The sequence below is a fragment of the Aedes albopictus genome, chromosome 3 (assembly GCF_035046485.1).
Source record: "Aedes albopictus strain Foshan chromosome 3, AalbF5, whole genome shotgun sequence".
Lineage (NCBI taxonomy): Eukaryota > Metazoa > Arthropoda > Insecta > Diptera > Culicidae > Aedes > Aedes albopictus.
In genome coordinates this window covers 8432108-8576286 of record NC_085138.1, presented here as the reverse complement: position 1 = coordinate 8576286, position 144179 = coordinate 8432108, and the positions used below count along the sequence as shown (strand labels likewise).

Genomic DNA, 144179 nt, shown 5'->3' with positions numbered 1-144179 from the left:
TAATCATCATCATTCAATCTCGTGTTATATCTCACCAAAGTCGTATCTGAAGTAACTATGTACTTTAGCGTAACATGGTGGTGGTGAAATTCAGAACTATGCTCTTCATGATCTGGAAGTATTCGTAGCCCTGAACAACTTTGCCGAAGATTGTACCTTCCTATCTGACTTAAATATTGTGCTATATCTCACCAAAGTCGCACCGGAAGTAACTATGTACATTAGCGCCACGTGGTGAAATTTGGAACTGGGCTCTTCGCTTCGTGACTCGGTAGTACTCGTAGCTCTGAACAATTTGCCGAACATTGTACCATCCTACCTGGCTTCAATCTCCTGCTATATCTCACCAAAGGCGTACCGGAAGTCAATTTGTACACTAGCACCACGTGGTGGAGAAATTTGAAACCATGAAATCCATTACCAGGTAGTGGTTGTTGTTCTGAACAACTTTGCCGAAGACAGAATGTTGCTATCTTGTCGAGGTTCCGAGGGAACTCGCTACAAAGACATGATACACATAACTAATCTGGCAACAAAACGGCACCGGAAGAAGTTAAAAATGTGGAACTAATGTATTCGCCTGGTTCTTACCGGAAGCTGTATGAAATTCCAATCGACTTTCACTACACGTTTCTAGGATAGTGTACGATTAAGATGACGCAAAAAGATTGAAATTTGGTTCACCAACTACTGAGATATGGCAATACAAAGTCAATAGTTCCAGGTTTTTTTGCCAGTCGGTAGGGTAATTGTTCCCTTCGTTGTGGTAGTACCTAATGTTGCGGTAGTGGCGTTTGAGCACTTTTTCGACTGAAATGTTACCAAAAGGCATTTTTAATAGATGTATTATGCTTAAATTATGAGATTGTACTTTTTGTGTGCTTAAGATTTGCCCAAAAATCTATTTAAAAAAATATTTTCCTTAATATTTCTGCTGCAGTGTTCCTGTTGTTGCGGTAGTGTTCCTAATGTTGCGGTATCCCATATGATTTCAATGGGATACCGCAACATTAGGAACCGAAATTAAATTTTACCGCCATAATAGGAACAGTGTGCCTATTGTTGTGGTATGCGATTTTTGATCGTAAACAGAGAGAAACGATAGTTTTCATATTTTTCCGGGCAAATTTGGATAGAAAACTACCTACTAACGTTTTGAAACCCTCCATTAGATAAAAAGATCATATTTTTTTAAATTAATTTACCTTATTACCACAACGATCGGCACACTTACCCTACTTAACGTTACAACAAATCTGTTGGTATAAGCAGTGTTAATTGGCCTCTCCATATCATAATTATATCAGGTCTTGATACAATTTCAACAAGTACCAACCTGGGAGTGGAACTCCGTGTTTCTATTAATGAGGTCATCATTCGTTCGTAGCACTAGAAGTGACGACTTGTTAGAGTTTTTGACCCAATACAGCAAAGAAAAAGAATTACGTCACATTAATCAGGTCTTGATAAAATTGAAATTATTTCATCTTAGAATATAATAGCCACCTTGAATCTTTGAAGCAATTCCCGATTTTTTTTAAGAAATTTCCTGAAGGAATCTTTGGAGGAATTTCTTATTAAAACCTTCTCGGATTTCCTTAAAAAGTCCTTAAAAGTAATTCCGGAATGAATCTTTGGAGGAAGTTTCGAAGGATGTCTTGAAGGTTGTTCTGCAGGAAATTTTAAAGAATGGAACACTTTCAGAGGAAATTCAGGAAGCATCCTTGGATCAGTTCTTGCAGAGGAAATCTTTGGAGAAGTTTCTGAAGGAATATTTGTAGGAATTACTAAAGGAGGAATTTCTCAATATTTTTTTTAAGGGAACTGAATAAGAAATACTTTGGATGAATCCTTGATGGAATATCTTAATTTTTATTGTTATTTTTTATCTGTATTAACGAGATTTTTAGCCCTAGGCTAGTTCATCTCGGGACCCACGCTTTACTTGCCTTCCGAAGGAAGAATCCACATTTTGTAAGTTTGTCGGGAGTGGGATTCGATCCCAGGTCCTCGGCGTGATAGTTAAGTGTTCCAACCATTACACCAGTTCCGCTCCAGGAATATCTTTAGGATTTTTAAAGAAATTATCGAAGGAATCTTTAAAATATTTACTGGGCGATTTTTTGTAGGAGTGCTTTAAGGAATTTCGAAGTAAATTGTTGAACCAATTACTGAAGGAATGTTTGGAATGAATACTGCTTGAAACAAATTGTTGAAGCAAATACTAAAGGAATACTAGGAATGAAGGAATGCTTGGAATCAGTATAACAAATGATAATTTTTGAAGGAATAGAAGAAGCAATTCTGGAATGAGTGTTGGTGTGATTCTCTGCTAGTTAGTTAGATGTTATTCTGAAGGAAATGTTGGAGAAATTCCTGAAGGAATCATTGGAGAAATTTTTAAGGGCGAACGGGACGGTCGGGAAAATATCCGCCATTGCTCTGTTGCTACTAAGATGGTAATCTCCGATTCTACTTCATATTTTGCAATAAAAATCTATCATTGTGTATGCTTACTTGCAGTACATATGCTGTTTGTTTTTCAGCATCTTCAGTGCGATAGAACTCGAGATTACCATCTTCAAAATCTCGAGGCAAATTGTTAGAAAGAGAGGCAAGATAGGAAAAATAACACGGCGTCCCGTTTCACCTTAAAGGAATCGTTGGAGGAACTACTGAAGAAATCCGTGGAAGTGTTTCCGAATGAATCTTTGAAGGAATCACTGAACGTTTCCTAGCAGAAATTTCTGAATGAGAAATTTCTGCAGAAATTCCGGGAGAAACCTTGGAGGAGTTTCTGTAGTAAAACTTGAAAGAATGTCTGCTGTATTTCTGATGAAAGAAGACATACTTGGAGGAATTACTTAAGAAATCTTTGGATAAATAAAAAAGCCATGTGAATATTCCCAAATAAATCCTTTGAGGGGTTCCTGTAGGAATACATGAAAGCACTCATGGATGAGTTCCTAAAGAAATCCTTGGATGAGTTCCTGAAGGATGAAGGAATGCCAAAAAAGTATTTCGAAGAGTTTCTGAAATAATCCTGGAAAAGTTGTTGAAGCAATCACTGAAGGATTTCCATAGTAATCTTTGAGGAAATTTCTAGTAGAATATATGAGAAAATTTCAGAACGAGTTCTTGAAGAAATTCTTAAAAGTCCCCTTAGGAGAGTTCCTGAAGAAATCATTGGAAACAAATCTTAAAGAAATCTTTGGATTTTTTTAGAATCCTGATATTCCTGTAGAAGAATTTCTGAATAAGTCAATGAAAGAACTTCTGAAGGTATTGCTGAAGCAATTTTGAATAAATTTTCCTGGAAGAATCCTCTGAAAAATTACCGTAAGATTACTTAGAGTATTTACCTAACGATAAATGAATCTTCAGAACCCTATAAATGTACATTAAATCAAAGGAGCATTTACAAGTTAAAATAAAACATGTAACACATAGAACGCACGAATATTAAACTTAAAACACATTAAACAATGATTCTGTCTTATTAATGTAACAAATATTTGTACCCGTAACAATTCATTAGGAAATTTCTGAGAGAAACCTTGAACGAATTTCTTTTAAAAATATAATGTTTGTTCATACTGTTTCATAGTTTTCGTCAAGCTTTGCGACTATGCCAAGCCTATTTCTGTCACAAGAACAGGCATCTTTAAATATGTTCGAAATTTGTCGAACAGAGAAATTACCGGAAACTCATTACGTCCTGTGACACTTTCTCCTATCTATAAAATAAATCACCACTAATGAGCTGGCGTCTGCCGTTCTGTGAAGCAACTTTTCCACAGCTACTGTTAAGGACTAGCGACCACCAACAGCGCCGAGTGCTTCATGTTAACGATGTGCAAATAATGATGGCACTTTCCAAGCTTGGGGTTGATGAACATCCAAAATGCGTTTAATACGAACCAGCCATCAATTTTTATGGAAATTGCTGGTAACCCTACATAATATTTTTCATATTTTTAGCATGTAGCTCATCTTCAATATTTCCGATCCTACTTGACTTCCTATGTTTCATTCAAGAGTTCTTCATTTCCACAATTGAAAGTCATCCCATCGTCACCGCTGACTCGACACTTACAATTCCTTTTTGCTTTTATTCCATTCCGAGAAAAGACAAAATGCACTTGCGTGTCCAACCGAAACCGATAGGTTTCGCACACAATGCTTATTATGGTCCAACGAAGGTGATTGGAAAACCATTCACCATTTATTCGTTCCGTTCGCTGTTCCATCCATTCGATGATCGGATTCGTATCTGCATGTAAACGTACCTAAACATACATAGTAGCCTCCGGGTCCATCACTTCTCGCTTCTTTCGCCTTTGAAATGCACGGAAAACGAATCGATACACCATTCCCATCATCGCCATCATCATCATCAGCATCGATTATTGTGGGTAGAGAGTGCACTAAACTTGCGATTTACAGTGACGGACACATTCTTGAAGCTTTTTGTAGGACTGAAATGGCTGCGAATCAATTTGCAAGAATTGCGCAACGACAATGTCAACACTGGGTTGTCGCAACTTGAACACGATCTATAAATGCAAAAATGACCAATTGGACTTTTGAATTTCCAAAATAGGTGATAACGTAAGGAACTCTGAGTTCAATGGTATTTTTGGATTTTTTTTTAATCTATATGGAAATTGAAAATCTTTAAAAAACTAAATTCACCTTCAGTGATTTCAGTGAAGAAACCTGGAAGGATTCTTTGAGGGATTATTGGCGGAAGTCTTGGAGGAATTCCTGGAAGGATTGTTTGGAGGAACTGCACCAATAAAGTAAAGAGATACAAAAGTAAAGCTTGTGGAGCTTGAAGGTCCTAATTCCAGAATAGTTTGGATGACCTAGATAACCAAGTTGTTGCTAAGTTATCAGAATTGAACTATTAGGCTCTAAAAGTAGCGTAGATAATATTCCGTGAGCATTCGCTACAATAAAAATATCCAAAGATTTACAGATATTGCTACCCATATTTCTAAATACATTGGGTCCATTTGTATGCCAGTGGACACCCAAATAGCTACACATAGAGATACTCGTAATATTATGAGGTGCAACAGACACAATCGTGAAAGAATTATGCCGATAGAGTGAAGAGAAGCAAGAGTAGAGCCTGTAGATATTGTAACCCAAACTTCAAAGTGTATTGGAGGCCATTTTTGTATTTCACCGAATGTCTAACTATCACAATATCGAGTTGCTCGTAGCATTGCGTGGTTTTATAAACATCAATGTGCCTAAATTTCTTGAACAGAGTGAACATAAATGATGGTAGATGTTGTAGATCTTAAGAAAATTAATTACAGAGTAGTTTAGATTAGATAACCTAGATCACCCAATTCGTGTACCATGAATTTTCTCGGGGTGGTTTGAGACTTTCTGAGTACCGTAGGTTAATATTCTGTGATCATTAATCGTGTATAAAATTTGGTTTAGAATGTTGGATTTGTGACACAAACTTTGGAGTACTTTGGAGGCCTTAGAATAGCTCTGGGACCAAAACTTCAACTGACTATGATGGGTAGTAATACATTGTATGCCAAGGATGAGTGAAAACTACTGATATTTAGCAAAACGATGAAATTTAGGCAAAAACATATAGAATTTACAAACGCAATGCAATGAAACCAAAAATTACCCGAGGTTTACTGCCTATGATCGCATAATTGTCCCATATGAATAGGAAACCCAGCAATGATGGGACTGATATGCGATCATGGGCAGTTTAGACCGCCCAGGAGAGCCATTATGAAGGATTTTTCGAAAAATAGTTTAGTACAGCAAAACCAAAGTATGGAAAAATTGGGATGTTCAATTTAGTAAGAGAATCATAGGTTGAATAGTGAACAATGTTGTGTTCAAAGCACCTTTACTAACTCAATTTGGGGTCCTTGATTTCAAATAGCTTGCCCTAATTCTTGCAAGTTATGTACTTTTTAAGTTATTTTAGAACTGAAATCCTCTGGAGTAACGCCTAAAGATAGACAATTCCTTGAGGAATCGTGAATAGGCTGCTAAAGTCCCATCTAGATTCTTGTTTTAAACCACGAAATATGGTCCAAGCGTATTTACTCATTTTTTGATGTTTTTATAGGCCGTGGTTGAAAATAATATATTTTTTCAATCTTTTGTCCTGCCCCTAGCTTATAATACATGTGTATGTCAGATAGAACATTTTTGAATCCCCAGTACGAAAATGTAGAGTTTCATCACGTCAAGGTCGACCTCAAATGTCATACTAGAACTATTTTCTTATTTCGATTTTTTTTATTATTTCTTCGTTTTTGGAGTTCGAGTAAAGTAAATTTCCGATTAGAATACCATGCTTGATCGTATTATTCAATGGGGCCGTACACAAATTACGTCACGCTTGTGGGGGGGTGTTGTATAACGTGACAACCCATATAAATAATTTTGAGGCCCCATACAAAAAGTGTGACATAGGAGGAGACAGGGGGGGGGGGGCTGAAAATGGTCGATTTTTGCGTGACATAATTTGTGTATCATCCCTAAATGCGAGATATTGTTTTTAATTTTAGGACCCTAATGTAAAGAAAATCCTTGGAATCTCCGGTAGTTTTGGGTTCAATTTCATAGCGCGAACCAGTGTGTAGCAGTGTTATTTGCCCGTAGAAACACAGGATTTGTGTTTATTTCTGGGATAACTTTTCGTTTTTGGTATTGATTTTAAACGAAACATTCGTTTAGCCGAGGCCCAAAAATTTTCAAAAAAGTGTCAGGAAACTCATATAAAAGATTTTATGATACAACTTTTTTATGGCAGTCAGTGATAGTATATCTAGTACTGTTTTATAAAAAGGTCATCACACTTAAATATACACTTAAACAAACACTATGATGAAAACCCTTCGAATATCATTGTTTGCCTAGACATTCGTTTAGCTGAGGTGAATGAAAAATTGGTTTTCAATAGAATTTTTGTAATTTCGTTTGTGTATTTTGAGAGTATACTCCTGGGCATTTAGTTTATGACGTGTTTGCAAAAAAATTCACCTATAAAGTTCATTATTTTTGTGAAATTCAAAGAAATATTACAAAAAATTGTTGCTAAAAGGATTTATTTAAGGAAAATGCTTTCTGTAAACACTCTAATGTAAGCTAGATTAGTTGTTTTTAAAATATGGCACAGAGTTATTGTTGCAAATGATTAAATTACACTAGTTTACAAAATAAAACGAATGTCGTGAACTTCTGTCAACGACCAAAATTTTTGAAGCATAATTTAGCGCTGATTTCGAAACCGTGCTTCAAAAAAATTAAAGTAGAACAGTTTTTGAGTTTTAGCTCAATATCGAGTTTTATAACTTTTTAAAATATGGAATATAATAAAATTCAAATATCTTGCGTTTTGCTCAACCAATTTTAAATCTTTTTCCATAAATTAAAAGCTGAATACAATACCATTCGATCATCTGAATACAGGTTTTACGTCAGATTGATAAAATTCAAAATATTGGCGAGTTTTGGGAACGATCTCCTTAAATTTTAGCAAAATGTCCAAAAATATATGAAGAAATGTATTTTTTCAATAAGAAAAAAACAATTTTAAAATTCTTTCTCAACGTTTTTTTGACATATCATATATATCGGAGCAATGATTACGGAGAATGAGGTGTGTGAAGTGAGCGACTTTGCTTAAAAATAGAACAAAAATCGATTTCAAACCATCAACCTTGTATGGAAAGTCAAAAAAATTTCCGCTCTACTGTAATTTTTTTCCTTCGCGTTTTCGAACTCAGGGCATGATTCTACACCAAAAACGATCATCAGCTTACCGAGTTCAAAAATGCTGTAAACTAGTGTTATTGCATAAAATGTCGTGAGAAAATTAAGTATATAGGTTTTCGGCTGGTTAAACATCAAAATGGTATTGATAAAAGCTAAAATAAATAGTTCTGTGTAGTAATAAAGACGTATCCTAATGCCTCTGAAATATGCCAGCTAGTGGGTGATGGATTGTATATACATACATCCTAATGCCTCTGAAGTATAACTGTGTAATACTAGCATTACTAAATGAAAAAAAAAGACTGCCAAGCGAAAGAACTGCAAGAAGAGTCGGAATTTTTTAACGCTGTTTATTTTGAAGCAGATGCTCATACAAAAATTCATGACATGGTCAAAACATTGGCTTATTTCATTCAATCTGAAGAAATATATCATAAATGAGTCTAGGATTTAAACCACATTCATTTCTAACATGATATATTTGAAAAGAACGTCTATATTATGATACAAGTAGTTCATGCTAAAATTTTGAATACTTTGGGTGCCGTTTCTCAAAATGTGAGGTGTCCAATGTATGTTATTTCAGCCAGAATACAGTCTAGAAGATACTGGGAGCTATTAGAAAACGTAATAGTGGTAAACGCTGTGATTTGTGCATGTTAAACTACCATATTTCATCAAAACAATACTTAAATACTTTTTGATGGTTTGCGGCACTTCCGATGAAAATAACTACAACAAATCTTAATTTGGAAACATTTTCAATATTATGCAGTCGACTCTCCACATGTCGATATTCCACATCTCGATATTTCTCCCTATCTCGATGGTTTGGTCGGTCCCTTCAATCTGCATACATTTTACCTTTCTACGTGTCGATATCTCCTTATCTCGATATCTCTCTATCTCGATGCGATCTCGTTCATTTTTGCTCCAGATTTTCTCTCCATATGTCGATATGCCCGTTTTTACAGGTCGCTAGATCTCATTTCTTAGGTGCAAAACAGTCTGGGAAGGCAAAGTGACATCTGCTTGTTGACGGTTTTTCCTAGTTACGGATGATTTTTTTAGTATGCATTACAAATTGGTTCTTCAATTCAATCTCTCCCTATCTCGATGGTCCCTTCAATATCGAGATGTAGAGAGACAACTGTAACCTAATACTTATATGAAATGCATGTAAAATTAATATGGCAATACTTCTGAAAACGATCAAATTCATGATTTACAAGTCATATTTATAATGTAGGTCATCATACAAAATGATTGTGTTGGATATTATTCGAAATTTGATAGTTTTTTATGGAATTCTAAAAAATGTCCAATTCGGCTAAACGAATGTCTAGCCAAATTTTCTATTTTTCTTGTATTTTACGGCAATAAAATAAATAATATATTGTTTCATTCCATTGACTAATGCAAATTATATAGAAAATCCTCCAAAAATTAAAAAAAACATAAAATTATTACAGTTGCGAAAAAAATAGAAAAAATATGCCTCAGCTAAACGAATGTCTACCACCGTATGTACCCTAAAGAAGACACAACATTAGTGTCGAAACATCGGGCAAATCATAAATCTCCTTTGTGGAACGGACCTGGTTGGATGGTTAGAATACGTGACTATCACGCCGAGGACCTGGGATCGAATCTCACTCCCGACAAACTCCCAAAAATGTGAGTTCTTCCTTCGGAAGAGAAGAAAAGCGTGGGTCCCGAGATGAAGTAGCCCAGGGCTAAAAATCTTGTTAATACAGATAAAAAAAACAAAAAAAAACTCCTTTTCGTACCGTCAAGGCACCATTCACCGTGGATCTAAGAAAATTTGAGGCGAATAAAGGCTGCCGTTTTACACCAATCTTATAAACATTGTTGGTACCGCTGTTAATTGCCTTCATTATAGGTTAGAATTAAAGTAATAACCACAAAAGTAGAAAAATTTTCACAAAAATGGATGATATAGTACATTTAGAAGAGGATGGGAAGGTCGCCTGATTCCGTGGTAGGTCACCATTCACCGTGGTAGTAGGTACCCATTCACCGAGTATCAGCAAAGTCAATTCTCTTCGTTTATATTCATTTTAAGTAATAACTTGCAAGATTTATTTAGAAAAACGAATTTTCAAATTTTCATTTTTTTTCTACTTATATGGGGCAACATGGGTTACGGTTAATGGAGACCACTGATTTTTAGGGTACCCATTTACCGTGCCCTTTTGTTTCAATAAAAAAAAATGAGTGGAATCGTACTTTCTTGGTAAACTTGCTTCGATAATGCAAAATAGATACCTGATAGGTGAATTTAATTGCTTCTTGGTGAAATAATATCGTTACTACATTTAGTTAAGCGCTTAAATCACGTAAGTGCAGTTTTTGTTTTTTTTTTACTACGAATGCAGTGACTGAGCTAAATATTGCTTCATATAAACACATTTTAGTGCCAAAATGGTACTGTAAAAAGTTTCTAACCCGCGTTTTGACATGGTAACAATCCATTAGTGTTGTATTGGTGAAATTTAAGTGAAATTGTCATACCATTCCATTGTAATATGGAAATAATGAAAAAAAAAATATTCGAAGGGTCACGGTGAATGGCGACTTGACGGTACCTGAAATGGAAACTAATACAAAAACGATTTCAGATAAAATAATGTCAACTTAAACGGTTCCAAAATTATGTCCGTCACTGCTCTGGGTGGCGTGGCTAAGACATTACCCGGTGAATGGGGTTTTCTCGATTTTCTTGGTCTACATGTGGTCAAACGAAACAGCAGAAAACCAGTGCTGCTTTTCATGTGGTTTGATTCCCGGCACAACATTTCGAACGCCACTGGTGGATACCACCTACCACTTCAAAACATGTCGTATTTTCCGTTCGTGTCCATGTGCACATGTCCCTTTCTCTTTCTCTCTTTTCCTCTATTGGTTCATTCGCTTGGTTTGACTAGTTCAGTGGTGATGGTGGTCACGCACAATCCAACTTCAAAGTAGATGGCGTGACGATCGAAATTCAATTTTCCGTTCCGCTTGTTGGGCGGTAATTTAGGAGCATTGGATTTGCGTACTTTCGTGGTTTTATGCTCTGATTAGGCTGCACAAGCTAATGAAAGGATACCGCTAAATTCTACATACTGGTTCCTTGTGTAAATTTAGTGCTTGTGGCGATACTGAAATGGCACTTACGGTTGGTCAGTTATGCAAGGTCGACAGCTTTAGAAAAATTCACTATGTGTTACTTGTTATTTTCATATTCATTATTATTCACTGAGGAATGTCTTAACTGATAGTAGCCACGACTTTGAACTTGCAGACTACAAAACGTGTCTTGAGAACAAATGATTAATTTCAGAAATACAAATAACTAAATTAATTAAAAAATTCAAAAAAAATCGTATAAAAGTTCTTGCATTTTGACATTACTATCTGAAATTGTAAACTTCCGAAAGGCAGTGATTAAATGATTAAACTGTAAGTGTGTAATGTTGCCTTTCGGTCGGCTATTTGCTCATCAATGCTACGTGACCAATCGATTCAGTGTAAGTACAAATATTGATTACTCTAAAAATGTCTCACGGTTCTCCTCAAGCACATGGTTTCCTTTGAACGCAGCTCACAACACCGTGAAGGATCATTTAAGAAGGGAATCATCGAGATGGCTACGGCTACGAAATGGGAAAGGGCGGTTACCGGCGTCGTTGTCATGCACAACAACGAACACCAACATGGTAATCAACACATAATGAGGATACGACTACGGAGCGGCCCAACTTCGAGAACATCGACAACGATGTGATGAAGATGGGTGGGTGGGTTATACGACATGGAACAGGGAAAATCTTGCAATAACTAAGTAGAAGCTCCACCTCCTCCACCTTTACGTCGCTTTATTGGGAGGTTTAGTGGGCGATAGGTATGATGAGCAGATATTGGTAGCAAGAGGTAAATCTTCCTAGGTTTCTGGCATCATAGTTGATTATTAAAATTGATAGACTCTCTTGCAAGCTCTGTAAGAACTAGATGGTAAACTACGTCGATGGAAAAGGTACCGTACCGCTGAGTGTGGCGCCGATAACCCCGTTTAAAAATTCAAAGGAGATTACAAAGAGTTCAATTCAAGATCACATCTACAAGTTTGAATTACGTAATTTTGATAGTTTTATAATAAATAATGCGGTATGTCCTTGAGTAATGGGATTGACGTCGTCCTAGATTAGCACCTTATTCTGGAAGTAGCTTTCCAGTATACTCGGCATAGGCTAGCCGGGTTTCCTTGGTGAAGTATGGCGCACTTGATGGAGACCCATCTGACGCTGTTGAACGCATTCTTTACGTCTAGCGTGACAACCTCGCAATAGCGGATTCCTGTTCGCTTCTTTAGGAGCGCTATCTCAGCCGTTTTGGTTACAGTCCTAATAGCGTCCATCGTCGATCGACCTACCCGGAAGCCGAACTGGTTATCCGAGAGGCCAGAGTCATCGGTTTTAAATACAAGCAATTAATTAGATTTACACAATAACTGATTGGAAGCCGTTAGGGGTTCTTAAAGGTTTTCTGGAGTAGAAATAAATAATGCTTCTTGTTTGGTCAACAGCTTAACATGAAAAGAGGGCGAGCTCTCGCTCGCATCGTTTATTGTTCCATCGGAATATTGCTACACAATAGACATTGTGTAAGCTCTAGGGTAGTATACACTACAGTTCTTCCCTCTTTGGAAGTAAATACAAACACTTATAGACTATCTAACATAATTATTTAGACTTAATTCCGAACAATCTATTCTGAATATGACACTCATCAAAATACACTTCAAATACAAATTTCTTATATTGCAATTTAGCACACCAAATCCTTTTAAATCAGACACTTGTTTACGCAAAAGTGTTATTATTTCGACCATGCGTAGATTCTTCAAATACTTTTCGTTTCGAATCGACAATTTCGTCGCACAATGATAACAATTCCCATTGGATGCCTCGTCATCGGTACTCGCATAACACATGCACTGAACTCCATCATTTCGAGATCCGGTCGCTCCTGATTCAACTCCATATGATATCTCAGTATAATGCCCAATTCGCGCCATATCGTTGAGTCTCACGTCTAGCGGGCCAATCAGCCGTTGAAGGAGCCTTTAAGTCAGCTGACCTATACAAAAAGAAAAACAAAAACACAAGGCATATATTATTAAAACCAGCCCGCAAATACACTCCTTAACTTCGTCCAGCGAAAATAATTGAACTACACGGCGGACAGTGATTCCATTGGCTTTGTTCCTCTATGACACGACAAAGCCCGTGTTGCCTTCTTGGCTAAGTAGGTACACTAATGCCGTAGTAGCCATGACAAATTTTCTTTGTACTATATCCTTCTATCAATAGTTTTTTTTTTTTGCCCAGTGCTGTTTTGGCGGATTTTCACCTTTATCACGTTACACATTTATAGGTACCATTTGGTACTAATAGTCGAGACCAAGTCAAGATATTTAGTTTGTATCACTCGTTTCAAGGCCAATTAGCCCATCGTCATAAAATAGGTCTCATCACTAACGACAAACAATGGTACGATGTAACTTTAATTGTATCCGATTGATAAATACACTGCGACCTTTTCCTATATATTATCACTAGTTTTTTTTTTCACCTCGTCGCCACTTTTAAATACAAGCAATTAATTAGATTTACACAATAACTGATTGGAAGCCGTTAGGGGTTCTTAAAGGTTTTCTGGAGTAGAAATAAATAATGCTTCTTGTTTGGTCAACAGCTTAACATGAAAAGAGGGCGAGCTCTCGCTCGCATCGTTTATTGTTCCATCGGAATATTGCTACACAATAGACATTGTGTAAGCTCTAGGGTAGTATACACTACAATCGGGTTACTCGGTATAGACTATAGTCAACCTCAACAGAGTGATCTGTTCTAACGGCTTCCCAGCGGTGTTCAGAAGACAGATAGGTCTTTATGCCGATGGGTCGCTAGGTGGCAACCCGGGTTTGGGCAGTAGAACCAATCTTTGCCTTTTCCATCTCTTCGGAAATTCGCTTCCGTCTAGGCACATCTGCATAGCCATTCTGAATATGTCAGAGCTAGTGTCGATTGCCGTCTTGATGTTACTGTTGGGATACCATCCGGAACCGGAGCCTTGTTCAACTTCAGCAACTTTGCTATTGCTATGAGCTTGTCATACGTCACCGGGGCGACTTCGCTTTGGCCTGTTAGGCAATAGGTCACGGAGACCCATGCTCTTGTATCGTGGCGCGGAAACAACGTTTCCACAATCTTCTACAGCATCTCGGGGAAGCGTTCTGGGGGGTGCTGACGCGCCCTTCGTTTTGGACATGACTACTCTTCTGTGGGCATCATCCCAAGGGGTCGTGTTGGCTGCCTGGCACGCCTGCTACCGGATTGCATCCATTTCTGGGTAGGAATCGCCCATGGGATCGCCTTGGCATTGCGGCGTCACATGCACGGCTTAGGGTTCCGACTAGATCATCGGTGTTACCCTCCATAAGCAATCGCTCCACAAATGCCGGCTTATCGAAGCGATGTCAACCATCCCCGATGACTATCGATGACCCTGTATTGAATCGCCAGATGGTCACTGTGCGTGTATTCATCGTCGACCATCCAGTCCGAGCTATGGTTTAGACCTGGGCTCCAAAAGGTCACATCAATAATGAACTCTGCATCGTTCCTACTGTAGGTTTTTGTTGCCATCCACCCGACGCAATTCGCGACATCCACGTTCATTCTAGCCATAGCTTCGAATAGAGCTCAGCCTCTCGCGTTAGTCGAGTGGCTACCCCATTCAATCGCCTAGGCGTTGACATCTCCATTATGACCACGGGACTCAATCCCACTAGTGCGCTTGATAGCGAATCCAGCATAGACCAAAACTGCTCTATCGGCCATTTTTTCTCGTTTTTTTTAAAGATATTTCGGCAAAACTAGTGTTGCCAGAGCTTCACCGGTGTTTCGGATTAGGTGTGTAACCTTCATTATCGTCGGTTGGTTCGACCTCCTCGCGTGCCTGGACATTTAGACTCGCCCGTCGTGTGACCCTTGTTCGCTGTGCAGTTGCCTTGTTCACCTCCCCTACAGGGAGCTTGATCATGGTGATCTGCGAGCCTGCCGGACCCTTTCGCAGGCGGATCGATACATTTGGTGCATCTACCTCGTACTGCTATCCGCCTCGCGATGCCCTCAGCACCTCGGCGTATGTATCCGCTTCAGTTTTAAGGACCAGCGCGTCACTTCGTTTGCGCTTGCTGTTTGGTTTCATTTTTCTCAACTCCTTCTTTCCAACCGTAATCCAAGGCAGGGATGCCATATATACAGATTTATCTGTATTAAACAGTTTTTTGAGCATCTGTACAGATTGCGTTTATATGAAATACAGATTTTTCATTTGTATGGAATACAGATTTTTCACCCAAATTTTGTATGGGATACAGATTTTCGAACGAGTGATACAGAAAACCATCTGGCATCGCTGATCCAAGGGTTCTCCTCCCATTGGTCCGGCTGGCCCCCCATTTCTCATAGGGTTGGCTTCATGGTGCTTAGTTTCCCTGCCCCTTGCGCGTTTCGCACCCGACTTGGGAGTCTGATTGCTCGCTGTGGTTGTTTCTTTATTCCTTTTCGGTTTTCCTTGCCTTTTTTTTTCTTGCCCCTCGCGGGCCGCATCTCGGCAAATTTCGGCCATGCAGCTCGAGCCGTAGGGCGGTTTGACCTCTCCGCTACGGCTCCGGTAAGCTGCATGGTCTCATGCGCCATCTCGCGTTGCCAGCAAAGAAAAAGCGTCAGTCGTACTCCGTACTCTCCGACCAGGAGATCGTACTCCTTCTTACCCAGACCTAGCGATTTGCGGAGCTTGAGCAGGCCCTGTTTCAAGTCCTTGCAGATGTTAGAACGCACGCTCGTGATGCCGATACGCTCGTCCAGCTGTTCGGCAACTACCAACATCTGTGGTAACCCGCTCCTGTTGCTGTTCAGCGACCACGTGAAGTCCGCGCCGGTCATTTGCGCCGTCTCGTGCATCTCCTGTTGAACCTCCTGCAGCTTGCTCGCTGTTGGTACACCAGCCCCTCGTAATGGCGATCTTGTCAATCTCGTTATTCCTCACTGCCAATGAAGTACATAGTCGCCAATGATCCTGGTGGTTATCTATGCAAGTAATGAGGCCACCCAAGGGACTGGGCTCAGAGTCGGATCAGCGCTAATCAGGAGTGTTTATCTGAACATACCTAATTCCATCCAGTTAGTTAGTTTTCAGTTCCTGTTTTCACGGTAAAATTGTGTTTGCACCAACATTATTTCCCATTAGAGTCATGATTGTGTAATCATCCGTTATTTGAAAAATTTAAAAAATTTGATGGCATTCCATCAGATCAAAGCTTTTAAGGTCCCATTTCAGCACCCAAATAACTGCAAAATTTGGGCACGATCTGCGTTTTGCGCATCGCGGGATTTTACATGAGAAAACACACTCTTTTCCATTTCTCTCAAGATAAGCTCGAATTTTTCTAAAACCTTGGGAGGACATAGCCTAGGGTGTCCTGAACAACTCGTGGTCGAAGACCACGACATAATCTGATGCTTATGAAAAAAGTTTTAGCGTTGACATTGCTTGCCGAAACAGCATGATTTTGTTGCTATGTTATTTCTTTACATGTTAAAACTTAAACATATGCATGTGGTTTGTTGAAATATAGCTTTTCTTTACAAGCATCGGATCGCTTTGCGGTGTTCAACAAAGTTTTCCAGAATATCCTAGGCTATACTTTTACATTATCGGTGAAAAAGTTTCAGACAAACTTTTTCAACTTATGACAAAAATGCAAAAAAACAAGTATGTTTTCCCATACAATTGCAATGTGCAAAGTGTAGACGCAACCGATCGTGCTCAAATTTTGCACAGACCCGAAATGGAACCAAAAAAGCTTTGAGGAGAAAACGTTTCCGATGACCCACTCTAATAAATAACATTGTGATAGAATAGTATGATGAGTAAAATTGACATTACCTTCTGTCAGATTTTGACTCATATATTATCACTTCAACAAATCGTGATTTGTGTTATTCGCATGACCTAGTTTGCTTATTTTCAAAACACCAAATTCGTAAGCAGAGCTGAACTGTTTTTTCGCGCTGTGTTCCAATATAAACCAGTTTCGGTGGACATATTTCCCGTGGGTGTCTTATTCTGGAAAGTTCCGGATTTGACAACGTCTAATACAACCCTTGCCACCACAGCACACATGTATGCGCTTGAAATCATCTGTTCGCGGCAGTTGCCCGCGGAGAAAACCAGTTCGTCCAGTGCCGCGAAACTGACTGACACTCAGCGAACGGAATCCCTCCTCTGCGGAATGCGTGGAATGTTCTTTTACCGCATTATCTGCAGCTAGGTTGCTCTCGCACAGCTCTTTATACATCTGACTGACAGAGGTGGAGCAAACGATCTTAATCGGTCATTCGGAACGATTTCCCTATGTGTTGATCACATCTCTGATAGGAAGTAATTGCATATTGGTTGAAAGTTTGTCGCTACGCGATACCATTATCTAGTATTATACTAATCATATAGGAAATGATCTGAAAACCCACTTCACAAATGAGGACAACCTTTCTACGTTTTATCAAACAACACTCTATTTTACGAATAACTAACATTATTTGCAAGATTCCATTTTGGCATACCCCATGGTGAAAATTTACTCGTCCAGAGGAAAGCACAATGAATCGAACTGTTACAAAAGATTCACTGGAGCACAACGGCTTCGTGCTTTCCTATTGAGTAATCACGTGTTTCTGCTCGAGAGGAAAGTCCGAGTCGACTGGTTCTCTTATGGTTTCTTTCGGTGTAAAACAAATCTAGCTAGGCTAGGCACCCTAGGTAGACAGACGTAACATTGAGTAGATTAAAAAGTTATACGTATTTGGTAATAATCAGCAACCTGAGTTCGACTGAATTTCCAAGAAACATTTCTTTCTTGAAACATATCAGAGGAATCTTTTATCTAAGAACACTTTAATAGCTAGCATCCTGAACCAACATTGAAACGTGAAGCACCGTCTTTGAAACGGGCAATAATTTTCCTGTCATTTTCCACTAGAGTTCCAGATCACTCGGTTTGGTGGACTGGACTGGGTGCAGCACGCTGTTTGTCCCTTTTGGCAGCACACCACAAAGTGGACTTCTCAGCCCACCACACCGGATATGCAGACTTGAGCACGTGCCAAGAAAAATAGGAAAATGGTTTTGAATCTTCATTTCATTCCGTTACCAATCCAGAGATATAGCACCACTCGATGGAGGTATAGTCAACAGGTCCCGAAGGTGTGTCTGCTGCTGTGAATGCCGGAAGGTAAAAACTTGAACTTCTAGCAAGGTGAAGCCATTTGGCACCTTGTTAGGTGAAAGTTACCGTCACATCCTGTTGGTCGATTCCGATGCAACGATAGCAGCGCAGTGCGGTCATCTAAGATTGCTTATTTTGATAAGAGAACTGAAAAGTTAACGACTTGAGCTTGTCGGCCGGATTCAGGATGAAACCAGAATCCCATGTTCACTGTTCAAACGCTATACCGTCTACCCCCGTTGGTTTGACCGCATCTAATCTGAACACCTTTTTATTTGACCCCCGCTAATCTGCACATTGTTCAAACTAAAAATGGTTCATAACTTTTTTCAACGTTTAAAAAGTACCTATGTTTTGAAGAATTTTCAAGCATTATTATATTGTTGGTAATCGCTCAAAGTTTCATCCAATTGGCTTCTTTAGCGGTGTTGAGATAATTCCATATTCTGAATCTGCATGCGAAACTGAGCCGAAATCCAAATTTTCATGAATTTTGGTGCCCGGGAACCTATTTAAAAATCAATTTGAAGTTTGTATGGGAGCGATTTGTCGAATTACCCCTCGTCGCATTTTGTACTGGATGGAGCTGTCAAACAGTTACCTAGATGTCAAAAAGTGATTTCAAAAAATCTCTTTGAAATTGATTTTTGGTACCAAAATAAAGTTCTAAAAATCTGAAAAAATCATAGTGGCTCAGAAAAAGGTGCTCTTTCGTATAAAATCAAAAAAATCGATACATTTTTCTTAATTTAAAACCCCAATTGGGTTCACTGCGAGATACAACAGCTGAAAAATTAGTTGTCTAAAAAATAGTGCTTTACGAGAACGTTTCTAGTTTCCCGAAAGATTAACCAATCGAGCTTAAATTTGTACCAATGATGCACATATGATAAGTTGATAAACAGTCGAAATTTGAAAATTTTTGATACACTCTATGAAAAGTTACAGCATGTTGAACTTTTTTGTGAGAGAAAAAAATTGCCTATCCCAAACATTTTAGCCACTCCCTGTAACTCGATTTAGTAAACATTACAATTTTTGAAAAGTCTATAAAATTTGTAATTTGTAATTTTATTAAAAACGGTAACCTGCCAGTAGGGTAAGAAATCAAGCTTTGAACTAGTCAAATTGTAATCTTAATTTGAACCATTTCAAAATTCATTAAAATGACGTACTTTTCAGGCAAATGTTGTCCCGAAAAATATGTTAAACAGCTTTTCGTAATATAACCTGATAACATGGACTTTAAAAGCATTGAAAAAAGGGTTTTTGTCATGGAAAACAGGCAATTGAAAAATCACTGTGATTTCATCCATTTCCCCCAAGAAAAAGCACATTTTCGGTGCACTCGTACAGCTCATGCATTGTATCACACGCAATATGTAAACACGTCAAATGAAAGCTTATTTATCGTAGAATCGACCAACTGAATAATATTCCGCATTATTTGTCATAAAATTAGCAAATTTAAGTGATTCTTACTTGGAGAATCTTATCTTAAGTTGAACCATTTGTAATCTAAATTTGAACTAGTAAACGGGGGTGAGCTTCTAGTGTTGGCCTGTAGATTGCGCTAGTGGTTGCTTTGTTTACTCTTGGGGGATGAAAAAATCCAAATTTAGTTTCCAAATTCCTAAAGAATTTCGAACATTCTGAGTTGAGATTCCACTGCCTAATGAAAAATAGGTATGAGAATTAGCAGATTCATGTGATTTTTCATTGTTTAGCATGGAATTGGCTGTTTTGTGAGTTGCTCGAGCTGCTGCCGCCAGTAGTTCAAATTAAGATTAAAATTGGTTCAAATTATGATTACGATGGTTCAAATTAAGATTAAAATCACTGTTGATGAAAAATCAAATATTTCAATGAAATTCGGTGCAAATACAAACTTTTTATCATTTAACAGAAAGCTTATGCCCGTGGCTTTCATGTACATACGATTTTGCCGTAGTAAATTATTTCCATGTGGGAGAAAAAATCACTTAAAATTTGTACTGCTTCAGAAAGCCGCAATTTGGTTCAAATTTTGATTACCTACCCTATACATTTTAAATGAGAACAAAACTTTCCAGTCAATATTTTTTTTATGGAAAAATTTGCTTTCATTTTCTAAAAAAAACATTGTTTCTACGATGCTTCGTTCTTGAGCAGAGATGGCATGCTCCTCAGAGTGCTAAGTGAGAAGATAAAAAAATACACAATACACACAGCCTGTCAGATGAGGAAGAGTGCGTGTAAAGAATAATCTTCTGTGTGGTCCGACTGCACGCGCTCGGCATCGTTGTCGCGTCGCGCACGAGGGTGAGCGCAGGAAAGCAAGAGAAAGTACAGTCCAACACACAGCTCACATCGCAGCGCTGCGCTACTCTGTATTGCCGAGAGCCTACAACTTGCAGCTCAGATAGCGCAGATGTGTAGCTCATTCCTAGAAATGAGGGAAGCTCACGCAGAAGAAGTTTGAGCTCTGCGACGTCTCACGCAGCTGGTGTGGCAACTTACACATTCGCACTCTCACGCAAAGTTTTACGGCTGCGCGATGTGTGTTTGTTGCCGCTTCACATTCGTAGCAAAATAAAGCGGCGCACATTTTATTGAAGATGTGTACGCAGAGCTGTTTATCAGTGTATCTATGCCATCTCTGAGTTTTCCGGGAAAATAGGCGACCCTGAATTTTTCTCATTTTTTTTTTTTGATCATATATTCATGGCAGGGCTCATGTGGAAAAAGTTTCATGAAAATCTGAGACCCTTCGGCCCAATTCGTACGATAATAAAAAATCCCCAACAATTACATTTACTGTCATTTAGTGGACCTACTGCTGGTGGTCCACATGCAGGTCTCTGAACACATAGTATATAGAGTCACTTCCATTAGATTCATATCCTTTTCACTAACTGCCAACAGCAGAGAATGTTCCGTGCTGTGTATAGTTCTCTTGGTACGAACACGTCGAATACGAATATATATATATATATATACGAATGTTTCTATCAGACGTGTATGCATAAACGTGGCCATGACATGCGGCCTTTTTGTATAACCATAATCGATTTGGTAACCATAGTTTCTCATTGTTTGGGTTGAACACAGAAACAGAAGTGACTGTCGTGTCGTGCCATCATAACCACACTAACGGGTGCAACACAGTAGGCTGCTGCAATTGAATGTGGATTTCTTTCTCGACTGGAGATATGCTATTCTACAAACTGTAAACAATGTATTTGTTCTATTGAGCGATCTTGAGCAATCTACAGCTTGAGATCCAATATCAAATTCGTATAACCTTTCAACAGTACATATATCGACACTGATTCTTCATTAGGGCCTAACTGACATTTTCGATTTCTCTTCATCGATCCTCTCTTTGTGTTATTACGGAAAGTGTATTAAGTTTTCCAAAGATTTTTTGGTTGAAATGCGAAGACGACGACTACATCTTGCTCTAGAAACAAAAAGAATAATGATTTTGTTTGTTTTGATCAAGTTATTAGCGAAAGAGAGAGTCGATGAAGAGAAATCGATCAAGTCAGTTAGTCCCTTAAGAAAAATCATTGTCGATATGTATACAAACTGATTCTTTGTCTCTCCGTCTAGTCTAGTCAATCTAAACGTCTTGTTTTGGATTACCCGAAGAAACCACTTAATTTTTTAACTTAACCCTCCTAATTTTTGAACTTTATTTTTAAAAATGTTGTGTTTTTATGGTTTTTGATACATACGGACTGGATGGACATTAGCGTTTGATATACATAGGTATATCTAGATTGAGTTTAAATAAGGGCGAAAGTAACATGAGAGAGTTCTCTTCGTCGACTCTCTCTTCTGCAAATTAAAGTGACAAGATGCAAATTCAATTGAACTTTTTTACACTTAAACGCTAGATTGCATCGCAAACTAGCGATTTATGACCATAAAGTGCAACCACACTTGCATTTTGTCACTTTAATTTGAAGAAGAGAGAGTCGATGAAGAGAACTCTCTCATGTTACTTTCGCCCTTATTTAAACTCAATCTAGATATTAGCATGGCCGACCGGTGAGGCACTGAATCGAAACAGTTGAGTTCATTATACAGATGGTCTCCAGTTGGTAATTAAACCGTCTGCTCTACCCATTCTACTCAAGTGGAGTGTGATACACTTGTGACACACTTGAACAAAACCACCTGTCTCATACCAATATGCAACGAGCCCATTCTGCCCGCCACTTTGCAGTTTTTTTTTTTCGTTTTACTCGTTCTAGAAAATATGTGTTTGGCATCATTTATAAGCTATTTCAGGCGCGGCTCATATAGAGTGCTGCATTAATTAATTGAATTCATCGCGCAGGATGTGCTGGACGAACGACTCGGTCGACGAGGTCCATCGGACAACGAACGCACGCCTCCATGCAGCCAGTCAGTCAGTACACATCTGGTCTTTGTTGTTTATGATTATATAGAAATGCATCCAACGGAGGAGGCGTTTAATAAAACAAACTCCAACCATCGTGCACACATTTCCCCATTCCATCGACCAACTGCGACCGCGGGACCAGCTCAATTAGTGAGAGGAATACCGATGAACGACCGATACCTGCTTTCAGAATGGAAAGAATTCAATAGAATAGAGCGATTTCTGACGAAAAATAAACCTCCTGTTATTTGGTTTATATTGAAGGAGAATGTATCAACAATAAACTGCGTGGTTATTTAGAAATTCGGGATAATCGAAGACCAGAATCTGGTCTCTCAATAACATCTTATGTTATTTAAAGTTGATTGCTCATTGTTAATTCCTTCCCGCCTTCACGACTTATTTCAAAATTTTGAATGCTTTCAGTATAAAGCGTTCGTACGAAAGTTGTTATAAATCATTTTAATTTATCAAAATCGTGAATAAAAGTTTTTATTCAATAGTTACTTATTGTTTATCAATAGTTTCACTATTGAACTAATATTTAGAGTGTAAAATACTCGAATAAGGTTACAATAGCTCTTCTACAATATTGAGGTTAACTAGTTTAGGGGAGATTCGCGAAAAAGTGATGGTGCTCTACGGACACCATGAGCGTTAAAGGGTTAACATGTATTTTTTTTGTTTTACGAACTTCCAAGGACATAGAATGTTTTTGAAATCTCTGCAGTTTTGTACAAATCATAAAATTCATTGATCGGCTTTGTTAATTAGAATGCTGCATATTTTTAAAACTACTGATACTTCCGTTGCATGTCCGTTGTGTATAACAACATTCAACAATAAAACCATCTACTGCGGCTATACAACATTTATAAGATATAAGGAGTTCAAAAAGACCTTCATCATTTTTTTTTTGTTTTTTTTGTCGAAAGTTACGTTCAAATTGAGAAAATCCTAAAGTTTCAAGCCTCTAACAGTTTGCGTTTCTACGACCACATTTTCATCACACATAGTATTATGGAGAATTACTGTAATGCTGGAGAGCAATACATATATTGTCTCTTTAGACAATACTAGATTTAAAAGTTCCAACACACATAATTAACAGGGTTTTATTGTATTCGAATGAAGATAGAAGAAGGGTTAAATGGCAAAATCAGTTGTCAAAAGAAATTGATAGAGATATGGAATTAAGTAAGGGTGCACTTTGTCACCTCTTTATTTAATTAAATCATGCGGAAAGTGCATATATCTCGGGAATGGAATGTTGTATGAAGCTGGCATTTTAACATTTTATCAAGCTAACTTTCATTAACAACCAGTAAAAATTTCAGCGTTGTACATCTTTCCATTTGCCAGATATATGTTTGGGAAGCTTTAGAATCTGACTTTGGATAATCGAGTCCAAGGTAAATTTAATGGAAGGTACTGGCATATACGCAGTCAGTAGATGCGGGGAGAGGCTTATGACGGGGGTGGTGGGGGCGACTGCTGGCGAGTTTGTTTACGCTGCACTCTATCGGTTTCTGCGGGGTTGCTAGGGTTGCTAGGAGTTTTTTTTTTATCTGTATTAACGAGATTTTTAGCCCTTGGCTAGTTCATCTCGGGACCCACGCTTTACTTCCCTTCCGAAGGAAGAACCCACATTTGTGAGTTTGTCGGGAGTGGGATTCGATCCCAGGTCCTCGGCGTGATAGTCAAGTGTTCTAACCATCACACCAGGTCCGCTCCATGCTAGGAGTTGTTTACCCTAACACAAGTGAAAATTTTTGTCGTAGTGGCAGAGCTAGAGCAGTTTCTAAGTTTTTAGCATGGGTATTTCACCGGAGTTGTAACTTTTTGGGCGACAAATAGTGATAGGGAAGATGGGTGGCAAGGACTAGCTGTGCCCATCAAGCCGTTGATACCCAGGTATGACAGATACTAGCAGGAGGATCCTTAAGTCGGCGGGAAGCGGTTGTCATCAACCAAAGAGCGTCAGATGCAGTCGGGAAATAATTGGAATATTTAGCCGTGATTTGTCTGACTGGTGAACCAATTTCCGATCCTTTGTCCGGCAAACACTGCTCGATACAACCACGAATTTCTTTGGGGAGGTACGTCGGAACGTATCCCCAAAGTCTTTGGGATGGAACGTGGAGAAAAAGTGCACAAAAGTGATCTCGCTTCGAGGCTCTGCCACAAATCAAAACAAACTGGCCAGCTGTCATTCCGAATTCCAATATGGTGGATTGTATGATATATCATATTGGATTACCTTCCTTTTACATACCTTGATCGAGTCTGACCTGTAATGGAACGTCCATTAGGGTGGGGTGGGGCAAGATGGGTCACCTAAGGATGGATCACCATAACTTTGTAAATACAAATCGTAGTGGTTTGTATTCGTCCGCTACTCTTTAATACACTAGTTTTTTTTTTCCTCCCCTGTTGGGGAAATTAAGCCACTACGTCCAATAGGCTGAACTTTTGTGGCATGTCCCGTTTTGAAATTCGCATCTAGCCAGCTAATTACCATGTGTCAAGTAATCAGCTACTGCCACGACGCGTCGTCTCCCAGTCAGGTGCAATGGAATTGATAAACTCCAAGACCTTCCCAGGTTTTGCAGACCAGATCTCACTGGGTTGCAAGCAACCACTGTTTAGAAATCTTTGCCTGCGCGTGTATAAAGCACCACAACTGCAAAGCAGATGTTCCGAGGTTTCACGTTCCATATTACAGAAACGACAGATATCACTCTGAATATGGCCAATATTTTTCAAGTGATACCTGCTCGGGCAGTGTCCAGTTACTAGGCCAGTGTATGTACATAGAGCTCTCTTGTTGAGCTCTAAGAGCTTTTTGGTTTTATAAGCATGTGGTGTTATAAATCGTTTTGACTGATTGCAATTTTTAACGTCCATCCAATTGGATATCACCCTCTGGTCAGCCCAGCGTTTCAGGTCCATTTTAATTGTACAGTTTGATATACCACAGAATGGTTCTGGGCCAGCAAAATGTAAATTGGAACCACTTTTAGCAAGCTCGTCTGCCATTTCATTTCCTTCAATGCCACAGTGACCTGGAACCCAGTATAGACACTAGTTAGCTATGCTAAAAGTCGATAAAAAGTTCATTAAATACAAAATATGATGTTAAACAAGTAGTTTTAAAAAGTGATCGATTTTGCGCCGTGAAAAAAGTACGGGGTAAGATGGGTCACCTTTTATGTAATTCACATTTTCTCAACTCATACTCCATATCCATACTGAGTAAACAAGAGCTACTAGTAAACGTTTTATAAATTCATTTGGAATATAAAAAAACTTTTCGATTTGAGTGGTCCTAAGGCGACTTGAAAATCGATGTTTTCACTTTAAAAATATCATAATTTTATATTATAATTTTGAGCGTTCATTCCGCTTGATTGAAGTCATTTATGAGATAGTCTTGTAATAAAAAATAAATAACATTTGAATGCTCCAAAAATACGTTCAAAATTGAAGGTGACCCATCTTGCCCCGCGGCCGTTTTGGAGATTATATGAAATGTATCGCATAAGAAAAATGGCTAAAAACCATTTCATTTTTCATTTCCAATGAGAGTGAATAATTTTTCAATCAGCAATGCCTCTAACTTTTGTATATTCATGCTGGTCATCTAACAAAATTATTAACATAATCAAAACATGAGTAATGCGCCGGAAAATGGGACTGACCCATCTTGCCCCGCCCCACCTTACTATTAGTTGTTGCAGATGATGTTCTAATTATAACAAGAAGTTGTGAGGAATTAGAGAAAAAAAAGTGGAAGCGTTGGTTAGAGGAACGTTTATCGACAGTAGGCTTAGAAATCAATCAAGAGTAAATTCATGTTAAGTCGCCAAATAAAATAGCAGACATTCCAACTTCAATTGAGTTAAATAATAAGAACTACAAAACGTGTGAATTGCCAGGGAGCCCTGAACAGCCGTGTACAGCATAGTTGTTTCATGTTCTATGGAAATCCCTATTAACCGTTATGTATCCGACACTATGCTTTTAAAATGGGAGCTGGGTACCCGGGTTCCCTGTCGGCCACATAATTATGGGTTAACATGGGACAACTATGCTGCACACGGCAGTGAATGACTGTGCAAAATTTACACAGTAAAACCGCTCAGCACTAAAATGTGTAAGCCCTACTCATAAGTGCATAATTTCCAGACCACACAAAAATGTGTTACAGTTACACATTTTCAAAAACAGCTCGTACACTCGTCTAGATGCGAAATGTCGGTATTTTTTTTGTTTTCCAAGGTCACTAGTAAACCTAGCTAGATTGCTGTACAAAAATTTTTGCGTATTCAACGATTTTGCGGACACAGGAGCTGATTTTGTGAATGTGCAAGGGTTACACATTTTTGGTGTAGTCTGGAAATTATGCACTTTTGTGCTGAGCGGCGTTAGCGTGTAAGCGCAATTAGCTGTGTCTACATTTTGCGCATCGCGATTGAAGTTTTTATGGGATTTTATATAGAAATCCCATCCCCATGGAAATTCGCATTTTCCTTATAACAATTTAAAATGTTTTGGAAGTATGTAACCGGTGTTAAAATATCCTTCGATATTCTTGGTAAATAACTTGTTTTTTTGCGTCAAAATTGATGAAAAACTATAGAAGAATGCGCGCCCCAGCGATGCGGTTGTGTGATTTTGTAAGCCTAAGAACGGTGCTTTTGATTGGATTTTGATTTACTGTGCGAAAGTTTGGGATAGATTACGTGCTTTCCATGTTTTTGATGAATTTGAGTAAGAAGTTTTGGCTGGCTTTTGTTCAGCAACGCACTACTGTGTGGTGGTGGCTTCATAACATGTACACTTAGCTAAAAAATCCAGAAAAAAAGTTATTGAGTAAATTTATTACACAGATAAAAATCATGAGATTTACACGTCATGTAAACTTAATGTTATGATGGTTTACATGATATATCATGTAAATTTGTGTTATATGTCATGTAAACTCTCAGAGTCATGCTGAATTACATGACATAGAATGGAAGTTTACATGATATTTCATGAACTTTACATGATATGTCATGTAAATTTCTATGATATCCCACGCTCCAAGTATGTGCATCATATGCCACAGAATTTTACATTCTTTTTTCGATCTGTGTAAGCCAAAAGTTTGGGGTAACTTAAGAAGTTTGGGGTAACGTAGTATGAAAAAGTGATTTGTTGGTATATTTGTCACCTTGATTTCAATTTTAATTATTTTTGACAACTTTTAGTTAAATTTACATTCTAATAAATGTTTGAAGAAGTTTCTCCTAAATCATGTTAAAATCTTTTGAATGAGATATGGTTCTTCAAATTGGACGTAAATTAACAGAGCTATGGCCCTAAAAATGACATATTTTGAGGAGGTGACTCCAAAATTTGAAGTGTAAGTGGAACGATGTCGATGGAGTAATTTAAGACCAACAATTGAAAAGGCCTTATCAACCTTGAGTAAACAAACACATTTCTGTTGACTAAGGGCCTTCTGAGATCCATCCACGCATCTTATAACCACTATGAGATAGCTCGATGTTTGTGCTTTCAGTTAGTGGTGATGAGGTATGCGTGTGGGTGGGTGGGCACAGAAGGCCCTAAATCGACCAAAACATGTTTGTTTACAAAATGTTGGTGCGGTTTTTTTCAATTGTTAGTCTTGAATTTATTCGATGAGGAGATTTAAAAGGAAGAAAACGTAGCGCAGACGGCATGGGCACAGAACTGATGTTTATCTTTGAACAAATTTGAAGTTTCGTGGTAGAAACTTTCACTTTTCGTGGTAAAAATTTCACTTGGAAAACTAGATTGGAATGAATTTCCTTGGAGTTATAAAAAATCATCAAAGCGCGCCTCGCTCCCGCCCTATGCTCGCTGTACAGTCGATGTTCTACATCTCGATATCTCTCCCTATATCGATGGTTTGATCGGTCCCTTCAATCTGCATACATTTTACCTTTCTACATATCGATATCTCCTTATCTCGACATCTCTCTATCTCGATGCGATCTCGTTCGTTTTTGTTCTAGATTTTCTCTCCATATGTCGATATGCCCGTTTTTACAGGTTGCTAGATCTCGTTTATTAGGTGCAAAACATTCTGGGCAGGCAAAATGACATCTGTTTGTTGACGGTTTTTCCTAGTTACGGACAATCTAGTGTGCATTACAAATTGGTTCTTGAGTTCGATCTCTCCCTATCTCGATGGTCCCTTCAATATCGAGATGTAGAGAGTCAACTGCATCAGATTCGCTAGTGTCCAGCAATCAAACGAGCGGCTGTTTTCGTGTTGAAGATTCACCCTCGCGGTATGGGGCTTGGCATAATGAGATACGATACAAACAGAAGTGGGGACAGAGCACAAAGAAAAAGAAGAAGAACAAATATAAGTACGAAAAGTAAACGTAACACGATAGGGCTTCGTCTCGCGAGTCTGAATGTACAGAGAGAAGCACGGATTGACGGACAGACGGGAGATGATTGAAAGGTGAAAGCAATACATTGACGAGAATGTCAACAGTGTGGATAACATAAGTAGCTGCGGAAACGATTTCGGTATGAAGCATTAATAGAGCTATTCGTTAGTTCAGAACGACAAAGAAGATGATTAGGACGGCGTGGTAGTTTAGTTTTCATCAAGTAGGAACTAACAAGAAGTGAATACGCAACCCTGACGGACGGTCATGATGTGATCAAAAGGTGGAAGCAGCACTACGTCCGTTCAGCAAGGAGAAACAACTAGCGAACTCTTACGTTTGGGGAAGTTAAGGATGCTATCCAGCAGCTTAAGAACAATAAGTCAAATGATAAGGCCTATCGGAGCTAAACTCATCAAGATTGGCCCAAAAAAGCTGACCACCTGCCTGCACCTGCTAATAGTCCGGATCTGGGAGAACGAACAGCTACCAGAAGAGTGGAAGGAACGCATCATATGCCCCATCTGAAAAAAAGCTGACAAGCTGGAGTGTAAGAACTTCCGAGGGATCACAATTCTGAAGTCTCTCTAATAAAGACAAATCAATCAATCAATCAATCAATTCTGAATGCCGCCTACAAATTGCTATCTTAGATCATCTTCCGTTGTATTATACTGAAAGTGAATGAGTTTATGGGAAGCTATCAAGCCGGCTTCGTCGATGGCCGCTCGACAACGGAACAGATCTTCACCCCTAGGCAAATGTTCCAGAAATGCCGCGAATACCAGATCCCATCCTAGAACTACTACTGTAAATAGTTTTCGGACCACTGACCAGTACAATCATCAGAGTACAGGAATTTAAACGTAATTTTAACATTTCAAACTCATCATTGATGAGTCATCAACTTCAAGGGGGCGACAAGTATGAGAAATGCTTATCTAGGAAAAATGTAATAATATAGGTACCTTCAAGGTAATGAAAGTACTGCAGTGGAAATCGCAAACAGAGCACAATATTGTGGACTATGTAAATTTAAATTATTATGAAACATTTCGACCATTCTCCACTAAATTTCGTTGGATACCTACCCATAATTCATATTGTCCATTTTTTTTTTGCTCTTAAATTTGTAAAGTTTTTTTTTCATGATGCTTTGCTGCTCTACATTGGGACAGGCAATGGATAAGTTTACCTCAATATGTGCTAATCGATCACAAGATGTTTATCCGTTCTGCGTGAACGAAAATGAGAATTGGTGACGGCACCGGGTTTTCCGTGAATTATATTCAAATCTCCAAAAGGGGTAAAGGCGTCTTTATTAACCCTCAAGCGGTCGGGTCGATGGTCAAGGAATGTTGTTATTGTTCAATATTGTGCATTGTATAATCAGTATATATTATGATTATTAGTATGAGTCGAATATAGACCGTATAATTATTCTATCAGTTATAAGTACATATAGCCTTGCATGATAATTCTCGGGCGTCAAGTTCAACTTACCTCCACCTCCACCAATAACTAATGTAAAACTATTAATAGCACTTTCGTGACTACTTTCCATGCTTCTCAGCAGCCACTTCATTAATATATACGTACATTTAAAAGTAAGTACAACACGCACATGAAACGCAGTACTTATGTAGGCTCTTTCTTCATAGCTCTCCGAAACGGTTTTTGCCGTTTGAAAGAAACTATTCCCCGCTTAATGTATGGGTACTTCTTCCAGACGGAAACATTATTCGATCAAGTCGAAGGAAATATTTATAAGACCCTAAAAAAACATAAAACGTCCTGACTAAGGACACGCAGCAACAGCTGCAATTCTGTCGGCAGTTCGCCTGTACAAGGTGTGTGTAGTGTGTTCGTTCATATACATAATTCCAAGGTAGGGTAGGTCGACAATGTGCTACCCGAATATGATGTTTCCGCTTGCTCACAGGTTCTTACGAACTTCCCCTTTGCTTCAGGTTCTAAATAACACGTGAGGCTCCGTCGCTAATGTTCCACATACATCTTCTTAGCTATTATATACGGGAAATTTAGAGAGGTAACAGTAGTACGGTGGATGAAACGTGCTTTCGTACAATCAACAACCGATGTGCCGCGTTCACCCTACACACCATCTGTGACATCTCTTTTCCCATCCCTCAACGACTCGCGAATATAGCGATGCTACTCGCGAGACAACATCTCGATGAAAGAGCGATCGATCTACGTTTCGAGAGAATGAGTTCTAAAGCAGTGTTTCCCAGTTCATAATCGAATCACTTATCTGGTGCGACTCGTGATATCCCAACAAACATGTTTGCTGTACAAGAGTGGAACAAAGCACTCTTAAACAAACTTTAGCTTAAGAAACTGTTATTAAGCTAGTTCTGTTACCTACTTGGGATCTGCTTCGAACAATGATATTTGATATTGTTTCGAACCATGGTTTCGACAAAAAACAAATTTGGTGAAGTGTTGAACATTGTTTGAGTGTTAGTGGATTGAGTTGCATTAGAATTGCATTTTCTACTGATAAGCATGAAGTATAAATATCTTTATTATGTAACAATTTTACTTTAATCAGACTGCTTGCAGTGTTTCTATAGATACGAGGTATAGGGCAGTGACCAGTCAGAAAAAAAAACAAACAAAATAAAAAAGGCACCCTATATTATTTTTCTTCGACTCGTCATTCACAATGTAGTTGAAAACTACTGACTATGAGAGAAACAAGAGAAAGAGGAATGTACTCACCAACCCTTCCTTTAGACGTTGTCCTTGCTTTCGATCTCCCTCTCTGTGCTCACTGTTCTCACACTTCCAGAAGGATTGTCTTGAACCCGTTCTTCTTAGGACTCCTCAAAGTACTTTCCAATGTGTATCTCAGCTGGTACTGTATTTTCTCCGATGGTATTGATAGGAATTAATCACTGTTTACACCTCAAGCTCAGGCACGAAACGTTGACCTTGTCTCCCGAAACTGTAAGGGCCTTGCCGCCTCCGGAGTCGAACCCTTGATTACTCATGTACGTACACACTTCAGTGGAATCTAAGAAAATATATGTACAACTCTTATTGATATTGAAACTTGTTATCAGCAACGATAACAACACGCTCAATGACGGATCTCTTTGTGTATGGTTTGCTCACTGTCTTCTTCATGCGACACTTATATCACTCGCGTTTCACCCCGCATGGGCTTTTTGCCTAGTACATACACGCCGCGCGCTTATTTACTAACTATTCTTCAATTGATGCCTTCTTTTGAAACGATGATGCTTTCGTATTATCACTGTTCTATCTATCTTTCACGACGTAGTTGGGTGTGCGTGTACCGGTGAATGAGTAATGCGTAATTTTCACACTTACGGCTACGTTTTATATCTTACGCAAAGAATAATATTTGAATTTCCATGTAATCCCAATATACTATACTATATGTTACTATACAATACATAATTTGTGAGGATCTTTAGGATTGCATGACACATTGGGGAATCAAAGAACACCCGAGAGTATAGGTCATTAGATCTACTATTTAGCATAACAAGATATCATTTGAAGCACTATGAACAAAGGTCATGCTCACACAGCCGCATACACTGCCAATCAGAGAGTTCAATGACAGTTTAGGATCTTCAAGAACTCCCTTGAGTATGTGTCATTAAATCTACAAATGTAACTCGCTGTATTACGAATAAGGTCTCTATACTCACATAGGCTCATACATTTTTTTTAATTCCTCCCTAAAACTCATCAGAAACCACCTGAAACGCTCTGAAACCACTTGATATCCTCCTTAAGATCCTCGGAAATTTCTGTTAACCCTCGAACGATCGCGCTGTTGTATTTTGTGCAACACGTTGAAAAATTCTGGGAATTTGTACTCAGCATTAGCATGGTGCTGGTGATGGTGGACAACCGCGCGTCCTTCGGGAGGTTAAACTCCTCTGCTGCACCTCCTCAAACCTATGTGAATCCCACGTAAAACATTCCAAAATCCTTATTGATATCCTCGGAATCTCCCCGAAATCCCACATTCCGAAATGTCTCCAAACTCATAAGAAACCCCATGATACCTCAGTAGACTTTCCTACTCATCTGAATCCCCAAGGTGGTTTAACCTGAAATGCACTGCAGCCCGCTGGATCACCTTGAAACCCCTCACGGTTACAGAAGTTACACAGATTTGTGTACTACTAGATCAGCCTCACCGCTGTGTCAAATGTACACAGATACTTTTCCGGCTCCAGCGCTGGCATGAAAACAAAATTAACAATTATTTTTGCACTGATCGATTCCTGATAATGCATGTCATCGTTCAGAGAAAATTAGTTATGAACTTTGCTCCCATACCAGCGCTAGAGCCAGAAAAGTGACTGTGTACATTTGACACAGGGGTGGAGGCTGATCTAGTAGTACACAAATCTGTGTACATTGTACACAAGCCTGTGTACATTGTACACAAGCCTGTGTTGTTTCATTTTAGGGTGCTCAGAAAACCCCCTGAGAACTCCGTAGACTGACAAACTGTACTGAATACCAGTCTTGCGAATAATCGCGACCATCACGAGACAATCACTTGAACCGCTTTCTGGAGTCACCCTTCCCAAGGTGATACGAACCAGCTAGCATGCCATGCCTGGAATGACAAACGTGTTGTGGGTTCCACCCTTCGCAGCTTTGCAGCGATAGCAGTTGCTGACTATGCTTCAGGCGGGTTGCTAGAGAATCAATCTCTCTGAGCAACGATGCATAACGGGCGAACTGAGAGCGTTTGCCGTAGCCAGGGCGAACTGCGTGGTGCGCTCAATGTGTGCGTTTAAACTGAGCTATGCAAAACGAATAGGATTTATGACGTAGTACCGTGCTTGTGATAATACACATGCATAGTTTTACATGCTGTTGCGCGTGCATCTGCTTGAGGCGACGGAGAGAGTCATGACACTCACATGAGCCGTATCCAAGTCAGGATGATTGTAGCAAAACAAGGGTGACCGGGATTATTTCTTCGAAAAAGAAGTAAAGTCGTGCGTCTCGAGATGAAATAGCGCCACTTAAACTCTTCTGAAACCCCCTGAATCCCCCGACAACCCCTCTGAAACGTTTTGAAACGTCTTGAAACTCTTCTGAAACCCCTCTGAAGCTCTCTTGAAAGTCCCTGAAATCTTCCGATACTTCTCTAGCTACTGAAACACATTGAGGTCATTCTGAAAACGTTTAAAACCTTGAGATCTCCTGGAAGCACCCTAATACCCTTAGTAATCCCTCTGAAACGCCTTGGAACCTAAGGATTGGTTGACTTTAGTGTAGTGAAAGCAAGTACACATTTCTGCGAAGGTTGATTTCGTACAGTACGTTACAGAAATGTTTGAGTTCAGAATAATATTTTTCCAGCAGTAACTAGTATATTGATCATTAAAACAATTTATCCCGAGCAAAGGCGGATATCAAAATGATAACAAGTTCTGTTACCTGGTTATTATTCGTTTGATAATTGAGTTTGTTATTATTTAGGTTGAATTAAGAGCCAACATAACAAAAATGATAACTCAAATTTACTCCACTAATACCAAAATGATAAGAAGTTGAGTTATCATTCAGTTCAAGTTGATAACTAATTGTGTTATACACTATTTTATTCAATATTACTTTTAGTTATCAACACGAAAAAATACAGCTGATTGATAACAGGGTTTGTTATCATTTAGTTATCATTCAGGGCTATTTTATCGACCAAAATAGTAAAAATCTGCTTTACCGACATAGTTAGCAGCTGAAAAAAAATTCTTATAATTATAACCCATGTTTTCAACTATTGCGCCCAGTGGGTCTCGAACCCTGATCGAGAGATTACCGGTCGCAGACGATAGCCCTTATACCAACGGGACTCAGTGAGAGGGAGAGTAGTTGAAGGCTACGGTTTCGTACTGCAGTCGCATTGAACATGGAAAGCGGAATCTATTTTTAGATTCGAGGTCCACCAGATACTCAGTTTTGGGAAAACTTTGAAATGTGCGTTTGGAAACTGATAACATATATTGTTATCATTAAGTATTTTTATGTTATCGCGACAGACCAAAATTATAGATAACTAAAATTGTTATCATCTGATTATCATCAATAGGAGGCAATCAGTGAAGTACTAGATTGAAAGTAGTGAGCTGGATTTTTGTATGGTGAGATGTTCAATTCTGCATTTCTGCAATGAAATGGTGCAAACAGCGTGGGTTATATGATTTCTTGGCTAATTTGATGCTGTTTGAGCAAAAGTTTGAATAACTTTGTTGTTGTATTATTTATTTCATGCAACTTCAACAACACAGTTACCCAAACTTTTGCTCAAACAGCTTCAAATTAGTCAAGAAATCATATAGCCCACGCTGTTTGCACCATTTCATTGCAGAAATTGAGAATTGAACATCTCACCATACAAAAATCCAGCTCATTACTTTCAATCTAGTACTTCACTGATTGCCTCCTATTGGAAAAGATGATAACAAAAATAACAAAATGATAATTCCGATAACATAGTTTATTATCAAAGTGATATCACTTAGTTATCCGCCTTTGCTCCTTATAAGGAACATGATAGTTAAGATGATCTAGAATACTTCCAATGGAAACCCGGAATGGTTCGTGAAATTCTAATTTGGGTATGTATTGTTAATAAGTTAGTTTTCACTTTGTAAGTAATGTACAAAAGTGTAGGACAAGTAATGATTCTTGTATGAAAATTATCTGAGTAGTTCTTAGATAGCTAGTATGGAAAATGCGTGACGCTTCCATTAATGCCCGCGCGAAAAGGTGGCATTTCGTCCGTTCTGTTCTGTACTGAATCCGTTTTTTTTTAATTACTTGAGGAAACATGAATGAGGTTCTTGTACCGACTTTTCGAACCCTCTAAGCAGAATACCCTCTTCGAATGAGTGTTATCAGTTTCGTACCTTTTAATTCCGCCCTATGTTGCTTATCCTTTGACAGATACGCGTATTTCGACTACCACTTGTAATCTTCCTCAGTGGATAACTGACACTGAGGAAGATTACAAGTGGTAGTCGAAATACGCGTATCTGTCAAAGGATAAGCAACATAGGGCGGAATTAAAAGGTACGAAACTGATTACACTCATTCGAAGATAAATGAGGTTACTTTGGATGTGGAAACTTAGCTTTATAACGAAAGCAGCTTCCGCAACGGCTGTAGATATCAAAAAATGAACTCCAGGACAATTTGTACGACCTAGAATGTCCAACAATATGTAACTGTAACATATGTAACATCACGGTGTACAGAAGGTGATATATTCCCAAAATCTGACAATTTTTTGATGACGTAGTCCAAATCGTTCATAGGCGATTTAGTACTCCACACCAATTAGATCTACGTGAAAAACGATAAGGACGACGTCACATGTTTACATCCAAAATAGATGTTTACATAGGTTACTAGCCTGCCTTCCCGAATAAAAAATACAGTAGAAAAACCGAACGTTGTATTGTAACAGTACTATTTAGAACCATATTTTTACAATAGACAACACTGTAAAAATAAAAAATACAAAAACAATTAGATGTAATGTAAAACACCATACCGTGAAGGTTGTTAAGTATCGTAACAATATAAAAAAATATTTTTCTCCATATATATTTTTTTGCAAAACCATACAATTTAATGTTAATGAATTGTTCAAAATACTGATACGTGGGTTTAAATATACCGTACATTGTATGGTACATGAATGGTTTCAAACAATAAAATGTACCGTAAATAAATTGTTTTTAATTGTAATTTCACTACTGGTTATACATTTAATTAAATGGTTTTGGAATGGTTTTCTTTTGTTATGTTGTATTGTTTTACATTACATAAACCATATATTGTTATATTATCTTGCCATTTTCCTCCTGTTAATGGCATCTTAGGCTTATTAGATTGATTAGAATGCGCTTTGGGAATTCTCAAAGCGTTTTGGATAACCCTTCATATATAGGATCGCCCACGTCTAAGTCTGAGTAGTCTCTGATTGCATTAACAGTTGAAGCTTAGACTCCCATGCCCCACCAGTCAGATAACCGGGTTTTGCAAACTTAACATTATTTGTGGCAACACTTTTAGCGGCATGATGGAACTATGCCGAGCGCGCTAAGTGTTATTAGACCACTAATGTAGTTGCATGAAGTGGGTGACGAGGTCCATAAGTACCATTACAGCGTGCTTAACTGTTATTGCAATATTGAGGCACCAGTTTGACTAAAATTTGAAATACATAACAACTCATGAGATAACTGTCAAGTTCGATTCAAATATAAGTTAGGTTGAAAAGCGAACCCGCAGACGAACCTATATTAAAAGTCATTTCAGTGTTCAGTCCAGTCCATATGTTAAAGATGGCTCTACGTCAAAGATAAAGTTTGTCAATCGCATTTGATTCGATTGTGGTCGAAGGCAAGTTCACATGAGAGAAGAGGAGAAAACTCCCCTAAATGCAAATACAGCATTTAGTGTTGAATTCATCCACTGATTTACGGTAATCTGACCTGCATCTTTCCGGGTCGACCTACATTCGTATTTCTCTCGTCGCACTCTACACACCTAGCCTGCCATATCTCTTGGACATCTGCTTGGACCTGCAGTTCTTAGGACATCTGGTTTACCACTGATTTAAACATGTTATTGACTTTGAATTGATGTTTCAACTTATTCACTTTTTTTCTCTTTGCTTTCCTTTGCATCAAAAAAGTCACAAACATCAACAAAACAAAGCACGGAAAAAATCTTAAACTGAATAAATCTGATGTTTGATTTGAATAGGTCGAATCTGCATATAGGAATCACAGCAAACATACGACCTATTCAAATCGAACACCAGAAATAATTAAAAATTCACGGAAAAATAATGTTTCGGAAAAGTGAATGGTTCAATCGTAAGAAAAACAGTATAATATATTGTTACATAAAAATCCAATGTAAATGTATAGTATAGCGAACCATATCATTACAATACACTTTATTGTAGCTGGTACACTGTATGGTGCAGGAATGGTTTTCACTATACATTCTATGGTTAGTTTTTATCCGGGTTGTGATATTTATGCCGTGGTGGAACATATTATATCGATTCAGTAGACACAACACAACATTTTAAGTAGCTTGCAAGTTATAACTCCAGTAAGCCGGCATTCAGTCATTGTAAAACTTTGCCTTGTGCTTGAGTTGATGTAAATTTAATTGTCAGAGTCCAGCAAGGTGTCCGGTTACACTATTTAACCAAATCAAAAATAATAAAATGTATATGTTTGGCATCCTCAGGAACTCAAAAACTCTAATATTTTCTACCCATTAAGTTTGGGGTCTGTGTCACACAGAAGCAAATATTTTCTATTGCCAATCACGCGACACGATTTAAACCTGATTTATATAGTGTTTTAGTGTATTTCTATTCACTCCACCCAAAACCGCCAAATCTGTGCAAATTTTGCATTTTTCAATCTATGCATTTTCATTTGCGTCGGAAGCAATAGTTTGTCTTTAATCAAGTCACGAAGATTCTTTCCAGTTCCTTTTAATATTGAACTCATTTCAACTGTTTTTTCTGTTCTCTCTTGGTTTCCATGCATTATCACCATAGTACAATGGTAACCAATGAAAACTTCAAAAAAAAAATTGTCTGCACTTGTATTGCAAAATAAAATACGGAATACATTTGGTCTTTGAGCTGTTCCTTCAATGCGGACTAGAATTCAACAATCTCTTCGCTAGTATACCAGATATACGAACTGGCATTTTTTCTGCGGGCTGAAACTCTACATTCCCTTCGCCGGATGACCAGGTATAAGCACTAGAATTCGTCATTCCCTACGTTGTCCTGGGTTTCGATTGCGGTCTGTAGCTCTACATTCCCTTTCGCCAGAGAACCATGTACACAGACTGGAATTCTCCATTCCCTATATTATCCTGGGTGTTATTGCGTACTGGAATTCGACATTCCCTACGCTAGAGTACCAGGTGTACAGGCTGAAATTCTTGGTTCCTGTTTTTTTCCAGGTTCACGGGCTAGAATCAACGTCTGCTTGTCTTCCTGTCTTGAGCCAAAACACTCATTTGGATTGTTAAGAAATTTCAAAACACTAGAAATATGTTTTACCGTAGTATTTTTCTGTTATATATCTTGTTAACCGGAATGATCTTGTAATATTCTTCCTCGGTTAGTAGCTGTAGAAAGAAACCAAACAACGGTGTTATCTGTTCCAAGGTTTATTTCAGAATGATCTTAACTTGTCATTTTGGTGAATCATAGCCTACATTGATTTAACTTATACAGTAAGGCCTGCCTACTACAGTGACTACAGTAGCTTCCAGGTTTCAAACAAGTAACAACTGTTTTCTCTTCGACAAAATCCAGAAATTTTCCTCGTCTGCCAATGTAGGAGTGCTAAGGAGTGTATCGGAAAGTAGTTGAAAATGTTCAGAATGCTCTATCTCGAAGCTGGGTTGGTCTTTTCATATCGGTTCTTCTATGAAATCTTCACAATATAGTTGAATTTAGAATACCTTGGAAAAATTTGGAAAATGTTTAGTATTATTGAAAATATGGTTAAATGAATACACCTCACAAAATAAAAATCTGCGCAAAATGCAATTTTGTTAAGATTTTTCAACATTTCAAAAATCTGTAGCGAGTAAAATTTGTACGATAAAAAATCTGGAAAATATTGATGCTTGTTAACAGTTATGTACACATAACATATCATTCAACACCGACTTTCAAAGTTCATATTTTCGATAGAAAAATCTCCTATATCTACAAAATGGTCCACTCCAAAAAACGTCTATTTTTTGGTCAAACTTTGAAGTTCTGCTTTTAATATCTTAAAAGGTTATGAAATTATTTTTTTTTGCCCTAACTTACTCGTCCATAAATTAAAAAACATACCCTATTTAAAAAAATGCGAATATTTCATTTTATGTATTTTTTATTTGCGTAAACATGATTTTGAGGAGCATAGAAAAAGGGGGTTCCTCAAAAATGGCCATTTTTCATTTTTAAGAATTGCGCTTAAATGCAGTGGAGATTTTTCTTGTAAAAAATAATTTGCCTATGTCAAGAGGATTCTTTAGCTTATTGTATTTGTACAAAAAAGTTAACAATTTTCGAACATTATCGAACTTTTTTCGCAATTTAAATTTTTTAGAAGGTGTGCAAAAATTTAAAAACATGCGTTCAGTAATCTAGGTTAGAAACCCAGTTAAAAGAACATTTTTAGAAAATCATAAAAATCATTTCTTTTTTCAAGGATTTATACAGTATCTCTAAAAATAAAATTACCTAAAAGTTGTATTAAACTATTTTTGAGGCTATTTTAAACATTTTCAACTACTTTACGATACACTCCTTAAATGATGCAGGTCTTCTTGCTTCGGTGGTAAGTTTCAAGTGACAGGATATAACTATCTATTACAGTCAGTCTACTCCTACTACAGATGTAGAAAACAAAAATAATTCACGAAATCCAGTGCACGAACGAAATCTCAGCCAAATTGAAAATTTTCAAGTAAAAAATGACATATTTTTAGTGTTCTGGGCTGTGTCTATAGTAAGCTCTTGAATAAATTGCGTCTCGCTCCAACAGTAGCAGTGGCACACATGAACGTATTTGCGCAATGGAACAATGCCATGCGGGAGAATATCCCTCAGAGTCAACCATCCCCTAGTCAACTGTAGTCCAACGTTTACACAACAATTCACAACTCCATAACAACCGACACTCCCGATCGCACACTTTGATCTTCGTCGTCATCGTCTTCAAAGCCGATATGCTTCTTCGTTTACTTTCCACAACACATCTCGGTATTACGACAATCAAAATCATAAATAAATCATTTTCCTCATTGTACGAGAATTGCAACCACCAGGTACCAATCTGCACACAAAAAGCTAAGACCCCCGAAACATAGAGCAGATCGCGCGCGATCTGAACATCATCGAGACGACATGGTGTCTAGCGGGGGATACCTGCAAAAAACATTTCTCTAAGCTATGCAGCAATACCTTCGACGCATACTAAAGTGACTGCATCGCTCTGAAGCTCTAACTCCAGTTGCAATCAGCATTATTCGCTTAAATTGAATTAGTTCACCGCCAGATAGATAGACAACGACAAGCACGACAACCATCGACTTCGGCATTTCATTTCACTTAAAACATGACGATGAGTAAGGGTAGAGTATTCGCTCTCATGTGACTCAACCTCGCATTTTTTTTAATGCTGCTGCTGCTGCTGATGCGAAAAAACCGAACCTAAGGTCACGTCAAAACTGCTGCAGCAACAACAACTTGTTGTTCCATTGCATTGACGACACACTCCAGCCCAGGTACCTTCTTCACCACGTTCCGAGTATCCGAAAAATGTGTTCAAAAACAGCTGAGGACCGGCGTGCTGCACCTGACGTTGTGGCTCACCCCCCTTTTCGCTCACGTTCAATAGACAGAGGCTTGTCTGACAATAGAGACAATATTTAAAAACTGCACTAAGAAAAACTCGCGAAACCAACGGCGTACCGTACGTCCACCTTTCCGAGTAGTGTCCAATTGACTGAATTTGGTATGCTCTTTGGAGCTTGTTCAACCCTCCAGTTGTGCAGCACAGTCAGAGCAGAGGATAGGTTGAGTTGAGGTACTTTTCTCTTTCTGTATAATCACTCACTCTCACCGGCGCACGTTTTGACTGGCGGAGAAATTGAGTGCCTGCTATTAGAACGTGGTTCTCCAGTTTTTCCCACGATGTCAGTTGGTAGACGGTACATAGAAAATTTCATAAATAAAAAAAAAACTATTTTAAAGACAAACTTAAAAAAAATCTGAATTACTAGGGTTGTCCTTAGAAATTACAAAAAAAAACTTATCTTGAACCATTTGGGGGTCTCCATCCTCTCCCCACGAATTCATTTTGTGTATTTTGATCATGAGAAGGTCGGTGGTGATCCAAGCCAGTGTTTTCAGCAACTCCAGTCTTAAATTTGTGTCCAGCCTGCAAAAGATTACTATTTGGGTATATTTGAATTGGTGAGCTCATTTATGCTATTATTTAACCTTTAACCCGTTGGCTACGGGGCTTACTAAAAATTTTCAAACCGCTGCCAAAGGTGCAAAATTTTATGTTTTTTAATGAAATTTTGAGGGTCACTTCATTATAAGTTGTATTTTCAATTATGGCAGGAACCCAACAAATTGAAGCCACGTGGACAGTTTTATTCTGGTGAACGTCTGGGTCACGAGGGGCTAGTACTTTAAATTTGCAAAGTTCGTCAAATCAGCCTTTGTTAATCAAGTAATTAGGATGTGATCCAGCATTTTCAAGTAGCAGATTCTTCGAAAATAGTTTCAAACGGGTTTGAACACCGGGTATCCAAAATATATACTTAAGAGGGACCAAAATGAATTGGGGTGTCCAAAACAGTGAAAACTTATGCTTCAAAAATAAGTTATTTTCAAAAAAAAATTCAGACGGGAATTACCTTGTGGGTACACAGCAAACATTTCTGAAAATTATACCCAACCAACTTGACATATAAGTTTCTATTCCATATCACTGAATTTTACATTAAACAATTTCTTGTATAGAAAGTTAAACACAAGCTTCATATTGAGAGCAACCTGTAAATTTTAAAACTGATGAAAAAATGTGTTATATGACGGGGTCCTTTTGTTACAGGTGATATGATGTAACATTTTTTGAACTGTGTATTTTTAACGGACAGTGGAAGCTTTCACGATCGTACTAACATCATCATAATGTGTACCTGCCTCTGAATCTTTTTGATTTTGACTTGTATTCATACTTATGCCCTTTAGGAGTCCAAAATTCGACCGTTACCCTAAACATTGCATTACCTTCCTTTTAGCAAGGCCCCATTTTGTTGAAATTGAAATGATTTTATTTGAAAAGTGGTTATTCCATGTATTATTGTATATTACGACAGATCAGGAGGCTAAGAAGCGTATATCTAGCGTAGAAGTTTTAAAAGGCCTTCAAAACATTTTCAAGTTTGAGTCCAATTTCTGTACGCTTTTAAGGGGCCGTTTATAAATGACGTAGCATTTTTTTTGCCAATTTTTAACACACCCTACCCCAAGTAGCCTTTTTCCCCATACCTAATACATGGCTCGTAGCTTTTTCAGGGACCCCCCCTCTCCCCTAAAATGCTAGGTCATTTATGGACGACCCCTAAAGGAATTAAGGCACGCTAGGTGAAGATTTTTTTATCCTAAGCTTAAGGTGAAACATCAAGAAATCCCGTTGCAATTCTCATACAAACTTTAGAGGCAGAAATCTGACGATCGAAACATCGAACCAAGCCGCACTTGTTTATCCTGGCTTAGCTCACTTGCAAAAATAAGAAGCTTTTCCAAATCGGGCGCTTTTGTATACGATTTTTTAAGATTGGTGCTCCTGAAAACATGAGTAGGAGTCCAAGTCGGCCATTTTGGAGGCCATATTTGAATTCTTCGAAGTTTCTCCTTAGGAGAAACATATCGTTTTTTGTTCAAAAAATATATTTTTCACGAAAGTCAGATAATTTTGAAACAAATTGCCTACCTTTGAGTGTTTAATGCGAGCAATTGGCTTTTTAAGCGATGTTGAGATGATTCCATATTCTGAATCTATACGCCAAACTGAGCTGAAATCCAAATTTTCATGATTTTTGGAACCCGGGAACCAATTTAAAAATTAATTTGAAGTTTGTATTTGTCGAATCACCCCTCGTCGGATTTTGTACTGGGCGGAGCTGTCAAGCAGTTGCCCAGCTGTCAAAAGGTAATTTGAATAAATCTTTTTGGAATTGATTTTAGGTATCAAAACAAAGTTCTAAAAATCTGAAAAAAAACATAGAGGCTTAAAAAAGGTGCTCTTTCGTTTAAAAATATAAAATCATTGATCTTTTCTAAATTTAAAAACCCAATTATGTAAATAACTGAACCTTATTTTATTGTGAAAGTTACTAAATACACCAGCTATAAAAATTTGGAAGTTTAATTCAGATTCACTATGATCATATTTTTTGAAAACAGTCATGTTTGTATTCAGAGAAAACAGTTTGGCAAACCTCAAATGTAAATTTTACACGACGCGACGTTTATAAACGTTGTCAACATCGACTTCAGGATGTTCTGAGGATTATACAAATCACAATAAGGGGTGGAAGCTCAGGTAAAATATTATCTCCTGGGCGCCCATTAAAAACACCACCCCCGGCGAAGACTGGCGCTCGAGCCTAGCTATTTAGCACTGTAGTTGGAGGAAATGCCAATGCAGAACCCGTAGCTTCCGGGAAGGTAAGCCCAGCTCCCTGGGTTAGTGGGTTGGTGTCAGGCCCTGCGAGCCAGCCGTAAAAAAGACTAGCACCGGAAAATCAACAAGAGAAGAATGCGAACCGATACCAATGGCGACGACCTCAGCGACGAAAAGGGACTTGCGATTGGAAGCTCGGTACGTGGAACTGCAGATCTCTCAACTTCATCGGGAGCACCCGCATACTCGCCGGTATACTGAAGGACCACAGGTGCGGAATCGTAGCGCTGCAGGAGGTGTGTTGGACAGGATCTATGGTGCGAACGTTTAGAGGTAATCATACCATCTACCAGAGTTGCGGCAACACACGTGAGCTGGGAACAGCTTTTATAGTGATGGGCGACATGCAGAGGCGCGTGATCGGTTGGTGGCCGATCGACGAAAGAATGTGCAGGTTGAGAATCAAGGGCCGATTCTTCAACATTAGTATAATAAACGTGCACGCACAGCCCTCACTCCGGAAGCACTGATGATGACAAGGACGCATTCTACGCGCAGCTCGAACGCGAGTACGATCGCTGCCCAAGCCACTACGTCAAGATCATCATAGGAGATTTGAACGCTCAGGTAGGCCAGGAGGAGGAATTCAGACCGACGATCAGGCCCGGATTTAAGGGGGGGCAAAGGGGGCAAGTGCCCCGGGCCCCCCGATTAAGGGGGCCCCCCAAGAATCCATAAACACTATATATTTTGTTCAACGAATCCATAAAAATGCACACCAAAGATGATTATATGTAATTGTATGTCCTAGGGTTGTTATAATTGGGTTCTTTAAGGATATCCAGATTGTTTATAATCTGAAATCGAAGACCAAAATTTCATAATTTTGAAGCTGGTCAATCCTAGACCATTGGGGGAACTGGCGGAACCTTCGGTTGAAGGTAGCCTCGATGGGTGATAGCTCAACCTCGGAAAATTAATCCAACTCTTGTTGGTCTTGAAAAAGACCGGTGGTTTCGGCTTCGGATGAAGAGAGGAAGAGGCGCGAGTAACTAATTAACTTCGATTTATTTCCGCGATCTTAACTTGACAAAATGTGGACTGTAACTGATTGAAGATTTTCAGGTGGTTCGTATTTATAACAGAAGCATGTTGTTCGAGAAACTTCTTCGAGCTCATGGTGGGGTTGCATTTCTCTTAGTGGCGGTGGCGCTGACCAATCAGCGCGCTGCTAGCGGCTGCGGAGTCGACGGTGATGCTCGCTTCGGTTCGATGATGGATGATGATGATCGGTATGCCGCGCTGCTGCAGGAAACATGTTGCAACATGTACAGCCTGTTGGCTGGCTGGCAAAGGCTGGATCGTCGAGCACCACACACACACACATGCACATTTACACAAGTCTCCCTGGCGAATACATGGCACACAAGACGGGTAGGAAAATGGGATTTGGAAACAGGGGTGTATTCAAGGGCCAGGTTCTATTTTCGCTACTGTGGTCGCGAACAGAAGCATTGGAACTATTTGCAGATTGGATTCAAAGTGTTTGTGGGATTTCTTTTTTTTCGGTATGAGCTGCAATTCTAAAGTCATAAAACTGTTTTGTCAATTTTTTTTTAAACAGTTAAATTTTGATCTTTTGATTAAACTGAAAAACAATATTTCAATTGCTTAACAAACCCATTGTTTTCAGGCTGTTTGATAGCAGAAAATTAAGCTCCAGAGATATATTACAGTATTCAACAATTTAGTAAAACAAAGTTTTTGTTTTATTTTGCTATATGCGAGTTTTTCCAAAACCCCTTAAAAGTTCTTGTTGAGATCAGTAGAAAAACTTATTTTTGTTCAAATTACTGACAAAAGCGTATCTAAACAGAGTGCATTAAAAGATCTTAAATAATACTTGTACATCAGTCTGTTGATTAAACGATCATATTCTGAAAACAACTACTTAAGGCGAAACTGGAAGCATTTTCTCATTTTTTCGTTTTTGATTTTGTATTAAATAACGAAGCAATATTTCCAAAATTGGTTTTCGTACACACGTAGAGTATGGATCAAGGTATCTTCTGAATTTTTTTGAGGTGGAAAATGCTTTCCATTTTTTCAGAAACCATTTTTTTGTGAAATTTTGTTCAAAAATGGTTTCTGTAAAAACGAAAAACATTTTCCACTACAAAAAAAATCAGAAGATACCTTTATCCATACTCTACATGTGCACGAAAACCGATTTTGAAAATATTGCATCGTTATTTAATAAAAAAACAAAAACCAAAAAGTGAGGAAATACTTCCAGTTTCGCCTTAATATCCATCTGCACAAGTTCATTGAGGACAGATTTTATCATGGGAAATAGAAGATAATGATTCCTGGAAATGTTCCTGGAAAATTCGGGTTAGTTTTGAAAATCTAGTTTCAAGAAACATCTCGGAACAGTTGTTTTAAACATCTGTTTCACTGAAATTTTTTTAGAACTTATTGTCAAAATTGTTCCCTGGCGTACTAACTTTGTTCAATCAGAATCTTAAAAATACTCGCAGAATATTGCAATCCTAATGAAAACTTCTCCACATTCCTAGGTATTAAAATGAACGCTAAGTTCTGGAATTTGAATTAATCTTATGAATTCGAATGAATATTTTAAAGATGTGTTATACCAATCTGAAAAAGATGACGTTTACGCTGTAAATTTGAATGCAGTATCTTGACGATTTAGTAAAAATATTAGAATAAATGTTCGTCATTTGAATAATATGTTGTTATTTTTTTAGAATTGCATTGTTAAAAGTAGGATAGGACATCGGTATATAAGTAACATTGAGCCTTAATACTTCCTACAACAATACTATATCCTTGAAAATAATGCAAAATAAATGATAAAATAATAATATGATTGAACAAAATAGTTGTGTGACTTAGTTTTTTTTTTCCTGAAAATGTTAAAATACATATAATACACAACACTGAAAACATAAAGTTTAAAAATCTTCAAAATATTGCTTTTGGGGGCCCACTTTATAGAGTTTGCCCCGGGCCCCCCGAAGCCCAAATCCGGCAATGCCGACGATTGGTAAGTTCAGCGCCCACCAGCTGACGAACGAAAATGGCCTACGCCCAGGCTTGACAGAAACTCCCTCGCGAGAAAATGAGGAAGCGATTTTGGCGATTTTCTGAGGAGTGAAAATAAAACTCAGAAATCAAAACGCAAATCCTCAACAGCACCGAGCGCGAGCTTGCCGCGCAGCGAGGAGTTCGTCCAACACTCATAATTGCTTGTTGTGTTTCTCACGTCCACTCACACTCAAAAAGCTCTCGCGAGTTCCATTCCCATACAAAGATAAACTCTCGAGGCGAAAATCGCAATCAAAAACCCGAAATAATCATCGGCTCTTTTTTCGTTCCCCTCTTCCTCGCTCAGTTTTTATTGCCTCTCTGTTTGGGGTTCGTTCGCTCCCTCGCGACGAGGCAAAAGCAAAACACCGCTCTAGAGCATGTTGCAAAACTCTTTTGATTTCGAGGAGGATTATCAAGCCTGCCTACGCCTCATCGATTTCGCCGCCTCCAAGAACATAACCATTCGTAGCACCTTTTTCCAGCACAGCCTCCCGTATCGTTACACCTGGAGATCACCACAACAAACGGAATCGCAAATCGACCACGTTCTGATTGATGGACGGCACTTCTCCAACATTATCGACGTCAGGACCTATCGTGGCGCTAATATCGACTCTGATCACTACCTGGTGATGGTTAAACTGCGCCCAAAACTCTCCGTTATTAACAACGTACATTACCGGCGGCCGCCCCGGTACGATCTAGAGCGACTGAAGCAACCGGATGTCGCCACCGCATACGCGCAGAATCTCGAGACAGCGTTGCCGGACGAGGGTGTGCTCGATGTGACCCCTCTAGAGGACTGCTAGAGTACAGTCAAAGCAGCCATCAACAACGCAGCCGAGAGCACTATCGGGTACGTAGCACGGAGTCGACGAAACGATTGGTTCGACGAGGAGTGCAGAGCGGTTCTGGAGGAGAAGGATGCAGCGCGGGCGGTAATGCTGCAGCATGGAACCCGACAGAATGTGGAGCGATACAAACAGAAGCGGAAGCAGCAGACCCGTCTCTTCCGGGAGAAAAGGCGCCGCCTGGAAGAAGCGGAGTGCGAGGAAATGGAACTGCTGTGCCGTTCACAGGAAACACGCAAGTTCTACCAGATGCTCAACGCATCCCGCAAAGGCTACGTGCCGCAAGCCGAAATCTGCAGGGATAAGGACGGGAGCCTCCTGACGGACAAACGTGAGGTGATCGAAAGGTGGAAGCAGCACTTCGACGAGCACCTGAATGGTGAAGAGAATGTAGGCACGGAGGACCAAGGCAGCGGAGGAAATGATTATGTTGGTGCAGCAGAGGACGGGAACGAACCAACTCCCACGCTGAGGGAAGTTAAGGATGCCATCCACCAGCTCAAAAACAACAAAGCGGCTGGTAAGGACGGTATTGCAGCAGAACTCATCAAGATGGGCCCGGAAAAGTTGGCCACCTGTCTGCACCAATTAGTAGTCAAGATCTGGGAAACCGAACAGCTACCGGAGGAGTGGAAGGAAGGGATAATCTGTCCCATCCACAAGAAGGGCGACAAGTTAATGTGTGAGAACTTTCGAGCGATCACCATTTTGAATGCCGCCTACAAAGTGCTATCCCAGATCATCTTCCGTCGTCTTTCACCTAAAGTAAATGAGTTCGTGGGAAGTTACCAAGCCGGTTTCATCGACGGCCGGTCGACAACGGACCAGATCTTCACCGTACGGCAAATCCTCCAGAAATGCCGTGAATACCAGGTCCCAACGCATCACCTGTTCATCGACTTCAAAGCGGCATACGACAGTATCGACCGCACAGAGCTATGGAAAATTATAAACGAGAACAGCTTTCCCGGGAAGCTGACTAGACTGATAAAAGCAACGATGGACGGTGTGCAGAACAGCGTAAGGATTTCGGGTGAACTATCCAGTTCATTCGAATCTCGACGGGGACTACGACAAGGTGATGGACTTTCCTGCCTACTATTCAACATCGCCCTGGAAGGTTTTATGCGACGAGCCGGGCTCAACAGCCGGGGTACGATCTTCACGAAATCCAGCCAATTTGTCTGCTTTGAGGATGACATGGATATTATTGCCAGAACATTTGGAACGGTGGCAGAACAGTACACCCGCCTGAAACGTGAAGCAGCAAAGGTCGGACTGGTGGTGAATGCGGCTAAGACAAAGTACATGTTGGTAGGTGGGACTGAGCGAGACAGGACAAGCCTTGGCAGCAATATTACGATAGACGGGGATACTTTCGAGGTGGTAGAAGAATTCGTCTACCTCGGTTCATTGCTAACAGCTGACAATAACGTGAGCCGTGAAATATGAAGGCGCATCATCAGTGGAAGTCGTGCCTGCTATGGGCTCCAGAAGAAATTGCGGTCAAAAAAGATTCACCCCCGCACCAAATGTACCATGTACAAGACGGTAATAAGACCGGTGGTTCTCTACGGACACGAGACATGGACGATGCTCGAGGAGGACCTGCAAGCACTTGGAGTTTTCGAGCGACGGGTGCTAAGGACGATCTTCGGCGGTGTACAGGAGAACGGTGTGTGGCGGAGAAGGATGAACCACGAACTCGCTGCACTTTACGGCGAACCCAGCATCCAGAAAGTGGCCAAAGTCGGAAGGATACGATGGGCAGGGCATGTTGCAAGAATGCCGGACAACAACCCCGCAAAGCTGGTGTTTGCTAACCATCCGGTTGGTACAAGAAGGCGTGGAGCGCAGAGAGCACGATGGGCGGACCAGGTGGAGCGTGATCTGGCGGGTGTTGGGCGTGACCGACGTTGGAGAGCTGCAGCTGCAAATCGAATATTATGGCGGCAAATTGTTGATTCAGTATTATCATGAATTTGATGTTAACTAAATAAATGAAATAAATAAATCACAATAGGTCTATATATAGGTCGTCGATCACTTTCCGTTGCATTGCAAAAGTCTGCGTGGGGGTGGCCATCGCAAAATTAGGATGTATTGTATACTGCCCAAGTGGCCAACAAGTCACAAAGTCATGTCGACAGCGCAGGTTGGACACGAGTCATTTTCAAGTTATTCTGCCTTTGAGTTAGAATTAAATGTATGTAGCTCCTGTACAACCAAAAAACCTGTGCTGTCGACAATCTTTTATTTTTTTTTCGGCTTTTCGAGCCCGTATGAAGTTGATTATCAATATTAACTTCTTTTCCCAATCAGCCTAGATAGCTGTGAAGTGTCGGTAGCGGTTGGCTCAACTGGCTAAGAATAGCACTATGGACCGCCTGTTCCAGTGGTAGGAGTCCTCTAATCAGGTGACGCCTAATTCAAGGTGTTATGCGTATTTACGCTTACCGTGCATAGGAATGAATGGTTAGAGGGGTCTTATAAAAACCTAATCGCAAACGGAGCCTGTGGAGTGCCAGGGCATCCTCCACAGTATTTGCCCTTATTGTGCTAACCGTGTATTCTGTGCACCCTCGCCTTTGGCGCAGTTAAATCGATACCGATTTGGCTTTACTGTTGCTGTTCTTTTTTGTGCTGTGATTGTTAAGAGTTTAATATTGCCTAGTTTGGGTAGTGGCTACGGTTAAGGACAGACTTGGTAGAATCCCAACATGGCCGCCACAATGGCCGACTTTGGCACCTACTTACGATTTCGAGGGCACAAATCTCTTCGTAAACAAAACCAGCGCACCTGAACTTCTCATTTTAAGCTAATTACAAGTGAGCAAGATCAGAATAATAAAATGCATTTTTGTTGAAAGCTTGCGTCTTGAGATGTGTGCGTCTGAAGTTCTGATGCACTATTGAAGCGGGATTTCAAGACGTTTGTCCTTAAGGTAGCTCAGTTCAATCTTCAGCGAAAAAGAACAGCAACGATCAATCTTTGCAGACTTATGCAAAATGGTATAGCCCAAGTGGCGTTAGTCCAAGAACCTAACTTTCGTAAGGGGAATTTCTATCTAGGAAACCTAGTGAACCCGGTGTTTGCTACTTTCAGTAAAATGAAATGGCAAACTCACGTGTTATTCCTCGAGCATGTGTGCTTGTCAACAACGCAATCGTTGCTACACTCATCTCTGAACTAACTACTAGAGATGTATGTGCTATCACAATCGATGTATCTGTTGGAAACCTCAACAGGAAATACGTTTATTGTTCGGTTTATTTACCGCATGATGAACCATCCCCTACGGATGCTTTCAAGCAAGTAATTGCATACTGCACTTCAAAAGGCCTTCCGCTAATTGTTGGTAGTGATGCTTATGCTCACCATATAATGTGGGGCAGCTCAGACATCAATTTGAGAGGCTCCAGTTTGATGAAATACTTTAGTACAGATCATGGATTACTTAACATAGGCAACCGCTCAACCTTCATGGTATCTGCTAGAGAGGAAGTGTTAGACATAACGCTTCGCTCTAGCAGAATTAGTCACGAGCTGACCAATTGGCATGTGTCAGATGAAAAATCTTTATCTGACCATCGCTACATCTTGTTTGGACATGTGAATGTTATTTCGCAAACTTTGCATTTCAGGAACCCCCGGTCAATCAACTGGGATTTCTTTACCGGTTTGACACTCCAAGTGATTTAGATGATGTCGTTGATACTACAACGGCCTTCATCATGGAAGCTTTTGAAGAAGCTTGCCTTCTGCGGTCCGTGAAGACCACAAGAGGAACCCCTTGGTGGAACTCTGATCTGGCGAAGCTCAGGAAGCAATGTAGAAAGAGTTGGAACAGACGACGTTCTGCTGGATCGGAGGCTTTCAGGTCGGTTCGCAAGTCCTATCAGAAAGCTCTTCGGTCTGCTGAACGATCCGGCTGGAAAAACTTTTGTATAAATGTTTCCAGTCTGAGCGAAGCCAGTCGGTTGAACAAAATCCTTGCAAAATCTAAGGATTTTCAAGTGACGAACTTCGTTTGCCAAATGGTGATTTCACTTCCTCTGATGAGGAAGTTTTGGAATGTTTATTCAGTACACTCTTCCCTGGATGTGTGGATACTACATCTTCGGATGAACCTAATACATATCTTTTCTTGTAGTTATGATTCTCTGGCTCCCATCGAAGCGTGTAACTATGGAATCGATTGAGTGGGCACTAAATAACTTTGCTCCGTTTAAATCTCCTAGAGTAGATGGGATATATCCTATTTTGCTTCAGAATGGATTTGATTATTTTATACATGTTTTCAAAAAAAAAAATACTTGTTTTCAGTTTTTTTACAGGGTCTATGTATTCCCAAATCTTGGCGGGATATTAATTATTCCGAAAGTGGGTCGTGCGTCGTATAAAGAAGCAAAGAGTTTCAGACTTATCAGTTTGATCTCTTTTCTTCTGAAATGCATTTTAGATTATCGCAACCGTAATGTTCATCTGGCCAACGTGCCTCTTCATGTGAACCAACATGCCTACCAATCTGGTAAGTTCACTGTGACTCTCTTACACAAAGTTGTTAACGATATCGAGAAGGCATTCGCTCAAAAGCAATCCTGCTTGAGTATTTCCTTGGGTATCTAGGGTGCCTTTGACAACGTGCCTTTCAATGCCTATATTGGAAGCCGCACGGGGTCATGGTATATCTCCAATGATTTCCAATGGGGCACGTTCGGTGTAGTACTAGATTTGTAGTAATGAGCTGAATTTTAGTATGGTGAGAAGGTCAATTCTCCGTTTCTGCAATGAAATGGTGCAAAAAGCGTGGGTATTATGATTCCTTGCCCAATTTGATGCTGTTTGAGCAAAACTTCGGGTAACTGTATTTTCTTCATTTCTTGTAACTTAAACAACACAGTTATCCAAAGTTTTTCTCGAATAGCATCAAATCAGACAAGAAATCACAATACCCACACGTTTTGCATCATTTCATTCCAGAAACGGAGAACTTGCCTTCTCACCATACAAAAATTCAGCTCATAACTACAAATCTATAGAACTGCACAGATTGTGTCTTATATCCCTTTCGTGACGAACCAGCACAATTGTGCTGTTGAGCGGTAACAGTTTCGCATATTTTTTTCATCTGTTTAGACTTCGTTTTATGTGATGTAAAACTGTTTCAATTATTCAGCCATTTATACTTGTTTGTGTATAAACAAACTTTTGTTTACGTTGCCTGTGAGATTTACAACAAAAAAGGTAAACAAAAAGTGGACAAAAACCGTAAAACATGAAAAAGTTTTATCTGTCGCATATATTTCCGATTTATCTAGGTATTCTCTAGGTATTCTAGGTATCTAGGTATTTATCTAGGTCTAGCAGCGATTTGGAAATTGAGTGTTTGTGGATGTCCCCAAAAGGGAGTCTCGTCACCACTTTTGTGGAATATCTTAGCAGATACGCTATTGAGGCAACTCAATAATAGCGGTTTTGCTATTTATGGTTTTGCCGACGACTACCTAATATTATTAGTCGGTATGTGCATCAGCACCCAATTCGACCTGATGTAAAGCACCTTCAGGTAGTTGAGGTTTGGTGCTTGGGGCAAGACACTGTGCTGGAGAGTACATTTTCCTTCACAGAGTTGCTCAGAATTCCTCCGGATTGCTCCCGTTTTTGCTTGGGTGTTGCCTGATTCATCGCAAAATCAAAATAATATTGCCCGATATCTCGCCTTTCTTGCAGTTTTAGGGGTGTTTTTCAACAAATTTCGTCGATCATTGGTGAAAAGAGTTACTCAGAATTTCTCAGAGTTACTCTTGTTTGCACAGTGTCTTGCCCCTAGGTTTGGTGTCGCCAATATGGCCTTTCGGATAATCCGGTTGATTGATTTAGCTTTATTATAGAGACTTTCAGCCCTTGGCCGATAATCCGAGTAAAACATTGTTCAACACGGGAAGGCGCAACCGTCATTGCGTTTATTTGATTCTGAGATCGATGTGACTGAACAGGTAAAGTACATTGGAGTTATTCTTGATTTCAAGCTTTCCTGGACACCTCACAATGAGCTCAAAATCAAGAAGTCTTGCATGGCGGGTGAACCTTTGGTACAACTTGGATACTTAATCCAAGGCTACTCACTTGGTAGACACTTCACCGTTTTTCAGACCGAAATCTTTGCTCTTATGTACACTTCAGCAACACGAATAGGAAAGTAATATATGGTATGTGGGGGCAAGATGGGTCAGGGGGCAAGATGGGTCAGTACCGTTTTCAATCGCACAATATAAGTTTTGAATCTTTCAATAATTTTCCCAGATGAACGACGGGGATACACAAAAAAGTGGTATATTGTTTTGAAAATTCTATACGTTCCTCGCACAGAAAAAAATAAAATATTTTTTCGTTATACTCCTTATGCTATACTTTCCATATAACTACGTGTATTGTGTAGACGGGGCAAGATAGGTCACCCTAATTTTTCGGTATGTTTGCATAGTTTTTGAAAATGTTTTATTTTTCATGGATAGGCTATTCTGTGACCTACATTATCGAAGCGATGAGAGCACTGAAAATTTGAGAACACATTTTTTAAATTTTCCTTCAAAAAATATAGGTTTTCAAAGTCCGTTTATGGCTACCCGAACAAAAATCTTCTAGTTCTGAGAATAATCTACCGATATGTCTCAACACTTTCTTCATGTAATCTGTACGTCTATGAAGCTTAGATGTATAGAGAAAAACTAGAAGATATAGTATTTTTTGTTGGAGGAAAATCGAGTTTTCTTATAGCTGACCCATCTTGCCCCCGGTAAAATGAGGTGGGGCAAGATGGGTCATGTTTTGAAAATTGTTTGTCAAGAAGCAGGTTTCAAACTTTATTACCTTTTTATACTCTTATATCATAGCTGACTAGTGTATCTGAAAGTCGTGGTAGAATACAGAGAAATGCGATTTATATTCAGAAAGTTATAGGGATCCATTTCTTAGGTGACCCATCCTGCCCCCACTTACCATACTTCTGCCAGGCTGCTATTAAAGCTCTTGCTTCGCCCAACTCTAGGTCGAGGTTAGTTATCACTTGTCGAACTCAAATCGAGGAGCTGCATTCAGTTAACGCTGGTTGTTCACCTTGTACCTGGCCATTCTTCCGTTGGCGGTAATGAATTGGATAATGAGTCAGCTTGCACTGGAGCGTCACATGACTTCACTGGTCCTGAGCCACCTATTTCGGTATCGAAGAGTTGGGTAAAGTTTCAAATTGACACCTGGGCGACCACTCAGAACAAACAATACTGGAATAGTTTGGAATCAAGGCTTCATAATTGTGCCGCAAGAAACCTTACCCAACTTCATCTTGCTGCAAAAGCTTTTGAAACGTGAAACGCAATAATGTTTACATTGAACAAGCTGTGTGGTTTCGCCAACAGGTTCTTCATCATAGCTTCTAGCTGAATAAGTGTTTTTTTTAAGCTACGAAGCGCTGCTGGTTTGTGGATTTGTTAGTATTACGAACTGTACTAATGTAGTAGCAGCTGTTTTGTTAGTGGGGACTCCTTTTCGATTTGTTCAAGTTTTCACATCTTCCAGAAATTATCCCGAAGTTGGAATACAGTGGACGTAAAGGCGCACTCTTTCATATCTTCAGGTCTAGTGTATAGGCACAGACAAACAGACGTAACACCTTGAACGATTTTCATGAAAATCCATCGCCCAGCTCACACTACCATCACCTGGTGGAAAAGTTGCACGAATCACTGTGTTGTGCCATATCATCAACAGAAGGCGCTAGTGTGAAACGTCAAACGCATAGAAAAACGATGCGCGCGCCTCTGGTTGTGAAAGCCACAACTACGAAAATTTAAAATGATCGTTAAAAGCGTGGTCGATGGAAATTTCGCAAGTGTTACGTCTGTTTGTCTGTGGTATAGGTTTCAACTCTATTCCGAGTGCAGCTAGAAACCTAGTGTTACGACCTGGAGTTCTGGGTGGGCGGGAGACATAACTTTATTTACACTAATAAAATGTACAATACAAAAACGACACGTTACTACACGAAGGCTAAACTAATCTCTGCGATTGTGCATCGACCGAGGCATAACGAAATGCTATCGGCGAGCACGCAGAACGACGAGAACATGAGAGACAATCCAGTTGTTCTGAACACGTAGCAAAAAAAAAGAATCATTGTATCTGATTTTACTGATAAAATAAATGAAAAGTGATAAAACTCCTCCCTGATTACAGTATGCAACGTCGCAGTGTGGATCTCCTTAAGCGCTATGTAGGTAGAATATCCATGTGTGAATAGAACTCTAGTGTTGAACCCACTATTCATTGGGAGAGCAAATCTAATAATGCGTCGAGCATCGACGGATAGGAAAGTTCGGATACCATAGAAACATACCAACTAAAAGGCGACGTTTATGTGTTCTTTCAAGAAGAAAATACTTCAAATTTGTTTTATTACATACTTGCTATCATGGATTCCTCAAACTGACTGACTTCACCTATTCAACAGGCTGACGTACGATCGTGTGTAATGAGCGTATGTTTGATGTTTTGTAAGAGCTAGATTTTATCCAGGTTAATCAGATCCGTAGTAAATTATCAAGTCCCTGTCGACCTAATGGATTCCCTTCCCTCAGTCTCGATGAACTTTCTCTGCAACAAGGGACTGCTTTGTCTGAGTTTGAGTGTAGTAGGTTAATTGTGTTGGTGTGTCTGTGTGTGTGTGTATGTAGTTTCATATGTATTTTGTTTCCACAATTGTTTTCTTTATCGGTGCCTTTCAATTCACGCAAAAAAGTATCCGGCGGATGTGCGCTACTTGGGTTGCTTTACGACGTCACTCCATTTGCCTACTTGAGTTATCCGTTTGTTTTCCACGCCGATCGGTGATGGGAACACTGGCGGCCTCTACCTACTGCTAATAGGATACTAGTTCGATTACAACTCGGCTGTTGTCACTCTTCTTGATGTCAAACGGAGAACCGGTTGATAAGATTTAAATATCATACTGTTGTAGTTGCTGAAAGAGGTCTTTTTGTCCAAAGGGTACACGAATTTTTTATGTTTATATTTTTTTTTTGTTATAATTTCTATCTGATTTCGTTTGAGGATTAAATACATTAATGTGTATATGTTTTTGTGTGTATTCCAAAACTTTTTTTTAATTAGTCATACCCTTTCTTTTCGATTTCCGCCTAAATTTGATAGCAAAAGTAATATATTTTAGGAATCAAGGATAGGAAACAAAATTTCAGTGAGGATTTTCGTATCATAAATTGACTTTAGTTCAACAAATAGATTGCCTATGATTTGGTAATTCTGACTGGTTCACCTGATGACGATTCCTGCCGAAGGGGGGCGAATTAAATAGGAAAGTGCTGTCTGACTGGTTTCCTCTTTTGTTTCACTTCAAATATTGCATTTAATCTTCACGGACAAACAAATCGGTATTCTGATAAGATCTTCCAGATGTTTTTTTCAATGCAATTTTATTTTATTTTGAGTTGATTCATTTCAACTGCTTTCCGGTTGAGTACAATGTATGCATTATCTGTTTATTTTCCACGGAAGGATAATATATTTCTTCATAGCAGAGTTAAATCCAATATTTGAAAAGTTTACTGTCTTAAAAGGTTGTTCTAGAAGTTTTTATCTTATTTCCATCATTTACTTGTCAGTTAAAATTCTAGCTTACATACCAACGAAGAAGAAAACGGAAACGGCGCTTACTTCGCACCCTCGGTGTCCATGTCCACCACTGCGTTGTTGGTACCACTTTCGCCTTTGTTTTCCTCTTTCTTTACCATTTTGCCGTCAGCTGGAATTAGAGACATAAGATGGGAGTTAGCTACGTTTACCATATAATCATGTGACCAAGCCTTACCTTCATTGTCAGCTCCCTCAGTGCCCGAGCGCCTGCGCTTACGGTTGAAGCGCCAGTTGCGGCTACCAACAAACTTCGGCGGTGGCAACGGTTCCATGCCCAGCACCTTGTGGATCTGCCGGAAGGCAATGAAGCGCAGGAACATTTGTGCCGACACGGTGATGTCTTCTCGCTGCTGCCGGCTGAGGTTGGTGAGGGCATCTTCCGGTTCCTTCTCACACGGATCCAACAGTCCGGGACCGTTGATCAGGATCGACGAGGCGATAGCTTCCATGACACGGCGCATGCACTCGCCTGGGGACAGTGGTCCTCCGGCCGACGAGATGACCTTCTCGATGAGCAGTTCCGTTGCCTGGCAAAAAGAGAACAATTTACTAAAAGTTGCAAACCGGGTTACCGGAATCGGAACTTACCCATTGTGAGATGTTTCCCCAAATTGGTATTCTGGTGCAAAGATCTCGCATTATTCTCATAATCATTACACAGGACTGCAGACCGGTTGCTCTAGCCTTAATGAGGTAAAGAAAGATCAATCAGTATCTTAATATTCAGAATACACGCAGTCTATCAACTTAATGTTACAACTACCATAACTACAGCTTAGGATTATTGTAATACGTCAAACCAAAGTGGCTGGATTTTTTTTATGCTTCACTCACATACACACGAGAATATGATTGTTTTCGTTAGGTGGTGTATCTTGTGCTTTAGGTCTTAGCTAGGAGATATAAATTTGAGCTTAGCTGGTCTTGTTCGCTCCTCGTTGTTTCTCCGATTTTCCCTGACACGCACGAGAGGACTAACTACCGACGTTTTATCGCGGATTATGTATCTAAATCTAGTAAGTGCCATTGTCAACTTAATGAAAAAGAAGATTCGAAAATATATCTTAAAAGTGTTCTACAGTAGAATGAATAGTGCGCATTCTACGAATGGAGTGATGTGACGCAGCTTGACTCGGCAAGTCATCACATTCGAGTCGAGATTTCTCACCTCAATACTCAATATTCGAGTCCAGCTGTGTCACGCCACAACATTTGTAAAAAAAAAACGCAAATTTTCTTCTGAAATCGCAGATTGCTTTTTCATGTTAAAAAAACAAATGTTGTTCCGCATCCTCATCAACATGGGGCAGAAAAAGACATTTCACTCCTGTACACTTTTTGAGTTCCATTTTAGCCCCATATGCAAAATTTCAGTTCGATCTAAGTGTTAATCGATCAGATAACGCCTACGAGTTATGCAATCAAGCGAACTGTATCGCATTAGCTTCAGAGTAATAAATACACTAATCTTTCACTTTACGCCTGGCATCCACGCACCAATGTGTGAACCCTCTGCCAACCATATCTCACCAACACTCCGACATCCGCATGTGAATTGTGTAGACACATACACTCCCGTTCAAAAGTTTGGGGTCACCCCCTCAAAAACATGTCATTTTTTTAGGCCCATATCTCCGCCAATTTGCGTCCGATTTAAAACCCCTAGGTTTCATTCAAAAGATAATAAGTCAAAGAAACTTTGAACATGATTCAAAAGAAACTTTTTCAAAAAAAAATTGTATGTAAACTTAACCCAAAGTTGCCAAATTTTCTAAAAAATGAATATAAACTTACGGCAGTGTCGCTGGAAGTTGGGTCGACCAAATTTTAAGATGAGAGCGGTAATATGACCCATTTTCTATTAGCTTTCAACTGCTTTTTACAGAACTTAGCTTAAAAATCTAGAAAAAAAGTTATTAAGTAAATTAATCCTTGATGTCATCGACCAAAAGTTTGGGGTCACCCCTCAAAATGCTGTATCGGCCAAAAGTTTGGGGTCACTATCGTAAAACATGGACAAGTCATTTGTTGATATCTTTGTCATCTTTCATTCAATTTTAGTTCTTCTTGGCTTATTTGAAACAAAATGAATGATACTTACTGTATAGACATTGAACCACACATATTTGTTGAAATTTACATACTAAAACTTAACGTAAAGTTGCCTCATTTTTTGAAGCGTGGTAAAATGTGCTAACTTTACATAACATTTTTATATACAAAAATCGTTAAATACGTTAAGTTGAAGACATCAAACGTAAATTTAGTTAATTATCTTTGAAATGAGCCAAAAATAATTAAAATAGAACTATAGATGACGAAGATTTCACCAAATCACTTTTCCATGTTTTACGAAAGTGACCCCAAACTTTTGGCCGATACATCATATTGAGGGGTGACCCCAAACTTTTGGTCGATGACATCAAGGATTAATTTACTTAATAACTTTTTTTCTAGATTTTTAAGCTAAGTTCTGTAAAAAGCAGTTGAAAGCTAATAGAAAATGGGTCATATTACCGCTCTCATCTTAAAATTTGGTCGACCCAACTTCCAGCGACACTGCCGTAAGTTTATATTCATTTTTTAGAAAATTTGGCAACTTTGGGTTAAGTTTACATACAATTTTTTTTGAAAAAGTTTCTTTTAAATCATGTTCAAAGTTTATTTGACTTGTTATCTTTTGAATGAAACCTAGGGTTTTGAAATCGGACGCAAAGATATGGGCCTAAAAAAATGACATGTTTTTGAGGGGGTGACCCCAAACTTTTGAACGGGAGTGTAGGTATATTCGGTCTGCTGTGGATTGCAATCATCACTTCCTTCCCCATTCCCCACATTGATCTGCAACCTGACGCCACGTCACCTAAAAATAGAAGATCACCAACGCTCACACATAGAAGATGTCTGCTAGTCCCCGGCAGAGATCTCATTGGTTCCTTGTGTCAGTGTAGTTGGTCTAGCGATACTGGAGTAGCATCCACGGGCGGACAATCAAGCCCAAGCTTTAGCTTCTGCCGTTTTAACCCTCTACTTCCCATGGTTGCTCTAGAGCACCATCAATTTTCGACGAACTCGAGACAAACGAAATTAGATGAATATGATGCAATAGTTTTTAAAATATGATTATAATCTCATTATAGGGTGTCCCAGAAAGTATGGGCACAACTTTGCAGCTCTGCCATTTGGGAATGGATGCATAAACAAACTTTATTTCCACACATATCCTGCCTTGATATATTAACATCAAATGCTAATCATTAGAATTTGCATTTTACACTTCGTTTGGATGCGGTAGAACATTTCTTAAAAGACCTTTCAAAACTTCTGCACAAAATGCTATATTTTTCAATGGCATCGGTTAACAAATTATTTTCTACGCATGTAATTGAGCTCAATAAAAATTTCAAAAAACACATCCGTGTATTTCCACATGCGTATCTATTATACGACCCTTAGTTTGAATTGAAAACATATGCTTTTGAACATGAAAAATGTGTTTGAATACCAAAATCGATATTTTTGAAACCTCGATTTTCTAATAGTTAAAAACAAGCTTCTGAATTAATATCACAGCATGCAGAAAACCACAATTAAATTTCACTATAAGTTGAATGAATGCTCCAGCTTTATAAAGTGTAGATTGAATTATTTTTATTCTCGTTAAAACATCCTTAAAAACTCGAATGTCTGTGGGCATGTCTTATACAGAAATAGAAAAGGCGATTTTTTCAGTTTTCTCAAAATTTCGAAGTACTCGTACGCACAGGCAAAACATATTTGTATAAAAAATTTCAATCAACCATCTAAGAAATCATATTCTCGAATATATCATGGCAAAAAAATTCGAAAAAACTGCTTTAAATTTGGGTTTTTGGCAAAACCGTAAAAAAGTAGTTTGTGCAGAAGTTTTAGAAGTTGTTTTTTCATTATAAATATTCTGCATATAAAAACCCTTTTTAATGCATAAACTCTTTACAGGTATCAATGAAAATACTTTAAATAAAAATACAAAAATATAAAAATTGTTGTTTGTTAAGAAAATGATTGTATTTTCGTTCTACAAAGTTGTGCCCATACTTTCTGGGACACCCTATAGGTAAACCCAACTCCTAACTACTTGTTTCAATAGTGGAACTATTGATAAACAATCAAATTGCTATTGATTTACAACTAAAATTTTTTATGTTGATTTTGAAAAATTTGGCCAATTTGCAATAACTTTTGTTCAAGCACTTTTTTCGGAAACGCTTTCTTGGCATAGAAATAGTCGTTCGAAGTCGTGGGAAGGAAAGGGTTAAGGTGAATATATAACGAAGCTGGTGGTGACCAATCGATTAACTTTTCAGCGCAAAGCAACTTTCGGTTCTTCAGATTTGTGCTTTTGAAAATTCGAAGTGGGGCTTTGTTATATATTCACCTTAAGCACAGACTTGTAAGAATCCCAAAATGGCCGCCACAATGGCCGACTTTAGCACCTACTCACGACTTTGAGCGCTTCGAGCGCACAAATCTCTTCGTAAACAATACCAGCGCACCTGATATTTTTATTTTAAACTTATTACAAGTGAACAAGAACAGGATAATAAAATGCACTGTTATTTGAAGCTTGCTTCTTGAGATTTGTGCGTCTAAAGTACTGATGCACTGTTGAAGCGGGATTTCAAGACGTTTGTCCTTAAGTGTTCATACGAATTTACTATGGGGAAAACGACTCTTTCAAAGAAAATTCGCCATAGGATGCCCCTTAAATTTAAAAAAGGCGAGCGCTAAAATCTTGTTTTTTCAATCGAGCTGAAATTTTGCATATTCGATTTGGAGGCAAAATGGAACTCAAAAAGTATACAGGAATGAGGGTTTTCCTTATTTTTTACCATATAATCGTTTTTTCAGACTAATATGCTGCTCTGCCACCATAACAAATGCTTTGGCAATGTCATCCACTAAGCAGACAATTCGACTGGATTTTGTGAATATCGTACAATGTCTGCCCTATTAACAAAAAGTAGCTGCATTACAGCTTATGGATCGAAGGCTCTAGGAAGAAAACTCCTTTGAACTCTTATACCTCCTCTCCTCCTCTTCTTGGCGTAACGTCCTCACTGGGACAACGCCTGCTTCTCAGCTTAGTGTTCTATGAGCACTTCCACAGTTATTAACTGAGAGCTTCCTCTGCCAATGACCATTTTGCATGTGTATATCGTGTGGCAGGCACGAAGATACTCTATGCCCAAGGAAGTCAAGGAAATTTCCTTTACGAAAAGATCCTGGACCGACCGGGAATCGAACCCGTCACCCTCACCATGGTTAGCTGAATACCCGTGCGTTTACCGCCTCGGCTATATGGGCCCTAACTCAACTCTTATACCTGGCTCAATCAATTTTCAGAACAATGCTGAATAGCAGGCATACGAGTCCTTTACATTGTTTCAGTCCCCGGCGTAAGTTGCATGAACTGGATAGTTCATCCGAAACCTTAACGCAATTTTGCACGTTATGCAGCGTCCTGGAAGTTGTTCTCGTCCATGTTTTCTCACATATCTGTGCGGTCAATACTGTCGTAGGTCGCCTTGAACTCGATGGAAAGGTTATAGGTATGTTAAGACTTGTTGTTTCTGTAGAATTTGCTGTACAGTAAAAATCTGACTCCACCCTCTACTACGTTTTTCTTCTGCTACGTTGCTAATTAGCTGTTCATTGAAATGCTGCTTTAATCTTTCCAACACCTCACGTCCTCGTCATCTCTGCACACTGCAGCTCGTGCAAAAAAAAACCTTTCGGAGTGCTGATAAACTTCCGTATTTTTTGAGAATGGATCATTAGTTTCATTTCTTCGTAATCCTCTTCTCTACAGACAGCGTTTTCTCCTTTTTCCAAAAACGATGTTGTCGGCTTTACTGTTACTGTTTTCAAGTTCGAGACAGTCGTGCTCGCTGAACAAGGGTTCTGTTGGTCAAACATCTGCTACAATTAAGTATTATAAAACTGAATCAACAATTCTTCACCACAACACAAGGTTCGGGCCTGCAGTCCTCCATTTGCCAGATCGTTCTGCACCTGGTCCGCCCACCTTACACGCTGTCCTCCATGTCTTCTTGTACCATCCGAATCTCTTGCGAACACCAGCTCTGCAGGGTTGTTTCCGACATTCTCAATTCAATGTCAATGTCATGCCTGCTCCAACAGAGGAAACTACTGTTTCCAGCTTAACCCTTCACTTCCCATGGTTGCTCCAGAGTACCATCGATTATCGACGAACTCGAGACAAACGGAATTAGATTACCACAATTTCGAAAAACTTGGTCAATTTTCAATAACTTTTGTTCAAGCACTTTTTCGGAAATGCTTCCTTGGCATAGAAATGGTCGTTTAAAGTCGTGGGAAGCATATTTAAAACAGCACCACGTCCAGCACCATATATTTGGCTTTAACCCAGTTGCATGTGGATGAAAGCTGTTCCAGGGGGATGGTTGGAACCTGGTATTCGCGGTATTTTTGGAGGATTTGGTCCGTTGTCGAACGGCCTTCAACTAAGCTGGCTTGATAACTTTCAGACGACGGCGAATGATCACTTTGTAAGCGGCATTCAGAATTATGATAGCTCGGAAGTTCACTCCAACTTGTTACCTTTCTTGTAGATTGGGCTCCCAGATCCGGAATATTAGCCGACACAGGCAAGTAGCCAACTTTTCCGAGCCCAACTTATTGTTCTTGCGCTGCTGAATTGCTTCTTTAACTTCCCTCAACGTGGAAGTACGCTCGTTGTAGCCCCTGGCGTTATCATTTCTTCCGCTGCCTTGGTTGTCCATGGAGCCATTCAGTTTTTTTGTATAATACATTTACAGTAGACGTTCGATAAGTGCAACATGTATACGTTTCCGTTACCGAATGAAATTCGCTAACTGCAACGACTGACAGCCGTCAAACAGTTGTCAATTGCTATTGGACGCAGCCAGAATGCACTCAAAACATCGCAATGCAGCTGTAGTGCATCTAAAAAACATCGCAACTCTGTTGACGTTTCGTTTTTGACAGATAGCGGTGCGATAACTGCAAAATTGTTGCACTTAGCGGAGTTGCAGTTAAAAAGCATTGCAGTTAAACCGTTTGCACCGAGCGAACGTCTACTGTACATCTACAAAAAAGGCACGCATACATTTGAACGTGATTACCTCTATAGCATACACTGAGCCAACTCTCTCGATCATCGTTATATGTCAATCCTATATTTCTGCACTATTGGAATATCATATGAATCTAAACTTGGGTTGAAAATGGGAAGTGAGAGTTATATGCGACGCATGTGGTATGACTCTCAGATCGCCATTATACTGTCATATGTCTTGCATTTTGCTTCTATCATGTGGGCTGGGTGCGCCAATGTATATGCAACTCCAATAATATCCTTCACATTTTGAAAAATGTGCCAATGTTGCTTTTCAACGCGGCCAAAGTTATATGCACAGCTAATGCATCGATTGTGTTACAGTAGACGTTCGATAAGTGCAACATGTTTACGTTTCAGTTACCGAATGAAATTCGCTAACTGCAACGACTGACAGCCGTCAAACAGTTGTCAAATGCTGTTGGACGCAGCCAAAATGCACTCAAAAACATCGCAATGCAGGTGTAGTGCATCCGAAAAACATCGCAACTCTGTTGACGTTTTGTTTTTGACAGATAGCGGTGCGATAACTGCAAAATTGTTGCACTTAGCGGACTTGCAGTTAAAAAGCATTGCAGTTAAACCGTTTGCACCGACCGAACGTCTACTGTATTTAACAAGCCCAAACGCACGTAGGCTTAACGGGGTTAAAAAATTGCTTTTTGTTCAAAACAAAATTACAAATCAAATGGAATCACAATCAATTACTGACTCCTAAGAAGCACACATTCTCTTCTTGTCTTTAACACGCTTGGTCGACAACCGTCGTAGTCGTCCCCAAGGAACAATTCAAAGTCATATATAAGCATGCATGTTGAACTATTGCTGGTTTATAACATTCGCAGCTGAACAAAACCAAATGCTGAATAATACGCTGAAATGATGCTATTTACATTGTAAATAAGCCAAAATGTAACACTTGGCACGTATGTGAACAGCAATTTAATTATAAGCTTAACAAACGTCAGCAATTTTTTGTTTGTTCGATTTGCCCTTACTAGCTTCAATATAAGCTGAATAAAAGTTTTCTTCTACGCGTTAAAAAGCTTATGTTCCACAGTTCTCGATAGCTGATTATTGTGGTCTACATAAGTTGAACAAATGCTTTAGATGTTTAATACTTCAGCTATTGTGGGAACGATCAATAATGGTTTAACAGTAAGCTATATAAACGGATTTATGATTTATTTGTTCGATCACTTTTCGATTGAACAACAGGTCAAAATGATTATAATAGAGCAATACTGGAACGTTCCTCATTATTAAATATGTATCGATGTTTGTTGCACATCAATGCAAAATATTTGAAAGACTTGCTAATTTTCGTAGCAATTTCAAAGTTGTAGTCATCTTCACAACTTTTTTTTTTTAAATAAATAATTACAACCTTTTATAAGTTTGAATATTGATCTTTCACATCTTTGTGAAAATGTTTCACTCTTAGCGAGCAACTTACCAATTCCAGGATGGCGTAGTCGGTAAGGCATGCGACGGGTGATTGGGAGATCACTACTTCAAATCCCAAGTTGAGAAATTTTTAGAAGAGCTTGTGTGCTATAAATGTGTTTAGATACGACAAATAAACATGATCAGATCATAATTGCACCTCGCACTTCAATTTGTTTTTATTTTTACAGCAGGTTATTATAGCTGAATAAAAGTTTAATATGAGGCTGTTATAACACAGATAACTTCTGACTGTAAAGCCTGTATCGCGCTTGCAGAAAAGATTGCTGAATAACTTCTCCACTTTTGTTTGAACAACGCTTGATTACAAGCTGTGATGAAATAATGTTAAAGCTTAGTTTCTTGTTGCCAAGTAGAGCGCTCAAGTAAAATTCCACCGTTTTCCGCAAGTAATTTTGACAACTGATCCAGTATGGGGAGAAACGTCACTTTTCCTTACGGAATAATGGCGCGGACTATTTTTCCGCAAGGAAAAGTGACAGCTCCATTTGATTCGCACGGGAGGCGTTACGAGTGTTACACTTTTTTCCTTACTTGCCATCTGCGAACTGCACAAGTAATTTTGAAGCGGAATCATTACTTAACCATTACTTGTCCTATCTTTTTGCACAGTACGTACGAGGTGGAAACTAGCCATAAACTGTAATTCAATCAAATGTGGAATAAAAATGTCATTGCAATGTTGATTAAATGAGTGATTGTTCCTTGGAACTACCGCAGATACTTTTTTCGATTTCGGTTCGGCCACAGCCGATGCGTGTTTGCTTTGAAGAGGAATCTCGCTGGTCGCAACAGAGAACAGAGGATGGTTGAGTTCGTTGACTATTTTGCATCGGCGGGAAATCAGTCTCGTTGAATACAGTTTCAATCGGAAGAGATGCGATTGCTGCTGGTTTGTTTTTGCTCTCGGATGCTGCTGCATCTGAGCATTCTTGATCGGGATGAACCGCTTTTGTACAATGCCTACAAGCTTTGATCTGGTTGGGATGCAAAATTGTAGCAATCTGGCCGTCTATTGTTATGAATGATGGGATAGATTGTTTTAGCCTCATCTGCAAAACGCGGACTCCGTTTTAGACGCCACCGAAGTAGTTCTTCCATCGCTCATTCTGTATGGAGATGACGTCTCCAAACCTCATCATATAATGGGGCACATTCGGTATAGTACTGAATTTCTCGCGCTGAGTATCATACGGGCGTATCTATAATGATCGATTTCTCTTCATCGATTCTCTCTTCCGATTATTCCGGGAAATTCGTCCAATGTTCGGATGATCTCTTGGTACGTTTCGGTGAAGGATAGCTAGGACTAGCATCTAGAACAATAACAACAACCGAACTGTCTTGCCTGCTAAGTTATTAGCCAAAGAAAAAATCGATGAAGAGAAATCGATTGCAGTTACGCCTGTATGATACTAAACGCGAGATTTGTAATAATGAGCTGAATTTTAGTATGGTGAGAAGGTCAATTCTTCGTTTCTGCAATGAAATGGCCGCTCTGGTAGGAATGGTTACCTCTAAACGGTCGCACCGTTGATCCTGTCCAACACACCTCCAGTGCTACAATGCCGAACCCGCGATCCTTCAGTACAACGGCAAGTATGCGGGTGCTCTCAATAAAGTTGAGAGATCTGCAGTTCCATGTATTGAGCTTCCAAGTCCATTTTGTTCGTTGGGTTCGTTGCCGTTGGTCTCGGTTCATATTCTCTTGTTGATTTTTCGGTGCTTATTTTTTTACGGCCGGCTCGCAGGGCCTAACACCAACGCCCGATCTACTTCGCCGGTTCATACTAGTAATCCTACATTCCTACATGTAGAGGATTTCTAGTTCATACCCAGTAAGTTTGTACTTATAAACTGCGGCTTCGACATCTGGTGATTTCGCTCACACAATCGCGGTACGCTAAAGCGTTCATTTGCTCCGCTATCTCCAATCAGGGTGTCTTCTTTGATCTACTGTTTGCTCTGGCTACGTAGTTCACCCAGATTACTCTCGTCGGTTGCGATGAAGGCGTCAGACATACATAGTCAGACGCAATATTACCGCTACGTTTGTTCCGCACATCAAAAAGCTCCCGTCTCCATTTTCAGTTGACGCAAATATGGTCTATTTGATTTTCCCTGAAGCCATGACGATACTTTTTGCATTGGGAAAAGAGACATCCCACGATCACCAGGTCAAAGTTCTAACAAAACTCTGCAAACAGCTCTCCGTTCTTGCTTATTACTCCTTCAAGGAATTTGAGAATAGATTGGTATATTTTGATAAAAAGATAGTTTCGAAAATGTATCTTGATAACGGAGTCAAACTTTGAGTAACGTCTTTGGTCTGACTGAGTTTCAACTTCCTATTACAAAAAATAAATTGAAATCGGATAAGGCAATCGGGTGCCTACATTATATTCAATCGCAGTGGAGGAAAACATTGACAATGGCACAACTATCCTAAGATAAACCTTCTACAGTACAAAACGTGTCTTTAGTTCGCGGCAAAATAGTGCTGTAAGCCTCAAACCTAGAAAATAACTAAAAACGTAAAAAAAAATCAAACTACACGCTCCGTAACGAACCGGAATGGAAAAACGACTGTCTAAAAAACTCCGTTGCTGATCCATTGCTCTCGCACTTACTCGTAATTGTAGATATGTAAGAAAAGTAGTAAAAAAATGAATAATGTACGCAATTACACAAACCTGGAACCACTTCGCGTGTCGTAGGGCGGCAAGTGCCTGGAGACAGGGCTCCCGTGGCAGTAAATCTTCCGAGCTCTGGTTGTTGACTTGCTCGTTTGCAGCGGTACTGTTTGCATCTGTGTGATTTTTTTTTTTTTCAAATGTTTTTTGTTTCGGTTTTCATTTTCGTGAAAATAGTAACATAAAGAAAGAAGGGATTCGATTATTGACAGGGTGTTTGACCATACTTTTCTCTTTTGCATCCGGAGCACAAAAGACAAACCACTAGTGGAGTTTACTTGTTTCGTTGTTTGCTTGTTTTACAATCGAATCAATGATAGTCATCTGCTTGCGGATTGAGAGGAAAATGTGGGGCAAATTTTGGGCTTTGGAATTTTGTAGTAGATTGTGCAGCATACCATAACTACCATTAATCGCTTGTAGAAAGAACAATAGGGAAAAGAAAGACAGAGATGGTCAAAAATCCTGTTTACTCGTGTTTAGAACGGGGGGTGCTGTACGAACGACGTCCTATATCCAGGTTTGTTGGCTTTCATTAGTTCCGTGATGGGTGTTAGAGATATTTATTCTGGCTAGATTTATGTGCACCTAGCTAATCCATGAAGCACTGCGTTGTTTACTTTTTCTTATTGCTCGATAGAGATTTCAATGCCTATCAATGCATCATCATCTAAACACCAACGCTGGATGTCATCTCATTGGGAGGAAATATGAAGAAACACACCAGGGCTGAGAAACAACACAATGGGCAACACTGACGATGACATCCAGTTTGTTTGTTTTTCATCTGCTGCACTGGTCAGTGTATGATTGTGTTTCTATAGGTTTCCGAGTTCTTATCAACTAGAAGATGGATTGTGTCGAACAAAGTATCCTTCAAAGAACTTGGCCTAGCCGGTGATTTTCGCTCAACAGCTGCGTGCAGGATATCACCATTGTTTTGAAAAATCCATTTCCGTCAGATAGTTTGTTCTCCATCGATATAACAAGCATGTCGCGAAAAATAGTTTAATCAACATCAAGTCCAACCACATGGCAAGTTGAGTGCACCCTACCTCGTGGCAGCGGAGAAAATGGCATGACCTCAATAACCTTTTGCCAAGTTTTGCTGGGTCAATGACAATTCGGTTGGAATACGTGAGAACGAGAGGGATAGACGAAAGACGAAGATTCCCACTAGCACAATATGATAAGACCTGTTATCGATTAAACTATTTTGATCGCACCTTTCCTCTACGGTATCGTCTGTGCATGTTTGTTTGCTTATGCGTACACATGCCCATCGGATTTGGTAGACATTCCTGAGTGTAGGAAAATTTAACTATCCATCCATTATTAGGTTATCATCGAAACCATCGACTGAAAGAGAGGAAGGAAAGTGGCAGCATGACGGCGTTCTAGCGAGTTCTTGTTTTGCAATGTGTTTGAGTTTATGTGAATCGTATCATCAAGCTAACATAGGAATATTTTCGAAGTTCTGATTACACTGAAAATTTATAATCAAAGATAGCTTAAAATATATTAAATCTGATTAGTTTTTAGAGTTTTAGTGTGTTGTAAATATAATCCATTTGTAAGAGTAATCCATTATTTAAATGTTAAAGAATGGACTGTTTATCTATAAAAGTAAATTACGTCTCACTTTTTCTGCAAGAGACGTTTCTTACAAAAAACATATAAAATGCAAACACATTTCAGAAAACATGGCTAAACCATCAGAAGAAAATCGTCAGCTGCACTTTCCCGTATTTCTTTCGCATGTGTTAGCGGAAGGTCGACCGATTTCGAAGCACCAATTTCCTATTTCGGGAACCATCAACGGCAACGAACAACAAACAGTCTTGTGAAACTATTTCATACAAAGCGTAACATGTTATACTTCCATAACGTAAACTTTTGGCCCACAGCAGAACGATTATCATTGATTTGAAACTGGTAACTCGAAATCGTGATTTGTCTTCTGACCGATGATAAGCGAATAAAACGGAAATTAGCGAATTTGGTACCACGTTTGCAACCAACGTTGCCAAGGGATCTCTTACCTTCGCGGAGCAGCGGGGATGTGAGGGAGATTTTCACGGTAATGGTGCCGTCCGACACCAGAACGGCACCCTCGACCGGTGCCATCGTGACGGTGTACTTCTGCTCCTCGGCTACCTTCTTGAGTTGGATCGGCAGCTCGGTTACGACACGTTTCAACAGAGAAGTCGTCGGCTTTTCAGCACACAGCACAACGAGTTGAACAGTGTTGTCGCCATGCAGGAGGAGTCCTGGTGAATGGGGAAGTCGTATTAGAAGAATAAATTCCTATAATGGGACTTAACTTACCCTTTGCCAGCAATCCAACACGCATAACGCCCTTCAGCAGACGGACATTGCTGCCCTCGGCTTCCTTGTGGAAGGAGATCATCTGATTAGCATCGCCCTTGTTCTGCTCATCGCCTTTGCCGTCCTTCTTTTCGGCATCGCCTTCCTTCTTCTCATCCTTAGCACCGCCAGTGGTCATCGCATCCGAAACCAGCTTCAAAGCCCGTTCGGTGTGCGAAACGATGCGCTGAATAGTCTGAAGCTCCTCCTCCTTGGGATAGATCTCGGCATGACGTGCCACAACGTGACGATCGTCGGAAGATTCAGGACGGCGTCCCGGAAGCATTCCGAAGAACGGATGACGTCCGAACTGGCGCATTCCATGATCGCCGCCACCATCCTCCATCTCGGCCTCAGCCATTCGACGACGGTTCCAGTAGTCCTCCTGCATGGCCTGACGATGGGCACGTGCCTCGGCAATCTTCTTCTGCTTCATGGTTGGCTTAACATCTACGAACAGATCTGGTTGAACCTTCTTCTTGTACTGCAAACGATGACGACGGCCCTTCATGTGCATCTCCTTTGCATTGGGATCGTTGAATTTGCATTCGCACAGCTTGCAACTGAAACTGACCAATTTGCCTTCGTCATCCTTGATCTCTTCGATGTATTCGCTTCCGACCGGTTTGACCGATTCATCGTGTTCATCTCCATCGCCTTCCTCCTTCTTCTCGGGGTTCGGAGCTGGTTCACATGCCGGAATCGGTTTTCCCAGCTTGGTGTGCAACTTAACGACCTTCTGATGCTTGGCACCGCGGACATGGGCGGCATAGGCATCGTTTCCGGTGCAGGTCACGTCGCACAGTTCGCAGTGAAGGCTGTTCGGGGGACGTGCCGGAGTCGCAGTACCTGGTTCGGTAGCTTGTTTGAGCAGAAGTTCGCGCTTCTTGTGTTTCTGGCCTTCCAAGTGCTCCCTATAGGTTTGAGGACCGGCGCAACTGATCTTGCACACATCGCAATAATGAATGGGCTGTGGCTTTGGGGGAGGCTTGTTTTGCGGCTGGGTCTTGAACCGATGAACTCCCATTGGGCCTTTTTTGTACCTAAAGATAGGAAAGGATTATGAAATATAATCGAATACTAGTAGCAGTAAATGGTGACAAGAACAAAAAAGAAACGAATCTGCAGGTACTTACCCTTGCCATCCTCCCTGTTGCCCTCCAACGGCGTTGGCAGGTTTGTTGTTCTGCTGTTGAGCAACGTACATGGTCGCAGCGCTGTAGAGGGCCGACTCGTAACCCGAGTAGTTGGCACTCTGGCCGACCGTTTGGGCAGTAGCAGCCGACTTCGGAGCACTGTTGACCGTGGTTACTGTGTGGGAGTAACCGGTAGTTTGCGGAACGTAGGCCGTCGGTTGACCGGTGTACTGCGCGGTGGCAGCCTTAGCCGTTTGGATTGTAGCGCGAGCCGGTTGGGCGCCGTACGTTACTTGCGTGGCCGGTTGGAAGTTGATGACCTTAGCAGTTCCTGCTGCCGAAGTGTCGTACGCGGTCGGGGTGGTCGTATATCCAGCGGTAGCTCCTGCTTGCTGATAGTACGTCTTACTAGTATCGTACGTTGTTGTACGACCGTACCCGTAGTCGTAAGTAGCCGTTGCAGTTGCTACAATAAGAAATAAAGAGAAACGTTAGTTGTAGACTTTTTGGTAAACAACATGTTTCTGTCGCCAGATGTACGCTATCCGCCAGGTGTTGCAGAAATGCCGCGAATACAACGTGCCCACACATCACTTGTTCATCGATTTTAAATCGGCGTATGATACAATCGATCGATACCAACTATGACAGATTATGCACGAATACGGATTTCCGGATAAACTGATACGATTGATCAAGGCGACGATGGATCGAGTGATGTGCGTAGTTCGAGTATCAGGGACACTCTGGAGTCCCTTCGAATCTCGCTGAGGGTTACGGCAAGGTGATGATCTGTCGTGCTTGCTGTTCAACATGGCTTCAGAGGGTGTAATAAGGAGAGCGGGGATAAACATCCGATTAAAGAGAGAAGCCAGGCGAATTGGATTAGTCGTTAATGTGTCGAAGACAAAGTACATGATGACAAAGGGCTCCAGGGAGGAATCACCGCGCCCGCCTTCTCGAATTTCTATCGACGGTGATGAAAATCGAGGCGGTTGAAGAATTCGTGTACTTGGGATCACTGGTGACCGACGACAACGACGCCAGCAGATAAATTCAGAGACGCATTGTGAATCTTGGCCTTCTTAGAACTCTACGATCGAACAAAGCTTGCCGTCACACAAAGCTAACTATCTACAAAACGCCAATTAGACCGGTAGCCCTCTTTGGACACGAAGCAGGGACCCTAAATACGTGCAGAGGACCAACGCGCCCTTTGAGTTTTCGAACGGAAGGTGTTGCGTACCATCTACGGCGGAGTGCAGATGGAAGACGGGACTTGGAGAAGGCGAATGAACCACGAGCTGCATCAGCGACTAAGAGAACCAACCATCGTCCATACCGCGAAAATCGGGAGGCTACGGTGGGCGGGTCACGTCAGGATGTCGGATAGCAACCCGACTAAAATGGTTCCCGAGAGTTATTCGACCGGTATAAGAAGAAGTGGTGCGCAGCCAGCTAGGTGGGTTGATCAAGTGGAGGACGATTTGCGGACCCTTCGCGGAGTGAGGAACTGGAGACACGCTGCCATGGACCGAGCAGAATGGAGACGATTCCTACACTGCCGTTCTACGCATAATTGTCCCATGTTATATGGGAAGCTTATATAACATGTTACAACTATGCGTAGAACGGCAGTAACCACTGATGCCTTAGTTTGACCGGTAAGGTATGTAAAGGTAAGGTTTCTGTCGCTGTAGGGTCTATCTTGATCCACCCACGTATGTCAATACCCTTACAGAAAGTTTGAAGCTAGATGTCGTGGGTATCAACTGGTGCAACTCGGTTCCACGTTTAGGAATCGTCGTATAGCCATGGGGGCCTTGTCCACCATAGCGTATGGTTGACAAGCTCCAACGGAGATACGCCACGGGATGCACAATCTGCAGCATTTTCCTGCGAAGATCCCAATGCTTTCTAGGCAGGATGTTCAAGATCGAAGAAATTCTATTGGCTATGTAGGTGTTCCACTTGCGGGGTGGCCGGATAGCCACTGCAAAACCATGATGGAATCTGTCCATGCGTACTGATCGATTAGGAATCTTTCGAGTGGTGTTTTTATTGTATTTTTTACGAATAATCAGACTTTGGCGACGAAATTGAACTCGCCCTAATATGGTACTAACCTACCATTTATGATACATTTTCGCATTCTTTCCCCGATTCAGGCGAAACCAGCTGATTTTGTTATGAAAACATAAACAGTTGGTAGCCGAGAACAATAAGGATGAAGGTAAACATCGGTGAACCAGCCCAGCTGGTTTTGTTGTGTAAACATGACCAGCTGGTGGACCGAGAACAAAAGACCTTAATGGTAAACATAGAGATAAGTGACATTTCATCACACGAACACTAGCTTGAATTTTTCCATACACAAAAATGCACGCCAATTCAAAGGCTATTCAGATTGCATATGAAAATATTACCCAACTGATTTGGGTAAAACGGCTAAATAATGATAAAACTAACAACCGGGGTAAGAGTGCACATATTTTCCCCCAAGGTTCACTACTACATCTACAAAAGAGACACGCATACATTTGAACGTGATTACCACTATTGAGACGGCCGGCGAAAACTGTGACATTATCGGGCGAGTTGCAAAAACCCTGCGACTGAGATTGACAGCGAAATTGAAAGCGAAATATGAGTACGACGAAATTTATCGCATCAAAGTCTAAGTCGAAAAAAAAAATCGCAATACTTGCTGCATGAGCTTCGTCAACAGTTCCAAGCTGCGTTGAGCAACAGACGTGGTATGGAAATTTTACGAACTGGGCGACCTTCGCTTTCGCATCTAGCAAAGTAACATGAACATCTACGTTGATGTCGACTGTCCGCAGTTATACCACAGTCGCTTATGCCTCCTCAGAAGCATTTGAGAAACCGTGCAGCTTGATGCGTCCGTTGTAGTTTGCTGCCCACCTAGGCAACTTGACTTGTTCCAGCAAATGCAGATTCTTCTCGATGGTGGGTGATGTAGCTGGTCGTGCTCGTTGAGATCGTAGAGCCAATATTTTTGGCAGATGATTTTGACTCGTACAATAAGGCTTTCCATGAGACAAATGCGATCAGCTGATTTCTTTTGTTTACCATGTGTTTTTGACATCCGATGATCGGGGTGACAGTTGAACACAAAGGAATTTGTTAAGCACCGGCGACACTTGACGAAACTTTGTTAAGTTGTATTCACACTGTGTTTACATTTTTAGCTGTCACTCCCATAGGGCACTGCATTGTTTTGATTTTATATGGGATTTTGACGTTTCTTGGCCTTGTTGTTTACAAAATTTCTATAAGAGTGAAAGAGAAGGAGATAATTTCATGCAGTGCCCTATTGATTGATGCACCAAGCGGTAAGAAGAGTTTTGACATCCAAGCGGTGTGCCGTATAGGGAACTGCACGCCGCGGTTGCTAGGGAAAATTCTTCTAAGTCCTTGACGTTTCGTGGCCTTGTTGTTTACGATTTGGACTTAGAAAAAATTTGCTGGTTTTACTGAGGTGCACCCAGGTGGGCAGGGTGGCTTTGATTGAAATTATCAACGCGTGGTTCGTGGGTGGCGGAATGCGCGCGTTCGGGCTCCTACTTGCAAGATTATGAAACCTGACTTGACTACAGTTATGAAGTTCAGCAAGTTGTAAGGCATGATTAGCTGATGTCAGGATGAATCATTGACCACATGGTCACCACTGGCCACTCCGGGAACTTCCGGGATGACCCGAAACAACCTGGAGAACCGGTGATAGGGGTCAATTACGTTAATTTAGCAAAACATGATGAAAAACACCACGGCTCTTTTTTTATGATTTTTCGTCAATTCACTTGTGACTGCATAGCAATACTGGCCATGGTTCCCATGTGCCACTTCCGAAACTTCCGGGATGCCCTGAAGAACCGACATTAGAGGATAATCATATTCTAACAGAAAAATGTGTATTAAGTAAGTATGAGAGTTTCTTCCAAAACTTCTCCGGGAATTTCTTCTGTAATTCCGCACAAAGTCCTTCCTGGAACTCCTCTGGGAGTTTCTTCTTAAGTTCCTCTGGAATTCCCCCCGGCAGTCCCTTTTAAATTACACCAGGAGTTTCACGTAGAATTTCACTGTGAGTTTGTCATAATTTCCCCCGAGAGTTTATGCTGAAATTCTTCCACAGGCAGTTTCTCATGAAATTCCTCCGGGAATTTCCCCAGGAATTCCTACGGAAGATGCTTGTAGAATTTCTTTAGTTCATTCTAGAATATCTCTGGAAGTTCCTTCTGAAATTCCTCTGAGAGTTCATCCTGGAATTCTTCCGGGAGTTCACTCTGAAGTTCACGCGGAAACTCCAACGGTAGTTCGACCTAGAATTTATCTGTGAGTTCGCCATAGTATTCCTTCAGAGTACCATCCGGGAATTTCCTCCTAGAATTCCTCTTGAAATTCCTCATGGAACTTCCTGGATCCCAAAAATGCTTCAGGAGTTTATCACAGAATTGCTCGGATGTTCCTCTTGAAAAACGTCCGGGAGTTCCTTCAGGAAATCTTCCGGAAGTTCCTCTGGAAGTTCGTCCTGCAATTTCTCCTAAAGTTGCTTCTGGAATTCTTTCTGGAAATTCTTCTGGAATCCTTCTAGGAGTATCTCTGGAGTTAATCTGAGAATTCCTCCCAAAATTCCTCCTTTCTTACTGAAATTTCTCTGAAGGGTCACTTTGAAACACCTTCTGAAATTCCCACAGGAGTTGCCCGTGAAATTTCTCATTAAATTTCACAGGGGACTCTACTTTTATTTCTTAGGGGGGTTTGCCTTAGAATATCTCTAGGAGTTTCTCCTAAAACTCTGGGACTTCCTATTGAAATTCCTTCCGGAGTTCCTCCTCCTCTGAGAGTTCACGCTGGAGCCCCTACGAGAGTTCATCCTGAAATCCTCCGGGAGTAAGTCATAGTATTACTTCGGATTCTCCACTTGAATATTCTCCACAAGTATCCTCCTGGTACCTCTATGAGAGTTCCTCGAAGATCCTGGAATTCCTCTGTGAGTTCGTTATATTATGTCTTCGGATGTTCCTCTTGAATACCCTCCTGGAATTCCTTCGAGAGTTCCTCATGAAATGTTACCAGGAGTCCCTTCTGAAATTTCTCTAGGAATTCCTTCTGGCAGATCCTCCTGGAAATCATCAGATAGTTCCTCCTAGAATTCCTGCGGAAATCCTTTCGGTAGTTCCTCCTGAAACTACTTCGTGAGTTCATCCTAGAATTTCACAGGGAGTTTCTCATGATATTCCTGCGAGAGTTCATGCTGGAATTTCTTCGGGAGTTCCTTCTTGAGTTTCTTAGGTTATTTTTTTGAAATTCCTTCAGGATTTCCTCGAGGAATTCCTGCGGGAGCTGCTCGTGGAATTTCTCCTAGAAAGTCAACGGAAGTTTCTCCCGAAATTCCCACGGGAGTTTGACCTGGAATTTCCGTAGAAGTTCCCCTGGGATTTCCTCCCAAAATTCCTATGGCGATTTCTCCTAGAATTCCTTCGGTAGTCCTTCCTGTAATACCTTCGAGAGTTCGTAAGAGTATTTTTTCAAATGTTCCTCTGATTGTTCGGATCCTGGTGGCCGCTCTAGCTACACCAAAGTTAAGGAACTTCTGGGAGATTCCCTGGTCTTGTTCCTGGAGAAATCCCTATCAAAAGTCGTTAAAAATAATTTGTGGTGCTAGTGATTTCTGACAGATGCTGTGCCAGTTATTTTTCCAGAAGCTCCACCATGTATCATTCCATGAGTTTCGTAAAGGATTGTGCGTAGTGTTTCACCAGGGATTTTTCTGAAGATTCACTAGTAATTTATCTTGAATTCCACCACTGACTGCTCCAGAAGTTCAGCTAGAAGTTCTTCCAGAAATTTCTCCAACAGTTCCGGAGGGTATTCTTCGTGGTGTTTATCAGGGATTTTTCCTGGAAATCCATCAGGGGTTGCTGTTAGAGTGCTGTTTGATTCCCCCAACAGCGGGGGTAAAAAAAAGAGTACTGCAGGTGATTACTGCTGCCATTCCTCTCAAAATTTCTTTAGAAATTCCGCCATACAGGAACTCCGCTAAGAACTTCATACAGGAACTCCGCTAAGGACTCCTCTAAAATTTACGCAAATTACTGCTCTTGAATTCCATCTGTTTTTTTTTTTAAGAGATTCATCTAGGAGTTCCGCAAGGGCAATGCCCTGCATCTGGATTATCTCTGCCAGATATTTATTCAACAATTCCAACAGAGATTTGCTCAATATATTAGTCAGAGATTCCTCAAACATTTTGCCAGACGTTTCTCAAGAAATTCCGTTGAGGATGCCTTCAAACATTTTGAAAGGGATTCCTCCGGGAATTACGCCAGGGAATCCTCCGGAAGTTCCATCAGGCATTTCAAAGGAATGAAGGAATTTCAAAAAAATAACCTAAGAAACTCAAGAAGGAACTCCCGAAGAAATTCCAGCATAAACTCTCGCAGGAATATCATGAGAAACTCCCTGTGAAATTCTAGGATGAACTCACGAAGTAGTTTCAGGAGGAACTACCGAAAGGATTTCCGCAGGAATTCTAGGAGGAACTATCTGATGATTTCCAGGAGGATCTGCCAGAAGGAATTCCTAGAGAAATTTCAGAAGGCACTCCTGGTAACATTTCATGAGGAACTCTCGAAGGAATTCCAGGAGGGTATTCAAGAGGAACATCCGAAGACATAATATAACGAACTCATAGAGGAATTCCAGGATCTTCGAGGAACTCTCTAGAGGTACCAGGAGGATACTTGTGGAGAGTATTCAAGTGGAGAATCCGAAGTAATACTATGACTTACTCCCGGAGGATTTCAGGATGAACTCTCGTAGGGGCTCCAGCGTGAACTCTCAGAGGAGGAGGAACTCCGGAAGGAATTTCAATAGGAAGTCCCAAAGTTTTAGGAGAAACTCCTAGAGATATTCTAAGGCAAACCCCCCTAAGAAATAAAAGTAGAGTCCCCTGTGAAATTTAATGAGAAATTTCACGGGCAACTCCTGTGGGAATTTCAGAAGGTGTTTCAAAGTGACCCTTCAGAGAAATTTCAGTAAGAAAGGAGGAATTTTGGGAGGAATTCTCAGATTAACTCCAGAGATACTCCTAGAAGGATTCCAGAAGAATTTCCAGAAAGAATTCCAGAAGCAACTTTAGGAGAAATTGCAGGACGAACTTCCAGAGGAACTTCCGGAAGATTTCCTGAAGGAACTCCCGGACGTTTTTCAAGAGGAACATCCGAGCAATTCTGTGATAAACTCCTGAAGCATTTTTGGGATCCAGGAAGTTCCATGAGGAATTTCAAGAGGAATTCTAGGAGGAAATTCCCGGATGGTACTCTGAAGGAATACTATGGCGAACTCACAGATAAATTCTAGGTCGAACTACCGTTGGAGTTTCCGCGTGAACTTCAGAGTGAACTCCCGGAAGAATTCCAGGATGAACTCTCGGAGGAATTTCAGAAGGAACTTCCAGAGATATTCTAGAATGAACTAAAGAAATTCTACAAGCATCTTCCGTAGGAATTCCTGGGGAAATTCCCGGAGGAATTTCATGAGAAACTGCCTGTGGAAGAATTTCAGCATAAACTCTCGGGGGAAATTATGACAAACTCACAGTGAAATTCTACGTGAAACTCCTGGTGTAATTTAAAAGGGACTGCCGGGGGGAATTCCAGAGGAACTTAAGAAGAAACTCCCAGAGGAGTTCCAGGAAGGACTTTGTGCGGAATTACAGAAGAAATTCCCGGAGAAGTTTTGGAAGAAACTCTCATACTTACTTAATACACATTTTTCTGTTAGAATATGATTATCCTCTAATGTCGGTTCTTCAGGGCATCCCGGAAGTTTCGGAAGTGGCACATGGGAACCATGGCCAGTATTGCTATGCAGTCACAAGTGAATTGACGAAAAATCATAAAAAAAGAGCCGTGGTGTTTTTCATCATGTTTTGCTAAATTAACGTAATTGACCCCTATCACCGGTTCTCCAGGTTGTTTCGGGTCATCCCGGAAGTTCCCGGAGTGGCCAGTGGTGACCATGTGGTCAATGATTCATCCTGACATCAGCTAATCATGCCTTACAACTTGCTGAACTTCATAACTGTAGTCAAGTCAGGTTTCATAATCTTGCAAGTAGGAGCCCGAACGCGCGCATTCCGCCACCCACGAACCACGCGTTGATAATTTCAATCAAAGCCACCCTGCCCACCTGGGTGCACCTCAGTAAAACCAGCAAATTTTTTCTAAGTCCAAATCGTAAACAACAAGGCCACGAAACGTCAAGGACTTAGAAGAATTTTCCCTAGCAACCGCGGCGTGCAGTGCCCTATTGCGGTAAGTCGCCATGGATAGCCTTATCGCCGGTGCGAACCATCCATATGATGGGTCGAATAGCTTCGCCCAGTTCGACAACAGCGTATGTTTCGTGTTCGGCCGGTCGGTTGGCATGGTCAATTTAAACATGAAAACGTCTTCGGTTGAAAGTCAGTGTATCCTAAGCGCCTTCACAGTGTTCCGTTTGTCCGGGAATTGGACCGAGGTGTTGATGGTATCTGACAGTGATCCCAGTACTTCAGGCGAGTTTGAAGTTTGAACAGCATTTACGAAGGGTAAACCCAGCTGCCCCAAGAATCCCGTTGATTTGCGTGATGAGCTGTATAGCTTCTTCCGCCGAATTCGCACCTGATGTCAGATCGTCGACGTAGGTATGCTTTACAACTCATTCCGCTGCTTCCGGATATGTCGATTCGTACGCATCGCAAGGGACCCAGAGTTTTTCAAACCTAACGGTAAGAAGACGAAAATGCTGGATTGGCTTGTCGAGTGAGTCTCGCCATACGATGTGCGTGTAGACGGTGTCACCAGGGTGCACTAGCACCTGGCGATACATCTCTTCGATGTCCGCTATGAAGCAACACGTCGAACAGATCTGCGTTGATGTTCGGGGCATCCAGCAAAACATCGTTGAATGATACTCCGGATTGTGCAGTTCCTGATCATTCCAAAACAACCGCAGCGTCCAGTCGATGTCAATCTCTTGGTTCAGATTGATGACCGAAAGGTAAGTATGAACACATTCCTGCGAGCTTACCAGCGACCATCCATTCGAAGATGGAACGTTGTGCTACAGGAGTTCCGTTTGGGGTTCTTGACCTTTCCTGATTCCAATATTGACAGGAAGACATCGGCGTCAAGAATGATATCGATTGTTCCCGGCTTGTTAAACTGCGGATCGGCCAGCTGCAGCCCCTGCAAGTTAGACTCGCTGAATCGCAGGCACGACAGGATTGCCGTCAGTTTCCCTAGATCGTAGGCTTGAGTGGTAAGCTTTGCACTTTCTCGCCACCGGGTGCTCTTTCTTCACAGTATGTGCTTGATTTGGCCGTTTCATAAAGGCTGTGCAGTGTGCACGTCTCGAGTGCATCGCTGCGCTTTCGCAGGAACTCCAGGAAGTCAACAACCGTTGGACTGTCGGACATCGACAATTTTCTGCCCCCACAAATACCGTGTTTCCTTGTCCATCTTCTCCAACAGTAGGTGGATGAGCCACAGATCTCTCGATTCAAACTCATTTCCGAGAGCCTTGAGCTGACGGATGACACAGTCGGATGTGACCACCAGCTTCTTGAGCCTGGAAACGATTACGTAGATGGTAGCTCGAAGAGAATCTCGAACCAGGGCAAACACTGTATACTTTTTCTTGTTGTAGTAGGTGTTCAGTGTTTCCCATGCTTCTTGTAATGGGGCACGTTCGGTGTAGTACTAGATTTGTAGTAATGAGCTGAATAGGACAGATCGATGAAGTACTAGATTTGTAGTAATGAGTTAAATTTTAGTATGGTGAGAAGGTAAATTCTGCAATGAAATGGTACGTGGGTATTATGATTCCTTGCCTAATTTGATGCTGTTTGAGCAAAACTTTTTGCAACAGTGTTGTTTTCTCCATTTCTTGCAACATAAACAACATAGTTATCCAAAGTTTTACTCAAACAACATCAAATAGGAGGCAATCAGTGAAGTACTAGATTGAAAGTAGTGAGCTGGATTTTTGTATGGCAAGATGATCAATTCTCCATTTCTGCAAAGAAATGGTGCAAACAGCGTGGGTTATATGATTTATTGACTAATTTGATGCTGTTTGAGCAAAAGTTTGGATAACTGTGTTGTTGAAGTTGCAGGAAAAAATAATACAACAACACAGTTATTCAAACTTTTGCTCAAATAGCATCAAATTAGCCAATAAATCATATAACCTACGCTGTTTGCACCATTTCATTGCAGAAATGGAGAATTGATCATCTCACCATACAAAAATCCAGCTTACTACTTTCAATCTAGTACTTCACTGATTGCCTCCTATTAGACAAGGAATCATAATACCCACGCTTTTTGCACCATTTCTCGCGCTCAGTATCATACGGGCGTATCTACAATGATCGATTTCTCTTCATCGATTTTCTCTTCGGCTAGTAACTTGACTTGCAAATCATTTTTGGTTGTTTTTGTTGTTTTAGATGCTAGTCCTAGTCGTCATTCACCGAAATACACCGAGAGATCATCCGAATATTGGTCGTATTTTCCGGAATAATCCGAAGAGAAAATCGACGAAGAGAAATCGATCATTGTAGATACGCCTGTATGATACTAAACGCGAGATTTCATTGCAGAAACGGAGAATTGACCTTCTCACCATACTAAAATTCAGCTCATTACTACACATCTAGTACTTCACCGATCTGTCCTATTGGCGTCACTGATAGGAAACGAGCTGACCATTTTCTCCGTTTCGCCGTCCAAGTACGATAGCAAGTACTGCATCTTCAGCGATTCCTTGAGGTCCATGACAGAATGCCAGTACCTACTTCCGTTCTCCTTTGAACACCGGGATATTGAGCTGAGGAAAGTCTTCCCACGAACGCAACCCATGTTCAATTTCTGTACGTTTTCTCGCACTTGTGTTGTACATCAAACACCAAAAATGCTGCAAGAGGTTAAATTTGCTGCATGATCAAGGCTTGCTCAGTATCAATGAGAGCTCTGATGGTATCCCTCAGTTCATTAGCGGATTCCTCGGTTTCAGCACTGTAGGTGGACATCAAGTCTTGATTATCCTGCAAGAACGCCGTGTACAAATCTTTTGCCTTGAAGCAAACTTCGTCGAACTGCAGCCGGTAGTTAAATGCCGACGGGACGTCTTGTAAATTTCTGGTGCTCTATTCGATCGTGGTCTGAATGCCGCCAAAGTTTCCAGCAAGTTCCGTAAACTTGTCCTTCCGCTCCTGCACCACTTCGTAGGTGGGATTCCGGATGCGGAGAGTTTCTGCGGCGAAGAGCTCCCATTTCACCTTACCGAACATAACCTCCCTTTTTGCCCACAACTTTCCCAACTCGTTTTTGTCCACAATACGCGAAAAACCAAAATGTATAGGAGCTGACTGCAGCGACAGGAAGAGGGACGAACTTGGATATGGAATCGACTTCCGGAACAACCGTAATTATTCCGCCGATACTATTTTGGGTTTTCGAGACGGGTTATAAAAACGCGATCGTTTGTTAGAATAAAAATGTTTACATAGGCTTTTGTTCTTCGATAATTATTTGGCATGTTTGCACTCAGCGAAGTAAACTACAGTAGACGTTCGATAGCTGCAACATGTTGACGTTTCACTTAGCGAACAAAATTCGGTAACTGCAACGTCAGATAGGCGTCACCAACCCATCAATTGACGTTAAATGAACGAAAACTTCATTCGCTTGTTCATTTGGGCTAACTTAGCGCACCGTTTTGACGGATAGCGGTGCGATTACTGCAAATTAGTTGCACTTACCGGACTTGCAGTTAAAAAGCATTGCAGTTAAACCGTTTGCACCGATCGAACGTCTACTGTACCGACATTCATCAGAATAGGGTATTGGTTCCCTTATTAAGCATGTGGCTCCCATTATCATCCTACGAAAAACAAGGGACAACGCTTTATGTTTGTTTTGTTTCATATTTTTTGTATTTTTTTGTTAGAAGTGAGCACGCACGAAAACAAAAAGAACGGAATCAATCGGTGCTGTAATCGCTTGTTTTCGAATAGGATGAATATGGGAGCGTAAGATTAATGATGGCACACATACCCTACCTTATGAAATTTACCCATAATTGTAAAATATGGATGTCATAAGAATACCTTATGAAAATTGATGATGCTTGTTATGACCTAGTTACATAAGTTAAGCTTATGAAAAGAGCAGAAGAACCGTAAAATGATGCAGACTGGAATTTCATAAGTTATTGGACCTTATCATAATCTTAGGTTGTTTTTGGCCGAGTGTGAGATTAGAGAGAAACAAAGTTTACAGATTGGCGGATCCTCAACAGGAAGTGTGGATTGAATTTTCCTGGTCTAGTACAAAAATACCATGTAAACCCCAAATTGTATTTGGAGCCTGACTTCCACACTTCTTTGTTTTTAAGTTACCAACATTTATAAAATACTGCACTTTTAAATTTTTGAGTGATGAGCTCTAGGATTTTGCGAGTGGTATTTTCTAAGATGAGTTTTATTTTTGCATGTTCCCAAGCTTTAAACTCTATCCTAAAAGTACATTTTGTTATCTCACAAAATGATTCTGGCCCTATGAATTGATGAGACTACACAAGTCTTGCTAGCATATCGGCTTGCTCGTTCCCTTTAATACCACAGTGCCCTGGAACCCAGAACAGCTTTACCTGATTACGGCAAGCTAATTGCTGGAGTGATTGTTCTTCTTCTTCTTTATGGCTTTACGTCGCTACTGGGACTTTTCCTGCCTTGCTTCAACTTAGTTTTCTTTGAGCACTTCCACAGTTATAAATTGAAGGGCTTTCATAGCCTTAACCACTAGGCTAACTGGAGATTCTATACATTCCCAAACATGTTTAGAGGTACACGATGCTGATTTCAGAGTGCTTGGCTATCAGACATAATGCAAATTTTTTAATGTAATTTCTGCGTAAACAATTGGCTTCTTTAGCGGTGTTGAGATAGTTCCATATTCTGAATCTGCATGCAAACTGAGCCGAAATCCAAATTTTCATGCATTTTGGTGCCCGGGAACCTATTTAAAAATCGATTTAAAGTTTGTATGGGAGCAATTTTTCGAATCACCCCTCGTCGCACTTTGTACTGGGCGGAGCTGTCAAACAGTTGCCCAGCTGTCAATAGGTGATTTCAAAAAATCTCGTTGTAATTGAATTTAGGTATCAAAATAAAGTTCTAAAAAACTAAAAAAAATCATACTGGCTTAGAAAAAGGTGCTCTTTCGTATAAAATCAAAAATCAATACAGTGTTCTTAATTTAAAAACCCAATTATTACAACATTCCAATACAGCTTGGATTTCAGCCTGAAAAACAGTTGACCACTTACCCATAGCAACATTTCTCCTTGGTGTGAGTTGTACGATCGTGGTTTTAGAAGGATTTACGTTCAATCCTTTTTTCGCACCACGAGGAGACCAAATTTAAGGCAGTTTGCATTCTGTTAGTTACAACAGTCATATTCACCACGGATTTATATAACTATGTCATCAGCAAAGCCAATTATTTCGAAGTCCCCAGCACCCATTTTTTTAAAGATCATCGACTATTAAATACCACAGTAGAGGTGATAGCACGCCTCCTTGAGGACACCCTTTCACTGATCTAACGTTTATAAACGAGCTGCCAAGGTTTGGTGATATCTCTCTTTTTGATAACATTTCCCCTATCCAATCAACAAGGGAAATTTTTGTTGCTTTGAATGTTTTTTCTAATTTTGTAACCAGGATATTAAGCGCTGATACCAAAGATTTTCCTTCCTTATATGCAAATTGATTTTTGCTTATAGGAATGTTAATTAAATATGACGATTTAATATGATCAATGATCATCTATAATGTATTCCATTAGGTTCAACATAATGGACGATTAACTAATATGTCTGAAGGATAAGTTATCCTTCTTATTAGCTTTGGGAATGAAAGTGACTCGCACTCGCCAAGCTGTAGAAATGTAGCCTAATGATAAACTGGGTTGGAATATTTTAGTTAAAACGGGGGTTTCAATGTCTTTTCCCTTCTGTAATAGTACAGGAAAAATTCCATCCTTACCAGGCGCTTTGACGGGTTCAAAAGAATCAATCGTTATGTGAAAATTTCATTGGCGAAAATACATCCATTACTCCTGATGCTTTCTAACAAAGTTGAATAATCATTATTTCGATTATATCTCCTTGTTCCATTACTAACAGTATGTGATCCAAATGTATTTTGATCTTCAGTTAAACAAGAATAGAACACGGGAAATGTGTTTTTATCATGGTTTCTAAAATTTCGTCTCTTAGTTAAAAAGCCATCTTTTTCCTAAGAGTTCCTGAACCTATTCATTGGAAACTTTTTGCAGTCTAGCAGCAATTGGAGTACTTTTAACGCTTTCAGCCTTTTTACAAGGCTATGTATGCCACCAATTTAGCCTTTTTGATTTATTTATTATGGAGAGTGAGGGATTCTCAGTATTGATCCCACTGTTGTGTTCTTTTAGCCCGGTTCCACCAAGGAACTTCTCTATTTGAAGAGCGTTCTGTGGCAGTGCAACTGTCATAAAGGGCTTGTTTGATCAAGCTCGAAAGTGTCGAAGCGCTTTCTTCAAGTTCATGACGAAGATTTGGATGGTTATTTAAAATATCTATACCGCTTAGCAATTTTGATGTATAAAGCTCCCAGTTTTTCTGGGATTTCTTGTGATTTCTATGAGTTGATTACCAGTCTCATATTCAAACAATATTTGCTTATGATCAGGCAAAGAAATTTTGTCCGACACATGCCAATTACTGATTCTTCCCGAAAGTGTGTTAAATCGAGAACTTTTTGCCAAATGGTATTTGTAAAAGTAGGTTTACCGCCTCTGTTACATATGACGATTTATTTTTTTAGATGAATTCTAAGAACCTCTAGTAATTTACCCTTCCATTTACGAGAATCACAGCTCGCTGTGAATACTGCCCTTTTTACTATATATTAACTTAGAAGAATTTTGTAGTTATTCCGAATATCCAACCATTGTTTGTTCATGGCTCCTGGATAAGTGCTATATCCAGTTTGCTCTCAGTACACCTGTTGCTCCCTTTGCGTGATGTAGATTTTCTTGAATGAACCTTAACCAAAAACACAACAATTTCCCCTATAATCCTCATTAGGGACAATGGAAATTCGCGATTTCGCGGAAGCCGCGAAATCCGCGAAATTGGGTTACCGCCGCGAAATTTAGGAAATCCCGTGAAATGCCGTGAAATTTAATAAAATTACGAAAATACCCTACAAAGTTCCACCAATTTCAAATTTTAAAACATAAATCTGATAACTTTTTACAGTGTAACGTTATTTCAGGCCAAACATTTCAATAGGTCCTATCTGCATTTGAGAGGCTCTCTTTGTTTACTTTCTCTTTCAATTATTGCATTGTAATGGTACACTTTTCAACTATTTTTGCAGTTCAAATCAAAAGACGATTGTTTTGACCATCGTTCAATGCAAGGAGGCAATCAAAATACAAATAAACAGCTGAGATACTAACGAAAGAGAGAGAAACCAAAGAGAGCCTCTCTTCTGCAGATTGGACCTTTAGACATGTTTGTCCTGATTTATGATAACATATCCGCACAATTAAAGTTTACGGCATTTTAAATATATGTTTCTTTTCCAGGGTTTTCATAAAATTTGTTATTTTTTCTAAGAAGTTATGATTATGCCTCACAAAATCAAATAAATTATCCATTTGGCATGCGAAATTGGAGTTTACTCTAACAAAACGGTTAAAAATATAAGGCCGCGAAATCGGCGCGAAATTTACAAAAGTAGCCCGCGAAATTTAAGAAATTTTGCCGCGAATTTCCATTGTCCCTAATCCTCATGAATGTCGGTGTTTCTGACCTCATTTAAATAAATAAGCAGCATAGGCGTAGTAAATGCAAAGATTATTATTAAAATGCATTGTATTGCCTGAATGGGGCACGTTCGGTGTAGTACTAGATTTGTAGTAATGAGCTGAATTTTTGTATGGTGAGAAGGTCAATTCTCCGTTTCTGCAATGAAATGATGCAAAAAGCGTGGGTATTATGATTCCTTGCCTAATTTCATGCTGTTTGAGCAAAACTTTGGATAACTGTGTTGTTTATGTTGCAAGAAATGGAGAAACCAACAACACTGTTACCCAAAGTTTTGCTCAAACAGCATCAAATTAGGCAAGGAATCATAATACCCACGCTTTTTGCACCATTTCATTGCAGAAACAGAGAATTGACCTTCTCACCATACAAAAATTCAGCTCATTACTACAAATCTAGTACTTCACCGATCTGTCCTATTGTAATGATTTAAATGATTAATTTGAGTATGTATTAAATACATTTGTTTTACATATAGTTTTATCATTGAACTGCACATATAAATTATACGACATGTCAGGGAAGAAGGTGGAGTTTCTGAATTTTCAAGTTTCGTGCTTCTAAAATGCAAAACAGAATGCACTATCACTACCCCTAGCAAACCCCAACGGATATAAATTAATTTCTTACCTATGCAGGCACATTTAATGAAAAAAAGGGAAAAAGAAAAGCGATCACCAACACAACTATCGCCATTCATTTGGCGTTCTTTTCCATTAATGCTGAAATTCGTTCTACTAGCTACCTATGCTTCCCGCATCAATCAGTTTTATTATGTTCCTTCATGGTTTGGTAGGTGCATTTCGCCACCACCGCCACTGCAGCAGTATGCACAATGCAACATTAAAGTGTTTTGAACCTTTCTCCCGAAGAAAATTCCCCCTTACCCTTCTATAATTTCCATCTGCATAGAATCGGACAGAATACCGTCCAACGGTGAGCGGTTTGTTATGGTTCAGCTATATGGTTACGTGATCTTCTGAAAACGATAAACAAAGGAAGTGGCTGTTTCGATCGATTCAAAACAGCTGACGAATCATTTCGTCGAATGTTTGAATCAAAAGCATAGCCCTCTGATCACAACCAACATCAACATCAACAGCCATGTCAACCATCTCGATAGCTTGGTAGAAGCGGTAGAAGGCTTTGAAATATAATTTCAAAGTAGCTCCACCTGACGATATCCCAAAACCAAATTCGTTCAAAGAGGTGCCATTGACAAGAGCAATGACCTCGAACGCCGGGTCTCTTGAATTATTGTTAGAAAAAAAAAGCAAATAGCGTAATTTGACGGAATTTTCTACAAGGAAAAAAATAAAATTAACCAAAAAATAAAAGGACCTGCACACTTACTTGCGTAGGTTCCCGGAGTGGCGGCCGTCTGGTAGGCTTGCTCGTATCCGGTGGGACGCGCTGCCGCTGCTGTTCCGTAGGTCGCTGCTGCTGCCGGTGCGGCCGCTGTCGCTACTGCATAACCCGTCTGTGTGGTCGAGTAGGCTGTTCCGGGGGCCGTCGTGCTGTACGTCACAATCGTCGTCGTCGTCGTCACCGGGGAAGAACAGAACACAACAAACATCAATAATACCGCTTGAACCACGCACAATTTCCACACCAAATGCACCGGAATCGAGTCTTTGCACACTTTTCTAGCCGGAAATTGGAAAGGCGCTTCCAAACAGGCCAAGATGCGGACCAAAAAACGAATCGATCGATTTTTCACGTTCACAAGCAGACCGTCTCGGGAGGTATGAAATGCCGTGTCTCAGGCAGCCATTATGGATCCGATCGAAGAGAGGAAGCAAATTTAGCCGGTCTCACACACTCTCACGCGCTCTCACTCGCTTCTCATCTATACCTGCAGTCCCCGACAGCGGAGCGTCAGGTGTTGATTGTTTTAGGAAAAAAAAATCGATAAGGCCCGATGCATTATTTTTTATGTCCGAGACCTCTCTTGGCACTAAGGCAAAAAAAAACTTAGAAAGAGGATAAGATCCCTTTGACCGTTCGCAATGCTGTTTTATTTTGTATGGCGAGTTTTAAAATTTTTAAAACTCACCATACAAAATAAAACAGCATTGCGAACGGCCAAGGTGACACTTGTTGAAAGCCATAAATTTCACTTATGATTAGGAAAGAAATTCCAGTCACTAATCAAAATAATAAATTTTGCTTAAGATAAATTCCTGGAGGAATCCTAAGAGCAAATATGGGAGGAATCCTTGAAGAAATGTCTGAAGAAATCGCTTCTTGTAAGAATTTCTATAGGAATTGTTGGAGAAATCCCTGGAGGAATTCCTGGAAAATTCTCTGAAGCAATGGGGCACGTTCGATGTAGTACTAGATTTGTAGTAATGAGCTGAATTTTAGTATAGGACAGATCGGTGAAGTACTAGATTTGTAGTAATGAGCTGAATTTTAGTATGGTGAGAAGGTCAATTCTCCGTTTCTGCAATGAAATGGTGCAAAAAGCGTGGGTACTATGATTCCTTACCTAATTTGATGCTGTTTGAGCAAAACTTTGGGCAACAGTGTTGTTGTTTTCTCCATTTCTTGCAACATAAACAACATAGTTATCCAAAGTTTTGCTCAAACAGCATCAAATTAGGCAAGTAATTATAATACCCACGCTTTTTGCACCATTTCATTGCATAAACGGAGAATTGACCTTCTCACCATACAAAAATTCAGCTCATTACTACAAATCTAGTACTACACCGAACGTGCCCCATTGTGGATTTACCGGCTACTTGTATTCTACCGGTCGCTTTAGTATGGCCTCAAAAGTAGCCGTTTTGTAAAAAGAGTAACTTAAAAATTATTTTAAACATTTTTATTGTATGCGCTGTTTCTCCTTGCCACTAGCTACTCAGCGACATTCATTTTTTGACAATCAAGTTGATTTTTATATGAAAACGGCTACTTTGTAACGGCTACCCAAGTAACCGGTAGAATACAAATAGCCGGTAAATCCACAATATGGTGAGAAGGTCCATTCGCCGTTTCTGCAATGAAATGGTGCAAAAAGCGTGGGTATTATGATTCCTTGCCTAATTTGATGCTGTTTGAGCAAAACTTTGGGCAACAGTGTTGTTGTTTTCACCATTTCTTGCAACATAAACAACATAGTTATCCAAAGTTTTGCTCAAACAGCATCAAATTAGGCAAGGAATCATAATACCCACGATTTTTGCACCATTTCATTGCAGAAACGGAGAATAGACCTTCTCACCATACTAAAATTTAGCTCATTCTACAAATCTAGAACTTCATCGATCTGTCCTATTCTTAAAGGAATCTCAGGAGGAATTTCTGAAAATATACCTGGAGGAATTCCTGGAGAAACCGCTAAAGGAATTTCCGAAGGAATCGTTGGAAGATTTTCTGGAGGTATCCCTGAAAAAAATCCTGGACGAATGCCGGGAGTATTCCCCAGATATTTTTTTAGAGGAATCCCTGGAGGAATCGATGGTGGAATTCTTGCAGGAATACCTGGGGATACCCAGGAGGAATCCCTGGAGGATTTCCAGGAGGAATCCCTGGACGATTTACTGCATATATTCCTGGAGAAAACCCTGGGGGAAATCCTGAAGGAATTCCTGGAGGATTCTCTAAAGGAATCCTCACTGGAGAAATTTCTGAAGAAACCTCTAGAGAAATTCAAGGAGGAATCCTTTGAGAAATTTCTGGAGAAACTCTTGGAAGAATTCCTGTGTAATTCTTAGAAAAATCGCTTGAGGAATTATTGGAAATATCCCTGTAGCAATTTCTGGAGGAAAACCTGGAGAAACTTATGGAAAAAATCCTGGCGGAATTCAAGGAGAAATTCCTAAAGGAATTCTTAGAATACTTCCGATGAACTATCCCTGGGGGAATTCCTAAAGGAATCTTTGGATGAAATTCTGGAGGAATCTCTATAGACATTCTGGGAGAAACCCCTGGAGGAATTTCCGAAGAAATTCCTACAGGAATTTTTGGATGGATTCCAGGAGGAATTCTTGGAGAAATATCTGAATAAATTGCTGGAAGAATCATCGGGGGGATTCCTGGTGGAATTTCTGGAGGAATCTGTGAAATAATTTCTTGATGAATCTCTAGAGGAATCCCTGGAGGAAACCCTGAAGAAAATCTTGAAAGAATGTCTGAAAGAATTCCCGAAAAATTTCCGGGAGAAATTCTTGGAGGAATTTCTGTTGGAATGGAGGAAATTCTTAAAAGATTGATTGATTTGTCTTTATTTAAGAGCCTTTCAGCCCTTGGCCATTATTAAAAGAACCCTGGAGGCATTCTTGAAATAATGTCTGTATAAACTCCCGGAGGTGGATAATCATAGTAATTTCAAAAGCAATCTTTGGAGGAATTAGGAATTTCTGGAAGAAATCCTGGGGTAATTGCTGGTGAAGTTTTTTGGTATTCTTGGAGGAGTTCCTGAATGAAATCCCGGAGGAATTCCTGGATCAATTGTTAGTGAATTCCTGGAGGAATCCCTATAGAAATCCCATAAGGAACTGCTGGAGAAATGTCAGAAGGTATTCTTAAAAGAAATCCTGGAGGAATTCCTAGAGCAATCCCTTGAGGATTCCTTAGAAACTTCTGAAGGAATGTCTAAAGGAACCCCTGGAGAAATTCCTGGAGACAGGCCTGTAAGAATTTCTGAAGGATTTTCTTGAAGAATCACTGGAAAACCTTTAGGTAGAATTCCTGGATGAATTTCTGGTTCCATTTCATAAGGTGAATATAAAACGAAGCCACACTGGCCCTTATTATGAGTATCACCTCACGGTGAAAATCGATCACGGTGACACATTGCGAATCCACGCTGAAAACGTTGTGGGTTAATCAAATGGGAATCACTTTCACCGTCCTTATTACCGCCCTAATAAACCAACACAATACACGGACCGTAAAGTGGACGGTTCAACAATACCGCATACTGTTCAAACTGTATCCCCAATGGGTGGTTAAGCAAATCTTATGGTTATCATTTATGCGGGCTGTGTCACTTTTTTGTTTTAACCGTGAAGTGATACAGTCCGGATTCGCTAGTTGGGTCACGACTGCGCCCCGATTAGCGAATCGTGTTCGTTCGTTGGGGCAACTGACAACTGATCAAAATGCTCTAGACACACGCAAGTGACGAGAAATACGTCACGGAACACTCACATACTTGCGTAAACGTTCTGTATACAGGAGCTGTGATGCGACGGCGGTCAGACGTCAAACTCGTTTTGACATCTATTTTGACATTGACAGTGCTTTTTAGTTGGGTTTTGCCCCAACCAGTGAACATTCAACCATCGAGACAGCCCATCTAACGAGCTCTCAACGAACGAATCGTCACTGTACTCGTAATCAGGCCCACCATGAATTTTCAAAAGCACAAATCTGAAGAACCAAACATCCTATCGCGCTGAAAAGTTGATCGATTGGTCACCTGCTGGTGGTGAGCAATCGATCAAGTTTTCAAGGCGATCCGTCATTTGATTCCTAAGATTTGTGCTTTTGGAAATTCGAGGTGTCAGAGACGAACCAGCCAAGGGCTGAAAATCTCTTTAATAAAGATATTATTAATTATTGACGCAGTAGGCAATCGCCCTAATGCCCCACCCTGGTTACGCCCTTGGTGACCAACAACTGTTATTTTTTCCTAACTATCATTCACAAGCCAGACCTCAAGTCATACAGACGTGTTTCTCAAATAAACTGTTTTCGTTTGTTATCATCTTCGTTATTTGTCACTCGAGTCGTCCCTTAAAAGGTTATGGGTCCCTCAACACGTGAATCGACGCACGGAATACCTCAATTCGATGGTGGACAAGGCTTCCAGAACTGGAGTTACAGGGTGAAAATGTTCCTGGATTCCGTTGGAGTACTGAAGACCTTGACGGAGAATCCCCCTGAGATTGCTGGACAACGAGAGAAGTTTGATGAAGCCGACCGTAAAGCCAAAGCCCACATTGTAAGTTTCCTGGCAAATGAAGTGCTGGAAGTTGTACGCGAGAAGACCTCAGCAAGAGAGATGTGGAAGGCCCTCGAAAACACCTTTGCAAAGAAGTCCATCGGAACTCAAAATCTACTACGGAAGCAGTTGAATCGCTTGAAGCTGGAAGAAGGGAAGTCTGTACGAGCCCATCTGCTGGTATTCGAAGATATCATCAGGCAGTTGAAGACGGCCGGTGCCAAGATTGATGAAGCGGATGCGGTCATTTCCTTGTTCCAGACTCTACCAGATTCGTTTGATCCGTTGGTCACCGCCCTCGAAAATCTCGCTGAGGAAGATCTCACTCTTGAAATGGTGAAGCAGCGTTTACTGGCAGAAGAGATGAAACAAACGGAACGGCAAGAGGATTCGGGGAGAATCAACACTGCGGCGTTTTCGGGAGCTGCGACCAAGCCATGGATGAAGCCCAAGCATGATGCCAAGAAGTTTCAAGGGAGATGCCACCAATGCGGAAAACGTGGCCATTTCAAGAGAGACTGTAGGCAGGAATGGGACAATGAAGCGAATGCTGAAGTGGAGAATGCAGAAAACGGAGTAGTCTTCATGGCAGATCGATCAAGCAGGAAGCCAAGCAAGAACAGTATTATTTTCAAGCTTGATTCCGGTGCCAGTGACCATCTGGTGAATCGTCAAGATGTTTTCGCAACATACGGGAAGCTGAGACAGTCAATTGCCATCAACGTGGCCAAAGACGGTGTAACATTGGAAGCGAAGGTTGCAGGAACAATTACTGGCTGCAGCAATCGAGGGATGCCACTACGGATGGAGGACGTACTGCTCGTTCCGGAATTGCGGGACAATCTGATGTCTGTAAAGAAGCTTGCCAACGCAGGAGTGGACGTGACATTTTCCGGTGCTCTGGCTGTCCTGAAGAAAGACGGAAAGATTATTGGAACCGCGCAGATGAAAGGTGGATTATACGAGCTGGAAGTCAAGCTGGAGAAACCTTCTGCGAGAATGTGTTCAAGCAATCCGAATAACCGAAGAATGGAACATCTGAGTCAGCAAGGAATGGCTATGCTGGTGCGGAATGACACAGTGGACGGCATCAAATGTGAACTGCCAAGACGGACTGTAATAGCCAGTGACGGAGAATTGGACGAATCTTGCTATCCCTATTATGTGTGTCCGGATGATGAGAAATGTGTTCCTCTAGTGATTCTACCACTCGATGAGCAAGAGGGGGAATGTTCTCCAATGATGACACAGCAAGCAGCGGATGCAGCAATTCAGCTGACGGAGGAGATTTCTGAAGACGAGGATCCCGAAGATTTCGACGATGAGTATGAAATCCTGGATGAAGTCTCCGGTGGACAAGAATCGAACAGGACGACACCAGTTGCGCTCCCTTCGCAATTAGAACAACATGAGCCTGAAAAGGATGCAGTGTTGAGGCGTAGCGAACGGGAGCGCAAGCTCTCTGGTAAGTTGTTGAACTTCTTCAATAGATCTAGAACGACTTCTGCTGGTACTTTCCTCACAGATCTTCCTGAACGTTACGCTGACATTCACACGAGAGACGACAGTGATGACTGGTTGAAGACCGCTCAGTACGAATTGCAGCCTATGGAATCCAATAGCGTTTGGGGGATTGTCGCCTGTCCTAAAGGAGCCCGATGCTTGGAAACTAAATGGGTGTTCCACATAAAAGAGGATGAAAATGGCCAGCCGATGAAGCACACAGCACGATTAGTGGAAAACGGATACCTACAGCGCCCCGGAAACGATTTCGAAGAAGCACATGCTCCTGTTGCCAAGCTACCGACAAGCAGAACGTTTTTGGCGGTCGGAGTCTATGAACAAAATTACTTTCCCCAGAATGTCCAGACAGTATTACTACACGGAGAATTCAAGAATGACAACTTCATGCAGTTTCCGAAAGGTGTACGTGCAGATAAAGGCCAAGTTTGCAAGCTGCTGAAGTCGCTGTACGTTTTTAAACAATATCCACGCTGGTGGAACGTACGTTGGAAAATCAAGTTGTTCAAATCTTCACAAATGCATGCTTCGTAGGACTCTAGGACTATTCGACTGATGAGATACCGGAGGATCACCAAACGGACGATTGAGAGGGGGTATTGACGCAGTAGGCAATCGCCCTAATGCCCCACCCTGGTTACGCCCTTGGTGACCAACAACTGTTATTTTTTCCTAACTATCATTCACAAGCCAGACCTCAAGTCATACAGACGTGTTTCTCAAATAAACTGTTTTCGTTTGTTATCATCTTCGTTATTTGTCACTCGAGTCGTCCCTTAAAATTAATAATAATAATTCGAGGTGTGGCTTCGTTCTATATTCAACATAAGGTATCTCTAGAGGAATATCTGGAGGAATTCTTAGAGGAATCCTGGAGAAATCGCCAGAGAAACTCCTGGAGGAATCCCTGCATAAATTCCATAAGGAATCCTTTGGAAAAATCCCTGGCGAAATTTCTGGATGATTTTGTTGAAGAATCACTGGGAAACTTTCAGGAAGAATCCCTGGAGGAATTCCTGCAGGAATGCCTGGTGGAATCTATAGAGGAATTCCTTGTGAGTCTAGAAGAGAAATGACTGAAGAAATTTCTGCAGGAATTCCTAGAGGAATCATTGAGAAACATCCAGAACAACTCCAGGAGGAATCCATGCATAAATTTCCTCAGGAATCCTTGGAGAAATCCCACGCGAAATCTGTGGAGAATTTTCTTGAAGAATTACTGGAGAAATCTTCAGGAAGAATCTCTGGAGGAATTCCATGAAAAAAATCCTGGGAATCTCTGGATAAAAAAAATGAAGAAATCCATGTCTGCAGTAATTTCTAGACGAATTATTGAAGGAACAATAGGACCCCTAAAGGATTTTTTGTAATTGTAATTTTATTAGCTTACGATACCCTGTGGTTACATTAGGTACCTTTTGTCAGGTCAAGGAACTGTAAAACTTTTTCAAGCAATGCTTGGATTAATTTTTGTACAATCTCTAGTAAAATTTTCTGAAAGAATTTATGGAAGACATTCCTGCAGAAATACTTCGAATTGAAATGATGGAATTATTGGAGCAATCTGTAGTGGAATTCTGGAAGGAATATATGGAGGAATCCTTGAAGAAATCTCTGATGGAATACCTGCAGAAATACCTTTAAGTATATCTGAAGAAATTCCCGAAAGGAACCGCAAAAACAGGCACCTCTAAAGATATCCCAGGACAAATCCCCAAAGAAATGTCTGGTGGAATCCTTAGATGCACTCGTGAAGGAATCTCAGGAGGAACGCATGATGGAATCACTGCAGCAAGGGAAGGTTCATTTATTAGGTGTTATTAGGCCATCGTTTTTCGGGATTTCTAGACCCCCTCCCCCCTTTGTCCCTATACCAAATACACGTACTGTCACACTTTTCTATAGGACAGATCGGTGAAGTACTAGATTTGTAGTAATGAGCTGAATTTTAGTATGGTGAGAAGGTCAATAGGACAGATTGGTGAAGTACTAGATTTGTAGTAATGAGCTGAATTTTAGTATGGTGAGAAGGTCAATTCTCAGTTTCTGCAATGAAATGGCGCAAAAAGTGTGGGTATTATGATTCCTTGCCTAATTTTATGCTGTTTGAGCAAAACTTTGGGTAACAGTGTTGTTGTTTTTTCTATTTCTTGCAACATAAACAACATAGTTATCCAAAGTTTTGCTCAAACAGCATCAAATTAGGCAAGGAATCATAATACCCACGCTTTTTGCACCATTTTATTGCAGAAACTGAGAATTGACCTTCTCACCATACAAAAATTCAGCTCATTACTACAAATCTAGTACTACACCGAACGTGCCCCATTCTCCGAATCTGCAATGAAATGGTGCAAGAAGCGTGGGTATTATGATTCCTTGCCTAATTTGATGCTGTTTGAGCAAAACTTGGGGCAACAGTGTTGTTGTTTTCTCCATTTCTTGCAACATAAACAACATAGTTATCCAAAGTTTTGCTCAAACAACATCAAATTAGGCAAGGAATCATAATACCCACGCTTTTTGCACCATTTTATTGTAGAAACGGAGAATTGACCTTCTCACCATACTAAAATTCAGCTCATTACTACAAATCTAGTACTACACCGAACGTACCCCATTGAGTTGTCCAAAAAAAGTCTCACGAAACCTACTACAAGCCTATCTATATACGTGAGAACAAAAGATGTTTACAAAGTTCTTACAGATAGATTAACACGGGAAATCTGAACACAAACCACTACCACACAAGAATTTGGATTGGTCAATAACCCCCTCCCCCAAAACTTGGACGTAATTTTTGAACGTTCCCCAAGCTTTGGAAAAAATACTGAATGACAATGACAATCATTTTTTTCAAAAGCAGTTTTCTTCCACCAAGTCACAAAACCGTCATTGAAAATTATTTCACTATTATTCAGATGGTGGCCAGAGTGCAGTGATAATTTTTTATTAACATTGGTTGAGGTTTCACCGAGAAAACTCAGGACAAACATGTCTAAAGGTCCAATCTGCAGAAGAGAGGCTCTCTTTGGTTTCTCTCTCTTTCGTTAGTATTATGCGTTGCGCGAAAATTTTTGAGCGCGAGTGCCCGTATACCTCCGCCAGTACGGTGAATCGTGTTGGTGTTTTCGGCGCAGTATTCTTTGGCCCATTCGCGCACTTATTGTAAAAGACACCATAACAATTAAACGTACGAGCGGAGGTCTATTAGCGATTTTGCACCATTTTCGCTCTCTATTTTCTTGCAACGGATAATATCTCAGCTGTTTATTTGTATTTTGATTGCCTCCTTGCATTGAACGATGGTCAAAACAATCGTCTTTTGATTTGAACTGCAAAAATAGTTGAAAAGTGTACCATTACAATGCAATAATTGAAAGAGAAAGTAAACAAAGAGAGCCTCTCAAATGCAGATAGGACCTATTGAAATGTTTGGCCTGAACTGCTTTTGAATTTTTGCTAAACGAAGGTTTGTTCCTCGTAAATATTTTGTTCAAGAATTCTTTTGTAGGCACACCGTCTTTTACTCACTCTCTCCTAGCAGCACTGAGATCGTTATCTCACACTCACTCTTTGCTTAAATCTCGGCTCTCCCGACAGTTTTTCTTCTCCGGCTTCTTCTTCTTGCACCATCAATGTTGGCATTGAAAATTTTCCTCCAGCCAAATTTTGCACTCATCGATTTCAGCACAATAATCATTTTTCGCGATCGATCTTCACCGTTTCCTAATGGTCCGGCATCTTGTCTACGCATTAAAACCAAATTTACTTACCCGTACTGCGTTGCACCATGCGGAAATCCGAAATAGTTGTTGGTGGCCATACTTTTTCAGCACATCGACTTTGTTCCACTCTCAGCAACTGTGCGTGAGAAAATCGCGAGCACAGTGACAACAAAACTCACGGTGACAGCTGACAGCGCTTGCAGCGTACTCACTCGTTCACGCCGCCGCTCCGATCCGACGGAGACAAAGCTAGGAAAAAATCGCCGATCAAATCCGGGAAAATCTGCAAAATTCCGGAATCGCTCGTGTAATTTTTCGGTATCACGAACAATATTTTGCACTGAATTTCACTGTCACTGTTGTAGCACGAAAATGCTTAGCGCTCGCTAGCAAAATTATATTTAAGACGCAAAGCACCGAAAAACAACGAACCGCACACACGCACGATTTTGATGCCGATGCCGGATCAGCTGTCACTGTCAAGTTGATGGTGTGTGGTGTGTTGCAAAAAACATCAGATGAGAAATTCACCCCCTGTCAACAGACTGACAGCTGAGCTTCTGATGGATGGCAGCCCTGTCATGGTAATTCACCACTCCAACCGCAGATGCACTCAGGGTGTGAACCATTTCGCTTATTCGTTTAACTTTTAGTTAAAATTTGACACTTGGATAGTTGGTTGCCATCGAAAAGTTAAAAAATAACCACGACGGTGGTCCATTTGAAATTTGACAGACGAGTAGTTATTTGGAACAAAATACAGTACGCAGCCAAATCATTGCGAACAAAAAATAACTATCGAACTGTCAAGACTAACCCTGCTCGGGAGTAGGGTTATTTTCAAAATAACTATCGAAGTGTCAAATTTTAACTAAAAGTTAAACGAATAAGCGAAATGGTTCACACCCTAAATATTTGACCCTGAGTGGTGTGAGCTCACACATTTATGTGTTAAGTTTTAAGCGTGTGTCAGTCAAAACTGCCAGCAAACTTCGTAGCGTTCGTAGCATACGAGCGTTATTTTTTGCCTTCTCACATCGATCTTCTCCCATTTTTACCAAAGTGAAAACGGCAGCAACAGAACGATTGTAAAATTTCCATATTTTTGTAGCGAGTTTGGAATAGTTTTTACTAATTTTGTGCCTGAATGGTTAAGTAATAGCCATATTGTACTTGTGAAAGTGCTAGGTGCGTGTAATATCACAATTAGAACCACTAAAAGCCAGAAAAAAAAAACTGATAATCGACGAGCCGAAAACTTACCAACGTGCACGCATAACATCAAAAATGTCTCATCCGCCACCATACGACTTGCAGCAGCCGCTGCTTGCACCATCATCGTCCGGCACCATGGCGATGATGACTCATCATCAGTACCACCCTCCTCAGCAAGTGCAACCGCAACAGCAGCTGCCGCCAAGAGGAGAAGTGGAGTACTTTTACGTTTACGTGGCCGAATCGGAGCTGTCGAACGTTGGCAACTGGATCTTGTTGGAACCGGACAAAACGCTGAGCCTGAAGAATTTGCGCGACTATTATTCGACTTGTTTTGGCATCAAGCACAAGATAGTGAATGCAAAGAACGAGATAGAGGTGCGCTACATCCGTTACCACAATGGTTACTTTCGGTTCCCGCCGGGATTGGATCTGAACAATACGCGATTTGTGGCGTATTATTATACCGATGTGGAGGATACTAAAGCTTTCATGGAAATGGCCGAAGCGAATGACCAAAATCAGGCAAGAGTGCCTGTGACGACATTCGCAGCTCCTCAGCCTCCGCCGGATGTCAATAATGATTCCACGTTGACGGGACGACCGAACGCAAGCGCCTTTGATATGGACAGCATCCTGCGAAGTGGGGCTCAGAGTACTCCCGTCAAAGGGAGTAGCAACAGACAGATGCCCGCGGCGGAAAATGTCTCATCCACTTCGGATGTCATCCTGAACGAACCCACTGTGGAGGTTATTACGGTTCAGGACTCGCAGGACACTTTCCGCCGCTCACTTCCACTTCCTCCTACAGGACCCCCGAAACCAGTTGTAAACGAAAACCCCAGTAAACCTACCGAACAAAAGCCGTCCGGAATTCGGGCCAAACTGGGTCCGAGCGTTTCGTCCACGTCGGAAGAGAAGCAAACCAGAACGGAACGTCCCAGGCACGAGAGAATCACCATCAACGATTCCAGTGGCTTCCGACGGGACCGTAGTTCCGTCATGGTCCGGGTGAACACCGCTCCCAAATCGAAAAACATGCTCGACCGTTACCAGCAGTCTCGACCTGCTCCGGAAGATGTGGCCATGAAAACCCCTCTGAAGGTAACCCTTAAACAGCGTGGTCGTCAGGTACAACCCAATAAAAAGATTCTCAAAATTGAAGATTCAAAAGGCCGTACTACCGCTCTTCTCACCAAGAAAAAATGGTCTGTCAAACCGGAAGTCCCCCACCAAAAACGTCGCTCAGATCCGGACGATGAACCGGACTACCAGCGACAGTACCAAAAACGGCGCCGTTACGATAACCAATATCAGAACCATCAGCAAATCGATAAAAAGCCCTTCTCTTCTCAAGATCATCGCATCCTAAATGTACTTCTGGTGGGCTTCCACGAACTAGCCCCGGTTGTCCATGAAACGACTAACTACTTCTCCGAATTCGGCACCGTCACAAACTTCCAGCTCTACACCCAAGAAAACCGCTACAATGTTCCAGAGTACTATGCCTACATGGAGATCCGCGCGGCAGATCCAGTGTCCCTATTCTCCGATCGGCACATCTACAACGGGACCATCATCTACGCCATCCGGGTGGACGGTGCTCGCCTTCCGCCACGCCTCAGCTGCCGAGTGTGCGGCTACTACGGGCTAAATTTGGCCTATCTGGCGTACCACGTCGAAGGTCAGTTCCACCAGCAGACACTGACGAAACGGTTGCAGTCGCAGGCGGACACCCACGGGCAACACGTCTACCTGGACAGCTACTACCGAATAACGTACGATGAGCTGTACGTCCAGTATCCGAGTAAGTTTTATTGAGCACAAAAATCATATATGTTTTAGCAAACAAATATTTTTAAAATATGTATTTACTGAGGAGACCTTCGCTCCGTTAACGAAACTCTGACAAGAAATTGGAACTCGATTTGGAACATTTGCAAGACATTTTCGAAATGTCAAATTTAAGAACCATAAATCCGTCGTGGATCGGATCTGGCAGTGGCAACTATATTGCCACCTACTGTTTTTATTTTTTTCTGTTTTAAACCAATTTATTAGGAACTTCTTTTTTGGTTTACGCAAAATTGGGATTACTAACAACGCCTGGTATTTTTTTTTGTACTAAACAAAGCTTAAACAGCAATTTGGGAACTGTTTTCAGTCTCAAAAAATGGCTAAATTTTACCGCGTGAAGAAATTTAGCTCAAACTTATTGTAAAACTGTCGGAAAAGATCATTCGCTGTTTCGAATTGGAGCACATTCGCTCAAAAAAGTCGATCAGGGAGTCGACCTCACGGCAGTTTGGGTCAACGATCTGCATCGACGGAAAAAACGGCTATGTAATCGCCAGAATCACCACGATTGTCAAGGCGACTGAAAAGGCTGCTGTCCCTACGCGTGGGATCCTTCAAAAAAGAAAGAAAGCCCCGACGAACTGAAGCTGCTGATACGTTAGAGAAATGTTTGGCGTAGACAGTTTATTCGAAGACGGGACCTGCTGGTTTATGCGATTGTAAAGCATCTGAACAACGTTATCAGCACCAAAAGTGCAGAGCATCGATACAGGAACTTTGGTTCGATGTTGGGGAACCTAGATAATGGAAGCAATAAATTCGGAAAGTTAACGTGCAGCCTCCGGAACACGGTCAAGTACAGCATACTGCTGAACGTCAACGGTAATCTCGTAGTGAGTCCATCACAGAAAGCCGAAGCGTTTGCTGCAACGTTTGCTGTCGCTCAGAACGACGAAGAGCCAGGTGGTCCGGAAATTTCGCCGGCGGTGGACATTACAATCGATCAAGTTCGCGGTGCAATCCTTCCCATTCCTAACGCTGCCCTGTTAAAACCAGGGAGGGTGCAGGCATGTCAAACTCGAACTCGGCAAACTCGCCAACACGAACCGATTTCCAATCAGGATTCGACCAGGCCCGAGATCGCGTTGCCAGTCGACACTAACACACTCGCAAAAAATGAGCAGTAGGATCCCCTGGTTAAAACCGAAAGATGTTAAATCAATCATCCGCAGATTGAAAATCAATAATCTACCGGACAGGATGGAATCGGGAACACCTGCCTCAAGCAAGACCTACAAAAAAAAAAAATTGGTCGTTCTGACCAAACTTTTCAACGCGTGCCTGGCCTTAGCGTACTTTCCTACTAGATGGAAACATGCCAACGTGATAGCCATCTCGAAGGCAAACAAGGACGTTTAGAAAAAAACAACCCGTACAAAGTACAGGCCAGTTTCGAAGCACGAATCCAAACAAAGCATGCCCGCACGGACGTTAGGTTTAGGGATGGATCGAAGAAGGATAATCTAATCTGGTAGGTCACACAAACTCCTATACTGCCGTGAATCGCATATTAGTCCCATCTTTGTTGGATTTCCTATGCAAATGGGACAGATATGCGATTCACGGCAGTATACATCTATTACGTTTTTTTTACGGCTAAGGCGGCAGCTATATTCCAAGCAGTAACTGAAGCGAGCTCAACTCCAATATTAGTGGTAACTGATTCAGCTAGTGCGTTGGAAGCCATCAAATCCCCAATAAACATCCCTTCATACAATCTACCCAACGAACTTTGAACGAGCCAGGAAGGGACATAACCTTGATGTAGGTACCAGGTCATTGTGGTATAGTGGGTAATGAGGAAGCGGTTTTACAGGCAGATCGTGGGAGACAAACTCGCCTGCTAACTCCAAAAACGCGGCAGATACCGGAAGAATGTGGGTTAAGAAGTTGATTTGGGATACCTGGTCCCACTGTTGGCTTCGAGACCGAACAAGCTTCACCAGAAAAATCAACTCGATCGTTGAGCGCTGGGAAGACTTACCGTCCAGAAGAGGCCAAGTAGTCTTCTTTCGACTATGCACGGGTCACACCAGACTCTCTCATAATAAATATGGCCGGACGAGGCGAGTTCAGAATATCATATGACACGTGCAGCGTCCATAATTCCGTGGAATATATTATAGTCAACTCTAGAGCAACTGCGGACGAAAAACGGTATAACCTGCATTCAGATAGCACTCAGCTAATACAAAATTAAACAAACAGCCTTACTCAGTTTTTTTTTTCAAAAGAGGCCAAACTTTATCACACAATATAGTGATTTAACAAAAAAAAAACCCCGACGTGGACATCGACATCGCTAGACAAAAGTAATAGTTTTTTGTTTCGAAAGCATCAGGATTTACTTCTGAACATTATCAGCCCCTCTCCCCCTTATTCTCAATCAGGTTTCCACTATCACAACCATTCCCTTCTTTCTGTTTATACGAGTTGAACTAGTCGAGGGCTGAAAATCTTGGTAATAAAGAAAAATAATAACGAGGACATCACCAGTCCAGGTAATTACCGACCAATAAGTCTGCTGAGCAGCCCAAGCTAAGTTTTCGAAAGGGTAATCCTCGGTCGATTGAACCGTCATTCCAGCGGAACTGTTCGGTTTCAGCGCTGCACACTCAACGCACAGTGGCCGAAAAAAAATCTCAAAATTTCATTGCTCTGATAATTTTCTTTTATTATGAATTTCAACTAAAAAAATCCAAATTTTAAAGTCAACTAGCTGTCCCGGCAAACTTTGTGTTGCCTACTGCGTTTATTGACGTTTCAAGTCCCTAGCCAAGCGCCCAAGTCCCCGTTCAAAATGTATGAAAACCCGATTTTCAAAAACTCAATTTTCCCATGTTTTTGGCCTCTTAAACCTTCCTTGGGTGAAAACTAACAGAACAAAACTTAGACAACCCAAATCGGACCATCCGTTCGCAAGTTATGCGCGGTCCCACGTATGCCACTGCAATTTTATATAGATAGATTAAACCAAAATTGAGTCCAAGGGGGATTTTTCCAAAGTTGAAAAATGACGTACTGAATCATTTGTTTTTATCATAATTTCAAACTATAATTTCAATGTCGCAGTGTATAACATATAGTTGATATTAAAATTCATGAATTTTGTTATTGTTTTGGGATACAACATTCAATCTTAATCTGAGCTTACATTTGTTGTCCATTCAAAAATGTAACTTTTACTGATTTTTTTTATTATAAATTCAAGCTCAATTGATCTAGTACTTTTTAATGAAACAGTTCGGAAAATTTTGTTTTTTTTTTAAAAAAAGTTGTAATGAAGACGCATATGGTTTTTTTTTATATTTATGTGTATTTTAACTTATGCTAATTCTACACTTGGTCGCATATGGTTGCGGAACAGTCGAAAATTTATTAATTTCGTTTTCGAACGTAAACATATAAAACATCTTTTAAAATTCCCGTGCAGAATATAAAAGTCATTGTAGTATATTGATATGTTGCGTTATCACTTATGTAGAATGGACTGGGGAGGGGTTTTAACCTGTTTATTGTCGCGCTTTCGATCTGTTGAGACAGCATTACGTTGGTACTGTGTTGAACAAGTGCATTTTTGGGCAAATACAGTGATAGACATTCTCAGCCGAGGCTAAAAAATTTTCAAAAAAAAGTCAGGAAACTCATACAAAAGATGTTATGATAAATCTTTTTTATCGTAGTGATAGTATATCCACCGACGAACCGACGTGACAGTGGTGTTTCAAAAGTGTGTCCCCCAAATTTAACGGTCGGCCAGCGAAGCGAGCGAACGCTTCTGTCAAATTAGCGCAGACGCGAACCTTTTCTTATATGAACACACGGGGGTTTGAGATCAAGCTATCAATACAACGCGAACCGTTGTAGGGGTGGCGGTAGTGTTCGCCTATTTTTCATCATGGCGTCGGGGACAACAAATTTGAATTTGTTTGTTCTAGCTGTCACGTCGGTTCGTCGGTGATTATGTGTCGAACCCTTACAAATTTGTTTGGGTTCTTAATTCGTGCTAAAAAAAAACCAACTGCGAACTTTTGCCCCGCATTACTCTATCACTTCGAACAAAGTGCGATGCAACCCTTTGGAGACGGATGGGTCATATGCGCCCAGCCTAGAAAATCGACCATCACAAACGTGTTCTAGACCAGTGAAGCTGCATCCAGAAAGGTGAAAATTCCGTCTCCAATCAATCCAATCATGCCAATCAAACCGCCAATCAATGCCAATGTTTCGCAATCTCATAACCTCGCTCATAACTAGGTGATGGTAATGAACAAACGTCAAACAGTAGCAAAAATGATGAGAGAGCCATGAGCGTACGATTTACGAACTACCGATTGTTTGAACTAACCGTTAATAAGAGGATCAAGGAAAGTGAGTAGAGTGAGATTTCTGTTTGTCTGTGTTGTGAGCTTTATTGCACGATACAAGGCGCGGCTTGTCGCCAAGGGCTTCCTCCAGAAACATGGACTGGATTACGATGAGACGTTTGCCCCCGTGGCCAAGCTTGCCACAATCCGAACAGTGCTGGCAGCGGGCGTCCATCTGGGCTTTTCCTTCCATCACATGGACGTCAAACGGCCTTCCTTTACGGCGAACTGAAGGAGGACATCTATATGGCCGTCCCGGACGGAATGAAGGCGCCATCGAATACGGTCTGCAAGCTACTCAAGTCACTCTATGGCTTTAAGCAGTCGCCGAGATGCTGGAATGAAAAGTTCAGGAGAAGTTGTTGAAATTGGGCTTTGTACGATCCCGGCATGGTTATTGCCTTTATACAAGGATTCAGGACGGTGACGAAATCTATGTCGTTTTGTACGTGGATGACTTGCTGATATGCGGAAGAAAGCCAGAGACCATCGTAAAGTTGAAACGACAACTGACAGCGATGTTTGCGATGATTGATTGCGGAGAAGTCACTCACTTCCTTGGCATGCGTTTAGATTACGATGTGAGGCATGGAAGAATGCGGCTGTCACAAGAAGCAAATGTGGACAAGCTCTTCGAGATGGTGGACTGCAATCCGGTTAAAACTCCGATGGACAAAAGACTACAGCTTGCCCGAGCCGGGGACCCTACGGCTCATCCCTATCGAGAACTTCTTGAGTCGTTGATGTATGTGATGCTGTGCACCAGGCCGGATATCTGTTACTCCGTAGGATTCCTAGGACGGTTCCAACAGAAGCCAACAACACAACATGGGCGGGATAGGGTTAAATAAAGCTCTTGTTCTAAAAGTTTCGTGAAGAAAGAGGAGGCGTGCTGCTCGACACCTCCCCCGCAGGTCGATTACGGTCAATGGTCAGCCAACTACGTGGAATATGAATTTTTGTATAGAGTAAGATACTGCACGTGCCTAACTCTATACAAAAATTCAAATCAATCGGTTTGAAATTGACTTAGAGCGGCAAGTGCCCAAAATAGGTACACTTGCCCAAATGGTACAAGACCCTACGTAGACTCATTTTTGGTCATCTCAGACACCTCCTTTTTGAAAATATGTATGGACCGTAGACTTCGGTAAGACTCTCCCTTAGAGTGTACGTAATTTATGGACGGGCCCAGACCTACATCAATGTTTGTCCATTCCATCCAAAATTGCGTACTGCAAAAAAAAAACTATAACTAGTTTCGTCCTTCTTTCATCCACAGCCAATCCCGTGCAGGAAATGGTTCGAAACGACTACTGGAAACGAAGCCACCAACCGGCAACATATTCCAACGATGGCGCAGGATCGGGTAAGCGTTATTACACCACTTCCGATAAGGAACGCTATTATTGAGGTGTACAAAGTTGTTGCCCGACTATCTACATGAGTTGACCTCATCTCCAAAATTGCAAAGTCTGATAAGAAGATAACGGAAAAAATCCCTTTTACTTCGTCGATACCGATCGTTCTGGTTCTGAAGAAAACTCTGTTGTGAAAATGCCCCTTCGAATGGCATAAAAGCGATCATATTCAAGGCTGGAAGAAGAATAATGCTAAAGCGCTTAAACGAAGAACTGTCACCGAAGAAGAACCGTACCATTGCTATTAGCCAAAATAGATTCAAGCTACTAGTATCTTGAACGCACTAAAATCGAATTTAGTGTGAAACGATGTGCAGAGCGCATTCGAATTTTTTAACGATTTATTCTTAGTTTTAAAACACTTCAAATAGCTCAAAAAGAAACGATTCATATTCATATCGAAACGAACATCAAACAACTCATCAAGAAGATCATACGTTTTACTCGTCGAATAGTAAATACTGTAACTATTATCGCTTTCTGTGAATTATTGAAAATAAAAGCGTTAGTTAAGTTTAATTGTTATATCGTGTTCGAGAAAATGCGAAGCTAAATGAGCTAACGCTATGTACCTCCTCTTGTTGGCGTAACGTCCTCACTGGGACAAACCTGCTTCTCAGCTTAGTGTTCAATGAGCACTTCCACAGTTTTTAACTGAGAGCTTCCTCTGCCAATGACCATTTTGCATGTGTATATCGTGTGGCAGGCACGAAGATACTCTATGCCCAAGGAAGTCAAGGAAATTTCCTTTACGAAAAGATCCTGGACCGACCGGGAATCGAACCCGTCACCCTCAGCATGGTCATGCTGAATACCCGTGCGTTTACCGCCTCGGCTATATGGGCCCGCTATGTACCTTCACCTTAAAACCGTTGACGGCTCCAAGGAGATTGTTGACGGTTTCAGGTTTACTGGGTATTCCTCTTCAGTTGTTTGCCAAAGTACTTGTACAACTTTTGCCCTGATTTCTCAAATCATCAAGATCCCTGCAATCGGTTTCTGTAATTCTGTAATCAAGACCCCTGCAATCAATTTCAAAGACAAAATATTGTGTTTTTGTCGTTTATTAAAAATATACTGTTAAGTAGCTCCTAACATCTCTACGCCCCCTTAACTAGAATCAGTCGTCGAACATCCCCCTTCCCCGTTCGGGGGACATTCGCTCCTCTCATCACCGCACCATCCGCGCGCCCGGGTGCCGTATGTGAAAGTTGGCAATGTAGTCCGTATTGATCCGCTGTACGCTGATGGCAAACGGTTCCGTCGGGTGGAAGGTGAACGCCACCAGTCGTCGCGAAACCAAACTCGGCTGCTGCTGGTTCTGCACTCCGGCGTAGATTCGGAACTTGAGCAGTCCGGAATCCCGCGCAAAGAAGCGAATCGGAAACTCGGCGCAGGCTTTCGGCCGTTCCATTGCCGATACCCATTTGTCGTCGTAGCTAAACAGGCTGAGGTCCAGGTAGGGAGAACTACTGTAGCTCTGGGCGCTGATCGGCAGAGCGGCCAGAATCCGCTTGGTGGCCTCTTGGACTCCTCCACCACGGGCACCGATAATGGTTTGCTTGAACCGTTGATGGATCAGATTGCTGTAGATATTGTTAGCTAAGGAACAGGTGAATTGCGTTTGATGGGCCAGGTTGGCATTCCGAAAACTGTCGCAGAAATTTTCGTACAGATATAAAAGTTCTGGAGATTGATTGCCATAAATCCCTATGATGGTGTTCTTCCAGATATTGTAGATCACAAACAAGCTATTGTGAATGTTGGGCTCCTGAATCTTCAACGTAACCACATCCTCACTAGAATACTTGATCAGCAGATGATCATCATCCAGCAGTTGCATCTTCCACATCCGAAGGTTCCGATACTCATCGAAACGTCGGTAGAACTTCCTCAGTGCAAATCTGTCCTCACCAGTAGACTGCTGCATCTTCGCCTGTTTGAACAGAAAAACCAACATCCGATGTTTTAAACTATTAATCGTAGGCTCACGGAACGCACGCAAATTCGAATTGTTCCCCGTGGTTCTACCACCGGAAGTTCCCATACTATACAGCAAGCCTTCATCCGGACAACAAAACCTGCCGATTGTGCGTTCCAGGATGAACGTTCCCTCGGCAATTGAGAAAATGTGTATCGTCTGATGTTGAATCGACAGAATAGCCAACGTGTCATTGTACAGGTAAACGCCCTGGTTATGCGACAGCACAATCTTGTCCACGTTGAAGTCCTTGGAGTCCGAAATCCTTCCATTGTGCAAATCAATGATGTACAGTGTGTAATCCTCCAGGGGACAGCTGGCAGTGGGTTTTATAGCCTCGTTGTTCGTGTACAACTCGTAGAACCGAGGATGATTGTCTTCCGGAATGAACGACGCCGCTCCAATAATAACAAACTTTCCATCGTTGGTGAAAAGGCTGCACTCGCGATTCAGCTGGTTCTGGTGGCTTTCCATGTTAACCGTATGCTTAAGCTGTAACAAAGGCATTCATGTAATTGGGCTTTAAAGCAAGAATTCCAATATCAAACCACTTACCTTGAACAACTTATCGAAAATCTGGCTCCGTATGTCGTAGCTTCGACCCCCGGTGCCATCATTCAAAATCACTTCCGGCGTTTCCCAGTCCTGAAAAAGACTAGCAGCGGCAGCACAACCCTGATACTGGTAGATCTCCAACGAGGCCTGATCCGACGAGAACGCAATCAAATACCGCCCATCGGGGCTGAACTTCCGCAAGTAGCAGGGTGGCTTCTCCACATTGACCACCGTCAGATTGGGATACACATTCTGGTAGAATTCGCGAACCGAGTGCTGAGGTGTTTTGACGCCGAGCCCCATCTCCCGATAGCGCAATCGGTGGACGATGTTTTGCGAGCGCAGCTTGCGAAACTTGATTCGCTCCGTGCAAACAAACTCGGGAGGTTCCCCGTCCGGTTGCGGTGCACTTGGTTTATGCTCCATTTTAATTAAAAAAGAAATAAGTTCGTGAAAAACTAAATAGTTGCAAGAAAACAATCACTTTTCCATTGAAACTTATCACAACAAAGTTTGACAGTTCATTGCATCGTTATCACAAATCAAAACATACAGTGGGTTCCGTCGTGAAAGTCGAATAAAACACTGGGAAAAAGTCATATGCAGAAACTCGCCGAAAGTTCTCACATTGATCTCACGCAAAATTAATAAAATATATGGTCACAGACAAACAGACGTCTCACTCTACTCACTTCCCATCGTTTCCCTTTTCAAAGGATTATTCAAATATTTCGTAGTTCGCAAATCTCTCGCTCATGGCGCTCACATCGTTTTTGCTTCTGTTTGACGTTTGCTCACTACCGTCATCTACTCAGTCGGTTGACGAAACACAGCGTAATTAGCATTATGTTTTCGTGACGATGATTTTTATCGCATTTTGTTCCAAGTGGTACGTCTGTTTGTCTGTGACGAGGGGCGAATCACTTCCAAAACAACTGAATCGAAAATGCGTTTTGATGAAAATGCCTTACAAAATGCTCCAATGCGTTGAAAAATGCATTTGAAAATGTAACGCGTTGAAAATTGCGCCAAAATATCCAATGCGTTGAAAAATGCACAGGAATGCATGACGAATTTTTGGAGTTTTGTTACATAATTTGTTGAAAAATACGCCGAGTTTCTCAAGAGATGTAAAAAATACTGAAAGCAAGAAAATTATCAACGGGAAGAAGAGAGAGTAAAGACTGCTGAACGTCCGGCTGTGCGACGGCGGCCACAGTCGTAGTGTAGGCTGAGTGTGTGTTTGTTGGGAGAGCGGAAATACGTTGTGTACTTTGGTGGTATGCGGCGGGAAATTGAAAGCATACAGAAAGCAGAATGCGACGACTGGTGGTTCTTGTGGGAGATGCTTAGAGAGAGCAGTGGTGTGGTATTTTGAACAATAAGTTGTTTATTTCGGGTTCCGATAATTTTATCGTTCAATGCTAGTAAGTATGACGTCAATAATAGCTATTCGTTTCAGCGGTGTTCAGGTGAAATAAGGTAATTGATCAATTAAATTCTTTTTTAAATTATATGACACTTGGGATTTTGGGGGGGTAGCCTAAGGAAGTTAAATGAACTGGTTTCCGGGCAAATGTTCGTGGGGTGGCCAGACTTTGTCACGAGAAAGCAACCATTGTGTTGTTTTCCGAAGGTCTCCAGTGAATTTAGCTTACCCTGCTACAACAAACCATCAGGTAGATCATTCCCTTCGGGTTTGACTCTGCAGCCATAGGTAATCCTTGCGCTGATGGTGGGTACACAATCATCATCATCATCATCATCATAATTTGTTGAAAAATACGCCACTGCGTAGGAAAATGCGTGTTATTTATCAATGCGTATAAAAATGCCAGCATTCCACCAATGCGCATAAAAATGCGTGTTTTCTATAAATGCGTAGAAAAATGCGTGTTTTCTAACAATGCGTAGTAAAATGCAAGTTTTTTTTGTCAATGCGTATACAAATACGAACAATTTTATCAATGCGTTGAAAAGTGCATGCTGTAAAATTTTGACAGGTGTTGTTCAATTTTAGAAATGCGTACCTTAATACGCTAATGCGTTACAAAATGCGCCAATGCGTATGTCATTACGCAAGGCTGAATCGAAACTGCGCTAGTGATTCGCCCCTCGGTCTGTGATATGGTGTTTCAGGTATTTTGAACCTAGTTTTGGACAGATCGTTACGCATATATATATATTTAGGACATTTGCGGCAAAATCAAATGGAAATAAACATTCCCCAACCAAGTTCGCAGGGGTTGACCAGTTTTAAAGCACAGACAAACATACATCTCATTCTACTCACTTCTCATCCTTACCTTTTTTAACAATTAGTTGAAATATTTTGTAGTTCGCAAATCGCTCGGTCACGGCGCTCGCATCGTTTTTGTTCCTGTTTGACGTTTGCTCACTAATGCCACCTACTGAGTGGTTTGCGTAACACAGCCTGGTTACCATTGGGCGATTATGTTTTCGTGACGATGATTTTTTTTTCGCAATTTGTTCCAAGTGATACGTCTGTTTGTATGTTGTGAAGGTGTTTCATATTAATATTGTATTGTATGTTGCTTTCACAACAAAACGCGCTGCCAACTTTCAGTCGGCATGTTTGAATCATCGTGATCAAGCACCACCTCTGCTGCTGTTTATGTTAGTGAGATCGGAGAAACGTCAGATTCCTGTCAGCTGACGACGGTTTCACCCGCAACGCATCCAAATCGACAAGGGAAAAACCGACAATAATGTAGTCGGCTGTAGGGTCTGGGACCATTTGGGCAGGAGCACCTATTTTGGGCACTTGCTGATATTACTCAGTCAATTTTTAACCAATTGACTTGATTTTTGCTCACTGTGGAGTTTGTACATCCACTGTACTTGACAGCTTGACTAATAATAACCTTCCCGTACGCATCGCCTACTCAGCAATATGCTAAACTACCACATCTCCTTTTCTTCAATGGAAAATATGTAGTTAATCATTATTTTCAATGTTGCTAACCACCATCTTATCAAGTACTTTTGTTTGTTCTCGATGCTGATCATCGAGAAACTATTTAAAGCCTGACTCAAGGCCTGACCGAGCCTGACTGAACTATGTACACTGGCAGTGGATTTTTCAATATGCCAACGTTAAAAAGAGACACTTAAAAATGTAACTTGTCTATCAATTAGGCTAACTTTATGGCATAACTCATTTTTAGCTCAAGACCTCAGACAATTTTCATTTAGGAATTCTCAGTTTTTGGGCTTCGACGTTACATTAACGCGCCTTTGCACTTCCGCCGGATCAAGCAAATCGAATCTGCCGATACGGCGGAGAGGCGCATAATCTTGTCCCCAAAACACGATTTTCACTTCCTATTCTCGTTGACGATTGATTGACCGATCGCACAATCGGATTTCGAAACATACTGATCGGCCGTACCCGTGTGTCTATAGCTGGGGCTACCGATTTAGAACCGCTGGCGCTCCTGTTACTCTGATGCAATCTCTCTACGCTACTTTTCCGTTTCTCTTTCTGTCTGGTCCGATCAGATACTATCCGTCGGGATCAAACAGAACATGCTTTTGCTGGACGCAACGAATCGAATCCGTCGCTCCAGCGGCGAGCTATTTTACAACTACCGGACCCGACAGTTCGAAACTGCCGCTTCGGTTGCTCCCATCTAAGGTGAGCAGACAGCCTGATCCGGCGAATCGAATTCGTCGCAAAGGCAAGCCCCCTTTTAAGGCGGACTTTTTCAAACTAATGTGTCCACTTCATGTAAAATAATTTAAGAGTGCATATCGAATAATCATTAATGATCACGCGCAAGCGAAAGCGCATCAGCGCTGTCAAAACAATAAAAGCAAATATATCGAGCGTTGACGCTCTCTTCTGTTACAACACCTGAACGAGTCAAGACGTATTTCTACATCCCGAAGAATCCCCATATCCAAGGGTTAATAAAAGTATAAGTTGTCTCCGGGAAACTTGGTGGCCAGTGAGTGATAATTATCCGGGAAGATTTGGACTAAATCTCCGGATAGAAAAGTGGCGACGAGGAAAACTGGTGCGGCGGAGCATTTTTCGGCGTACTCGGACGGCTACACGGAGCAACATCACCCTATCGTTCAGGATCAGTGCGGCGGCGGCGGCGCTGATAGGAAGTAATTACGGTGAGAACGACACGGTGCACAGCATAAATGCCGAGGTAATAAGGGAAAAAGTGAGGTGATAACGGGGGCAAAAAAGTGATTTTAGGTGAAAATTTGTTAATTCCGGTGGTGTGAAAAGTGTGAAACGCCATTTGCTTTTGGTGGCATAGGCCGTGCGGGAACAAAAAGAACAATCACCAGTATTGTTATTCCTTTTATTTGCTAGTTCTTTTAGTGAAACGAAACCATTTTGTTTTAATTATATATTAACAGTGCCTTTTCTTCTATTTCGGAGGATAAATTCACAGCGGGTGGCCATCCGGTTGTTTCCGGGTGCTGCTGGTTCCTTCCCGCTGGGTGGTGGTCGGTTCGTTTCTTCCCGCCGGGTGGCGATTGGTGCCTGATTCATGGACATCGTGGTAAGATTCACATCGATCGGTGAGTAACTGGTTATTTATTTTCGACTTGAGTTTGAAGATTTTTGCAATTATATTGATTGTGTGAAACTGTTGTAGGGATTTTGACGTAGGACTACGCTAGACAAATTTTGATTGTTTTGAAAACTTTTTAACACTTTTAAACTTTATTGATTGCAATTAGTGTTGTGAACCTGTGAAGTGTATTTAACGACTAAATTTGTGTTTTTGCTTATTTTTGGCAAATATGGCGTATGTGTTAAATCCTAATATTGAGCCTTTACGTAAAGGTCAATCTTTTTCAACTTGGATTAAACGATTAGGATTTCATTTTCGAGTCAACAAGGTCAATGATGATCAAAAGAAAGATCAAATGTTTCTGTTAGGTGGAGATTACCTTTTTAGTATGGCGGACAAATTGTACCCGACCGAAGAAATGTTAGACGGAGTGTCTTATGAAATTTTAGTGCAAAAGCTCAAAGAAAAACTTGACAAAACTGATTCAATTCTACTACAAAGGCATCATTTCAGTATGAAAGTGCAACAACATGGGGAAACTGCAAGTGATTTTATCTTTTCGCTTAAAGCTGTGGCGGAATATTGTGAATTTGGTGACCAAAAGAATCGCCTTATAGTTGATCGCATTCTTGTTGGTTTAACTGATAATTCTCTTAGGCATAGACTTTTAACTGAAGATAGCTCAAAATTGACTTTAGCACAAGTTGAAAACATTATCGCTTCATGGGAAATGGCGAATATTCATACAAAAGTTTTGAAGAACAATGACAATTATGACTTAGTGGCTTCAATTTATAACAGATATGCTTCTTCTAATGGAAGACAATTTGCTGAACGAAAAGTAAGAACAAGTCCCAAAGGTTTTCGTGGTTCAATGAATAGTCGTTTTGGTTTTCGATCTGTGGAAGATCGATATATCGTAACTTGGTCAAGATTTCAGCATCCTAGGCATCGATATCCACCAGCTGGTACAATCCAAAAGCGCAGAAGAATGAACGATACAAAATGGACAATGGAACAACCAATCTGTGATTACTGCGGACGAAGAGGACACCAGCGAAGACAGTGCTACATACTGAGCGACGATTTGAGCGATGAAGAAGTCAACTACATTCCTGAGGCGGTGACCGACGACGCAAATGGACTGTCCGAGGAGGTTGACAGGCTAATGACCATCGATTGTGGTTCGGACGGTAGTGATTCAGGAGAACTAGAGTGTATGCATGTTTCTTCCATTGAAAAAAGTGATCCCTGTCTATTGAATATCTCTATTGAAGACAATCCTGTACAAATGGAGGTTGACAGTGGTTCCTCAGTTACAGTGATGGACAAAAATTCGTTTAATTCTAAATTTGACATTCCTTTATCAAAAAGCCTAAAACAACTTGTAGTGGTCAATGGTTCCAGATTAAAGGTGTCTGGAGAAGTGGAAGTTAAAGTTGAACATAATGACAAAATAGCAAATTTACATCTTTTAGTGATTGATTGTGATTACCAGTTCATTCCTTTACTGGGTAGACCATGGTTGGATGAATTTTGTCCCAACTGGAGAAAATTTTTTGGTGATATGATGCCAGTGAACAATTTTTTAAAAAATCAAAGCAAAGCACTAATTGTTGATACGAATCCAAACTTTTCTGACATAGTTGTCAAGAATTCGACTAAAACTGTAAAACATTTTGAATCAGACTTGATTTTAACTCGTGAAGTGCCAATTTTTGAACATTTTTATGACGTTCCCTTTTATTTTCGGGAGATTATTTTCAAATGTGATAATAGGTTTAATACAGAGAAGTCAATTATTACTATTGAAACAAAACCTCAAGCAACTGCTAATATTTTGGACAAAGGTAAACAACCGTTCATTTCAACGCTTAATTTGTTGAATGCAGTGCAAACCTTGAACAACAGTGCTGCCTTAATGGGTAATGCTAATGTTTGCTTACGACTTCATTCGAAAGTGTTTGTTCCTTTAGAAAACGATCAAGAATTTGAGGAAAGCTTGAAGTTTGAGAACAACTTACTGGTAATTTTACTAGATATTGCAAAGCAGACAAGGCGTTATACGTTGTTTCAACAGCTTTACAACTTTTTACAACATTATTGGCACGCTGACATTGAAAAGTTTGTTGTTGCTTGTGCTAGTTTGGCAATACTTCCAAAACTGAAAACTATTACAAAATGTAAACCGGCCAAGACACCATTTGATGAGAAACATACAATTGATTTTCGTTTCAAGTACAATGCCTTCTTATTTTTGGTGAAGAGTTTCTCTAAATGGGTGAAGGAAAATAGTATGAGGAAAAATTCATCAAAACTTGCTGTTTGCGCAAGATTGCCAGACAAATTGTGGGACAATGATCTCTCTTTTAACACACTATCAATTTTTATAACTCATCAAAGACAAGGCTTTAATGAAGCTAACAATCATCTCAATCCTGCTGATACTGGCCAGGTGAAGCTACAACCTATGACCTTTTTCTACAAACCAGGAATGGTGGAGTTGTATGTGAGAGATCAGATAACTTTGAAAGTTTTGACGTTGAAGGTTGAATTTCCTTCTGAAATTGTATTTGTTTGTTTAGTATTGATGGTTACTAACATGGTTAACCAAACCAAACATTATCAGCTAATGCTGATACTACTATTTTTTAAAGCAAATCAATACTATACTGACGACATTACAATTAAGGTGTGGAACAAGCAAAGTATTCCACATCTACATGAACAATGGGTAATTATATGTTTCTCAATGCGGATTTCTGAAAACTTATTACAGATCCTGATAGATACCAAGACGAGAACAACCGCTCATCCCACTCGAATTCGGATCGTTGACGATGTACGAGAACCAGAGCTGTCAACACGGTCGATGCGAGTGGTCGAGTCTAAGGTCGAGTCTGGTCGGTCAATGCCGGCTATCGCTGAATCCAATCAAGGAACCGTGGACGGAGCCGATGTCCGGCAAATACCGGATCAGAATGTAATCGAAGAAAGAAGAAAAAGTGATATACTAGTAGAGCATAGAAACAAGAAAAGAAAAACCCAGTCGGAATCGGTAGTGCTTACTGGCCTACCCCGGCGTTCGAGAAGAACTAGAAAAACTGTATCAGACAATGAGATCGAATATTTTTAAATGTTATTGTTTTTATTGAATTATTGTTCAATCTTTTGTAAGAGGGAAGAGCTAATGTGTCCACTTCATGTAAAATAATTTAAGAGTGCATATCGAATAATCATTAATGATCACGCGCAAGCGAAAGCGCATCAGCGCTGTCAAAACAATAAAAGCAAATATATCGAGCGTTGACGCTCTCTTCTGTTACAACACCTGAACGAGTCAAGACGTATTTCTACATCCCGAAGAATCCCCATATCCAAGGGTTAATAAAAGTATAAGTTGTCTCCGGGAAACTTGGTGGCCAGTGAGTGATAATTATCCGGGAAGATTTGGACTAAATCTCCGGATAGAAAACAAACAACCTGACCCGATGGATCGAATCCATCGCTGAGGCAACTTCCCTCCTACGGCGAAGTTTTTTTTACTGAACAGCCTGACCCAACAGATCGAATCTGTCGCTAAGGCAGTCCCCTTTCAAGGTGAACTTTTCAACCAGCCTGACCCGGTGGATCGAATCCACCGCTAAGGCGACAACCTGACCCGACGGATCGTATCCGCCGCTAAGGTAGCTGCCTCTTAGGCGAGCGTTTAGAACGTTTTTTTATTTAACACCAACTTACTCGTACTTCGACTTTCTATCGTTGGACTTCATTGACCGGGACGACACGTTAAAACTTGATTGCTTCTGATCTGGTTCTGCATCTGGTCTGGTACTGGTATGGATACGCAATCCCAAAAGTGCTTTCTCGCAAACCCGTGTTGAGCTTGATTCACATCGGCATCCGTGCTGTTTTGGCTGTTGGCTCGCCGTGAAAAATTTTCCGTTTTTTTTTTTGTCAGACCATTGACGACGCAGATATTCCTTCAGAGGTCTCCGGAGTGCTGCCGAGCTTCAATGATGATTCATCTTCCATTGCACGCTGGAATCTTCCGTTTTCGTTGCCAATGTGGAGTTTGTACATCCACTGTACTTGACAGCTTGACTAATAATAACCTTCCCGTACGCATCGCCTACTCAGCAATATGCTAAACTACCACACTCACCATATACCAATAAATAAAATAAAGCAATGGGTGAAATCGCGAGTCAGCTTATGCATGATTTTTTCGGCGGTGAGTTTGGCGAGTCAAGATTCGCGCGTGAAACAACTCAAGCATGAGATTTGAGAATTTGAGTTTTTACCAACACTGATGGTGAGATACGCACAGTGCCCAAAATAGGTGCTCCTGCCCAAATGGTCCCAAACCCTATATAGTTTTTTCAGGTGAAAATCGTACGCCACAACTGCTACATTCACCGTTGTCGCTACTACCGAAATGTGGATGTTGGAAAGGATTTTGCTTTGGGTTACGACTCGGGTTACGATCTCGGTTACGTTTGCCTCCACCACAACTACGTCGCTGTGATTCAAGATTGCCGATCCTTCCGCCGCTGGTATCGATCTCAGCCTGCCGAATACGGATATGAAAAAAATCAGCATATTATATCGAATTATTTCAATCAATTTTTACCTTCTCTATTCTTCATGCCACCGTTACACTTTGTGTTTTTGCGCCCATCGCCGAGAAAAAAAATTCTCAGATCAAATGCCCCTTTTCCACTGCGATGACGGGAGCTTTTGCCAACAAATTACTGACTCTCACCGCGAGCTTCTTTTCAACTATGAATTTTCCTCTGGAACACTGCGCGACGATGGCCACATAGGCACTGAAGGAATTCATTTCGTTAGAGAACGCGAATGGTTCCTCGCAGGGCCGGATTTACAAATATGGGGGCCCGGGGCCATACACACTTAAATTAAATCGCCGACCTCAGCAAACGGATTGCCGAGAATCCAACAGCCGAGAATCCGGCAATAATTTTCACTGAATCTTGGTAAAAGTTTTACCGAGATGTCGTTAAAACTTTGCCGAGATCTCGGTAATCCAACATCTCTTGTTGATAAATTTGACGATCTCTTCATATGTTGGCGACTCGTCATCCTGGGTCTGAGTCTCCCAATCACGGCGTGGTGTCCCGTCCAGTTTGATGGCGATGAGGTATACCAGAAGCGTGCTCCATTCTTCAGTAGGTTCACCAAACTGTTTCAACGCATTGACATTCCGCTGGAACTCTGTCAACAAACGGCGCAGCTCCCTCGGTGAATCCTCTGGCACCTGTTTGATGGTGAACAACGCTTTTAAATGCTTCTGCTTGATCACTCGACGATTTTCGAACATCTCCACTAGTAGATCCCAGGCCACCTGGTAGTTGGCATCGGTAATATCTAACGCTTCTAATACGCTAGCTGCTTCTTCTTTGAGGGTCGATTTCAGGTATAACAACTTCTGCACGTTGGACAGCTGCATGTTTCTGTCGATGAGTGCCTGAAATGCATCCCTAAATCCTGGCCAGTCCATGTAATCACCCCCAAAAGTAGGCAGCTCCAGCGTTGGCAATCGCACATCCACTGATTGTTGAGGAACTGGAATCTGGTGCTGAAGCTGAACAGGCAGCAATGGTCGGTCGATGTTACGACTATCAGATGTTGTTCCTTGTCTCTGCATTCTTCTGAGGGCGGAACGAAGAGCAACCCTTGCGTTGATGCATCGCTCCTCAAATGCAGCACGTTTTTCTTCCTCCTCTTCAACGTCGATGTCTTCACCTGCGTCGATGTTGTTCTGTACAGTGCTGTACTCAGCCCAACACTGGTCGATGATCTCTAGCCGCGCTTGAATATGATCCTCAGTCAGGCCGGACTTGGAGTCGATATCTCGGATAAACACCTCGATCCGTGTCAATCGTCCAAGAATCACTCCACGCAGTCGCTTGAGCTCTGACGTCATGCCGAAAGCTGTGATGATCCGTCGTTCAACTGAATGTATAGTACTAATACTGATATGCCGCCGGCCGGCGACGCCGTTGAATACCTCAGCTGCTTGTGTCTGAATGGTTCAACCGACGAATGACGCGCACCGAAAGCACTGTCTCACACTGTAGCTGAGCTGCTACCGAATACTCGACGGACGATGAAATACTCGACTGATCAAGATCTACAGTACCGCTGACTGCGACGGACACTGCTACGGTGGTCTCGCGACTATCACTTTCGCGCACACTTTCTACGACCCGCAACGATTACTTCTACGACCGCACTCGACTGCGCGATACTGTACGCGACGCGAACTTGCCTAGAGCCTTCTTCACTGGATCTGCACTATCCGGTTCGAAGGACCAAATGTTCAAAAAACTATTTTCCGGATTGTAACGAAGGCAAAACACTAGGCAAGTTTTTACATACACATCACTTTATTATACTTCACTTAACAATTCACACTTTATTAATACTTGATACTCACTTTTATTTTTCTTTAGTCGATCATATCCGCGCGACGATTGAAAACATAACTGAACTCCACTGCGCACCTTGCGCATATTTATAGTTCGCCGCACATTCTAGAAAAGTCGCGCGCCGCGCATTCCAGAATGTTCGCGAACCCGCAGTACTTTTATCGGGCGATGATGATGACGACGGCAATGATGATCGACAGAGCCACTCACTCCTTCGCGGTGCACTCACTGGAAGGCACTCACTGTCATGCTGTCACTCACTGTTGCCATCGTCGTCACCGACCTCGCCGACGCTGTGCATGAGTCTGTGTTTGTTGTTGACTGCCGGGGAGTTTCAGGGCATTGTCCGTTTGTACTACGTGATGCTGCGCGCAGATAAAAATGTTGTTTTCCTTCCCAACAATGCATATTGTGCTCTCTGCTGTGTTCTTATATCTCAGAAATTGACTCAGAGTTGCTCCAGAAATTATTGTTCATCGAAATTTTAAACACGCAAAAATTGATTTTTCTCCTAAACCGTGCGTCAGACGTACGTCGGACAAAGTGCGCTGGATGGGGGGCAGATCCGAAGCCTAACGCACTACGTCCGACGTTGAGTTTCACTTATGGATTTGGAGAAAATTTGATTGTCGCGTGTGGGAAAATTTCGGGTTTCAACCGCGACGAGAATATTGGAATCAGATCTTTATTATTAATCTTTAGTATTGATCGGTATTGAAGGGCTTTCTTTACCTGGATTGCATGAATTTGTATATTGTGAGGTGCACAACAAAAAATAAATGCAACCCGCCCGATGTAGTTCATTCCGATGTACATACTAAATAATCAATATAATCACGATTCCTATGTACGATTACATCGTTTTGATGTAAAATGTTTTGTTCTTATCAGAGTTGATGTACATGTGCTGTAGTCCCATGTACGGGAGCCACATGGCAAGCGAGCTTCCAGGAGCACTGTACATTTTGAGACTGAAAGTTGTGCTCCTCATTTTTCTCAAGATGTGTCTCATGAGCTTCGTCTCATGCGCTGATTAAATTAGAAAATTTCACGACAAAAATTTCCTAAACGAACGAGAATTGAAACCTTAATCTTTGCATTGAGAGTCCCTAGTCATATCGCAAAGACCAACCAGACACTTTAGTAGTGTACGGAAAAAAAGTTGTTGGGATTCTTCGTTACCAAGAAGTTGTTTTTCACCTTAGATACCAACAGCTCACGCAGCGCATGAGACGAGCTCTCCGGGAGCTATGTGCCCAGCTCGCACCCACCAGATTTTCATGAGCCTCATAGCAGCGCAGCACACTGCGATTTTGAAGAGCTCGGAGACAATTTGGTGGGAGGCTCGCTGTCACATTTATGTATGTACAGATGAGCAATGCACTGAAAATAATCGAAACACCTCTTCCATGTTCTTTTACACGTTAATTTATCGTTTAAAACAGCAAGCTATATTAACGTGTAATTCTTTTGAATCAGATGTTGAATAGTTTAGGTTCTGAACCACTGTCTTTTACACATGATTTGATCGTGTTTGACAGTGTGTTTATGTATCGATAATGGACATGGTTCGCCTACTACTTAATGTACATCACCAAACTCGCTCGCGCTGAGTATGTCTAAGCATGCTTCATTTTTGGAGAACAGAAACCCAAAGCTGGGTGCCTATTACTAATATTCTGAAGAAAATTTACATTAATGATGGCATATTAACGTGTTTTACAAATGATTTCGAAAAGTGAATCTACGACTGGTTTTACACGTTAAATTTAATTGTTTCCCAAGTGGTGAAAATTCATGTGTGAAACGTGTGATTCGAACGTGTAGAATATTTTCAGTGTGGTAAACTCTGGTTCTTATGTGTACATCGTCCGATGTAATATTCATGCAACTGACGTATTGATAGATGTAATATTACACAACAGTTTTTTTCTGTTTGGGGTGATACACAAAATTATTGCACGTGAAAATTCACATTCCCCCCTATCAGAGCGTTAATGATTAATCATAAATTTAATCATGATTAATGATTAATGATTAAGAATAATCAATATCATTAATCATAATCACAAAAAATCTCATTTAATCATTAATCATTATTCTAAATCACACTGTTTTTGCAATCTAATCATTAATCAGTAATCATAATCATAAGAAAAAAATATTAATCAATCATTAATGATTCATCACCAAAAATGATTCATCATATAAAATATATATATATATGATGAAATTAAAATTGGTTCAAATGCTGTTCTAAATACAGTAGACGTTCGATAACTGCAACATGTTTACGTTTCACTTAGCGAACCAAAATTCGATAACTGCAACGCCTGACAGTGTCAACAAGCCGTCAATTGACGTAAAATGAACGAAAAAATCATTCGACTGTTCATTAGGGCTAACATGGCGCACCATTTTGACGTTTGGCGGTGCGATAACTGCAAATTTGTTGCACTTACCGGACTTGCAGTTAAAAAGCATTGCAGTTAAACCGTTTGCACCGACCGAACGTCTACTGTAATATAATTTATGATTCTTTTTTCAAAAAATCTCCCGGACAGAGTTACCTTTTACTTTTTAAACTTTAAAACAAGTTAAACAATAAATATATTTTAATCATTTCCAGTTTTTTGTGATTGATAAATCATGATTTTTAATCAATGAGCCATTTTTAATCATTAATCATAATCCAAGCCATAATCAATAATTACAGATAAAACCAATTTTAATCACTAATCATAATCTTTAATCGTCCTCAAAATCAAATTAATCATTAATCATAATCAATAATCACCAAAATTGGAATTTTAATCATCAAGGATTAATCATGATTAAAATTTTTGTTAATCATGAACGCTCTGCCCCCTATTCACACTTTTTGTATGGGACCTCACCAATTTGTGCATGGGTCGTCACGTTTTGCAAAACCCCCCTCACCCATAAAAGCGTGACGTCATTTGTGCATGGCCCCTAAACACAATGATACATTATTATAGACACTATATAGATTCCATAGACTCGCGGAGACATGGTTGAGCAATCATATTTTAGTGTGTTTCACCCTGAATTTAGAGTGTACCGAGCGAATATGACGTCACGCAATCCATTGTAGCTATTGAAATCGTGTCGTCATGCTCGTTTGGCTACACGAACTGACAGTTCGTTCGGCTACAGTTGTCTTCGCCTCCGCGAGTCTATGGAATCTATGGATTACTGCACGAATATACTGACCTGCTTACTCTCACACGAAATTTGACGTTTGAGCAGTGTCGGCACCGCTCAAACGTCAAATTTTCCGTGAGAGAAAGCAGGCAAGCTTAAATTCGTGCAGTGGACCATAGTGTCTATATACATTATGCCCAGGGAGTCCTGTTTCTACTGAGAGTGGATCTAATAATTAATCGTTCTTATGTAAAACTTCAAAATGTCCGATATTATAAAAAATTGGATTATTTAATGCAGTTTTATTGATACGAACCGTAAGGTTACATTCGACGAAATTCTTTTCGGCGAGTTTTTACCAACCCCATAGACTTGATTCCGAGAAAGGCGATCACGTGTCACTTTCGACCGATTATTCGACACCCAACGAAGAGAGGGATCAAAACAGAGTGAAAGAAAACATTCAAACGAACGCGCGCTTCGCTGCAGCGAATTTTTACCAGTATTTTCATGTTTTCGCATTTAAAAGTCGCGATTCTTTGAAATTTGTTCAGAAATTATTCTGATCATTCTGAAAATATTGTTTCAAAATTTGACTTGTAACATGGAGGATTATTTGAAACAGTACTACGACGAAGAAATCACAAATCTGCTGAACAATCCCGACGACTTGGTCAACGTTTCGATTAATATCAAGTAAGTGGATGTTGAATTACATTTTACCAGATTTAATGATTATTCAAACAAAATTTCTGCTTTCAGTTTATCTCACCTTCAGCGGAAGCAGCCTAGTTTGTACAACGCGCTGATTCGAAATTATCGTTCGGAATGGATCAAGTGGAACACCTGTCTGTTGAACGCTCAGAAGTCCTTGGTGGAGGGAAACATGTTTCTCGAGCCGGGGTTCCAAATCAAGCAGAACTGTCACGTGCGGTTCGTGAATATGCCACAAACGGTGGCGGAAGCCGTTCGGAAGGTGGCTTTTCCAAACAACGATAACGTCGGCCAGTTCGTACAGGTCAAGGGCAGCGTGATACGAATGACCCAGGCGCGGTTCCTGGAATTTAAGCGAGAGTACACCTGCAGCCGGTGCAAGAACGATTTCGTACTCGAGGCTCAGTACGAAAAGAGTTACGTATTCGATCCACCTCGTGCTTGCCCGATGGCCGGTGAAACCGGTTGCAAGGGAGCGCCCCATCAAAAGAGTGCCCAACCCCAGCCGGATTACTGCCGAGACTATCAGGAAATTCGCATTCAGGAGATAATGAGCGAACGGAACGTTCCGGCCTCGTTGTTGGTGACGCTGGAAAACGACCTGGTGGACAACTGCCAGCCGGGTGATTGCGTGACCGTTGTAGGGATTATAGAGCGCCGCTGGAGTCCGCTAGTTCAGGGCAAGCGGACGGAGGTGACCATAGCGATGAATGCCAACAGTGTTTCCAAGGACGAGAACAAGATGAACCTAGGGAAGGATCTGCCGGAGCATTTGGTGTTCGTTCGAGGTGAATGGCAGAACACGATCAAGGAGATTGGGGAGCTGGCGGCGAGGGACATGCTGGTACAATCGTTCTGTCCCGAGATCCATGGGATGTATCCGGTGAAGCTGGCGGTTGCCCTCTCGCTGGCCAGTTGTACGGAGAGATTCCTAGGTAGTGGTGCCAGCGTGCGAGGTCACTCCCATCTGCTTCTGGTGGGAGATCCAGGACTGGCCAAGTCCAGACTGTTGAAATTTGCTTCGGAAGTTTCAGTGCGATCAGTTTTCACCACCGGCATGGGATGTTCGGCTGCTGGTTTGACGGCGGCGGCCGTGAAAGAGGACGGCGAATGGCAGTTGGAAGCGGGCGCTTTGGTTCTGGCCGATGGAGGAGTCTGTTGCATAGATGAGTTCAACTTGATGCGCGAATCGGACAAGGCATCGATTCACGAAGCGATGGAACAGCAAACGATCAGCATGGCCAAGGCGGGTCTGGTGTGTAAGCTGAGTACGAGGTGCGTTGTGCTGGCGGCAACAAATCCTAAGAATCTGCTTTCGATGGTCGAAATGGAGGCCAACAGTAGTGCAAACCTTGGGATCGGAGGGCCACTGCTGAGTCGGTTCGATTTGGTGCTGATTTTGACCGACGATCGGAATGAGCACTGGGATGAGCGAGTGGCCAATCACATTCTGGCACTCTCGGTCGTGGACGATACTAGGGAAAAGTTTGAGGAAACCACTCCGAATGGCCACTGGGATTTGGAACGGTTGCAGACGCACTTTCTGGCGATCAAAGATATCCATCCTAGGATTACGGACGACGCGAATACTATTTTGGGTGAGTATTCGCATTTATGTCAACCTCAGTCACAAAAAAACTGATTTAGCACTTTGGAGCCGAAGGGGTAAGGGGTGACCTCAACATAGATAAGTACGGCTGTTGCTGTATAAATTCACACATTCAATATAACAGAATACTGTCTTCGGCAAAGTTGTTGCAAATTAAGTCCTCTATTAAGAAAAAATGGAAATATGTGTATTTGAGACTTCACTCACAACCTAGAACAACCTGAACACCATATAGTCTGGTGAAACGAACTTATCGATATCCAGTTGTTGTAAAAGCTGAATTTTAATATGGGTTAAGTTCGTAAGTAGGGGTAGGCGGGGCAATATGGACACCCTAAGGTTTTTGCCAACTTTACCTGGCAAGATGTCAAAAAAGTTTAGTTTTTTGATACATGTATCCTTTTAAAGTCTGTTTAGCATCTATTGCATAAGAATGCTCATGAAGAAAAATGATTTATCCACTTCAAAAAATGTTATGAAAAATGTTAGTTTTTCATGACCGTCTTCAAGCATACGGGGCAAAATGGACACCCCCATGGGGCAATATGGACACCATGAGACTTTTACGAATTTCGTACATTATTTACACCTATAAAGTCAAAACAACTATTATGGATGAATAATACGCCGAAGTAGTTCATTTTTGTTCAGTTAGTTTAAATTCAGGCTGTTTTGGATAAAGCTTCGTTTTTGTCGGCATATACAGCTGTGCCTAGAACAACTATTTTCCACTGCTGTCGTTTTTTGACCAATTTGTTTCACCCTATGTCTACTATAGTGAACATTTAACCGAAAATATATTGAAATCGAAGAATTTGGTTGGTTTGTGATTTAGGTTATATTTTTCCCTTGCCGCTTCTTTCAAAAAGGTGAGTGTCCATTTTGCCCCGGCAGCAGAAGATATTTCCAAACTTGATTTTTGATATAATAAAAAAGAAAATATAAACATGTTAAGCATGTAGATACTGCAAAACTACTTGCATGTGTTCTAGAAATATCAGGTTTCAATCGACCTGCAAAAAATTACTCACTAAATCTTATTTTAGATGGTGTGAAAATTATAATTTCCATGCACAAAAAACGGAGAACGCAACTTTTTCGTGTAAAATCAAGTATAATTTTAATTTCGAATGTTTCTTTCCTGAAACTACGTTTTAGACAAATGAACTATATTCTCCATTCATTAAAAGTTTAAAAAAGTTCGCATATTTCAAAATATTGAGGGTGTCCATAATGCCCCGCCTACCCCTATTCATTTAACCTTTGTTGAGAATATCAGAATGTGCTTTACATTCTGGGAAGTTCTAGTTGTTTCAAAGTGTCCTGTAGTAAAGTCCTTCGCCTCTACAAGAATAACTTTATATGTTTTCGCCATGAATAATAGCATTACATAATCTACTGGGATCCGTGAAGCTCTTGAAATCTACAATGTTATTCATAGACACTATAGGGATATTATAGGTCAGCAAAACTACCTTGGAGTTCAGAACTTCAGGTCTACATTCGTAACAGTAGCCAAATCTGCTATACTGAGTAACGCGTTGAATAATCAATCGTGATTAGTGGACCAATCTGAAGTCTACTAGGTGTTATTACAAACCTTTGGAACATTTAAGGTCGTCGAAACTGTCCTGAAGTTTAACTCTTGACAGTAACAGTAGTTATTCTCACTGTGAACTGTACCATTGCACATCCAACTGTAATCTGTAATCCCCCCTGACATTTCATGAGTCATTCCAAGATAGTTTTGTTTGAAATATTCCAGATCAACCAAACTACTTCGGAGTCTCCAGTTAGCCTAGTGGTTAAGGCTATGGATCGCCAATCCGGAGACGGAGAGTTCGATTCCCGTTCCAGTCGGGAAAATTTTCTCGACTCGTTGGACATAATGTATCATTGTCCTTGCCTCAGAATATACAAATTCTTGCAATGGCAGGCAAAGAAAGCCCTTCAATTAATAACTGTGGAAGTGCTCAAAGAACACTAAGTTAAAGCGAGGCAGGCCAAGTCCCAGTGGGGACGTAGAGCCATAAAGAAGAAGAAGACTTCGGAGACCATAGCTTCAGTTCTACACTTTTGATAATAGCTGAAACAGAAACTTCAATTACTAGTGTAGATGCTAGATTTTTAACATAATACTAGTGTAGATGCTAGATTTTTAACATAATAATAGTTTGAATGGCCCCAGCCAATCTGATAATGTCCATTGAACATTCAGAAGATTCACTGGACATGATAGATTCCAAATCGTAGCTTTGTATAATAATAGAATTTATTTACCGTTTCACCCGTAGACTTTAGGATCTAAACTCAAGAACAATTTGGATGACCCCGGATATCCCGAGTGATCTGATACTGTCTTTTGAACTTTCAGAAGACTTATTGGAAAGACAAATGTTTGGATGACCTACGATATGCCGACTTATCTGATACTTGGTGGTGCTTCGAATCCAGTTTCTCCAGAATCGTAACTTGTTCTGTGGCTTAGTTGGTTAAAGCGCCGGACTAGCGATACGGAGTCGTGGGTTCGAATACCTCCAAACCAAGTGGCAATTTTTTCACAAATTTATTTCTCAATTTGCAAATTAAACGTACTTTGACTAATAACACTTCAAATTTTACCTTCTATCTGATACTGTCTATTGAACTTTAGGATCTAAACTCAAAAACAGTTTGGATGACCTAAGATATCCCGACTGATCTAATACTGTCTATTGAATTCTCAGAAGACTTACTGGACAATGATAGAATACAAATCGTAGCTTTGTACAATGAGAGAAATTACTGTTACACTTGTAGACTTCCGGGTGGTCTGACTCAAGAACAGTTTGGATGACCAAGGGCGTAGCCAGCTTTTCGGCCAGGGAGGGGGCGAGCATCCTTAGCAATTGTATAGCCATGCTGTTGTATTTTGTACTATACGTTGAAAAAAGCTCGCCTGTTCTACACAAATCAGCGTGATGCTGGTAGCAATGGTCAATTTCTGAAAATTTAAGGATTTATCTTCACTCGAGCATTATTTGTGCTGTAGCTCTTAATATTTTTTTTGTTAATACCTATCAAAACTCGTAAGAAATCATAAATAAACTCTTTTGAAAATTACGAACCATTTCTAGGACTATCCCAGATTTTTGTTTCTTGATTTCCTTCAACATTTACTCCGGTAGAGCATGGGAATCCATCCGAAGATTTCTTGAAAATATCTACATATTGTCTTCCATGACTAACTGGAGTTCTTTCATACATCCATTTTCATAAAGGCAGTTTTATATACTGCATATATTCATCGCAGAGCATAATCCTATAGACATATCGATAGACGTATTTCCGGAAGGATCTTCGGAAGAATTCTTGAAAGTATTCTCGTAAGAGCCTTGAAACTATCACTAGAGAAAACTCTTGAAGTATCACTGTAAGAATCCCTGCAGAAATTCTTGAAAAAATTCCTGGAGGTATTTCCGGATAACTCGCAAATAATGGAATTCTTGGAAAATTCATGAAATTCACCTGAAGGAATTTGTTGACGAATCCCTGGAATATATACAAACATAAATGTCTGGAGGAATTTAAGAAGCAATTCCTAGAAAAATTCCTGGTGCATTTGCTAGAGAAGAGAGGGAGCACTGGGAGGACTCCGTAAAAGTTTTCCCTGGGTAAATTCCTGGAGGATTCCCCTTGAAAAGTCGGAAAGGTAGTCTTCAGCAAAGTTGTTCGGTCGTTGGCATCACAATGACAAGCAGTTTAGTTCACAATTCTGCCGCTAGGTGACGCTAGTGAGCATGAAAAAATGAGCAATTCTTACTAGTTCTATCTCGTGATCCTGATGAGATAGAAAGTTTAAATATTCGGCAAAATTGTTCGGAAGATCATGGACATTATAATGACAAGCAATTTAGTTCGCAATTCTTAGTTCCATATTGTGATCTTGATGAGCTAGACGGTTCAAGTATTTGGCAAAGTTGTTCGGAAAGTCCTGGACATCATAATTACAAGCTGTTTGATGCACAATTCAGTAACAAATTTTGAAAACGACGTATAATCAATGCTACATCATTGATTATACGTCGTTTTCAAAATTTGTTACTGAATTCTGCTGCTACGTGACGCTAGTAAGCATGAAAAAATAAAAATTGGCCAATGAATAGCAGTTTATGAAGTGTATCAGACCTAAATCACTTGTATATTAAATGAATCAGTGCTGAATCACTTGAATATCAAGTGAATCAGCCCTGAGTCACTTGAACATGAAGTGAACCAGAGCTGAATTACTTGATTATGAAGTGAATCAGACCTGAATTATTTGAATATCAAGTGAATCAGGCCTGAATCACTTGAATTTGAAGTGAATCAGACCTGAATCATTTGATTATTAAGTGAATCATGCCTGAATCACTTTATCAAGTGAATCAGAACTAAATCACTTGAACATCAAGTGAATCAGACCTGAATCACTTGGATTGAAATGGTTCAGACCTGAATCATTAAAACATGAAATGAATCAGACCTGAACCTCTTGAATATCTAGTGAATCAGACCCGAATCACTCGGATTAAATTGACATACACCTGAATCACATGAACATTAAGTGAATCAGACCTAAACCTATTGAATATGAAGTGGATGAACTGCCTGTCATTATGATGTCCATGATCTTCCGAACAACTTTGCCGAAGACTTGAACTTTCTATCTCATCAGGATCACGAGATAGAACTAGTTAAAACTGCTGATTTTCCTATGCTCACTAGCGTCATCTAGCGACAGAATTGCTAATCAAACTGCTTGCCATTGTGATGCCAACGACCTTCTGAACAACTTTGCTGAAGACTGTATCTTTCATATTTTCAGAAATGTGAGATATAGCAGCACATATGTAGTTGTTTTGAGGTGATGCTATAATTTCCAAAGTGATGCAATATTCAACTGAGTGTTGCAATACTTTTTTATGTGAGTCCGTACTTATGACGGGTAGTGTATGTAACAGTGACTTCCCTAGAATCTCTGGAAGACTTATTGTAAGAATTCCTGATGTAATCTCCGAAGAAACTGATGGAGGGATTCCTGAAGAAATTCCCTTGGAAATTCCTGGCAAATTTTTAGGCCAAATCCAAGAGAAATTTCTGTAGAAATTTCTACACAAAACTCGGAAGGAGACCTCTGGTGGAGTTCTTGAAGAAATCCTAGGATAAGTCCAAAAACAATCGTTTGACGAAACCCTTGTGGTATTCCCGAGTAAATTTCTGAAGGAGTTCCTTGACTAACTTTTGGAAGAATTCCTGAAGGACTTCTTAAAGGAACACTCTCAAAACATCCCTGGATAAACTCCTGGAGGAATCTCTGCAGGAATTCTTGAAAAAATCAATGGATAACTTACTTATTGAAGAAATTTTTGGCGAAAATAGATCAACAGATATTCCTGAAAGAATCGCCGGATGAATTTCAGAAAGAATTCCTCTGCAGGAGCTGACGGTATTCGTAAAGCAATTCATGGATGGATTCCTGAACAAATCCGTGGATGAACTTCTGAAATATTTCTACATTACTTTTTTTGGAGAATTTCCGGGCTCCTGTATGCATCCCACTAAAGTTATTTTAAGGATTTCTAATACAAATCGCTGGTGGAATACATTCGAGTCCTTGAAGTAATTCAAAATAATCTTCAGATAATCCTGAAGAAATTCTTGGGTATATCGCTGGAAAAGATAATGTTACAATTTCTGAAATTTCTGATGGAACGGCATTTCTGAAGGAATCACTAGAGGACATTCTGAATCCATTCTGGAAGTATTCTCTTAGCAAACCCTGAAGAAAATCCTGGAAGAACTTCTGGATGAACCTCTGGAAGACTTGCTAGAGAAATTCCTGTAGGAATTCCCGGAGGAAACCCTGGAGGAATTTTTAAAAGTATACCTGAACATTCCTGAAGGAATCCATGGAGAAGTCCCTTGATAAAATTCTGGAGCAATCCCTGGAAGAATTCCTGAAGCAATTACTGGAGGAATTCCTATAGGAAATCTGGGAAATACTCTGGAGAAATTTGGGAAGAAATCTCGTGAGGAATTCCTCGAATACTAACTAGAGGAATTTCTGGAGGACTTCCTGGAGGAATTTCTGGAGTAATTCCCGGTGGAATTCTTTGATAAATCCGTGGAGGATATAATGGAGCAATCCCGGAGCCAATTTATGGAGGAATCTCGGTCGGGGAAATGCCTGGAGGAACTTCTGGACAAATTTCTGGCAGAATCCCTGCCAAAATTCCTGGATGAATTCCTGGTGCAATACTTGATCAAATTTTTGGATGAATATCTGAAGAAATCCCTATCCAAATTCCTGGAGGAATCTCTGAATTAATTTTAGGAGGATTTCAGGAAGGAATTCCTTGAGAAAATTCGGAAGAAATTGCTAAAGAAATTCCTGGAGGAATTCCTAGAGGAATTTCTGGAAGAACTGCTGATGGAATCTTTGGAGGAATTCTTGGGGGAAATCCAGGAGGAATCCCTAAAAAAAATCGTGGAGATGTTCCTCGAGGAATCCTTGAAGCAATTCCTGTAGGAATCTCTGGAGCAACTCCTGGAGGAGTTGCTGGATAAATTACTGGAGGAATTTCTAGGCGGATTCCGGGGGGAATCCCTGAAGCAATGTTGTAGGAATGCCTAGAGGAAACCTTAGAGGAGTCCCTGGAAGAAACGCAGGCGAAATCCAAAGGAAAACTCTAAACTCTTGGAGAAGAAATTTCTCGATAAATACCTTCACGAATCCCTAGAAAAAAAATCCTGGTGGAATTCGTGGAGAAATTCTTGAAAGAATTTCTGGAGGAATATCTGGATAAATTCCTGGGGGAATTATTGTAGGTATTTCTGAAGCGATTTCTGGAGGGGTCTGGAGGAATTCGTGAAGAAATTTCTGGGCTAATTCCTGGTGGAATTCTTGGAGGAATTCCTGTAGGAGTTCATGGAAAAAATCCTGGAGAAATGCATTAACAAATTCCTGGAGAAATCTCTGAACAAATTTCTAGAGGAATTTCTCAAGGAAGTCCTTAAGGAATCTCTGGAGCAATTTTTGGGGAATTCCTAGAGGAATACTTGGGGAAATTGCTGTAGATATTCTAAAGTAATTCTTGGATATATTCTTGAAGGAATTCCAGGGATAAGTCTTGAAGGAATTCTTGAATGAATTCCTGGAAGAGTCCCTTGAGAAATTCCTGGATAAAAACTTGGTGGATTGCCTGGAGGAATGCCTGGGACAATGCATAGAGAAATATCTGGAGGAATGCCTATAGAAATTCCTGGAAGAACTCCTGGAGGAATTCTCAGAGAAATCCCTGGAATAACTCCCGCAAGAATCTCTGCAGGATTACTATGATGAATTCCTGGAGGAATTCTTAGGAAGAACTTCTGAAGAAATCCCAGGAGAAAGTACTGAAGAAATCGCAGAAAGAATTCTTGGGGAAACTCTGAAGGAATCTTAAAACGAGTTCATGGTGTAACATCTGCAGAAACCTCAGGAGGAATGAGCATGAGCATGAGCATGATTGACCGCCCGCGGTTGCTCCTCTGTTATTGCAAGGACAACTGCATTTACACAAAGAACCAACAGATGATGCTTGGGATTAGCTTTCTCTTCATTGTGTAAATGCTGGAATCCCAATACTTTTCAATAAGCAATACCAGCGCCGGCCGCGTCCGAATGCAGGTCAATTGAGGATAGGGAAGGAAGTGATGACGTGATTCTCGCTTAGGCCAATAACCGAGGAATTCTCTGCGTTACTACGAGAAATCACAAGGAGTTTGGACAGGGGAAATGGAGATGTGTTGAGGATTTTGTCGTGGTAAACGAGTGTAATGTTTTGATTCGCGATTAATAATGCGCTCGCGAAGAAATACCCTTCTAAACCTTGAACGACGAACGCGATCTTTTGTGCCTCAAAACTCACCCTACATAAGTTATTCATTCGCAACTAAGGAGTACACAATGCTAAACACCGACGCATCTGTAGTCTGCGTTTCCGCGCGAGACAATGCTGACCGCGATCAATTCACAACTATTAACAAAATAACACGTGATAAATAAGTCAGAAAGATCTTACCGCATGGTTCGCCGTCTATCTTTTACCGACCCTCTCTTTTTCCAGAAATTCATGTAACCTTTATTTGAGTCAAAACATTTATTCATTTGGACTAAAATATTACAAATGTCGACACCGAAGATGACGAACCATTCAAATTGTTGTGTTGTGTTCATGCAAAAAATGAAAGGAAATTATTTATTATCAACTAAATGTGCATTTGATTTGGAACTAGCGCCGACACATGACGTGACGAACTTTTCAATATTTGTTAGATAAATACACAAAAACCAGAGCAGAATTGTATAAATCCTTAAGCATTAATTATTATTATTATTATTATTATTATTGTTATGATAAAATGGAAAGAGCTCACCAATTAACATCCTTCGAAGTGTCCAGTGCGTATGTGCTACAGCATCTTCCACTAATTGGCCTCTTCTCCGAAATCACAATGAACCGCTACAACTACACACGGGTACGACGATGTGGACATTCAAATTGACGACGACGACGACGCAGCCGGTCCGAATATAAAAAAAGCGGCTTTTTCACTTTGCCTCAAAAATCACGCAGATGAGCACAGTCAAATAGAAGACGACGACGGACGATCCGAATGAAAACGCGGCCTGTACACTTTGCCTCCAAAAAGTCAAAGCGGCATTTCGACGTTGCCTCCAAAAACACACTAAACTGCCCCGTACGAAGACGAGCACTGTGAAATAGACGACGACGACGACGCGCTCGCGGCCGAACCAAATGAAAAAGTGGCATTTCGACGTTGCCTCCAAAAACACACTCATCTGCAGAAACCTCAGGAGGAATCCTGGAGAAAGACTTGGATTAATTGTTGGAGGAGTTTTTGAAAGAATTAAAGGAGGAATTCCTGAAGAAATCCCAAGAAGAGCTCCTGAAGTTATCTTTGAAAGAATTTAAAAAGACCCCTCTGAAAGTATCACAGAAGGAATTCTTGGAGGAATACCTAGAGGAATTTTTGAAAAAACCCCTATGAGGAATCCCGGAAACAACCCCAATTCCTTAGGAAATCCCAGAAGAGCTATTTTCACGAAATTCTGGAAAAAAATCTGTAGGGATCCTTGGAGAAAGTCTACAAGAATCCATGTCTGCAATAATTTTTGAACGAATCATTGAAATAATCCTTGAATGGATTCCTTGAGGATTTTTAGTACGGAATTTAAGGAGTTTTTGGATTAAGTTTTGAATAATCTCTAGTAGAGTTTTCTGAAAGAATTCCTGGAAAAAAATTACAGAAATACTACGATTATGATGAAATTATTGGAGCAATCTGTAGCAGATGTTTTGAAGTAATATATGGAGAAATTCCTGAAGAAATCTCTGAAAGAATACATGTGGGAATATAAAAAAAATCTCTGGTCAAACTTCTATGGAAAACCTTGAAGAAATTCCTGAAGGAATCGTCGAAGAAAGCACCGGAACAATCACTGGAGGAACCTTTGAAGATATCCCATGAGAAATTTCCGGAGGAATGGCTAGAGTTATTTTCAGAGGAATCACTGAACAAAACTATGGGAAAATTTCTGGAACAATTCGTCGATATCTCCTTGCAGAAGTACATATTTGTAAAAAAATGCTGAATGAAATGAACCGTAATAGAAATTCCTGAAGGATTTCTTAGAACAAGATCTAAAGCAATCACTATCGGAACCCCGCAAACGTTCGTGTTAGAAGGAAGAATTTTTTGGAGAAATCCCTTGAGGAATTCCTGGTGAAGTTCCTCAAGAAATTCCTGGATGAATTTTTAGAATTCATAAACAAATCCAAGTTTTTTTGCTCATAGCCTGACGTTTGTTTGAGTTGTAAACTAGTGAAAATTTGTGAATTTTAAGCTCGAAGCTTGTTATTAGGTAAAATTCTATGATAAAATTCAATTGGTGCTCTTAGAGAAATACTCGGCGAAGTTTCTTGTGATTTTCGAGATAAAAAGTTTGATATTTATGTATGTACAGTAGACGTTCGGTAACTGCAACATGTTTACGTTTCACTTAGCGAACAAAATTCGCTAACTGCAACGTCAGACAGGCGTCAACAACCCATCAATTGACGTTGAATGAACGAAACATTCATTTAACTGTTTATTTGGGCTAACATGGCACACTATTTTGACGGGAAGCGGTGCGATAACTGCAAATTTGTTGCACTTACCGGACTTGCAGTTAAAAAGCATTGCAGTTAAACCGTTTGCACCGACCGAACGTCTACTGTATGTACATAGTTTGATAATTATGCATAAAGTCCTAAATTAACAAAATCTAGAAAAAAATAGTTTATTTCTTGAGCGATTTTTTCTGGAACATTGATAATCTTAAGTTGGCCAAATCAAAAGAAAAATGATGTCGGCCCCCTGCCCCCCTCTGGCTACGCCCATGTGGATGATCAAGGATACCCCAACTATTCTGATTGTGTTTTGAACTTCCAGAGGGCTTACTGTGTAACGCTTGTAAATTGTTATGAACATTTTGTCAATTTATTTTGTATGTTATTCTGTGGTTTGTACATTTGGCCCTGAAGTTAATGTGCATTTGTAGTGCTCCAAACATTTCGGGCAGCGATTGAGTACAAAACACGCAAGCCATCTCCTAACATGGACATCAAACGAAACATGGTCTTGTGTTATTGCTAGAATCAGGAGGCCCCCTTAGGATTAGAAATTCCTAGACCAAACACAAGCTATGAACGCAACTATCGCTGCGAACTAAAGGCAATTAGCCAGAAAAAAATACGATTGACTGATGGACCAAGAACAATAATGAAACCTCGTCATCCTGGGATTGGACTTCGTTATTTATTTAGATAACTGGACACTGTGCATTTGTAATGTTCCATTTCCTTCTTCGTACCTAGTTCCCAAACGTGGGACCCGATATGGAAAATAAAATGAGCATTTGTACGGTTCCAATTTATCCGTAACAACTGGATTGATTGATTTGTCTTTATTTAAGAGACTTTCAGCCCTTGGAACAACTGGTCATGATAGATTACAAATCGTAGCTTTGTATAACGAAAGAAGTTACCGTTACACCCGTAGACTATAGAATATAAACTCAAGAACAGTTTGAATATTCTGCATCATATTCTACCCTTTCTTCTATGCTATTGATTACCAAAACCTTGCAACCTGAATTTTTGCTGAATTATCGGTATGCAATGTTACGGTATTCAGTAAAACGTCAAGAAATATTGCTGAAGATCAGTAATAGTGAATGAAAAAGCTGAAGACTCAGTACTTTTTGTATTTTGCGGATCAAAAACCGTAAAATAAATTACCGAACAGGGAAACCAAGATTGAGTGTGTGGCAAAATTCCGGCTTCAAAGAGTTAAGGCCTATGCGGGGGCGAAGAAATCGACCCTAAATCACATTCTATTTCACTTCCAACAGGTGCCTACTACAAGCTGTGCCGCTCGGACCCATCGCGTGACCCATCGCGGACTACCGTGCGACTGTTGGACAGCTTGGTCCGCCTGTCGCAAGCACATGCGCGTCTATTGTTCCGAGACGAAGTCAGCGCCGTTGATGCAATCACCATCATCCAGCTGATGGAGTCAAGCTGGGGCTTCGGAAAGATCCTACCGCCGGCCGATCTGATCCGTAAGAAACTTCCCATAGGACCGACGGCTCAGGAAATTGCTGAACTGCTCGAACGGCTACTTCTTTCGGATGTTGTGAAAGATGTACCGCTGGAGCAAACTAACAAGGGTCGTGTAGAACAGTACCAGAAGGACTTGGCCAGAAAGAGAAAAGAGAATGCTACGCCTGCAAATAAGTGGGATTCATTGTCGACTCAAAGGATCGTCAAGTTTGATGAAAAAGTACTGAGTGAATTGGACAATAATGGGAAAGATATCAGCAAGGAACAGTCGGTGGACAAGGTGCCGGAGCCGGAAGAAATGAGTCGAAAACCTGTTGTAGAAGGGGAGCTTTACTCGAAGTATTCTTTCACGCAGATGCGTAAGAACAACGTAAAGAAAATACGTAAGGAATCGATGGAGAAGTCGGTAGACCCTAAACAGCCTGAGTCTACAAAGAAATCAAAGACGAAAAAACCTGCCCCCGAACCGGATCCGAAGCTTAAAGAAAATCTAAACAACGATCAATTGGATAAAATTTTCAGCAGTTTACGTCAGAACTTCATGTCCCAGTTGAGTGGAGCTACCCAACCGGCGAGGCCTGGCGATGGCTCACGAGAAATTATTACTCGGAGCAGCCAGATTGATACGAACTTCCCGCCAGCTAGTGGAAGATCAAGGGCATCCCGAGAGGAGTCCTTCCGAGCCATGTTAGACGTGAGTAGCCTGCTGGATGATGATGATGATGACGATCAACCTGAAGAGCGCCAACCAGTCAGTGCCAAGACCACTATCTCAAGCATGAGCGTGTTTGAGAACTCAGATGTTCTCAGAACACCAGCGTCAATGACCGGAAACTCGGTTCAGTTTAGGACGAATCATGCACTTCTTGCGAAACCGCTTGTCAATGATCCGAAACCGAGTGCCGAAGACGAATCTCGATTCCGCCTCAAAAGGCCTCGGAATCAAATAGCGGAAACTTCTCAAAGTGAATTCACTGCCTCCCCTATGGTATCTCGCTATCAGCTGAAGCGACCAGCTCAAACTCCATCCACATCCACGACTCCTGATCTCGAATCACGATACCGATTGAAACGGCCTGCGCCGAACAAACCCACCACGAATCCCATGCTGGTAAGCCAAACGTCGGAGCTTAGTTTCGACATGTCCTTCGACACGGAAGCTCTCGCTATGGAGGAGAATCCACAGCCGCAGCCCACCACCAGCAGCAAGCAAAAACCTTCGCTATCCGAGCAAACCCTGAGCAAAATCCGGGCCTTCGAGTTCAATCGGGTTGAAAGTTCGGATGACACCAAGGATGGCCAGAAGCAACGTGATGATAGCGCATACGAGTCGCAGCCAGCATCGACATCGACATCCGCGTCCACTTCCGCCGGTACGGTGGGTAAGTATTGGAAACGAGATCTTAAGCTACCGGAGTTGCATCACGTGGCCACCCTGGGAGGGTCGGGTGACGTGGATGCCGAACTTGCTTTGCTGGAGTCGGTGGATTTCTGAGGAGAGGGGAAAGATTTAGGTGGTTATACACCGCTCTTCATGTCTGTGATCGCCTTACTGTTAATTCATTTGGAATAAAAAGGATGGAAATTACACTGTGGTATGATCAATCATCTGACAGCCTTATTTTTACGACATAATCTAACTTCGTTGGTGTTCTAGGGTCTGTGTCATTTGGAACAAGGTCGTTTGGCATAAGGTCACTTGGCGTAACGGTCATTTGGCATAATGGACACTTGGCATAATAAAGAAGGGTGCATTTCTAGTATGCCCATGACCTTATGCCAAATGTCCCGCTCCCGGTGTTCTAACTACAGTCAACTCTCGATGTTATCATCACTCTGCCGTTGTACGTGACGGTTAGTATCAATTGATCCGTTGCCAGATCACATTACCTTTTATTACCAATCAAAGATGACTCCTAAGGCTCCTAGGTCTACCCTACTAACAGAAGTCCTTTCTAAGACAATCGTGGAGATTCAAACATTTTCGGTCATCAAAACAACGATTGTCTTACTAACATTCCTTCCCTTCAACGATAACCGCAAGGACTTACCTAGCTATTGACTTCACTAAAGTGTGGTGTTCTAGAATTGTGCACATTTAGAATGATTAGCTAATCCTAAGCATCATTCATTGGTTCTCTGTGTAATTTTGCTTGTTCAGATTAAGGCCTGAGTGTCCTCTGCTGTACGTAGGAGTCGTCTCCACTCTACTAGGTCCATGGATGTGCGTCTTCAGTTCCTCACTCTACAAAATCGTCCTCCATATAATCGACCCACTTAGCACGCTGCGCACCACGTCTTCTTGTACCGGTCGGTTGGCTCTCGAGAACCATTTTAGTCGGGTTGCTGTCCGACATCCTGATGACGTGACCCGCCCACCGTAGCCTCCAGATTTTCGCGGTATGGACGATGGTTGGTTCTCCCAGCAGCTGATGCAGCTCGTGGTTCATTCGCCTTCTCCAAGACCCGTCTTCCATCTGCACTCCGCCGTAGATGGTACGCAACACCTTCCGTTCGAAAACTCCAAGGGCGCGTTGGTCCTCTGCACGTAGGGTTCATGTTTCGTGTCCATAGAGGACGACCGGTCTAATCAGCGTTTTGTAGATGGTTAACTTCGTGTTCCTACGGCGAACTTTATTCGATCGTAGAGTTCTGCGGAGTCAAAAGTAAGCACGATTTCCTGCCATAATGCGCCTCTGAATTTCTCTGCTGGTGTCGTTGTCGGCGGTCACCAGTGAGCCCAAGTACACCGCCTCGATTTCATCACCGTCGAAATAAATTCGGGGTGGCGGGCGCCGTGATTCCTCCCTTTAGCCCTTTGCCATCATGTACTTTGTCTTCGACACATTAATGACTAATCCGATTCGCCTGGCTTCACTCTTTAGTCGGATGTACGTTTCCGCCATCGTCTCAAATTTACGAGCAATAATATCAATATCATCAGCGAAACCAAGCAGCTGAACGGATTTCGTGAAAATCTATAGCAATGTTGAACAGCAAACACGAAATACCATCACCTTGCCGTCACCCTCTGCGAGATTCAAAGGGACTCGAAAGTGTCCCTGATACTCGAACTACGCACATCACTCGATCCATCGTCGCTTTGATCAATCGTATCCGTTTTTCCGAGAATCCGTATTCGTGCATAATTTGCCACAGCTGTTCTCGATCGATTGTATCATACGCCGATTTGAAATCGATGAACAAGTGATGTGTGGGCACGTTGTATTCGCGGCATTTCGCGTTTACCCATGAATCCAGCCTGATATTGCCTCACGAAATCTCTTAGACGGCGGCATAAAATTTGAGAGTGTGTGTTGTAAGCAGCGCTCAGTAGTGTGATCGCGCGGTAGTTCCCGCAATCCAACTTGTCGCCCTTTTTGTAGATGGAACACACGGTACCTTCCATCCATTCCTTCGGTAATACTTCCTCCTCCCAAATCTTGGTAATGACCCAGTGTAGTGCTCTCACCAGTGCTTCTCCACCGTATTTTAGAAGCTCGCTTGGTAGTTGATCTGCTCCAGCGGCTTTGTTGTTTTTCAATCGGCCAACCTCCTCCTCAATCTTTTGGAGGTTAGGGGCTTGAAATCTTTCGTCCTGCGCACATATTGCTAGATCTGTTACCACGCCACCTTCGGTTCTTGCAACGTCGCCCTTGAGGTGCTCATCGTAATGCGGCCGCCACCTCTCGACCACCTCACGCTCGCTCGTGAGAAGATTCCCGTGATTGTCTCGGCACATGTCGGCTTGTGGCATAAAGCCTCTGTGCGAGCGGTTCAGCTCCTCGTAGAACTTCCATGTGTCCTTAGCGCGGTACAACTCTCATTCTTCCACCAGAAGACTGAGTTCTGCCTGTCTATAGCGTGCCTCATTCACCTTCGTGTACGGTGTTTGCAACATTCTCGCCCCTGCTGCATTCTTCTCAACTTTTTCAACTTTTTGCATTCGCCGTCGTACCATTCGTTTCTGTGATTCGGAGTCGTGAAGTCTAGTGCTGCTGCCAAGGTACATACTACCTATGGCGGATCCGGATGTCCCTCCAGCCAGCTTTAAGTGTAGCTGCGCCAATCTGCGCTTCCGTTGGTAGGGCCACTGCCAACTGCTGCGCGTAGTCTTGAGCCATTTCTACGTTACGCAGCCGCTCGATATTGAGCCGCGGCGTTCGACTATCGCCGTCATCTACACTCAGCGAAATAAACTATCGAAGTTCACCAAAATACCTTATGAAATTTAGCCATAACTGTAAAGTATGGATGCCATAAGAATACCTTAGGGAGCGTCCATAAATTACGTCACGCAAAAATTGCCCATTTTCAACCCCCCCCCCTCCCCCTATGTCACAATTTTTGTATGAGACCTCTGAAATTTTTGTATGGGTTGTCACACTTTACGGAACCCCCCCTCCCCCCTAAAAGCGTGACGTAATTTATGGACGTTCCCTTATGAAAATTGAACATGCTTAATATGACCTAATTACATAAGATAAACTTATGAAAAGAGCAGAAAAATCACAAAATGATGCAGATTGGAATCGATCCATGAACGTCGAGATCAATGAGCTCGTGCCCAACCCACGCGGCTATCGACGCTTGAGAATATCGAGTTGCTAAATGTGTATAAAAGCCAAACTGTGAGTCGATTCTGCGTCATAGACCGCCCGGATAAAAACTAACCATAGGGTA

At 40.9% G+C, this 144179-nt stretch overlaps 6 protein-coding genes across 9 annotated transcripts in view; 2 read left to right on the top strand and 4 right to left on the bottom strand.

The window, feature by feature from the left end:
- The window catches only part of LOC109421719 (tumor necrosis factor alpha-induced protein 8-like protein), a 75921-nt gene extending 34361 nt beyond the window's left edge, over nucleotides 1–41560 (bottom strand). The window contains exons 1-2 of one of the 3 annotated variants that reach the window (XM_062856972.1): nucleotides 41334–41560; nucleotides 31708–32003 (exon numbers count right to left, since the gene is read on the bottom strand). The gene's annotated coding sequence lies outside the window, so the exon portion shown is untranslated. Of the gene's footprint in view, nucleotides 1–31707; nucleotides 32004–41205; nucleotides 41231–41333 lie in introns of those variants that run through there. The other 2 variants (XM_029858105.2, XM_062856971.1) reach the window with 2 other exon arrangements.
- A 16124-nt stretch (nucleotides 41561–57684) lies between these two features.
- On the bottom strand, nucleotides 57685–100342 carry LOC109426316 (zinc finger RNA-binding protein). Of its 2 annotated transcripts, XM_029858126.2 has the most exons (9): nucleotides 99957–100342; nucleotides 90057–90220; nucleotides 72747–73212; nucleotides 71572–72653; nucleotides 71286–71513; nucleotides 69244–69359; nucleotides 58510–58605; nucleotides 58097–58448; nucleotides 57685–58030 (listed from the first exon to the last, which is right to left on the bottom strand). In XM_029858126.2, the coding sequence occupies exons 1-9, from the start codon at nucleotides 100004–100006 to the stop codon at nucleotides 57939–57941; spliced, it is 2646 nt and encodes an 881-aa protein (XP_029713986.1). In that variant the 5' UTR covers nucleotides 100007–100342; the 3' UTR covers nucleotides 57685–57938. The 2 variants fall into 2 exon arrangements, with proteins under 2 accessions (XP_029713986.1, XP_029713985.1); XM_029858125.2 differs by lacking the exon at nucleotides 99957–100342 and having other exon boundaries at nucleotides 90057–90476.
- A 555-nt stretch (nucleotides 100343–100897) lies between these two features.
- On the top strand, nucleotides 100898–109287 carry LOC109421715 (uncharacterized). Its single transcript, XM_029858119.2, has 2 exons — nucleotides 100898–102930; nucleotides 108630–109287. Exons 1-2 carry the CDS (start codon nucleotides 101196–101198, stop codon nucleotides 108758–108760), a joined length of 1866 nt encoding a protein of 621 aa, XP_029713979.1. The 5' UTR covers nucleotides 100898–101195; the 3' UTR covers nucleotides 108761–109287.
- A 529-nt stretch (nucleotides 109288–109816) lies between these two features.
- LOC109426318 (DET1 homolog) lies at nucleotides 109817–111836 on the bottom strand. Its single transcript, XM_019701774.3, has 2 exons — nucleotides 111305–111836; nucleotides 109817–111241 (listed from the first exon to the last, which is right to left on the bottom strand). Exons 1-2 carry the CDS (start codon nucleotides 111728–111730, stop codon nucleotides 109940–109942), a joined length of 1728 nt encoding a protein of 575 aa, XP_019557319.1. The 5' UTR covers nucleotides 111731–111836; the 3' UTR covers nucleotides 109817–109939.
- A 3895-nt stretch (nucleotides 111837–115731) lies between these two features.
- Nucleotides 115732–121810, bottom strand: LOC115258098 (uncharacterized). The gene is made up of 2 exons (XM_029858114.1): nucleotides 120916–121810; nucleotides 115732–115829 (listed from the first exon to the last, which is right to left on the bottom strand). The coding sequence occupies exons 1-2, from the start codon at nucleotides 121808–121810 to the stop codon at nucleotides 115732–115734; spliced, it is 993 nt and encodes a 330-aa protein (XP_029713974.1).
- A 4110-nt stretch (nucleotides 121811–125920) lies between these two features.
- LOC109407238 (DNA helicase MCM9) lies at nucleotides 125921–141214 on the top strand. The gene is made up of 3 exons (XM_019680239.3): nucleotides 125921–126176; nucleotides 126243–127792; nucleotides 139286–141214. Exons 1-3 carry the CDS (start codon nucleotides 126085–126087, stop codon nucleotides 140989–140991), a joined length of 3348 nt encoding a protein of 1115 aa, XP_019535784.3. The 5' UTR covers nucleotides 125921–126084; the 3' UTR covers nucleotides 140992–141214.
- Nucleotides 141215–144179: the final 2965 nt, after the last annotated feature.

Excerpts from the sequence above, each read along its gene's own strand:
- LOC109407238 (XM_019680239.3), top strand. The coding sequence starts at position 126,085 with ATGGAGGATTATTTGAAACAGTACTACGACGAAGAAATCACAAATCTG. Across the intron at positions 126,177-126,242 it reads AACGTTTCGATTAATATCAA|TTTATCTCACCTTCAGCGGA; the intron begins GTAAGTGGATGT and ends TTCTGCTTTCAG. Across the intron at positions 127,793-139,285 it reads CGACGCGAATACTATTTTGG|GTGCCTACTACAAGCTGTGC; the intron begins GTGAGTATTCGC and ends CACTTCCAACAG.
- LOC115258098 (XM_029858114.1), bottom strand. The coding sequence starts at position 121,810 with ATGACGTCAGAGCTCAAGCGACTGCGTGGAGTGATTCTTGGACGATTG. Across the intron at positions 115,830-120,915 it reads CAAATTTATCAACAAGAGAT|GCACCAATCGCCACCCGGCG; the intron begins GTTGGATTACCG and ends TCCATGAATCAG.
- LOC109426316 (XM_029858125.2), bottom strand. The coding sequence starts at position 90,279 with ATGTTTGTTGTGTTCTGTTCTTCCCCGGTGACGACGACGACGACGATT. Across the intron at positions 69,360-71,285 it reads ATCCCCGCTGCTCCGCGAAG|ATGCAAACAGTACCGCTGCA; the intron begins GTAAGAGATCCC and ends AAAATCACACAG. Across the intron at positions 58,606-69,243 it reads GACACGCGAAGTGGTTCCAG|GCTAGAGCAACCGGTCTGCA; the intron begins GTTTGTGTAATT and ends TACCTCATTAAG.
- LOC109426318 (XM_019701774.3), bottom strand. The coding sequence starts at position 111,730 with ATGGAGCATAAACCAAGTGCACCGCAACCGGACGGGGAACCTCCCGAG. Across the intron at positions 111,242-111,304 it reads TTTTCGATAAGTTGTTCAAG|CTTAAGCATACGGTTAACAT; the intron begins GTAAGTGGTTTG and ends CCTTTGTTACAG.
- LOC109421715 (XM_029858119.2), top strand. The coding sequence starts at position 101,196 with ATGTCTCATCCGCCACCATACGACTTGCAGCAGCCGCTGCTTGCACCA. Across the intron at positions 102,931-108,629 it reads GCTGTACGTCCAGTATCCGA|CCAATCCCGTGCAGGAAATG; the intron begins GTAAGTTTTATT and ends TTTCATCCACAG.